This window comes from Vidua macroura, chromosome 1, assembly GCF_024509145.1.
Source record: "Vidua macroura isolate BioBank_ID:100142 chromosome 1, ASM2450914v1, whole genome shotgun sequence".
In the NCBI taxonomy this organism is placed as follows: domain Eukaryota; kingdom Metazoa; phylum Chordata; class Aves; order Passeriformes; family Viduidae; genus Vidua; species Vidua macroura.
In genome coordinates, this window is record NC_071571.1 from 99,695,232 (window position 1) to 99,839,410 (window position 144,179).

General features: G+C 36.1%; 1 protein-coding gene across 1 annotated transcript; it reads left to right on the forward strand.

The window, feature by feature from the left end:
- The first annotated feature begins 23,466 nt into the window (after nt 1-23,466).
- CDH19 (cadherin 19) lies at nt 23,467-88,606 on the forward strand. Its single transcript, XM_053987792.1, has 12 exons — nt 23,467-23,541; nt 51,079-51,305; nt 54,595-54,889; nt 61,065-61,184; nt 61,815-61,979; nt 62,857-63,041; nt 64,096-64,349; nt 66,713-66,849; nt 74,048-74,169; nt 82,264-82,381; nt 84,328-84,579; nt 86,888-88,606. The coding sequence occupies exons 2-12, from the start codon at nt 51,108-51,110 to the stop codon at nt 87,379-87,381; spliced, it is 2,340 nt and encodes a 779-aa protein (XP_053843767.1). The 5' UTR covers nt 23,467-23,541; nt 51,079-51,107; the 3' UTR covers nt 87,382-88,606.
- The last annotated feature ends 55,573 nt before the right edge of the window (nt 88,607-144,179 follow it).

Consider the following 144,179-nt stretch of genomic DNA (forward strand, 5'->3'; position numbering starts at 1 on the left):
TTTAGTGTCACTGAAACTCCTAGATCTTTCAATCCTACTCAATCTGCACTGAGTGCAGCTCTTCCTAATAACAATGCATGAACAAATTGATCCTCTCTATTTAGAGGGTGCCTGTGGTGTTCTAAAAGATGTACTTTCAGTTGCTTGCTTTTTATATTATATATCTATTCAGGAACCCTCTGTACGTATAGTAGCCGGTCAAATAATCTGTAGTTTGAGAGAAGCAGTACATCAAAGAGGAGGGCTGTGAAGATGATCAGAGGCTTGGAATACCTCTTCCATGAAGACAGGCTGAGAGAGTTGGGGCAGTTCAACTTGGAGAAGAGAAGCCACCAGGGGGACTTGACTGTGGCCTTCCAGTACCTAAAGAGGTCTTAACAAAAAGAAAAATAGAGAAGGGCTTTTTACCAGAGTATGTAGTGACAAAACAAGGGAGAATGGCTCCTAAATGGAATAAGCTGGCTTTGGATTAGATATTAGGAAGAAATTTTTTACTGTGGTGGCAATGAGACATTGGAATATGTTGCCCAGAGAAGTTGCACAATCCCTGGAAGTGTTCAAGGCCAGGCTGAATGACGCTCTGAGAAACCTGATCTATTGGAAACTGTCTCTGCCTGTGGCAGGGGGGTTGGAATTAGATTATCTTTAAGGTCCTTTCAAAACCAAACTATTCTGTGAGTCTGAGTCCCCCAAGTCCCCTCAGCACTACAAGTAAAAGGCATTATTTGCTGGCCATCAGTCCAATATCAAGACATCAGAGATATGTCTGAACAGGATCTCAGCCTAAAGGTGAGATTGGTGCCTGTAGGCAACATTTTTATGAATGCTGAGTCAACAGAGCATAATATCTTTGATATTCAGATATTTCCTATTAATGGACCAGGGACCTTGGTATTGCACATACAATTCTGCTCAACCTCATCAAGATGCATTTTTTTCTGCTTGAATCACAGCAAGATATGTTTTTTAAAAACAACTTATATCATCAGAATGAAAATCAAATTCTGACTGGGGAAAGATTTTAACAATAAAAGCTGTGAAAATCTCCTGTTAATGAGATTCAGTCCAATCTGACACAATAAATTGTTTTACTGTTGAACAGAGTCCCACTAACAAGTATAGATTACATGTGTAAGACCTGGTTTTGCCTGCAGCTAATGTACCTAGAAGTTGTATTAACTGTGCAACTCTTCTATTTACAAGCAGTAAAAAGAGTTTGTTTCTATTTAAGTATAGGGTAAAATGGAAAAGAATATGAACATTAAAGTTTAAAGTCAGCCAAATATTCAAAATATTTAACATTAGTAACTGACTTAATGTTCTAAATAATGTAGGGAGTCTACATCTGTACCTACAAGTAAAATATTCATTATTATTTACTGAAATATGGAATTAAAAAATTACATTAGTCACTGATATTAAAATGCCAGACGGATAGAGGAGGTGTGCTCTGTATTCTGCTGCATGCCTCCTAGGAACTATTAGTACTTCATGCTTAAACAGGCTGAAAATTAAGTGCAAACTCATCACTGTAATTATTTCTTCTCTTCCTTTTGTGGAGGCTGTGCTGAAGGGTGGACATCTTTAACTTAATCACTGATTACATTTGTTGCCATATGAATCTGTAAAACAAGTATAGCAAATCTATTTCTCTGCTGAGTTCTTGGGAGCCCCTGTTCCTGCTCTCAAATTTGTAGCTCTGCTATATGGAAAACAGAAAACCCACTTTTTCCTGCTGGTGGTTTGAATTGGTCTAATTTGTTCTGGTAATGGCTCCAGATGTCACAGTATAAAAGGAAGCCCGGCCCCGCAAAAAAGATTGCCATTCTGACCTTCTATTGAATTCTAGAGCTCTTGCCCTTTTTTGTCTTCTGAACAAACCCAGCACTCACAAACATGCTGAATGGAGTGGAAAAAACAGCTTGACTCTTGTGAAAGAAGTTACAAGCAGAGCTGAGATGGCCGCTTGCCACTTTCCCTGTCAGGGTGACATCTGCCACAGTTTTCTGAACTGCATTTTTTTGGGGAAAATGAACCTTCACCTCCGCAGGGCTGGTCCTCTCCCCCATCCCTGTACCTTTTTTCTGTTTCTTTTTTCAGAAACTTTTGTGGTTTTCCTTCTGTTTCTGAAGTCCATCTTTTAGGAGAGATGAAAACTCTATCTTATGGGGTTTTTACTTCTTCAGCAAGATCCTGATACTATTTCTCTTCTCATACAATAATTTTTTTTTTTATTGCACTTACTACTCTATTTGTCTTGGTAAAAAAAGGCCATCAGAGTAATTCCAAATGAATAGAGACAGCCTGCTTACATTGATAACAGTCCACTTACATGATACAGGCAAGCAACATGATTTGTGCATCTTTGCCATCAATTCATATATTTCGTTAACTGATCTTTGCCATGTTCAAGAACACATGTGTGAAGTTCTATTTCCCTGTTTACAGAAGGAAGTAATAAATCTTAGCAATACTGATTTTGCATGTAAATATGTGTGCATATGTGTATGCACATGAGTGTGCATTTGTGTGTGTCTATATATTTCCAAGGTCTTGTCACTTACTTTATTTCCATAAGTGTTTTTTAAATAAGCCTAAACATACTTCTGCCACAAAACTTGATACAGAGCACAATATAGTTGCAGCTTTCATAAGCAGAGAAAGGGTCATTAAAAAGAAATAAGAGAACATATTCAAAACCCTCTTCTGCTTGATGAGGGTATAAGTACTTTTGGCAAGCCAACAAGAGCATAGATTTTGAACTGTCCTCCTAACTGCCTCAGATGTACTATTCAGCATCCTCCAGGGCAGAGACATGCTGCTTGGCAGAGGGCATAATCTCCCAGTGTTACACGAGGCTGTCTCTATTTAATGAGTGCAGAAAAAGAGGGAATAACCACAAAAGACAAGACCAAGTGACAGTCAAAGATATAGTGTACAAATCACCCATAAGAACATTTTAGAAGACTGTAGCCCTTGCTCATGCAAATTCATATTTTCTCAATTACAGAAACCCAACAAGCATGTACAGTACTTCATGATTATTTTCAGAAAGCAGAATTATGTGTATACATATTTTGTTCAATATAAAGAATTCAAGTGGGAAACTATTTGTTACACTGAAATAAAATATTCTTTTTGAGCATCATGTTCAAGAGAGCAGAAAGCAAGTAAGAATTAGAGACTAATACTAAAGCAGGCTGAAAATATAGAGGATTTTGGAAAATTAACATTAGAATCTGTCTTGGACATTAAAATATTGTTAAGGATCTTCCACATGATATTTCTCATAGGATACATATGGGAGAAGAAAACTCTCTCCTATAGAAGAAGTATGTCTATTTTTATATTTATCTTTATGACTTTACATATATCTTCATATCTTTATTCTTTATGTCTTTACCACTAACTTTAACAATAAAATATCTTTTATTAAATTTTATCTTCACAGTATGCCTCATTGGGCTAGATCACTCCTTTTTGGGTTGCTTTCAATTTACACATAAGAAGCAATTAAATATTAAAATACTGAATTTATCCTTTGTTTCTGTTCTTGCTTTAAAATGGAATGAATTTAAAAAGTATGTTAGTTATGAGGTTTCTACTTTGAATCAAGCTCACAATAGACAGATTAGACAATGTAGAAAATTGGGACAAGTTTATTATTCACTTATCTGCCAGACAATGCTGGAGTTCAAAAAGACTCACAGTCTACTGAAACCCAGAATAAGAGTTTTGCTATTTCATCTTGTATCTGATATGATCTTTTACTAATTTTTTAAAGCAAGTTTCCTTTTCTTTGCCGAGTATTGTGGTACATTGCTAAGCTATTTCTTTGTTTGAGTTTTGTGTTAGAGACATATAAGTGCTGAATTCGTTTGTTCTTCAATCAGAATAATTTTTATTTTTACAATTCATAAAGAATAGTAGGCTGTACATAAATGTGAAATATGCTTATTGTCAGAAAAAAAACCAAAGCCTCATGAAATTGAAAAGAAAGAAAGAAAAAGAAAGAAAGAAGAAGAAAGAAAGAAAGAAAGAAAGAAAGAAGAAAGAAAGAAGAAAGAAAGAAAGAAAGAAAGAAAGAAGAAGAAGAAAGAGAGAAAGAGAGAGAAGAAGAGAGAGAAAGAGAGAAAGAGGAAGAAAGAGAGAGAAAGAGGAGAAAGAAAGAAAGAAAGAAAGAAAGAAAGAAAGAAGAAAGAAAGAGAAGAAAGAAAGAAAGAAAGAAAGAAAGAAAGAAAGAAGAAAGAAAGAAAGAAAGAAAGAAAGAAAGAAGAAGAAAGAAAGAAGAAAGAAAGAAAGAAAGAAAGAAAGAAAGAAGAAGAAAGAAAGAAAGAAAGAAAGAAGAAGAAAGAAAGAAAGAAAGAAAGAAAGAAAGAAAGAAAGAAAGAAAGAAAAGAAAGAAAGAAAGAAAGAAAGAAAGAAAGAAAGAAAGAAGAAAGAAAGAAAGAAAGAAAGAAAGAAAGAAAGAAACGAAAGAAAGAAAGAAAGAAAGAAAGAAAGAAAGAAAGAAAGAAAGAAAGAAAGAAAGAAAGAAAGAAAGAAAGAAAGAAAGAAAGAAAGAAAGAAAGAAAGAAAGAGAAAGAAAGAAAGTAAGTGTCAGGAAATATGGCACTTACTGGGCCAACCATCATTCTCCAAGGATTTGTGCTGTCTAGAGATTTCTATCCAACTGTTTTCCTTTTTCTCCCTCCATTCTCTATTATTTATCATCAGTCCACCTCTTTTTTTGTTCTTTGCAGTTCCCACCAGTACTAGCAATTTGAGGTCACTAAGGCAAGTGCCTGTGTCCTGCTAGAATTGATTGTTGCTCTGGGAGTATGACACACATATGACAAAGCAAGGTCACTCAACTTCTTCTCCCCCATTTTTCATTTCTATTCAGGTAGCTATCACTTCAAGGTTCTTCCTCCCAGACTGTCATGTTGTTTCTTATTATACTACCACATGAAAAATAGAGTACTCAAACCTTCATGAGATATTATCTCCTAAGTATTACTCTGCTAACAGTTCAGAAACACACTCTTCACTAAAAAACATATCGCTGAGATATACTGTTTTAAAAATACAGGTTTTTTTCTAATAGCAAGTTTTACTATGGGGAAAAAGCTGCAAAGAAAGGAAGACATCAACTCATTAGGAATAACCTATTAAATCTTTATGAAAATATGTTGTAGAGGAGTCATATATCTGCAGGGATGACATAAATAATAATTCAGTGTGAAGTAAAAATTCACTCAAAGACCTATCATAGTAACTTTTGTTGATGTAAAGCACTTTAGGATATTCCATAAGTGCCATTAGGCTATTTATCTTCAAGCAAAAAAAGCATTTGGGAGTAGTGCAAGGTTTTTGTTTAAAATGGATAAACTTACTTGCATATTAAAAATCATCCTCATGCTCTGACATCAATTCTCCACTCTCAAATATTTATTGGTGCAAAAATATATATGTTTTTGTAAATATGTGAAGCAAATTTCCCACCTTTTTCTTTTGTTTGGTTGACTCGACATAGTTACCTTATTCTGTGTAGGCACATGCATTGACAGATTTCTAAAACTGTAATTTCTACCTGATGGCCAGGTAGCTGAAGCCCCAGGAATATTTTAAAATTAATATTAATCCAGAACTGAATTAAATTCTCTGAAGGAAGAAAAATTGATTGTTCTATTTCCCTCATTTTCAGAAATGAAGATTGGATGTAAGCATAAAACTTGAGGTCACCCCTCGCTAGACTCTCTTCATTATCTAGCAAGAATTGAAAATGTTATGTTTTTGCCCATTTTATAATCAAGTCAGAATAGGAACAGAGTTTCATATGAGGTCCAGCTGCTGTAGTCACTAGTGCAAATCAAAATCACTGTCTTTATACCAGTTCTGGTGCCAGGTTATCTGATGTTGATGAGAGCTTACAATGGTACAAGAAGAGGGAAAAAAAAGACACAGTCTAAGGCAAATGACATAAGAAGATTTAAAAGATTTCAGAAAAGTATAGAGAAATAAATTTTGAAAGAAAAGATCCTTGCTTCTACATTTTATTCAATGGGTTTAAGAATTACTGAAGCTTAAATATATGTTCACCAATGCTGTATATATGAATCTCTAACTCTTGGATAATTGGTAGAAAATTTGACTGAGGACAATTATTACATTGTTGAAAACTGACTTTTTGAACAAATTGCTACTGCAGCCTTTTGACATTCAAAGACATGATTTTAATATAACCTTATATCCCAGGCCCCTGGTATCATAGAAAATAAAACTGGGATGGACCTTAAGGCATCATTAGGTCTTTCCTTCATCAAAAGGCAGAATCATCTGAACTTGACACATTGCTGACAGATGTTCCAATAGTTTGGCCGAAAAGCCAAAATTTGTCACATACCTTCTCTCCTGCATCTAGACCTCCATCACCATCAAACCTTTTTTTTGCTACCTCACATTGCAAACTCCTGTATAAATCACCCCTAAGTCAATGCCTCCCAGTTTATAACCAAGAAATAACTTACCTATTCTCACTGCTAGATTTATTCCCCTGATATTTATCCTCATGCTATCTCATATAGAATTATATTAATTATTTTTTGGTCTTCCTATGAAGATTACAGTGCATATCCTATTACTTCATTTATTGCTTCTCTTTCTTTCCTATGTTCTTAGCAGATTTCAGTATTTCAAAAAAGTTGTATATTGTAATAGGCTGCCCTTTCACTATTAGGCTCTTCTTCATTAAACACCACAATAACTATGTAGGCTTTTCAAAATATTCTGCATGGTGAGATTTTCCTCAGTTCTATGGACTTATGGCCTAATCCATAGCATAATCTTATTGCCTGGGTGGTTCAAAAGCATTCAAAAGCAATGATCTGTATGCATCTTTATTAATTTTCTTGAAGTATTACCCTTATTTTGATCTTTAAATTTCCTTTAAAAAACTTGCATTTTCTCTCCATTCAAGAGTCTGATTCCAATATTTGCATTCAATCACATATTGCCACTCGACCAACTTATGTCTAAATCAATTCATTGTTTATCCCTGGAATTGTGTAAATGACCAAAATTAATATTGATGTTAGTTAGTTTGGTGAAGCTCCCAAAACAAACAGAAAAACACATTTGCTTTATATGTGAAATTATTAGTGTAACCAAAGCAAAATGATGCAACTAAACTGGCTATGATAAACTACAAATAAAAAGGTTCAGGTCTATGCATGTGTTCTGTTGTAAGAAAGCAAATATACATATGTGATCTCATCTTCCCTTTGGAGAAAGATATCAATAGCTCACAGAAACGGGATGTATACATGAAGACCTCCATATGCCCATGTTTTCATAGGCTTATCATGAGTGTTTAATTTTTGACAGTTCTGTCTCCAGATGATAATATATCTAAGCATGTCATCACATACTTGTAACTTGTCATGCTTGTCATGTCTCCCTAAATTTGTAAACTTTCTCCAGAATCACTGTAAAAATACTGCCCTCCATCCCTCCCTCCCCCAACATCCTTTGAGTTCCCTGCCAAAGACAACATCACTCTATAACACCAGCAATGCCCACTGCAAGCTGAATGGCTTACAAGATGACTAGAAATAATGTGACTATTTCAGCTTGATAAATTTTAGTGAAAAGATGCGTTTGTCAAATCTGAAATGCTTTGAAGACAGATATCAAGGTATATTGTCATTGGAAGTTACTGAAGGCCATGGCCCACCTTCCTTCTTCAAAGCAGCTTCTTGTATAATTTGCCAAGTTTCAGACTAAGGATCTTTTGGTTCACAAAAGGTACTCTGAAAGTGTGTTATATTGTGTCTGGTTTACTTCTCTTTTCTGCTTCCCGTAATAATTTTCCATATAATTTCTCTTTTCTGCTTCCCGTCTTTTAAATATCAGAAAGATGACCAATTTCAACTGTGTGCAAAAGAGAACTGGAAAAAGAATATTGGGGGAAATTATAAATATTTGAAGACACAGAGAAGTTAGACAATAAATGAGTGTTCTAGGAACCTCAGAAAGAGTTTTATAGTAAATGACATATAACAATAATCAGAGAGTGCCATGTGTACGATAAGTATAAAGAAGGAAAAGAAAAAAAAAAAAAAACAACCCTAGAACTGTAGTTATGGGGGACACCAGATAAATTAAGTAAAAATACACAAAACTTCATTGGAGTCTAGGCACTATTAAGAGTGGTAGAACATGCTTGGCTAGATTGTCTTAGAAGTACTGTAACAAGAAAAGTCTTCATATAAGTAGATCAAAGAACAGAAATCACCTTAATATTTTGCATTATTCATATTTGTCTAATAAAATAAAAAGAAAATAATCACTGCTCTTTGAGGAGCTAAATGGTAGTTCACTAATCAAAGATGACATGGTAACTATCACATGTACCTTTTGTAAAGCAGAACTATACATCGGTTTTGAATGTCAAAGTCACTATCCCCAGCAGTAATATAAATAATCACAACACCTCATCAGTTTTTCCTCTGTGAGTGTGAAATAAAACTGCTGAAGCCTGAAATGAATAATTTATCTCAGAAGATGGCAATAGCAGTAACATCAACAGTTACAGGAAAGGAAATAAAAACTTCTGTTGTCTTAATCATTTCGTGGCGAAACACACAAGCGCTGTGCCCTGCTGCCTTGTTTCCCTCCTCCCTAGAAGGAAAACTGACTCAGCAGTGCCAGTGGATGAGGCAGGGATGTGCCCCTCGCCCACCTCTCTCTGCCTCTCCCCTTCCCGCAGGGCTGCCCACTATGCCATTGCTCTGCCATCCATCTGCAGGCCAGCTCCTCTTGCAGGAGCAGCGGCTGGGAGGCAGGCAGGCCCTGCTTGGAGCGCCCACCAGAAGCCATCCCTCATCCTGAGGATTCACGCCTTGCTGATAGAGGCCTCTTTTTTACTTCAGAAGCAGGGAGCCAGGTGTGAACACATGGGGCTTGATAGAATTAACTTTTTTTTTTGTATCTGCAGTCCTGCTTTACCTCTGTGTTGGCAGTTTAGGAGACTTTCAATTATCCTCATCAGAGGGTTCAATCATGCAGCTTCAATAAGTAAAATAACTGGGTCTAAGCATATATTTTTTCTGATGGATGTTGTGGTTAAGAGGACATGACAGTGAGCTGCAAGAGTCATTATCTATTAATTTTGCTGGTTTATTTTAGTAAGCAATTTATAGCTTTTCCAGAATGTCTTTTACATTTTCCGCTCATTAATTGAGTCCCATTTATACTATTTCTTTTGCATTAAAAGATGTATTGCACTATTTAAAGTCTTAATTTAGCCCATATGTCAAAACTATATCTAAATGAGCCACTTGAGCACTTTTGTATGAATTGCATTATGTATGTCTTTCCCTCTGCCTTTTTTATCCTTGTAGTTTCAGTTTCCTTATTAGATGGTTGGAAAGGAGCAAATAAAATATAAGTATAATAAGCAGCAACATTAAAACACAACTTGGGACTACCAAGTCAAGTTCAAGCTGTAGAAGATATTTATAGTGCCTGAAAATCTCTGGCTTTTCATTTATCTGTTTTCCTAATATGCGTACTGAAGTTATTGCTGCTATGCTTAACAAAAAGAAGGTGTGTACTTTCTCAAGAGAATCTCTTCTTTTTATAGCCATGTTAGGGAGACAAAGCAGCAAAAAAAAGAAGAAAGCATCAAGGTGGACCATTATCAGAATGCCTTTCTCAAAGCTCATCTAGTGTTTCATCTTTTGACAGTCCTTTTACTCCAGGAAAAAAAGACCAAAACAAAAACAAACCTCTCCACCCTACAATCTACCCTGGTATTACTGAGGCTAGGTCATATTTTGTTGGTTGATATTTTTTTTCCTGGAAACTCTTCTGGAGGTTTTGTATGCATATTTGATTTCTGTCAAATAATTTCTTCCTGTTTCATATATTAGCTGCCTAAGCTGTGAGCTAGATAGTATACTGGTTTACATTTTTATATTTTTCCTTTACGGTCTCAATTGAATGTCCCATGGACTCCAAAACAGTATATTTACAATAGGGTACAAGAAACATAGCTTTTCCTGTGGCTGGAAGCAGGCAGTAACATCTCCCTTTGAGAGTAGTACATTTGCACTGTTCAAATGTGCATGTAACTTAGATGCTGATATGGATGTTCACAGTAATGATGTTTGTCATCTGCTCCATTGCAGATGTGAGAAACTCTTTTCCACTTATCACTACACGAGGTGTCACTTTTACAGGTCTTTATGCTCCTTTATTTATTCAGAGAGTTCAATGAACTTTTTTTCTACTTTATCTTTTCAGAAGCTAAGTATGACTCTTAGATTACTTAAGGCATGTACTATATTTTTAGGATCTCAATTAATAATACCCAAGACCATTTTTGCCCATAAAACTGTATTTTCAACAGAAGTTTACTTTCCTTCTATGCTATTTTGTGTTGGTATATTGCATATTATAAGATACAATATTGCCAGTGGTTAAAGTAATGATCTTTAACATCTGTTCTTTGCAAATACCAACTGTTTCTTAATTTGGTGCTATATTTAAAAATAATTACCAGCTTTCAGCCTTCCAATTTAATGTCAAGTCATATTTAATTTCTATGTATTTTACTACGCAGCTGATTTTGTTTCCTTTGTTATATAGTTGAGTTTTAGCTTATAACAGATTGCTGTTTTTCTCATGTTGGATATATTTGATGATGTGAATAGCACTCCTTGTTTTCTTGTTCCATTGGCTGCTTTCTTTCACAACCATTTTAACAATTTCCCCATTTTTTTCCTGAGCAAGAATTCGATATGTATAACCTACTGATATGTATAACCTAGCAGTGTTGTTTCTTTCTAGTGACTACTTTTCACATGGATTGGAGTATTTTTTTATTTGTTTGTTTATTTGTTTGTTTGTACTATACTTTGGGAGACTTTGTGTTTTAGGCCAAACAACTTTATGATATTAATATGGGAAATCAGGCCCTGGACTGCTAATTCCAGAAAAGGAAGAGAGAATCATGTTACCTTATAATGCCCTGCTACCTCATTTTGATAACTTTCTGGATCGGTTGACATTGCAAGCTGCTGAAAACTGGCTCCTATTCTAGCTAGACCTCAGTCTCATCCAGTGTGGCTATTCCAATGTTCCTGCAATTACTTCTGTCCTGGTACTGCATCTATTCCAAATTTCTGCTAAACTTATTTTAAGTACCCTTGAAATTCATGGTTATAAATATTTTCAGAAGAATGCATGGTCTGCAAAAATATTTTTAAAGATTGTTGTAAGTAGTTATTCCTGTAACTTTGATTAAAGTCTAGATACAGAAGGAAGGATATTGCATTAAGTGAATATGAAGAATGTACCTTGTAAATATTGATGCAATAGCTTGGTGCAAAATTCTGGTACAAAATTGGTTTATGTGACCAGTATAGTTAAACATAGCCAAGACGCATTTCACGTGTACAAAACACCAGAAATACTTTCTTTCCCCTTTAAGACAAGAAAGTAATTTCAATTAATCAAGAACTGAGTACAAAGCAAGCAAAGATACAGAAATTTTTACTTTTAAAAATATCTGTGAATATATAGTTTTCATTTGTGCTCATAGCTATGCTTCCTGAATGGCAATACACAGAAGCTGAGGTCTCAGAACATTTTCTACCTGTTCCTGACCTGCTAGGGTCACTAAAAATAATATTTAAATTCTTATGCATCCATAAGCTCTTAGAAAAATTTTAGCTTTTCAGACTCACAGATACTGGTAAATTCAAAGATGATAATTTCTCTGTACTGGAAGTGCTGTGTTATGAACATACAAATTTTTCCAAGCTTTTTTTTTTTTTTTTCTGTTGAAAGAAGAATCCATTTTCTGACATTTTCCTGATTATGCTCAAAACAAACGGATCAAATATAGATGATGAATAATTGTTTTTAATTTATGAATATCAGACAACCTCTAAAAGGAGAATCAGAACCTCTGATTTTTAATTACAATATTTAGTGTATATATATTTTTGGATGAAGGAACTTTATTCTCTGTAGGTACAGTACCTAACAGAATGAAAATATTATTTCCTAGAATCTCCTTGACATTACTGCTCATACTAAGAAAAACTAATAATATTATTAACCTTCTGGGGTAACACTTCAGAATAAATTTATTTCTTGAGCAATGCCCTTATTTTTTTACAGAATTACATTTCTAGTAGTTTGAAGGTTTTATGAAATAAAATCAAATTGTAAAGATGTAACATGAGAGAGTGAATTAGTTTATGACAATGTATTTGCATTTGAAGCAAAAAGGGCAGGAAGTCAAATACAACTAAAAGTGAAATGTTGTATCATTGACCTCTAGAGAATGAATATTAATCCTTGTAATATTCCTCTGCTAATTTTATTAGCCACAAATTACATTTTGAACCACTCTGCATTCTCTTTCTATATTTCTTATTTTAAGAATGATTGTAAAAGTTTATGTATAAAAATTACTAAGCTATAATCTGTAAATATTATGTCATATTAAAAAAAGTAAGATGAGGAAGACTTATTACCTTGTTTGATGAATCTTAGGGTATTATTCTGTATACTTTCTTTCTACTTTTGTTGAAGATGGTCTTTTGGAAAAATTCTAATGACATATAATATTTTATAAACCTATTGTATCTAGTTAGTCAGCCAAATTAATTGAGAAAAAAATAATCTGTGATATGTGATCAAATAAATTCCTCTGGAAATATCATTACTAGACTAAAACCAGAATTTATTTCTTGTGTTGAAGAAGAAACATTTGAATGCTAATGTTCCTAGAAATGTAGGTTCCAGAAAGTTTTATGATCCAGGAGAAACTATCAATTTATACATCAGCCGATTGATGTGTTGTTTGCATACCATTTTTTTGAGAACTTAATTTATTGTTTATAATAATAAAATTGAAGTTATTAAATTAATGAAAATTACTTTATTCATAGCAATAATTAAACATGCAGAATATATGCTTTGACCTAGGAAGAGATTGCAAAACTAAAGTTATAAACATGCTCTTAAATCTTCCTCTTGAATCTCTTAGCTGAAATAGAAGGCATTATTTTTCATTTATTTTCTGTATTGGGTTTTTCTATGTGTGAACTAAATAAATTTTTACTGTGTTCAGAATGCTGAGCAAAGACATGTAAATAGCTACTTATAAGCATTTACCTTTTTCTCTTGACTACCCCAAAACTTTGTGCTATAGGGAAAATATTACCTTGTCTGATGAACAGTGAATCTCAAATTCCAAAACACTGTGGTAAATGTATACTTGTGCTACCAGTTTGGTGCACCTGATTTGTAAAATGGGTTGCTTAAATTCCTTTGAAATTAATTTGTCTCAAATCTTGTTATAAACAAAGGGCAACAAACACATTCTCTTCAAAATCAAGAACTTATTTTCAAATTATAGTCTCAAGGGTCAAATGAAATAATAACTAATATTATCACAATTACCATATTAATAAGCCATATTTCAAAATATGGACAATTAAAATTACTGTGGTCAAATTTCCTGGAATGCTCACTTTATTTTTCTGGTGAAGTGTTCATCCTTTCTAGTATCCTGCTGTGTGCTGAGGTCAGTGGCTTTACTGAGGGTTGAAGGAAATTTCGCATTGAAGCATCGGCATCTGTAGCCCTTCACTGGAAGTAACTAACTCTTGGGATGCATAACATCCTCCTCCTCACTGCCTGACATCCTTTTTTTTTTTTTTTTTTTTTTTCATTTGTAGTATCTTGATCTTTCTTCATTGGTCTGCAGGACCATGTTTGATCCAAATGCACTATATATGGTGTTTTACATGTTTACCCAGGTTACCAGGTTACATCCTCCTCATAAACATTGGCATGTCATCTCTGGCACCATCCCCTGCCCATAATTTTAAGGTCTCTACTTTTATCCCGTGCCTCCCTTTCTCCATGCAGCATTTCACTCCGGGGTCACAGAGAGTTCATTCTGACAAAACACAGCTGCTGAATATGGATATCAAGCAGCTAGAAAAGTGTGTAGAGCTATACACAAAAATACATGTCTATACACAGCTACACAATTGCACAAAGCCAAAGAAAGAGAAAACAAAATCAGATAATTATTAAACTGATAATTGGATAACCTCTTTTATTGTTAACCAAGCTAAAAAATATATTTTCAGGCATGAATCCAAGCAAAACGTGATAAATCCTAAAACATGTGATGTTTCCTCAACAAAAAACCTGTAGCCCATAACTCGCAAAGACCTTGTTCTGCAGAGCTCAAAGGCTGAGCTTGTTTTCTTGAAAAAGGAGGTCCTAAGATATAGCCCATTTATAAGACATTTATATCATCACTCACTAACTGAAAGTCAGGCCCTAAGTCATTGGCAATGGAAATCTGATAAATCAGATAAACTGATTGTCTTGTTAGATATAGACATAGTGGAATTTTTTTCTTTTTGTAGTTATTATAGAGCTGTATGAGAGACTATGCAGCAATTACTGTCTGCAGGTCAGGCCCAGAGCATATTTTTAATACAGAGCTTATAATGGCATATGCCATTTGATTTTTTTTTTTCTGTAACATAGTTTAAACTAACAAGCTGTAAATCTTGAAACTGCTATTTTCTTCATACAGTTCCATCTAATGGTGGCAAAGACCTGAAACACTGTTTGGATTTAGGAGTTTACTTTATTGTGAAACTACAGTTCTATAGAGCTAGTCAAATGGAGATACCAATGGCTGAAGGAAAAAATTGTCAAGTCCATATAATGTAATGCAGAACTAGATAGCTATGGCTATACTCTTTATTAAATTAGCTCTGATATTCCTTTTCATACCAGTTTCATTGATTTTCCATACTCTGACCACGTAGCTGCCATCACTAGAGAATGCTCCACAGTACATATGGGCCCTGCATACCAGGACATGTTTAGCTTTCTAGCACATATAGCACTAATCCCTGAAATTAATATGAGAGATAAGACAAAGAGCTATACTCATCACTACTCCAATATGTGTCATTTTATTGAAAAGCAGATCAATTTTATGAAGTTACATATAATCACAGAAAATCGGAAATGCAACCAGATAAACCCTGCTTTTATGTACCTTTAGTGTATTAGTATCCGTGAAAGAAGCTACACATATATTTATCATCCATGTATTTTAGTTTCCAGATTACTAACTCGGTTTTCCTCTGTCACATGCATTTTTTCAGAGTTTTATGGTGCAAACTTTGAGCTTTCAAATCTGCATTTGCATACAGGCATGGAATCTTGTTAAGGAGAAAGGAAGACTTCACCTTTACAGCTTACAAAATATTCACACACAAAAACATGATACAGAGAAAACTTTTGTTGAAATGGTCAAATTTGAGACTGGACATAAAATATATGTTACTGCTGACCTTGAAAATACAGGGAAATTTGAATTTCCACTTCAGAAAGCATGTTATCTGGCCAAGGTGAAAAATAAAAAGTAGATCTTAAGTGTTTTGCATGAAACAACAGAATCCAAACACCCTATTTCATCCTTGCTAGATTTAGCTTCCTGATTCTCTAAACCTTCCCTAAAGAGCAGAGTCATCCAGTGACAACAATAGTTGCTTCTGCTATCAACATCCTTCCCTGTGTGAAGCCCCACAGCCTTGCCATTGACACGGGAGGTGGGTTGGCTCCTGAAGGCAGCAGCTTGACCGCTGCACAAGCTGTTCTCCATCTTGCTGCGGGTGAGCTGGCCAGCACCCAAGGCAGGGCTGACCTTGCTCCTGGGCTACTCACATCTTCATCTGTCTGGGACCTTGCTGTGTTTCTCATAGGTTGCTCTCCCCTTTCTTCTGGTTGCCAGAATAACTGGTCCTCCATCTGGCTACTGTCCAAACCAATCCAGTCACAGTTTCTCCATCTGGTTTATTCTTGGAAAGATGAATTGGATGTTTTAATTTAGAAGAGTCGATCTCTTCCTACCCTCACTCCACAGCCTACTTACTTCATCTACACATACTTAATTTTGTCTAGACTTCTGCATAACTGTGAAGAGGAGATGTGGCTTCCTCCCCTGCACCTCCTCCCCATTTTTCTTTTTCCTTTGATTCTTTTGTGTCCTCCAGTAGCAGAAAGTTTCCTAAATCCTGTGAAAGTTTCCCTCATAAGATTGCTTCAGCATAATTACACAACTTTCCTGCTTATTCTCTTCTGTTTTGTGAAAACAACCCCCCCTTCTAAAAAATAGAATAGCGTAAAATCTCTATTTTATATTTGTACTATATTTTAATTGTCCTTTTGATACAACACTATCAACTACATACATTCCTCCCTCTCCAATGGGTAAAGATATTTACAACACAAATTCATAGAAATAATTCCATATTAACAACTCATCTCTTTGGTACCAAAGAGTAAAACACAAGAAGAGATAAAATTTTTAGAAGGAAGAAGCTTTGTGAATATTTTCAGTTTACCATGAAATATCTCATTTAACCGGCTCATTTTTCTCTCCAGATTTTGTCACACAAGGTCTTGTTTGTTGCTTGACTCTGACTCTTTGAGGTCAATGCATTTCCATGCTGTTAGTCATGTAGACTTCACATCAGGGCACCAGCTGGTCTAATTGGAAGACTGTACACAGTGGCCAATGAACCAAGGTACATTTGCATTTTCCTGTCCTGCTCATAGATCAAATAGGAGCATTTTGCAAACAGCAGTTACTCAGCGCTATCTTTCATGTCTTTGATGTTAAAGATCACAGAATCATAGAAAAGAATCCCACAATTATTTGAGTTGGAAGGGACCTTTAAGGTTCCGACTCCCCAGCATGGGCAGGGGCACCTTCCACTAAACCAGGCCCCCATCCAACCTTGTCTTAAATACTTCCAGGGATGGGGCGTGCACAGCTTCTCTGGGCAACCTGTTCCAGTGTCTCAACACCTTCACAGTATAGAATTTCATCCTGATATTTCACCTAAATCCACCCTCTTTCACTTTAAAGCTATTACCCCTCCTTAAATCCATTTCCCCTCCTTGCTGCCCATCGCAACCCCAAGAGAAAGATCTTGCAACTTGCTGCAGTCTGGCATTTGCAGTGGAGACTCCCCCTTCAACAGCTCCATTTGGGTGGATGCATTGGCCCACCACACAGGGCAGATGGTGCAGACCCAGTCACAAGTTCCTCTAGGTAAAAATGAAAGAAAAGAGTATAATCACAGTTTAGGTTAAATTGTTGTGCCCAGAGCGCAACTGGAAACTGTACTAAATTGTATTAACTCTACTGTTAAGCGTCTACATCTGAATCTCAGTGTAGAAAAAAGGGAAAAAAAATTTCTCTCTGAATAAGAAAAACAGATAGAAGGAGGGGAATTCTTAGGGAAAAAAAAAAAAAAAAGAAGAAACAACAAATCCAACCAAGCAAAATGGGAGGTGGCAATGGTGTTAAACAAAGCAAAGTTCTTTCATTTTTGCTGTCTGAAAAACTTTTTCTCAGGGTGTAATACAATAGCTCAGTTTTTTCATTCTAAGAAATCAGATAACTAAAAAAAAAAATGCTCTACTCCTTTTCTCTATGCCCTAGAAATCAAAACAGGGTAGAGTTTTAGGGTGGTACACTGAGCATAGATTGAGGGTACCTTGTCCTATGTAATCTTTTTAGTACCCACTAACAAAAGTAAAATAATATTTGGCATTCTGTTTTCATCTTCCTTGTGGCAAAAGTGATGAGAGTTGGATCCTTACTCAGCAGCTCATCTCAAAGGATTTAAAATTTACACGATTGTCTTCCAAGCTATCATTTAAGCTTAGCTGGTGGGATATAGGATGAAGTGTTGACATTATGGAATTCTTCAGATGAGAACCTTCATTTTATTTTGTTCTATTTGATTTCATTCATTTTTCAGAATTGAAATGTCATGTGGATTAATTAAACAAAATAAACAAACCAAAAGACATTGACATTTCTGAAATTGTAAAATTTAATTTAGTGTTTCTGAACTAATCCAGCAAGGATACTTTTCTGCCACTGAAATTTGTACATAAGTGTCTGTTCCATAAATGTCCTAACCTTGTAGTGCCTATTCCTGTTGTTGTACTAATTTCTACACTTATTTTCAAATTGGGACATTATAATTCAGCAGGATACTGGGCTGATCAGACACAGTTATATTTTTTCTTCATAAACATACATTTGATATTTCTAATATTTCTTTTTTCATGCTTAATTTTTTTGTACATGTAAATGAGTGTACTAAGACTTATATTGCTACTTACATTGAAGTAGAAAAGCTCTAACATTTGTAGGTGACTGATCATGTATGTGAAAAAGTTTATGAGGGTTATGTAAACAAATGGAAAAAATATTTGTCTTGCTATTCTTCAACATATTTTGTTATTCATAGCTGAAATCTGCCTTGCACTACATACGATCTTTGTCTCATGACAAGCACTGTCTTCTCTGCAGGAGAAGGGAGAATATGAATGAGTTACTTACAGATACCAGGCCAGTTCAGGCTCTTAGGATCTGATCATCAGCATGAGACCTCAGGCTAAAGAGAGGAGATGACATCCCCTATTTCATTCAATTTATATCTAAACACTGTTTAATAGTAAGACATTCCCATTCCTTCAGGGGATCATCTAGAAGATATACCTGCTCTGAATTCATTCTTATTTGGTTCTATCTTGTGGTGGGAATAGAAACAGAGTGGAAAAAGACAATCAGTGTCTGCATATTATTTTCCAAACACAGTGTATTCTATCATAACAGTATTTACTGAGAAAAGAAAAGGAAAGGGTAAAGGAAAGTAAAAGAGAAAGGAAACGTCTTTGGAAAGATCTGATTACTGTGAGATATTCGGATTCTTCTAATGACTGGTTATGCACCATTTCCACAGACTTTTCACACAAGCCAATAAGTACACACAAAAGTAATTATATTTTGTTGCAATTCATTAAACTTTTTTCCCTCTGGAAAAAAAATAATCATTTCACAAAAAAACAAAAAATGCACAAGATTATCATTAAATAATATTAGAAAAGACACGAAATTATTTTTAAATAGATTCCAGATAATTCAATTTAAAAGACTCTCATTAGTATTGTAGATCAATCCATTCATTTTTGTATTTACAGTGACTCATGTGTAACTTCTATCTTCTCTTCCAGAAGCTGTGATTTCTAAGGTATTTTAGTGGGAATGGAATTCTAGTTGCAAAATTATTAAAGATGAAAGGAAGGGAAAATAAAAGATGCATTAAAAAAAAAAAGAAATTCTTTCATTCAGCATCATATATTTATTTTGTATAGTGACAAGAGATTGCTCAGGAGTGAAAGAAAAAGTTATTGCATCTCAGCCTATGAAGCCCTCCGGGCCTCGCTTCTGTTCTCTCTTGGTTCCACTTGGCTCCTCTTGAAGCTATACTCCCTTAAGTGGTTATAAGTAAGACTAGCTTTAGGAAAGGCTGCATATCAAAATCCCCATTAAAAAATCAGAAATGGCAAAGATCCCAACAATAAGAAAACAAAACAAAACAAAACAAACATCACAAATCTTTCCAATTCAGTATTGAGTCTCCAGAGATACAGATATTATGAATGGCTTCACAGCTATTGTGAGCAATGAAACTCCTTCTATTTTCACAGCACTTCCACTTTCCAGAAGTGTTGTGCTGGCTATTTACCTATCCTGGAGTAATGCTTTTTAGCTTGATGAAAATTTGAAATGCAAATTCCAAGAAGCCATGATCTGGACAGAGGTAGCATGGGAGAAGCATCCCCCTTGAAATCATGGAAATTCTGTCCCTCTCCCCCCATACTTCCTTTCCTTCCCTGAATAAGTTCAACTTACTCTGATATCAGCTTACTGAGTTGAACCCAAGAGAGTGAAATCTTATGACATCTGTCCAATTAGGTAAATGTCAAAGAGTGCATCTCCTTGAATGAAAAATGACCCCTTTAAAAAAATTTTACAGTGTTCTTTTGTTTTTTTTAAATAATAAACAATTCTCTTGGGTTTTTCCATCTTTTTTTTTTTTGTTGTTGTTCAGTTTCTGGAAAATGGAATATATTTTCTTAAAAAAAAAAAAAAAAAGGTAATTAACTTTCCTGAATTCTTAAGACTGTCTCTTCATGTTGCTATAGCATGGACCGATAAATAAATAAATAAATATGATTGATCACTATATTTCAGGTTTATATTTAAAATAAGTTAATAAATATCACATTATAGTTTACTGATCAATAACCAAGTTTTAAATTATATAGATATTTTAATTCCAAATTTATTATGCTCTTACCTCTAAGCAAACCCCTAATTTAGGCTCTATGTTTTGTATAGATAAAATTCCGATTTTAAGTTGCAATAAAGACAATGAAAGAAAATACTCCAAACAGGTTAACTGGGTTTTTTTAGTTCCTGTTTTCTCTATAGCAACTCATTTATTTAGCAACTCATTTATTTGATAATAAAAATTCACTCAACCCCTCCAAACCTCCTGAAAGGTTTTGCTCAGGTGATGAGTAGAGTTATTCTCTTGAACTCTCCCATTTAGCTGGGGTCCCTCTCTAGAGGCAATAGGCTTGTGAGATCAGGAAAGAGCTAACAACGTACAAGTTTTCCTTCATAGATGGCAGTCCAAATTATTTAATCTAATATTAATATTGAAAAGCCTGCTGATCATTAACAGGTGCCTACACAAAGAGAAGCAGAGACCATTTATCACATGAGAACATTGTGCTGGGAATAAGTATATGTTTCTTCTGAGTTAGAAATTGCTTCTCATAATTGTGTGACTTAGCCTTCATTTGACATCTTTTTTAAGGTGCAGCCTATACAACTAGCTTTAGCTTTTTCCTTATACCTGCATACTATCTTCACCTTGTCAAAAACCTGGCCATTGTTCTGGCCAGTCCCCTTCATCAGTTCTTCAATAAGCATTTCCAAGAAATTTGTATTTTTGTTTGCTTTCTAGTGTTCATTTATGTTTGCTTCACATGGCACATCTTACTTAGATTATAACCTGCGACAAGATCCAACATTCTCAGTAAATGAGAATATCTTGTTTACCAACGGTCAACAATAGGTTTCTTATATCTATGTCTAGTTAATTCCGCCTTGGTGAATGAACTGTCACCCCTTCTTTATTAGTAGGAAGTCAGTGAGAAGCATAGTTCATAAAAAAGCTGTTTTTTTCCAGGTGGTAAGTGGTAGCATATCTCTGAATTCCAATAACACTTCTGTTTTCACAGAGCTTGGGAGAGTGTCTGTCTCCTCTTCACATTTTTCTGGTTTGCTCTACCTCAATCTGTACAGAGCTGATATCAGACCATGAATAAACAGTAAGAAGTAACCATTCTCTCTAAATAGCATCTCTCACCAAACATTCCTGTTTCTTAAAACAAACAAACAAAAAATGAAGCTTGATGTAGAAGATATGAAGATGTGATCTTAGTTAATTTTAATTCCCTTACTCAATTTTAACGTCAAGATTTAGACAAATCAATTTTTTTTCTAGTACAGGCAAAAACTGCTTGAGGTAAGAGCAGCAGAAGTAAATCTCTGTCAGCTTGTTTTTGATCTATATAATTTCATGAATAATTAAATAATGTATGCTAGGAACACAGCATTGTCAAAGAACCTTAAGCTGTATAACATTATGATGTTTGGTTTGATTTGAGGAAAAAAAAATTAGTTGATCTGTCTACTTCTTAAAGCTAAAACTGTGATAAATTGATAAACTGTATTCATTTCCAGCCTGATACAGAAATTATGTTGCCTATACTAAAGTCATTAGGATGAGATAATCCTCAAGAAGTTTTAAGGAGATCATGCTCAAAAGACTCACAGGTGATTCTGAATAATCTTACAAAAATCCAGCTGCTCAGATAATTTACATCATACTTTCCTATAGAGAACAAGTCTTTCTGACTGTCAGGATGGACATGATGGGTGGACAGTTTTCCCATGTTACTTCAAGCCCATTCAATTCCAGTTTTAAAGTCTGTGATATTAGGGGGGGTTGTGTTTATTTGGTAGATGTTAATTTGACCTTGACATCTAGATGTAAATACATTAAACACGGATTCAGCAATAGCCAAGGCACCAGCACATCTGCATCAATCAGAACTGTTCCCTTTGCAGACCATGGTTTCATCATGTTGTTTTATAGCATTGCCCATGCTAAAGAGTCACATTTCCTCATTTGCCATCTCTTGTGTTCAGCCCATGAAATCCCTGAACATCTGACTAAGATCTGCATAGCTGCCCATAACTTATTTAATAAAAAAAAAAAAAGAAAAAAAAGAAAAAAAAAAAAAAAAGGTACAACATATGTGACAGAGGTAGAGACAAGTTTTCCATTTCCACATAGAAACAGTTGTTAAATTTTCTGAGACTCTATGAGGAAGAAGAAGAAGGGAGAGAGAATTTTCTTGAGATGGGTGGCTTGGAGCTTTGGAGCTTTTTTAGTTTTAGTTTTATCATTAACAGGACACATTATGTTTGAAAAAAATGTCTTTTTGTTTTTTTTTTTTTTTTCATTTAGGATTTCTCAGAAATCTTCTTGGCCTGGAGCTATAACTGATGTAGCACTAGGCTCTAAATTATCCCACCACAAACATGTCTTCCATAATAATTACTGAAGTGCTACTGCAATACACAGTTCTTGTTTTTTACCAAATATCCTCATTTTTTTTAAAGGCACAATGAATATTTGAATTATTGCGCAAAATTTCCTAAATTGACTTAAGATAAAAGCTGATGTCTATGAAAAATTATAACCTGTTGCATAATTATTCCACGGTATTTTTAGGTGGGTTTTGTGGGATTTTTAAAATTGTTTTTTTTTTTTTACTATAAAACCCCAACACTAGCTAGTAGATAAAATTCAATTTTCATAGAGAATTATAACAAAAGAACAGGCATTCATTTAATGTCTCTAGAAACATGTAAGGAGATAAACCAATATCTTGGGTATATTTTTTTTACTCAGCATGAAGATTGTATGATTCTTTAAACTAAATTATTTGGTGGAAAAAAAAATGGCCAGAGGGCAAAACCCAGACTATAGAAACTCTTTTCTTTGACTAACTTTTGTGACTGCTCTAAATTGACCACTTTTTTCCCTGACTAATCTCTAAACAGAGGGCATATCCCTTTCACTTGCAAAATGCTCTCACACAAAATAAATTACCTTCCCACCACCCCGGTTACTTGCCAGGGAGTACTTTATTTTTCCACTAGGAAGAAGAAAATCAGCTTGTATTTTGCTTGCTAGAGCCTTCTGCATTTTAATTCTGGACTCTGAATGAACATCAGAGAGGCTTTATGATGTTTTGCACAAAAGTGCCTGTGTTCATAGTTTTACTCAGGGCACCCAAAATAGCATGCAGTAAGCAGTGTCATACTGTGAGTTTTCAAAAGTAAAAGTAGAACTGACTTATACTGGCAGGAAGCTGTAACTCCTAGAGCTTTCTGAGGATTTGTGAAGTAAAAGAAGACTACTTTTCTGCATCCCATGTTACTTTTGCAATATCCATTCCTTTAGTCCTCTAGAAGGCCCTGAAGTTACACAGGTAAGATATGTCTCTTCTTTTTTTTTTTTTTTTTTTTTTTTTTTTTTTTTTTTTTGTTGTTGCTGTTTGTTTGCTTTTTATTTATTTATTATATTCTAAAATCAAACTTAAGACATTTATCTGGGTGCCTCTAGTGTAAAAGACACAAAAGTCAAAAACAAACCCAGGAACCCCTCAAAACCTCTAGAAAGAGAGACCTGCTTTTGTTGTTTCTTCGGAGTCCACCGTCTAACTTCTATATCTGTGAAATTCCAGATTTCTAAATTGGATTTACCAGAAGAAATACTCACTATGCTTGTTTTGTGTTCAACCATTGTGTTCATCCATTTTTTGCAAGACCCCCAGCTCTGACAGAATGCTTGTGATTGCTTCAGCTGCACTTATGCAAGTAATTGTCATGAATGTGTGCCTACAATTTTCGAGGGTGGCATCAAGAATGAAAATTTTCCTGTTTTAAAGGAACTCCTTGTCTTGTTACTCTTCACTCCAGAAACAGAAAAAAATTATCTTTTTTTCTTGTTTTCATTCACATTTCTGTTTCCATTTCTTTTTATAATCTCCCAGCTAGCAACTGCAAAGTCTTTCAGACCACAGAAAATGTATGCCTCTACTTTTGTCAGATCTTCAGCGTGAAATGGCAGTTTCTTAACAAATGAGTTTTACAAAGAACAGTGCATTACATACACTGGCAAAATATTTGCATTGCATGTTTCTTTTGTAACACTTCTATTAGGATGTATAGCTACAATTTATTTTTAAAGCTCAGACTCTTCAAATAGACTATAGCCAAAAAACATCCAGTGAAGTATAGCCCAGAGATATTTAATAGTTGTTGATTTGTTATAGAAATACTGAGTGTCTGTCAACTTGTTCATTTCTGCAAATTATTTTGCTATGAAACTGGTGAGAATTACACAGCTTTTGCATGATAATATTACTTTTTTATAGACTGTTACTTAGAATCAGTTATGGTTGCAAAAGCACTTCAGATAAACTACTTTTATTTTATACCTGGATCAATTTGCACTATGGTGCAAAAATTGATCTGTGGACTCAGTTTTAGGAGTTATGAAGATAATTTCAATGTTCAGCATTTTTCTGTTGGAAGTGTTGAACCAAGCACTTACATAAAATTAATATAGGGCTGTGACAGGAGTTCAGATTTTTTGCATTTTTACAGAATAAAAAGTGCATCAGTGAAAGAGCTAGACAATGAAAATCTATTCTTGGGTTTATTTTTAGGTAAAGAAGAGAGGATGAGAGAGGGCCTTGCTCACAAAATACGCAAAGAAAAGTAGTTTAAAATTAAAGAACAAAGTTAAAAATCTACTATGGAAAGCCATGCATAATTAGAAGCAAAATTTAACTTCTTTTACCCAGTGTAAGGTAATTTATGGAACTACAATGCACACTTTATATTCAAAACTGAAAAATGTATAGTATCCTAAAAATGAAGTTTGTATACTTCTTTCACGTGTCAGAATGTTTTACAATTAGTGATATGAAGTAGTTTTCAGACTGTATCAGCACAATTTGATATTGAAATAAGAAAATAATATATTATATGCTATATAGGCATATTTTAATGATGTCTGTGGTTTAAGCTACTTGTTGCTTTTCATCATTACTCTTTGGTTTATTTGGTTTGATACTTTATATGTATATACTTTTGGATGAAATTTCCATTGTGTAGTCTTTTTGTCATATTTTCTAAAAATATACTTGGAATATTCTTGTTCAGCTTAATCAGAAAGATTTGGCTATTTCTTTAATGAGTTTAATTTATAAGATAATTTTGCCAATAGATCTAACAATAAAATAGATAATATTGATTTAAAATATTGGATCCTTTTTAGGTAAAAACCATTATTTTCCTTTACTTTGTAAGTCATAGAAAGTTTTGATTTTTACCACAGGCAGTAGAGATAGGTTCCACCACAGTCCCTTAACTTTTTTTCAATTTCAACTCTGTTCCAACCCCTTTGATGCTAAAGGGAGTGAAATGTGTCACAATGTTTTTCATATCCGTCCTTCCAGTTTTCTTTATCCAACAACATATTTGTTTCTGCAAATGGATGAATCAAAGGGCCAGAGAGTGTCTATGGTCATCTCAGCTATCCTGGTTATCCTGGTTATCCATTGCAGACCCTGCTAAGCAGACATGGTACACAACCATTGCAGAGGAAGCTGATGTGGCTCAAGACCACATGGGACAGACTAGGGGACATAATTCTGCTTTGATATACACGTCAAGGTCTTTTCTCTGCATGTGCATTGCCTGTAGCACAAAAGAAATTGCAGTTGCTGCTGCTAACAAGATGTAACTGTTAACAATGTTTGCAAAAGAACATTTCTCCCAGGCTTTCTATCAGGGACACAAACATAGCGAGGACCATGGTATTAAATTAGAATCTTTCAGTCTCAGGCCACTGACCTAACTGTTAAAGCAAACTTCTTTTGAGAAAACATAATTAAGGAAAAAGGGATATTTAATTACCATAAAAGTATATAAAAAAAGAAAGTAAAACCTCAGTAAAAGACTTTGTATCTGCAAATACAGAACTGAAATTAAAAATACGATACCTGAAGATTGCTAAGACTATCTTGAGGGAGAACTCTAACACATGTACAATGTTAAATGATACACAATGATACAATGTTAAATTTTTGGAGGGAAACTCGTTTTTGCATTGGCACTCTATTTTTTTTTTTTTTTTTAATAACTAGGGAACAACTGCTGTTGCAACTTTAACATTGTTAACTAAATATTAGAGGAAGTGTAAGATGTCATTTAACATTTTACTTTTTACACATAATTTTGACACCTTGGAAGCCAAAAGACATCCTAGTAGCGTAAATTAAAAAATATAAGTAACAAAAGAATAACTGAATTGTGTGACTGAATAGAATTTTTAGTATTTAATGTGATTAAAATATAACCAGATCTGCAAAATAAGTCTACAAAATTTTTCAGTATTTTACAGATCTTTTAGACAGTGTTAAATAAAATAGAAAATTAAAGTTCTTGAAGTTTTATTTTGCTTAAAAATTTTCTGTTTAAGACTGGGTTTACAAGCATATTAAGCAATAATAGATGTTATTGCTATGTTAACAAATATTTTGTATGCTCTGTGCTCATTGTCATGCAGCATAAAGAAGGTTTGAGGCTTTTCATTGTTAGCATTTGGATGGTGTAGTCAAAATGATGAGTTTTCTTTAACTACCAAGATTACAAAAATTCAAAGGAATTTAAAGAGACAATGCTTGTCAAATGGTAAAGACACCGAGGTTACACACTCCTCTCTCTGTAGAGAACCTTTTTAGAATGGTGAATAGGATATCTAGGTTATGTGGGAAATATCAACCTTCTGTGATTCATAAGTTTAGGTGGGATAAGGTAATCTGTCAAAACTGCTTAATAAAAAAAAAAAAAAAAAAAAAAAAAGAGGATTAAAAACTTTTTAAAGAAAGCTATATTTATTTAACATCTCTTTAACAACTTTAAATTGTTAAATGAGATCTATACATCCCAAGCAGAATTTATCAAGAAATGGAACAAAGATCTATATCTGATCTTGGTTTGAAAAGAGATTGTGGTTCCCTGGATGCAGTCACAAGTGAACAGAGCTCACTCCCTAGGACTTGTGCCCACTCCATGGGTAAGACAAAACACAGGATCTAAAATGAAAACACATACGACTCCTTGTTAAATAATTCTATGAGTCGTAATTCTGTGATTTCTGGAGGATTTGATGCACTCTGAAAATCTCAAGAAATCTGCCAACAAACTTGATAAAAAAAAAATCATAACGCAGCTGCTTGTAAGAATTTACATAATACAAAATATTCCAAATATTTTCTGCATCTGTTTTGGACAGTCACTGAAAATAGCCATACAGCACCCATGCTCTGAGTTACATGTTGGCATCAGCCCGCACATGCAAACTGGTGGAGAAGATCCCTAGTACCTTGATGCATTGCCACGTATTTTTGAGTAGATGGAAACAAACAAAATTTAGGAACAGTCCTAACTTTTCTTGCCCTTTTGACTTACCCATGACATTTGAAGCAATATTAAATGAGATTTTTTTTTTTTTTTTCTAAATGGAGTGGATTCCTTCTCTCTCATACTTCAGGTGAAAAACACAAAAAGAGTTCGTTGTCCAAGGGTCCATGAGCCATAATAATGTCACACTCAAGACATCCTTTCCAGGCACTTTAGCATCCCATGTAGCCTGCAGGAAAATTCAGGAACAGAAAAGAGAGGAGGGTGTGTACCAACATAATGCAAACTGTAAACCTTCCATCTTTGCTAACAAATTAGAAAACAGTGCTGCTTTCAATTACTGCCCAGCTTAACTTCAAACAGCTGATTTCTCACTCCCCCATGAGATGCAGATAGTTGTTGGAGAACATTAAGGGCATTGCTGGTGCTGTTTTTATGGATCAGTGTGATATATATTAACTAGGCCAAAATTTACCCTTAACAGTAATTCCCAGTAGTAGAAGAGCTAGAATGATTTATGCTACTTTATATCTCACGAGATACTCCTGGAAAATAAAAAGATGTTTCCAGACAAATTAAGATGACAACTAGTCTTACAGAACAAAAATGCGGTAAGTGTATTGGTTTTCCCCACACATCAAATTTAACATATAAATTGAATTGGTTTCAAATGCCAGGTCATTAGATAGCTGGCATACATGGCTATTTTCATAAAAGACTGACCCAGAAAATGTATAAATAGCATTTGGAAATGTCACATAGAGATAAACTGTGATGATTGCTCGGCTTTTCATATGTACTATTTCAGGGGCGTGCAAATGTTACAAAATTAGGCCCATTTTCTGGTGCCTCACTTGTAATTTTCTTCTATTCGATTCTTTATCTCAACTATTTTGTTAAGTGATCATATTAAGGAAAAAAATTTTTTCCACTTAAAGATTACAGGAAAACAGAGCCTAAACTCAAAGACTGTCACAGAATAAGGCCAATTTCACAGTGTGCAGAATAAATGGGCCCAGTTACCTAAACAGTTTAATCAGAGCTATATGAAATTTTATAAGTGACATTACTGCTCTGGCCTGCAGCCTGGGGCAGTGGCAGTGATGCTGCCCTCCAGGAAGAAGTTCAGGCAGGTCAACAGAGCAGTCTCTGTGGGGTGCCTCCACAGAGGGGAGTGCCTCCCCCATGTAACTCTCTGAGCAACCCCAGCCCCGTCAACTACTGGTCTCACGGGTGGATATCTGGCAGGGATTCCCCATTCCAACACTCAGCACCCTGCACCAGCCCATGACTGTGGCTGTGACTGGGCTTTTCAGAGCTTTTCTCCTCTGCTGGCAGCTCCTGCAGAGCAGCACCACAAACTGCTTACAGTGGGAGCCCAAGCCATCCTCAGGTGACAGTCCAAGACTGGATCATGAAGGATCCTCATTTGATGGGCAGACCTAATTCCACCACCACCATCTGAAGGACCCAGTCATGTAACTGAGTGCTCTTAGTAACCCAGCACTAACAAAGAACACCAAGTTTCCATTACACTGAGTCCTTAAAGAGCAAACCTAAGATTAATTAACCTAAACCCCCTCCAAATAATTAAATATTAAAAAATAAGTTATTTTCAGCAGATAATATTGCTTATTTCCCGCCAAAATTAAATTAATCTCTCAGAAGAGAAGAAAATTTAAAGCAAGAACTTAGTCCCAAATGTAGTGTCTATAAGTATGGTATAGTTGCATGTATGAAACATTCAAAAAAACTCTGAAATAAAAATTTATATTCACATTTGCCACCCCTATTCCACAAACTGCAAAAATAAATAATTCAGAGATGTGAATTACTGTTAAGCTGTCATAAATCATGGATTTGCTTTTTCCTCTATTGGGCTTTTGTAGTGTAGTTTGCCTGTTTATTCCTTTTTTCTTTTATTTTTTTTTCTGATAGATAGCCTCTTCAGAATAAAAACTGATTTCCAAGTGGAAAAATACTGCTTAAGTCTGAGCTACTACAATCTGATTCAGCCTATTTTGTTTCAAATGAAAACTAGACAGCACAGCAAAAACTGTTGCATCATAAAAATGATAGAGTGTATTCTTGAGTATTACTAATCATAAATGTCAAAGGAAGTAAAAAGCACACTATTTCAGTAGGATATCTGAAGATAAACTCTCTTGGAACTATTTCAGTGGCCTTCCACTGACAGCAACTTCAGATTTCTAAAAATTCATAATTGTTGCCTGTAAGCTTTCTTTTTTTTATGTCTGGCTATGTTGGAGCAATGTTGACTGTAGCCAAACCAGGGAAATCAGGTGATCCTACAGGCAAATATAGCACAACCTATTGGAGAATAAATTAATATCAGTGAAAGACTGAACGTATATTTACCTCTAATGCATGAAAAATGAGATAATTTTAATGTATGCATGACAAAATCACTATAAAGTTAGGTAATAAAACTTCATTTTGTTCTGATGTTTTCTCATATCCAAAAGAGATATGCTTTTTTTCTTTCTACATGACATAGTGGTTAGGATTTATATACCAACGTATGATACTATAATACTCTGACACTATGAGCATATTGATCATAAGCCTTAGTAATCATATGGAGAAAAAGCATTCTGGCAATCAGCTGCATTAATCAGGGATTAAAATGTGTGAGAAAAAGTTTTCTGAAGTTTTTTGTTTATCTTTTTTTTAAAATATACTGGAAAAAATAACAAATGTCAACTTCTTTGGATAACATTAATCCTTTTGTTCAATCTAGAAAAAAATGGTTTAAAAAAAGGGCTTATATTGTAATCCAAAGCAGTTTGTACCAAGAAGATAAATAACATATTCAATAGTTAAGAATTTTAAACATTATTTTAAACTAGTTGATCTATGAAACATCTTTGTTCTGGTCTAATTTCCTTTACTGGAATCATCTTTTGCTACCTGAAATGAAAACATTCCTAATAGAGGAATATGTGACCTGCCTGTAGATATCTTTAAGTAACCTATTGCCTTAGGTTAATTGCCAAGATTCTCTCTGGACAGAATGTTGGTGTTTTAGACTCAATATGCTGATTACCTTTCTTACAATGCTGTAAAGCAGAGATACTTTTCTCTTTCCATAGACTATTTAGGGAGGCTGCATTGCACATTACACTAAGTCTTTAACTTTCAGGTGTTTATATTAATAAATGCCATCTTAAGAAAACATGAGAGCCTCAGGCTCTGTATTATTAAAAGCAGAAATGTTATCTAGGCCATAAAGAGTAAACACTCACATGAAAAAATTAGATAAACTCTTGGGTTATTACCAGGCCTATAATAGCTGTAAGTTCACAATAAACACTGCAACATTTCATCTTGTAGTCACTAATTTTCAATAAAAGAACTTTATTTTATATTATGCTCCATTCTTCTGGTGATAAAATTAATTTTATACCTCATTTAGCAGCTGTATTTAGCAGACAATCATTGTAGGAGAAGAAATAATTTACACAAACAATCCTAATAAAGGTAAAGTAACAAAATAATTAAAAAGGTAACAAGGAAAGCTAGAAAGAGGAAAAAAAAAAAAGGCAAAACTAAACAGTTTGTACAGTGTAGCTTTGGCCAAGGCTCTGCTAGATCTTGTTAAAATGACAGTGGGTACTGAGGAGAAGCATGGGATGTTTTTCACTCAGAAGATACTGTGAATAAGTTTGATTTAACTGAGGCTGAGAGGCTGCAAATTGATTTCTTGATTCATTTAGGACACAGTCAGGGGCAGCATATAGAAAACCCTGGAGAGAAGAGGACAGCATTATTGTTTCCTTCCTTAATAGGTGTAAAAGGTTGGAACTCTGTCAAGTGGCAGCAAGTTCATCTGTGTAAAAGACACTGCGAGGTATTTGCCCATCAGACACATCGATTGCTTGATGCGAGGCTGAAACATGGGTGACAGCCTCAGCAGCCGCTGGTGGCTCACTGCCTCCCAGAGCTGGGGGAAGGAGATAACCGGGGATAACTGGGATGCTGAGCCAGCCCAGCCCTGCTGCCAGTCACACCGCCGAGCTCAGGCACTCAGCCCACAGCTGTGCTGCTGACAAACCATGGGGGAGGGCGTTATCAGTCACAGCCTGCTCCGTCTTGCCCGACACTGCTTCATGAGCTTAAGAGTTAGTTAATAATTAGTTTGAAATTACTTCACAATTAGTGAAAGCTCAGTTAAATTAAAAAAAACCATTTAAATTTGTATGTTTGCACATCTCTCTCTCAAGAGAGGAAATTAGTTTGAAGAAAAGTTTTGAAAATCTGAGATGCTAAACTACAGGGTTTTCACATAGAAACCCCACTACTTTTATTTTTATATACCAAGACATTTTAAAAAAATGGTCATAAAATACCATTGAAACAATTTTCTGTATTAAAAAATATTAATTCAAGTATCTGGCACTGAAGACACAGAACCTTAAAGACTTTAAAAGGACATACCTCAACAGTAAGTTTTTTAGGTATTCAGGTCTACCTCATTAGGCAGCTAGTTATTGATATATTATAAGAGTTTACCACTTTTTACCATTTAAAACAATAGTTACATATAAATGTTTAAAAGAAAAGCAAATTGATAGCATTTCCATTAAATCACATACAAGCTGCTCAGTTTGCAAAGATAAATTGGAGTTTGTTTTGTTCCTTTAAGGGCTACAACCTGTATGTACAGAAATAGTCCACCAGAGATGCTAATGGCATGTTAAAAAGCAACACTTCTAGTGTTGGAAGCTATTTTCTACTTTGAACTTCTGAACTATTTATAACATTTAGAATATATAGAATGTATAGATATTTATATGTTCATGTGTTGTTTTCCAATAGTCATAATGCACCCTAACTCTCCCATTTCTACACCTATGATAAAGAAAACAGATTACAATTACAGCAGGGGAGTTTTTGGCATGGGTTCAGATTAGTTTGCCATTTTCTGATCGCAGTAAACACAACCCATAGAGCTCAGTTTATTCCATTGAACTCAACCTAGTAGAAGACCTCTTTCTATAAAGAAAAACAGGAAAGATCTTGCTTATCAGATGGATAAAGGACTTAAACTCCAACTACTTTCTACTTTGTGACAATTGTACTTAGGAAAATGTGCTAAAATATTAAAAAAATAAATTACCTTGAAATAATAATTTTCTTTCAGTTCTTTTGATCCCTCTGCTTCCTCAGCAGAAATAAATCCCATCGTTTCGGTGATATTGTACAGGCATTCTGAAGAGGAATGAGCATTTGGATTTATATGTAGCGATGTTGGTAGTAGTTCTTAAACCTTGTATTAAAATGCTCAACAAACTCAACATTGTACAAGAAAAAGTCCCGTGACAAGAGATTAACCTTATCCTTCAAAAGAAACCATCTTTACGAAGGAGTTGAAGCCATAAAACATGCTGTTATCATGATAGTCACTCTCCTACCTTATCAGGCATTTTCTTCCTTCAAACCTTCTCTTCTATTGTACAAGTAGTAAATAACCTGGCAAAAAAAAAAAAAAAAAAAAAAAAAACACGAACAAAAACTTTTGTTTTGTTTTGTTTTGCTTTTTTTTCTTATAGTTTCTTCAACTCACAACATACAATTTCTCCACTGAAAGAACAAGAGGGGCTGACCAGGGGCAGCAAAAGTATCTGGTGTAATAAGAGAGGGAAAAGACAGACCACTGAAAACAGCTGTTAAACTGTAAGATATAAACTGCAAACTATTCTTCAAGAAGATTGCAGAAGAGCAGCGTGGTCCTCTGTTGGGATAAAAAGAGGGCTCTTAAAATTCATTTACCATTAAGCACAATTCCTCTCTTGAATTCTCAATATAGAACAATGTTCTACTGAGAGCCAGTGGAAGTGCTCTTCAAGGTGAAGTTCTTTCATTACAGATGAATTATGTGCCCTGTATATTGAACCAGTTGCTGTTTCTACAAAGATTATAAATCCAAATAGACTGTACTGCAAGAATCCTGATAATAGATCCTATTTTATTTTAAGTTTACCTTTTCACAAAGCCTATTGAGTCTCTACTTGATCCTAGCTGCAAATAGTTCAGCATCCAGTTTGATACCAATATTTGAAAAAAAAAATCGAGTGGTGTGATCCACACAAAAAAAGTCTACCCTCTTTTTCTCCTTATATGAACTAACTGGATTTTTATGAGATAATTTTTTCCCTTCTCATTCTTTTCCACAGAAAAAAATAATATATTGGAAAATTTCAGATAATTTAATTAACTTGGAAATTTTCAACTTTGAAATAGCTCAGAGTTCAATCATTTTCTCAAGGTAAAATATTTTGTTCAAGCATATTAAATTTTAAGCTGTAGTACTTCTGTATTTGCTTATTTTAAATATTGCTGTTTGTATTCTGCACAACTCATTGGATATCAAGTGAAGGAAATGGCAAGACATCCTGAAAGACAAGTTCAGATGATCTAAATCCTTTATCTATTCCCTGCCCCAGCTGGCATGTTGCCTCTTTTCTCTTGGAGGTTGTGTGTGAATGCTTCATACATTTGTCTCCTTTAGTTTTACCTAATCCTTCCTGACACTGTTTCAGCAATGGGTAGAATCAACACACTAGATTTATTCATTACTCTGCAAAGTAGAGCTTATTTTAATGTTCTACTAAGAAAACCTGAAACCCTTGTATTTATTTGTTTGGAAAATGACACTTTCTATCCAGCAGGGATTTTTTGTTTTGTTTTCACATTGCTATGCTGGCTCTCTTAGCAGGGATAATGGCCCTGGCCCCTTCCCAAAGAGGGGGATTTCTGTGCTGTGTTTAAGATTCCATAGCACTGTGCCAATACCCTGTCCCTGTTTCTGCTCCTTTGATACTGCACAGTGAAGGTGAAATAGTACAATAACATAATCAGCATTAGCAATGTATATTTGGAGTCATATTTCAGTTAGGGCCAAGGAGGTCACAAAAGTAATTTGAAGGAAAATGAGACTGAAAATGTACAGAATTTACTTTCCTGGCTGACAGGAATTGGCAATAACAGCACAAACTCAGGACTAAAATATTTTTATTGCCCTTTTGTTTACATGTTTCCCTGTAGCAAAACCATGAGACCAGGGAGTAATCCCAATTTGTCTCTACTTGAATTTACTTGAGTTGTCTAGTTACCTGATTTTTGTTTAAACAAAGCCCTAGTGAAATTATGAAGCACTACCAAATGAAGTTTCAACCCAAATTAAGTGAGCACATATCTGTATTTTGCAAATACCCTCCTTTTATTACACTGGTATATATGATGGCCTTTGTGAAAGTAATGAATTAGACGCTAGGTTCCTGAGTGGTTTTCTAATTCTGAGTGTCCAGAGGACAGATAATTTCATTAAAATTATTGCTTACAGTGGAAGGCTTAATAGGCTATAGCACATAAAATGCAAAGTTCATATGCTTCATAACAGAAAAAAAAAATTATTTTTGAGAGAAAAAAATACCAAAAACACATGACCAAAGTAAACCCAAACTCATATATATATATATATATATATATATATATATATATAAAAGGTTCATAATTAGAGGATGTTTTCTGTAAGAGATCCCTAAAAACTCAAGAGTGTGCTGAATAACAGTGGAGGTTGGAAAAAGGAGATGAAAGAAAACTTACCATTAAGGCAACTGCCTATGGCATCTCACAATTCATGAGAACTTCCTGAATAAAACAAAACTTACCTAAAATCACAAAAAAACCCCAAAGCCTTCTGTTATCATATGGAGCAACAAAGAAATTTATGATAGTGGCATGTCTAGCTGCTCTCTGTTTTCTTTGATTGCAGGTAACAATCTTCTTTTTATTTCTCTGAATAGTTATTCACATCCTGTTGCATTTCATGCCATTTATCTACAGTTCATGAATCATGAGAAGGAAACTATGAAAAGATCCAAAACACTGAAATGTTAGGAGATAGCTGGAATGACAAAAAAAGTAAATACAAGGATAAAATCTGATTGTATGATTAGTTCCTATCCCAGAAGAAATACAGATGTCAATCTGCTCCTCAAATTAAATGTGCATAGTAAATTTTCAGGCTCAGTATCTTATTGAAATCTGGAATATAAATTAAAATACCAGAAAAGAATAAATAAAGCAACATAAAATAAAGTTGTAGACGTAATTCCCCCATGAGCTGTTCTTTTTTCACTTGCAAGATTAAAATAAATAACTCAGGAACCTCATGAAAAAGACCTACAGAATTCATTACCCAAGGAAATTAAATTATATAGAATTTTTTTTAATACACTTGAAGTTATTGGTAAATTTGATGATTAAAATGTCCCTATATATTTACTAGTGCAATGTTCCCAAAGAATGTTTATTATATTTACCAATGCTATTTAGGAAAGTTGCATTGCAGCAGGCCTGGTTTATGATTTCACTCTACCCAGTTGCTAAATATGGCATAAAGCAGAAGGTGTGGGGAAGGAGGGCAAAATTAAACAAACAAAAAAAGAAATCTGTTATTGTTCTGTTAGTGGGTGATCTCAAATCAATTCTAGGTAAAAGATTTTCAGTTTGTGATCAAAAAGTTGAGAAGCGAGAAATTGTCTGGAGTAAGCAAACATACAGTTTCTTTCATTATTTTTGTCACATCCATCTTGACACAACCCAGCCCAATTGTTGATTATGCCACACTCTTAATCCAAAATGATGTAGTGCCCCTCAATAAAACTTGCTGCCCATGACAAAATTATGTGATTCATAACACATTTTTCCACAGACTTCTTTAGTTTTGCTGTACCACATTTTGTTACCTCAGCACTGTTACTGCAAATTACATTTGTGAACCATAAACAGCAATTGATGCCAGTCCCATTGTTTTCACTAGATTGCAAAATTCAAAGTATGCTCTCCTCTTTTTCAGTTAAATCTACATGGCCTTTATGGACCTTAACAGCTCGGTTTGAGGGTTTTTTTCAAAATTAATTCTTAATAAGTTAATAGCATAACTCATAGCCTCTCTTAACATGGAAAAAACTATTTTCACCATACCCAGGTTCCTCTTCCTTTTTATTCCCCTTGGCTTTTTGGTTGCCTTACTATCTCACACACAAATACTTTTGAGACAGTATGGGGCAATCAAAGCTCATTTTTCACTAACTAAGGAACTGACACTTATTTATTAAATATATATAATCCATTGACTTTTTAGACCTAAATAATTTAAGCCCATTACTATCTGCAGGATATGAGTTCTGTCTTATATAAACTAGGGAATTAAGTCTTTGTCCATTGAGTTACTATGGCAACTTCATGGACTTCCCAGGTTCTGTTGGCTTGCAATGAATTAAAGTCAGAAACTCAGACAGGCTCCTGAAAGAAAGAAAATTATGTAGATGACGTTGCTTTAAAATAGTGAGCTATCCATAAAAACCTACTACAGCAATTTCTTTTAAAATAACTTATTTTGGGGGCAAATTATGATTTAGTGAATCATGATGTCTCTGAAAGCTCATGCATATTCATACATTTATATGCATTGAAGTTATCCAATTGGCTTCACATAAAGCTCCATAGCCTGATGAAGGAAAGGAAAACTCTACAAAGCAGGAAAGTTGATGCCCATGTCCAGGGCCAAGAAGTGGTTTTCAAGTGGCTTGAAAAGTATCCACTAATTAATGAATGCTGAAGCCCTATTTCTTCAATACTAATTTCCATGCATCACTGTGAAGGGATTAACTTTAAAAGAAGTACCCAAAGCTTTGCACATCTCTTTTAAGAAATACATGCGTGCATTGATGAAGAGGTGTCCTATCTCCTGTCTTGAGATTTTATTAAAAAATTATTTCCCAGAAGAAATTTCCCCATGTGTCTCACAAATCTAGTAATTAAAGCAGTGAGAGATGCGAATTCCAATCCACGCTTTTTCTTTCTGCTCTTCTCCATGAGTTGCTGTTTTAATTTACAGAGTCATATAAAAGTTACCAATAAAAAGTGGTTACTGTCATGGCAGAAATAGTCCTGGTCATATTTTGCCAATTTAGAATCACAAATCTCTAATTTTTATAGGCAGGCTTCCAAGGTGAATAATTGGTTATTATACAGTCTCTTCTACTTAAGAAAATCAGTGCAGATAATGGTATGAAATTAGTTGTATAAAGTCAATTTTACTCTTAATATATTTTGAAATTCCATTTAGTTTGGTATTGGTAGGTTTTCTGGGTTTGTTTTCAGGTTTTTTTTTGTTGTTTTTTTTTTTTTTTTTAATGTTTGCATTGTTACCTTTAAAAAAAAATCTACATTGTTACTTTGTTTCTTTTTCCAGACCTTTTTCTCAGGAAATTAATATTTCACCTTTACTCATTCTTATCCTGAAGCTCTTAGCCTCCTTTAACATACATTGGCTATTTGCAACTTAATTCAACTTCCAAGATTTCTGCCTCCTGCATGTCCATACAGCTCTTCATGCTCTTCCACAAACTCTGCTTCTTTCTTTCCTGCACAACTTCTTTAGGTAATATATCTTGGGCCACTTCATTATCAAGGTCAGATAACAATAATTTCTATAGTTTTCTTAATCCTTTCACTTACCTCCTTTGTTCTGGAGACACTAGTTGACCACACAGTGTACTACACTGATGTCAAAGCACCACAGCACCAGCCTTTGTTGGTTTTAATATTCTTTTGAAACAACTGAGAGTACTTCATACTTAACAGAGTGCTCTGCTGATTTCTCCCATACACGTGTTTCTTTTATTGAATTTCAACAACTAATAAATATATCAGATGACAGGACACAAAACCATCCCATAAATAATATTTCTGAATAACTTCAGCTGAGCTATGCTGGACCTATCTACAGATTTCAGCTTAGTATGGTTTTTAGAACTGCGGAGGGAACTGGAACGTGCAAAGGACTTGTCTGCTCTTTTCCAAAGCCCTGCTCAACAGAACTGTGTACTGACCAGGAGGGAAATTGTCCTCTCAATGTCTCCTGTGGACTGAAAATCCCCCAGCTCAGTGCACTTGGTGCCCCTTTCTGATGCAGGCCTTAGTCCATGTATGGCTCCTCTCTTGCCTAATCTCACTGTGTGAGAATGAGGTCTTGCATTTCAAACATCTGACTCTTCCAGTATCTCACTTCTTGTCAATTACCATTCACTATGATTCCTACCCTATTAAAGTCATCCTAGACAGGAATTACTTTCCTTCTGTTTCTACTTGTCTCCTCCGCTCGCTTCTTGGCTTAAGAAGCTTCTTAAATTGAAAGAAAAAGTAGGTGATGAAATGTAAAAATGTTGAGTCTGATTGTGCATTTCAATACTCTGATAATACATAAAGTCCATAGGATACTTTCTCAGTTGGAGATACAAAAGCTAAGGCTACAAAGTACATAAGAGCTCTTGAAAATGACAAAATTACCCTCTGAATGACACACAGGGACTTTGGCTCAACAATATAATTTTTTATAATAGGCTTGCATGAAGTAATATATCAAAAGAAGTCTGCACAGAGAGGTCTTTTTGAGAGAGAACATTGAGCAGAGAAGCAACAGAGGGTCACACAGGTGACGAGGGGAGAATGACAAAGATTATAAAGAGGGGAAAAGATGCAATAAATTGTTATTGCAGATGACCTGCAGCAGCAGGGACAGAAGTGGCAGGTGGGTAGGTAATTCATTAATCTGAGGTGCAAACAGGAAACGTTTTTAAATGGAGAAAGGTGAAAAAAAGTGGGGTGGAACATTCAGTGCCTCAGCTTTTCTGTGAGAAAGGAATCTTCAATGTAGGCTAGAAAGAAGAAGAATCGTGTTTTAGTAAGGTAAAAAGTGGTTGTAAACGGAAAGAAATTAATGAAAAGTTTAAAAAAAAAACAGAACAAAAAATGGAGAAATAAAACCCAATATTTTTTCCAGATTCAAGGAAATCTGAGTGTCTAGCTTTCTTCTATCAAGAACACTAGTCCAGAACCTAAGTAATCTTGATAGCTAAGAGTAACAATTAACTGAATTAATATAATCTGAGTTCTGGGGGTTACTCTGAAGTCTTTAGCCATTTGGAATTTTTAATCCAATTTGCCATGGCTATCACAACATTTTTTTTCTTTATCCCTCTGAAACAAGGTAAAACTTGAAGAATGACCAGAATGTAAGGACCTGTGATAAAAGTGTGTTGAAAAGGCAGCATATGTGGGTGTTCAAGGCACAAAATAATAGCAGAAATTTTTCAATGGCTCTTTCCAACATAGATGCCTTACAGAATTCATCCAAAAACAGAGTGAAACCTGAACAATGACTTTTCAAAAGGCAAATTTCAACACATACTCTAGTGATGTTCATTACTTCTTTATTAGTGGATTTTCAGTCAAAAGGAATTAATAATTAATAATAATATCCTAAGATATCCTATTTTGATTCATTTTAAAGACTATGTTGAATGACAATGGGAGTATAAACAGCATTTCCCCCCCTTTTTATAGGAAGAGTTGCATGAGTAGCAAGGTAATAAAATAAATTCTATGGGTGAGCATGCAAGTAATGGATAAAAATTATGCTGAGCTATCACAAGACAACTTGACTATGTAGAGTGGTTTAATTTAATTTTATTTTTGCTTAACCTGATAGTATATCTTGATGTTATATCAGAATATAGGGATGTCAAAAATATCTAAATTCACACATATCCTTTAAAAATAGCCTTTAAGTCCAGATTTTTTAGAGAATGTAATATCAATAGCTTGAAACTTCCTTCAATTTTCACAATTTTCTATATTTGTGACTCTCATAAAATATTATTTCATTTAAAAAAAGCAGTTTGCAAATCTGATGGGCTTTGTTAGACCCTATCTGAAAAATTTTATTCCACACCTTGAAACATGACAGAAAATAAAAGAAATCCTTTTTGAAATATTTTTCTAGGAAACTCATTGTACAACACCCTTTGTGTTGCCTGGATGACCTAATGCTCTGCTCCTATACTGTTCTGACTAACTCAGAGCTGGAAAATGCTTACAGTGTTTAATTGAATCGAATAAGGACTTCACTGAATTAAATTTTTTTTGATATATTAGAGGTTAGAAAAGGATATCAGCCTTCAATGTAATTCATAGAATGAGTCAAGAAAAGATACATTCTTAGTAGTAAAGTAGAACAGTGAAATATTGAAATCAGAGGTAAGGGAGAGACAAGCCTCTGATCATTGAGATCTAAGCAAAACAGAAATGGAGTTTTTTTCATTGAAGGAGATAAGGGAAGATTCATCAACAGAGTACTAGATTAAGAGAATAAAAAGGCAAGGAAATATATTTTTAGGAATTTTGTCACTTAGATATTTTCTATCTCTCTTTCTTACAATTCTGAAAAATATGCATACCCTTCAGTGTGTTGTCTCTTTCAAAAGCCAGACAAATTCTACCCTTTCCTATCTGATGCAACCGCAGACTCTCTAAGGCAGGTGCATTCTTTCAGCATTTTTCCAACTGATTTCCTGAGTGGTGGTGGACAGACTTTTTCTGTCTATAAATTTAAATTACACTTTTAAATTTAATAGCTGTATTACATATCAGAGCAGATTTTCTAGCTTATAAAAAAAAAATTAAAATGGCTTTTTTTCCTGTCTTTTTTTTTTTTTTTTTTTTTTTTTTTGGTAAAGATGTGGTTTCCTTAACTACTTGTAAGGGACTGCTGTCTGCAATATTTATTTAATTTACAAATGCATCCTGATAAGCTTCCTCAAATATAAGCATTAAAATCTGATTTCATTCTGGTTTTCCATTGACATATACTGGATGATTTCATTTCAAGGTGTTTCTGATTTGCCTCATCTTATGTGGAAAATTAACTCTAAAACGAAACCCGAAAGTTTAACATAAGTCAAATTCTAGCAAAAAGCATCCTCTTAAATTAAATATCAAAGCTTCTTTTTATCTTATGTTTAGTGGAAGTAAATCTCCAAAACCATGGAAAAGGTGAGTTCACTGCACTATTAGCTTAAATGTATGCAAAGAATAATTATGAATTAAAGAGATTAAAAGAACCTAAATCCTACAGAGAGTTTCGGAGCATTTTGTGAAGTGCCGTCCTGAAAATCATTTGGCAAACAGATTCAAGTATGAATCACAGAATGCGGTCCTTTACATCATTATGCTGACAAGTGGTTCTTCAGTACTGAGTGGTATCCTGCAGAGCCAAAAATGTTCCTGTAGGAATTGCCCAGTGAATCAAACATCTTGTAATTGGATTTGCTACTTGCCTACAATAAAAAGCAAATGCCAGAAGGCAAGAATTTATGTTTTTACTGTGTACATGTGTTAGGCTTTTTAAAGCAGCAAAATATTTATGCTAAAATACATGGGATTAGTAGTAATTTTCTATAGTGCAGACTATCTTAGAAATAAATAATTGTCCTAGTTAAGGAAAGCTATAATTAAAACTAAATGCTTGCTTATTTTTAGTGTAGATAGTGCGGTATACCACAACCACTTGTACTGGCATAACTGGATCTTTTAACTTCTCAGCATCTGTTTACCAAATCGATTTTTATATGCTGAAGCCATTGAATGAATGCAGAGAATGAACATAATTTTTCATAAAGTTAAGTTCTAAGGTAAGCTTTTAAATTTTTCTTTAGCCTGGAAGCATCTGGACTGAAGTAGCATTTAGCTGTATGGCAGAAAGTCCCTGAAAAAGAACAAAATATAATCATTTATTTACCAATGTTTAGAAAAGAGACACAGATATTCATTCTGCTTAATTTTTCTTCCCCACAAAGAAAGTGAAGTACGAATATCTCTATGTCTTGTCTATGGAACTATTCATCAAATAACTTCATACCTCAGTTAGTAACATGTGGAAAAGCTATGCTTCCAGAAGAACACAAGGTGCCACATTAACCAGGAAGCAATCTCAAAGGTTTAATTGCATCTGTGTATGTGTCAGTTTGATGTTCTTGATGATACCTGCTGGTCCCTCTGGGGGATGCCAGTAGACTCCAAATGAAACACTTAATTACTTTATTACTTTCTGATGTTGCAGATTTAATTTTAATATTATCTTAAAAACAGTAAAACAAACATTCTCAGAGGAAGCTTACAGAAACATTGGCTTGCCTCTGGCTCAGTCCTTATGAAGTGTCTGCCTTCATCAGCACTTTCAGAGGTCACCTTTGCAGAGCAAAAGCTGTCTGACAGAGTCCTGCCCAACAGAAGTTTATCCTTACACACACACACACTCTATTTTGTTGGTGTGAATGGTGTGGGTGACTTTGTACCTAGAGATTTTTAGGTGGATTGAGTCATCTTTTCCAGGTTCTTTCTAAAGGATCTGAAAAAAATTGCAATGACAAAACTTGGGTCTCCTGCCTTCTGAAATGTTTGAGGCTGTGCTTCCAGTTCTACTTTATATGGATGATAACAGAGAATAAAATAATGATTTTGTGTTTTCATAATCATGTGTTTCAGAGATTCATGAGAATCTTTGTTCACAGGATCATAGCAGTGAGTGGCAGCAAACCCCCAAGCCAAACAATGTAATGCTGCACCACACACAGAAATATTGAGCCGGTTCCAGCTACATATATCTTCAGCAAACTTACAGGTCAGCAATCAATCAGTTCTAAAAATACTGGTGGATCGGAATTGAAAAAGGCAAGAGACTGGTTACATCATCATGTATGCTCATGGTCATTAGGAAATAGGTACTGCGAAGCTAGTTTTATATGCCAAAGTTGAAATGGAATAAAATACTACCAATAATCGCCAACTTGAATCAATTAGAGTTGTTTCTCAACATTGGCACTCATGTCTATTGGTGATTAATATAGAGAATTTTCCACTAAGAAAATGAGAGCCACCAATGATACTGAAGAATGAGGTTGTAGAACATAGAGTGTGTCACCACATCCACTGTATATTCTCCTTTGATTTGTGAGCTTAACAAGTAACAGTTCTACCTCTCATTCTTTTTACTCACTGCAAGAAATCTCATCCTTCACCTTAGCCCCCCTTCCCCTCATTTTGAACGAATCTGCTACCTTTGCCTAGAGTTTTCATAGGTTTTTAATGGAAGACATAGGATTTTGAGAAATAAATTTGACAATCTGACACTGAAAAAGATGTTTTGAATATCTAGTAGGGACAGAAATCTAGCTACTGCTTGTCATGCTTTGAAGGCTCAGGGTTTTGTCATCCAAAATGGCATTTGAGCTTTTTGTACAGTGCAACAGATATTGTAGTAAAATACAGGAGATGTGTTAACATACTGTTAATATACATAAAACACTAAGAATGACATGATTTCTAGTGAGTCTGTTCTACACTGATTAAAATACACGGCCTTAAAGTCACTAATCAACTAAAAAATTCCTTTCTCTAAACCATTTTGTCCACGTATATCTGACAGATAATTGCTAATTGTACATAATAGTTTGAAGGCCTTCCTTAATGGCACGATGGTATACTTTCAAAATGAAGAAAATAATGTGCTGATTAGAATGAAGTGAAATTTAAATATATTCATAACATCTAAGTAATTGCTCTCCATGTAAGTGAAATTCTGGGTGACTGGTGGAGACACATGCAGCCATACTGTGTTAATATGTACTACCAGTCAACATAATTTGGCCAAGTGTCACGTCAAGATGTGCATTAAAGAAAACACCTTTCAAGGTTAGGTAGCTTTTAAAGTAGCTAGTTTTGCAGCAGACTAGAAAGAAAATTTTTGATATATCTCTAATTAATTGACTGAAGAGAATATTACATTTAGATCTTAGTTCTGATAAGCACAATATAATTAAATTCAGAATACTTGTTAGATATAGCAGTCCAAATTTAAGAATAAAAATATATGAAAGACAAGAAGGTCAAAATAGATGAAACTGAAATATTTAGATTCAATAAAAATAACAGCTAAACTAGACAACTATAAAGAAAATCATTTAGGCAGAAAAATATAAGCTGAGAGGCTTGTGGAAAAGGTGTCTTAAGCTACAGTAGACTGGTGTCAATTTTACCCAGTCACAAAAATCAATTAATCACTTAGTCAATCACACAATATGTATGTATGGCAAATGGTAACTGTGACTGTATTTAGTAAAAATTAAGTTCAAATTGCAAAATAAATTCTTGTAAATTTTAGTACTTTCTCTTCACTTCTGCTTTATTATAAGCTTAGTTAAACATTACTGTTACAATTACATAATTGCAGTTAGATATACCCTATTTATTCCTTAGGAGTTTAGTATGCCTTCTTCTAATGTCTCCAAATAAAATAGTAAAAATACAAGAAGAATTGAAAACTTATGTTAAAAAATATCTTGGTACTGATAGCAAAAGACCAAATCACAGATTAAATACATGAAAAAGATAAGGCAGAGGTTTAACACACCAAACCTGCAAAAATTATTATCCTACTCTATCTGAAATTCAACAATGGTGAGAAGTAGCAAGAATAGGACTAAACCCAGTACTTTGCACACACCAGAATATTTTATCATTGTTCTGTAGAGATTATAAACCCAAAAAACAAATAAGTGAACCCACAAAATATATGCATTAATTAAAATAGTTGAGATATGTATTATTATATATTACTAATTCTCTGAGAATTGCAGAAGTAATATAGTCTAGGTGTCAAACATATTGTACAAGACCTAAACTAGTCAATGAAAATGAGTCCATATCTAGTGTTTTCTGGAAAGAAGATAGAGCACTTACAATACACTAGGATCATCAGTATTCAACCACATTAAATGTAATTGGGACGAATAGCCAGTAGACATAGAACAAATGGACAAGTCTGTAGAGGAGAAATATGAAGGTTTCTATTCCTTTAAGCTTTTTATAACATGGTAATCTGTAGGGTTAGTTGCACATACCCTTTCTTCTTTATCCTATTAAGTGAAAATTAAAGACAGCAACATAGAAGGGAGATAAATTTCACTATCATAATAACTCCAAGGCAAAAAACAGAACATGCAACTGAAACAGCATCATGTTAAGGCTGTTCTTGAGATAAGAAATGTTTCAGAAGCTGCATATTAATGAATTAGATTGGCTTACATGAATTATTCCTCTTGTTGTTTGCTTGATGTTATTAAATCAAGCAAAGACAGCACCAAATTCCACAGAAGGAATGTATTTCAGTCTGATTTTTAATTTTTTTTTTTTTTTTTTTTTTGGCTGAGTACATTGAAGGACAGAGAGATTTGTTCTTCTCAGGAGTCAGTTTCAAAATTGTAGCACCAAATGTATAAGAGATGGTCTTAATGGTCTATATTTAGGAGTATCTACCATATCCCTTGTTACCCTATTTCAGTGTTTTGCTACCTCCTAACTAAAAGGCTTTACTTATATCCAATTATGGGACTTAGTTACAAAATTAAGCTGGTTGTTCCTTATTCTTCAACTTAAAGAACTGGAACAGAATTTTTCACCACCTGCACCCTAATCTGATGTTTGGATTTTTTTTTTATGCTTTAGAAAGTTGTTAGGCTCCAGCTTCAGTCTTTTATTTTCTCCACCAACAAATATATAACTTCACTGTATCCCAGGAGTAGTCTTTTTTAGACCTCTGCTTCTTTCTATTGTTTTTCTTGCAATGCTAGGCAGTAGCATGTATTATTTTGTAATGTAATTACAGAATCATAATTGAAAACAAAAACTTGAAACAAAGGGAACTCAGAACCAAGTCAGACTATCAGCCTACAAAAATACACCTAATATAACATCCAGTTTCAAATGGAGACAGAATGTCACTTGGTGAAGACACCAAAATAAACTTTCAAAAGAACTCATCAACTTTGTTCCAAGAATGTAAATCTGTTTCTAGTCTACAGGAAATTTGTGGTTTTCCTTGGGTATGAAAGGAAATGGGATGCTGCTCTATAGGCTTTAAAAGCTGCCCACTTATTACAGCTGCAATGGATATTACTCTGGTCTCATTATCAGACTTTATTATTGCATGTGAGAAAAACTGGAGACATACTTCCAAAAGGATAGGAGCAGAACGACAGTTTCCATTCCTTTCTTCCTCTTTGGAAATTTTTTGTGATAGATCATTTGCTCATCTCTGAAAATATATTTGTCTTTTTTTTTTTTTCCAGTGGGAAACTATTCTATTAAAAATTATCTATTAGTGCATATTACTACAGTGCCCAAAAGCTCACTGCTTTTACTAATCCTGCCTTCTGCTGCATACTATAATTACAACACAGAGTACAAGGTCATTTCATTTACAAAGACCATAGCAAATGAGTGTAAAACAACAGACAACTGACGGATAGGGAAAGACAGGCAAGTACAAGGGAATAATGAGGCAATACTAGACAAAGTGAGAGACAGCAGTCTCATCACAGAATCATCTTAAGCACTGTGAGCCCTTTTATATTTATTTTTTCTATTAAGTAGGTAATACTGAAGTTTGGATTTTTAAAGAAATGACTAGAAAATGATGAGGGAATAAGAAACTACTTTCTGGATATTTTATTAGACTGACTTCTGAGACTGAGCTACAATCAGTGGAAGAGAAAGAAGGTGATTTTTTTACAAGGACTATAATTGGACTATAAAAAATGGCAACACATGCTGGCCAGAAGCTAGAAGCAGTGTCTCAATGCCAAATGAGTAGGAAGATATTGGAAGCAAATAGGCTTTGAAAGGTCCTGAAAGTAAAGGCAAATTTAGAATGTTTGCTATAGCAGAGGAGAGAAAAACAGAGATTCATATGGATCTCAATTCCATTAAATAGCTTTGTTTTGAAAGGAATTTGCCTACCATCTGTATTTCCAGGTTAGTCTTGTTATACACTAACAGTGTGTGCAGTATATCAGAATCTAAAATATATTTACTTGTTCCAATTCGTCTGAGATGTGATGCTTAACTCCATATAACACAAGATCTTAACATAAATTAGTAAAAAGAAAACACCAAAACACTCCAAAACATTAATTGCATGCTTTATGCTGTTCATATGTAACTGCTGAGCACACTGCAAGAAGGTGGCCAGCAGCAGACCAGCATAGCCATATTCTGCACCCTCATTATGTTGTTGTCAATACACGGTGTCTTCAGACAAGTTTGATAATGACTGTTTGTTTGACATTCACTCTGCATGAAGTACTGCCCCACAAGCCTGAGATATTTTGTTGAATAATGTGGAAAATGCCAGAACAAGCATCCAAAACAACAAAAAAAACCAGGCTAACCAGAAGTATTTGCTATTGCTGAGACTGAGCACCTCTCTTCAGATAGAAACAATGATTGAAATACATTTTTCTGTGGTTCTCCAGAAAGGACTCCTTGACTGTTCAGCTTTTGTTGTTTCAGTAGTCTGTCCTTCGCATTGTGCTGAAATGAAATGAATGCTCCTTTTCAAGGTTACTTTGTGTGCAGATTACTGCTTAGCATTGAGTGCATCCATAGCATAGATGCACCTCTCCAAGGTCTTTAGGCCTTCTAAACGTCACTCAACCTTATTTCAGAGCCAAGTTGAGCTTTGTTGGACTTCATTCCATGTCACAAATATTATTCTTGCAGCCATTGGAAAATAAGAAACTGAAAAAGGAGGGTACCCAAGTCACATTCCTTCTATTCAAATCTTGTTTTGCTCTGTTACAGCTTTACAGTCAAAAGCACAAAATGTGAAGAAACTGGAATGTATACTTTAGTCTCTGTGCTTCTATCTGAGTTTCCTATTAGAACTCCTCTCTCTCATCCATCTCTGCAGATTACATTTTAACAAACTGTTGTACAACATCATATAAAGTTGCTGGAAGGGAATAAATAGTTTTCTCTATTATCTATCTGGGTTTTTTAGCAATTATGGCATTTCCCTTTGGATAAGGATGGTTATTTAAATCATTAATACTTAAATCATGAATTTAAAATATGTAGATTCATATTTTATCCTGAACAGCTATAAGACTTATGAATTTTTCAGGTCTAAGATAAATTAATCCAAATTTTTTTTCAGTGTGTTTTTCAAACTGACAAGTGTGTCACAAATTCACAAACCAGACTTGCCCTTCATAGGAAATGTTATTCTTCAACGCTAGAGCCTTGAAAAGAATGGCTAATGCCATTGCCAAATGGGTAGGTATTTTCAAAATTTTTCTTTTTGCCTCACAGAAGATGGCTATTTTTAACTGAGCATAGAATTACATTTAAAATTTCCTTCATTGCACCAAAAATCACTGAAAAGCTGGTAATAGCTTACAGTTTGTGAGAAACCTTCATTTTCTGAAAGTATACCTAGTGGAAATGAAACTAGCTACAGAAACCTACAGCTTTTAAGATACATTTGTCCTTTGTCAGTTTAATTGGAGAAAATCATGTTAGAAGTGGTAAAATCTGTTAAGACAAATTCTAGTCACAGAATCACAGAATATGTTGAGTTGGAAGGGACCCACAAGAATCATTGAGTCCAACTTTTAGCACTGCATAGGACCATCCCCAAGAGTAACACCATGTACCTGAGATCATCATCCAAATGCTTCTTGAACCCTGTCTATGAGCTTGGTGCTCTAACCACGTCCCTGGGGAGCCTGCTGCAGTCTCCAAACACTCTCTAGGTGAAAAGCCTTTTCCTAATATCCAACCTAAGCCTCCCCTGACACAGTTTCAGGCCAAACTGCAATGAGGTCTCCTCTGAGTCTCTTCTTCTCCAGGCTGAACAGATCAAGTGATCTCAGTCTCTGCTCATACAGCTTCCTCTCAAGCCCCTTCACCATCCTCGTGGCTCTTTTTCAGATGCTCTCAAGTAGCTTAATGTCTTTCCTATATTGTGGCACCCAAAACTGTACACAATATTCAAGATGAGGCTGCCCCAGTGCAGAGCAGAGTGGGACAATCCCCTCCTTTGCCTGGTTGGTGATGCTGTGCCTGATGCTCCACAGTACAGGGTTGGCCCTCCTGGCTGCCAGGGCACTGCTGACTCAGGTTCAACTTGCCAACGACCAGGACCCCTGGATCCTTTCCTGTGGCACTGCTTTCCAGCATCTCATTCCCCAGTCTGTACATCCAGGGTTGCCTCAACCCAGGTGCACTTTCCCTTGTTGAAGCTCACACAATGGGTGATTGCCTAGTCCCCTAAATTTTTGAATTTTCTCTGCAAGGTCTGCCTGCCTTCGAAGGCTCCTCCCAGTGTTATATCATTTGCATACTTGCTTAGTATTCCTTCCAGTTCTGCATGAAAGTCACAAAGGTGTTGAAGAATACAAGGCTGATCATGGAGACCTGTGGAATACCACTAGTGACAGGTTCCGAGTTTGACATCACCCCATTCACTGTAACTTTGTGCCCAACATGTGAGCAAGTTGCTCAGCCAACACCAACCCATGCTGTGTTTATCCAGCTGTGTGCTTAAAATTTTGTCTAGAAGGATCCTCTGAGAGAAAGTATAGAAAGCTTTGCTAAAATCCAGAAAGATTACATCAACAGGCTTCCACTGATCAATTAGGTGAGATACCACATCATAGAAGGAAATTGGATTTGATAAGCAATACTTTCCTCTCATAAAGCCATGCTGGTTGTGACCAATTACTGTGTTGTCTTCCAGATGTTTTTCAACACCTCTCAAAATAACATTCTCCATAACTTGATAAGTCACTGAAGTGAAACCCACAATCCTGTAGTCTCTGGGGTTCTCATTTGTGCCGTTCTTGACAAATGGGAGAACATTCACCATCTTCCGGTCAGCTGGGATCTCTCTGGATTCCCAAGACCACTCAAAAACCATTGAGAGATGTTTTGAATGACATCAGCAGCTCTTTGAGGATTCTCAGATGAATCCCATCAGATTTTTAGTGATCCAGCTGGAGCAGCGGTTCCTGCACAATTTCAGAATCGACTGGGAGCTGATCATTGTTGCAGTCATGGTCCTCCAGCTCAGGACTGTGGGAACTCCTTGGTGCATCATCCGTGCCAAAGGCACAGGCAAAGAATTCATTAAACACATCTGCCTGTTCCATGTCGCTGTTTAGCTGGGAAGGAGAAAGTTGTAAATTTTTGCTGCTTCTTCATGGTACCCTATCACCTTTAACATTTTTTAAGGCATTTTTCTGAGCTGGGATAGTGGGTAAGAAGAGGTTAAAAAAATATCTGCACCACTGTTTCAGCTGTCAGACATCAGGGATACTAAGGCTAGATATTCACCCTTCAGGCAGTTTTGTGACTGCAGCTCAAAATGAGCCCTGTCTAAGCAGAAACATACAATTACTCCAATCAAATTATTCCTAGGCTACACAATACAATTATCCAGCTTAATTTGAAAGATGAATTAATTGAAGGATTGTTTTCTTTTTTTTTTTTTTTGCATAAAAAGTCCCTGTGTAGGATATTCATAAAGAACAGTTAAGCACTTGACTTTCATGTTAGAGACTCTGAAAGGTCTTTTTAAAATTTCTTATTAAAATTTTAATAAGAAACAGACTTCATTTCAGCTCTTTACTTTTGGGGAGAGGAGGAGATTTTAACACTGCAAATCAGCTCTTACATTAGCACAGAATCAATATATAGAAGTAGAAAGACAAAAGCGATGCTTTGTCAAAGATTTTTCTATTTTTTTTCCTCTTTCACAGATTAAGACTGATTGAAAGAACGGTTCAGCATGAATTCCTCTGTATTGCTACGTCTCATGGTGATGCTGATTCAACTTTGGCCTTGTTCTCTCAGCACACAGAACTCCAGCACTCAAAACACAGTTCAGCCTTTCACACCAGTTCGAAGAGTGAAACGTAGCTGGCTGTGGGAACCTCTTTTTGCAACTGAGGAACAGATTTCACCAGATTCTGTGTATATTGGACAGGTATGATAAGTAATGATTCAAGGACAGTACAAGGTTAGATTTAGCATGCTGAGTAGCAGCTTCTACCCTGACTTGGATGGCCAAATATCTCCAGTGATGTGGAAATAGCAAGAAACATAGAAAGAGGAGAGCAGGAAGCTGTAATAAGGCAGTACTGCATCTCTCCTTTCCTATGACCTTTCTCAAGGTCAGAGAAGTCCGAGAGCTGTAGGCCATGGCAGTACCAAGCACCTTCTTTCACTGAGGACTGCTGTCAAGGAAACTTCACATGCATGCTGTTACTAAAACTAGTTCCACATACAGCAGATGAAGGTATAAAGCTGAAAAGTTCCTTTCTTCCTTCTGAGTGGAAATTAAGGATTCATTTATCAACATCTGGCAATTTGCTTGTGCTATTTTTGGCACTGCATCAAAGCAGCCATACTGAGTGTAGTGTAGTTTACAAACAATATTTAGCTTGATTTTCTATTACACTAAGTAGCAGCTGATTTACCCCTCATTAATTTTTAACGAAGCTGATTAATACTAAATCCTTTTACCACTGAGAAACTATGGGAATCTCATGGTTCATTAGATTAACGTAGGTTTAGCACAACGAGCAATTATTTTTCACCCTCCTTTAAAAATGTGCTTTAAGATAATTGTCTTAATGAGGGTTTATCTGCCCTCTTCTCTCTCTGCTTATCATTATTATTATTATATTTATTATTATTATTTATTTTTGTATGCTAGAAGTAATTTTAATCTTAAGATCTGCTATTCTTTTCTTTAAGGCCCTTTTTTAGATGAATGAACCAAAATAAGTTTAACTGCTAATTAACTAGCACTAAAATTTAATTGGGCCCAAAGGGTGAAGTGCTCAAAATTCATTAATTACTTTTTCACAGCCCTTTCAAAGTAGTTACTATGGAAGTGTGATGTCTCACTTCTGAAAGAACAAGTGAAGACATACTGACTATTTTTTAAACAATTATTATTACCTTTCCAACACTTTGGAAAGTGTTTTCTGCAAAGAAGCTTCATAAATGCATGTATTTTCATGATCTCACCTTTTTATTTCTCACAGGTTAACTGGGGATTTTATTGAAGATTATTGTTAATATATTGCAGTGAAACCATTGTCTAATAAGACATATTTACTTGTGTCTTTTTATTGAGTAGAATATGCGCTGCTTTCAGCAAATGAAGTGGTAGTCTATGATCAACACATGAATTTTTAGTAATTAAGGCCCTGAAGAAAACTGCATCAACGAAAATACAAAGGTAGACAGTCTCTGTTTTTAAATCACTATTCCATATCAAAATCTTTTTTCAGTCAGAACTAAATTTTCAAATTTCATTTAACATAGACTCATGATTTCTTTTCCATTATCAAGACTAAGAAAAATACATGTGTCTATCAGCACTGCAATGGCAGATACACAAGGATGAGTTTAAAAATACTTGTTTTCAGTTCTCATTTACAATTGTAAGACCATTTATTTTGTTCCCAACCTAAAAAAAACAAGTAAACTTAGAACCTTTGCTATTCTTTCTCAGCAAATGTCATCTGTAAGGGACCTCACATTTAACACGTTCAAGGTCATGAAATCTTTTGTAGATAAATGATTCTGAGTGAAATTGCTAAACACTGGCTATGTCTTAGCAGCCAGTCAAAGACATGCTCCCAGACCCTAAGGGTTTGATACACTCTGTGGTCACATCTGAGCCCCATGTTAGTTTAAAGATCTAGATATAGATTACTTCTCCCACGTCATGGGTTATATGATAAGGAAACCAAGATTTATGGGTAATAAAGAATCTGTGTTGCCTCTTAGTGAGATGCTAAATTTGGATGGTATTAAAATGAGTTTGACCAGACCACTTATAAAGTGAGTAACATGGCCCATGTTTAGCACACAACTACTTATGTTGAAAATATTTAAGTTGATCATATTTTAAATGGTTCTAAACTCCCTAAGACTTGAAAATTCTCTCTCTTGTATAGGCAAGGATAATTAACTCTGAATATTTTAGGCATTAAATACCTTTACAGAACTCAGAGTAGGAACTCAAAACCGTTCCTCATATCTCAGAGCAGTGTCCCAGTCACATTCTGAATAAATTATCCATCTGATGCATGCAGACATTTATGCATTATGAAAATCGTAAAAGGCAGAGGCATTCTTCCAAAGAAAAGTTAAAACTATTTTTGCAACTTTAGGAGTTATTACAAAATATTTGAGTAGATCCGACAGGGAAATGTTACTTTCTTGTTCTATGGCCTCACAACTTACAGTGACCTTTAGGGTCAATAAATATAAGCAAAACAGTGAGATAATTAAAGTCAACAGTTAGGCATATTATTTGCAATTTAAACATGTTGCTTCATAAAACAAACAAGATGAATATTTTTTTTAAACTTTGGATTTTTCAATTAGCATCGAGGCTCTTAGAGAGTTTGATATTTTTTGTTCTAAAACAAAAAAAAAGGTGGAGAAAAAAATAGAGACTAAATTATATAATGGAATTTTTTGTTCCCATAAAATTCAACTGTGGATGCCTCCCATGTTAGGAAATGAAGTTATTGCTCTTAAAATATTGCTCTATTATACATCACTAACATTAACAGAACTATTTTGTTGTCATGAACAAATGAGGCTGGACCAAAATTGTCTGCAAGACTCAGCTTAATCAAAGGAATCATCACCACAAAGTTCATCTTAGCAATACAACAGAGGATGTAGATCATCCTGGAAGGAAATGGAAAATGTCTATCAATTTATTTTGGAATAAACAATACAGACTTTCACCACAGAATGTCTTTTCACCTCTAATATTTCAACAGAAACAGAAGATAGTGTTGCACACATTTACACTTAGCATTGTTGAGTAAAAAAAATAAACAACTTAAGAAGTACATGTGTCATCTGCAATAATAAAAAAAAATTAGATAATGTTTAATGACCTTTGCATTGTTTTCAGCAGAATTGTAGGGGAGCTGAAAATCAATGAACCAAAGTAGGTACTTAGATGTATTCCCTTCACTTCAAAGTAGCTGAAGCATTTTTTTTCAGGTATATCACACATTTATAAGTCTGTTATATCAGTACTTTAAAATTAAATAATTTTAAATATCTTAAAATTAAAATGGTTGGCTGAAAATGTGACAGTACCTCCTTTCAAGCAATAGTGTCCAAGGCTCATTAGTGACAGAGTTCACTATAGAATCAAAACAAGGCATAAAATGAATATTTCAAAAATTCTTTCTTCCCAAACTGTGACTTATTTTTCTCCCTTTTACTTCCAGCTGAAATCAGACTTAGACAAGCAGGATGGTAACTTAAAATACATTTTGACTGGGGAGGGAGCTGGAAGCTTTTTTGTCATCGATGAATATAATGGCAAAATTTATGTAACACAAAAGTTGGATCGAGAAAAGAAACCTTTCTACACTCTAAGAGCACAAGCAATTAACAGAAGCACTCAGCTTCCTGTTGAACCTGAATCAGAATTTATCATCAAGGTTCGAGATGTCAATGACAATGAACCGCAGTTCTTGGATGGACCTTATGTGGCCACTGTTCCAGAGATGTCACCTGAAGGTATGATATACTGTGAATCAGACTCTTTATTTCCTGATTTTTTTCTAGACAACTATGTTGAAGTAAAATCTTAATAGCATATTTTACAGACTGCATCTCAGTAAAAAGGAAGCAAACTCTTTTACAGGTTTGGAAATTTGTGAAGGTATATTCTTAACCTGAGGGTTGAAAATAACTCTACTTAACATTCTTGTTTTTAAATATTTAGGTACCTACATCTGTCCAAGTCCTTTTACAGATTCTGGATCCATGCTTAGATTGACAATAGACAGTTGTCTTTCCCACCTGTGATTCAGCCTTGAAATTTGCACTTGTTTAAAAATATAATGTTCTCAGTAGAAATAGGTAGAGTACTGCCAGCAGTTGGGAAGAAGTGATGGCCACGCTTACTCTCTGCATGTTACCTACTTATTTACACTGCCAAGCCTCTTTCCCTTCAGTCAGCTTCTCCTTGTTTCGATTAGATAGTGTGCAGTGAATGCATTCTTCCTTCTGATTTCCTAAGTACATGATTTGTAATTTTCCTGTCAAGAGGAAGAACTTAATCCTGGTACCTCTTCTTTCTCACTTTCACATGATCAGACAGACCTGTACTAGGATATGTTATGTATCTGGAAACTTAACACAACAAATGCAAAGCAAAGTCAACATGTGGCGAATATAGGCATATGTATATATATTTTTTTACATACACATATGAATTCATAATATGGGCACATTTAAGCCTTAAAAAAACCCAAAGTGTTAATACAGCTGATGTAAACAGGAATGTTATAGATAATATCTCCAAATAGTTATCTTCAAAATCAAAGAGAAACTAGATTCTTCAGATCTTAGAGAAAAGATCCCAGTAATCTTTTAAATTTATACGCCTACTTCTTTTGCTTATTTTTATTGCAACTGATATTGAAAAGAAATTCAAATATTGTGGTGCTTTAAATGGTATGAATCAATGAGGTCATTAATGCAATAGCATCAGTGATGCTATTAAGCATTATCTGCTCAACTTTTAGAGCAGAATCAGTGAATATTTGACAGCAAGCCATAAACTTTATATTCTTCTACCAGCCAGGATAGCAGGTGAAAGAAAAGGATATTCATGCCTGTTAATTAATTGAAAATGAAGTTAGTATCCTAATTTCTGCCAGGACGCAGCAGCTCATCATCACTACCAGCAGTAGTTGCAAAAGACACCAAATGCATTTGATCAATTTACGTGCTAGTGATAATTGCTACCTGCTCATACCAGTATCCACCAGGGAAATCACTTTTTATTGTTTCTTCACTGCCACTTTCTTCTGTGCAGACAGACTTAATTCTGCACCTGACCTCTTGCTCGAATAACTTTTTCTGACATAATCAGTTGCTAGTTCAGAGGGTTGTTCCAGCTTTTGCATCTTGTTCATTTGCTCACATTTGGAGACAAGATAGGTGACTTGTCAAAGACCTTTTCATTTTTATTTTTTATGTGCTTATAGTAAAAATGAGTACAGTTCGTTGTGTAGAATTGTCTGCGATTTCAAAAATTTAGGGCTTTGATAATTCCTTTCTTTTTCTATTTTTCCCCCCAGTTGTTAAAACACTGCTTATAGGCTCCTTAGTCTCTTATAAAAATGTTTTTTAATGGCTGATTATTTAGTATGTCTTCATTTATACTCAAAGAGACTTGTAACCACTCACATAAGTGTATGAACAACTGAATTTCTTCCATTTTATCTTTCTGTCTTTATAATGGCTATATGGGAAAAAAAAGGAAAAAAAAAAAAAGAAAAATAGTCAAGTAGAGTGGTAGTTAAGACCAAAAACAACAGTAGTAATCTTTTCCCATATACTTGTGTTTTTTACCTGAAGAATAAGCAATAATCAATGAGCAGTTGACAACTGAGTTTACTCTATACTGCCTTGAGTTTGCTATGAACAGCTCAGCTGTCTTTGTCCACTCTCCTGTGTCATCTATTATATAGATTCCTAAAACATTGTATCACTTCAGCATAAGATTAATTAAGCTGTAAGAAAGTGTAATTTATTTTGTGATATTCCTGTAATATTATAAATAAAAAATATTCCAGTGAAATATAGAAACATATGAAATGAAAAAATAAATTAAAAATCAGAAATAAAACCATGTCCTGTTTGTCAGAATGGGTAAAAATGAAGTAAGATCCCTATTTCCCTTCTCTCTCAGACATGGACTTTCTGAAATAGTAAACTCACAGATTTATGATTATCCAGTGTGTGATAGATGAATCCAGGTCATCGAGGATTTTGAAATATTTTCTGCATTACTGCTTCTGTACTTGACCTCACTAGCACTAATACCAGAGATCATTCTTTCATCTACTTCTTCCATGGAGACATTAGTGCAATACTAATGCATATGTCTGGAATATAAAATGCAAGTGAAGTGTATATCTTGATAGTGGTCAGCTCTAAAACATGAAACAACTGAGCCACACATCATGAGTACTTCTGGGGCCTCACTTACCCTGCTTCTCAAAAGGTAGGGACTACACTACTGAGGTGGAACCTGTTTCAGTGTGCATTCTAAACCAACCTTACAGGGAAATTTATAAACTCATAGCAGAGAGGAAGGGTAACCCATTAAAGTTTGCAGTATCGATAGCATAGTGGTTTATTATATTAGTGTTTTTCTCCCAGTAAACTAAAACATACTCTTGCATAATAAGGGGTGAAGAACAGAGTTAATTTAAATGATGCAGTGCAATAGAGAGGCTTGCTCTTTGCTCTGTTTCAGTGCTCTCTATCTTCAATTCATCTTATTGATGCTTGGTCTCCTGATAATTTCCTCACAGAAATCACTCTTAGGAAGCATGGTCAAGACTTGGGAAAGCAGATCACTGCTGCTGCACATTTTGTCTGGAACTAAGAAAGCAAGTAGATAATAATTCAGAGCTGGTCACTTGCCTCAGACAACCACAGCAAAACCAGAAAATAGATACAAATAGCTGTGCCTGAAGTTAGTTACAAGTACCAATATATATACAAATGTGCCAACAAATTAGAATACATTTTAATTCTTCATTAGCTCTCTTTTATCTTCAGTACTAAATTTTATTAGGGTTCTATATGCAAGTGTCACAGTAAATGAAAAGCGTGTCAGCAAATGGACTCTCTTCTGAGAACACAGGACTCTGCTTTACCCTCAGGCATTTGGTACGATTTTACACTGTCTTCCTTATAACTGTTAAACTTGTACAAATGCAGTATATCTGATGGAGTGGTTAAGAGTCAGATGCAATAATCTATCAGTACTTAATGTCTTTATAGATCTCAAGCTCTAGTTAGAAAAATGAATATGTATTTCCCATATGAGGGCCCCATAGTACACCTAATGGGCTGCAGCGTATAAATGGCACTCTACCATATTTGCCCGAGAAGGGTAAAACCAAGGCTGCAGAGATATAAAGTAGCAGTTAACCTTAGATAAAACTAATCAAAAAGTTCAATTGTCAGTTATATCATGTGATGTTTGCAATGCCAGGATTAGGGCTTTGTAGTTTCTTAATTTTGGGGGGTGTGTGCAGTATGCAATATGTTAATTGATTATTTTAAAATATATGATTTGTATCTGTTCAATTATTCTTCTCACAATCATGTAGTTACAAATAATGGCACTTGGGGGTTTTTGAGTATAGAATATTAAAATTGCAATTTCATTCGCCCAAATACAAATGTTAGGTAAATATGATTCCGTTCTGCCAATGGTTTGAGTTGGGTTTTGGGGCTTTTTTGTGGTTTTTTGTTTGTTTTTTTTTTTTGTTTGTTTTTTTTTTTTTTTTTGTTTTTTTTTTTTTTTTTTTTTTTTGTTTGGTTTTTTTTTTTTTTTTTGGTGGTTTTTTTTTTTTTTGGGGGGGGGTTGTTTCAGTTTTAGTTTAGTTCATTTTGGTAGATTGTTTTTTTCTGATGGTTAAATGTATAAAGAAATGCACATTTCATGAAAGTGAAAAATTAAAAACTGAGGAAGTACTCTAAAGCCAGGGTAACATTTTTCTTCTTCTTGCTACATAGTCCATACTTAACATAGAGGTTCATGTAGTTATCACCCAATCTTTGTTCTAAACAAATGTGAGAAATGATAGCCTGGTCTTTACATGGTCTCCTGTCACCAAATTTAGAAATAAATTGTCTTCCTCCTTGGAGTGCAGTATATCTGTTATTTCTTCCTTCCAGGTCAGCTCCTTCTTTGTTAGATTCCTTTTGACTATTCACATTTCCATTGATTACATCCACCAGCTGCATCTCACTGGCTCCAGATGAACAAAGTCCTTACTACTGTGATCTGAAATACTCTAGAAAAGTTAACAGACAAGAAGAAAAGTGTGCTTGGGTCTCAGAGGAGAAGGAAATGCTGGTTTAGATTCAATATTTCTTTATATTGCTTAGAAACTGTGCAGAAAATAGATTTACCTTTAAATGTGAGCTGTAAAAAAGCTGTGATGATGACTTTGAAGTCCTATATATGTTGGAATTTATTCCTGATTTACTAAATATGTTCCTATAAATAAGTCCATTCCTAAACATAGTTGTGGACACTTGAGTTTGTTGAATAGAAAATGGCATTAATGACAGACTAAACCTGTTGGATCATTGTAGCTCCTGATCCCTTCCTAACTAACATTTTTTTTTTTCAAAACAACTGTGTTCTAGTCATGCTTAATTTTCTTAGAGGATGAATTTTCTGTGATTGTGAGAGCAATTTTCATAGACTGCAGCTGATACGACATTAACAGCTATGTAGCTGAAGATTCCATTTACTCTTCAGTCTTATTAAAGAATTGTTATTTCTGAGGCATATATGTACCCTGATTAAATATGAATCTGTGATTTTATCTTTAAAATTTCTCCAAAGCAATAGGATCTGTATATACATTTATACATCTATGCACACATCTAAATCATCTATATTTATGCATCTAAACACACAGGTCAGATATTTAATATTATAGGTAAGTTATGAAGGACATATAGGTCCAAAATTTGGTGGAAATTGATAACAACTTAGTTTACTCTCTGCCTGAGAGAAAATAACATACGCTATGGAATTACTTCAAATGCTTCTCAATAAATTGAGAGAAAATGCAAAAGAAAAATTTTAAAGAAATAAATTATTCAATTTAGCCTATCCTTATATGAGAAAGCTTTTTTCATTTCTATTTAAAAATAAAACTATTTAGCTGCTAGAAAACCCAGCAATGAATATATTTATTTTATTTGGGACAAATATCACATTTGCTTTTGTCATTAAAAAAATGGTGTTTCTGGTCTAACTCCTTGCACTCCACCTTTTCTTCTTTTCTCCTCCAGCCTAACTATACTGCTGTATTGATAAGCAGGTGCAACCATGTGAATGTATGCCAGAAATTTTTAGAAAGTAGCTTGATTTCTTGCTGTTCCTCACAAGAAGTGATATTTATATTCCAATGCAGAATATAGGTGAGGAAAAAAAGACAAAAATAATGATTACCTTAAAAAATGATGTTACTGTGGATATTTTTTTTAAAGGACAGTCATTAGAGAAGGTGTCATGGGATTACTGTCAATCTTCTATCTACGATAAGAACAGCTTCCCATCAAAGAAGAAACCAAGCTCTGTAGTTTGATTCCACTGTGTTTTTGCACTGGGATTTCTGCCACAAGTCTTGCACTGGGACAAGCTCATTAAAGACTCAAGAATAAAAACATTATCACAGCCTTCTTATACTTCTTGGTCGCTTTGCTTGTTAACAATTAATTTCTTTATCACCAGTGGGTCTACTGGTGATAAAGTGACTGTGTTTTCTTATTCCTATGGGAAACTTCCATAAAATACTTTGAAGGAGAGGAGGAGAAACAATTTGCTGTACTCCACTGACATATTAGAAAATAAGCACAATATATGTCGCATTTTAAGCAATATAAATGTAGTGCTGAAAAAGCATATACGATTTATTTTTATTTTAATTGAAATTTTGAATGCAACTAGAACAGCTGCTGAGAAAATATTTTCCCTTTTTAATGGTAAATTTAATAGGTGCCATTTGCTCCTGTAAATTTTTAGGACTGTTTATTAGTATAACTGGTATGTTAAAAGATTTTTAAAGAATTTATGTTTTGTAATTATGAGACAATTTATACAAGAAGAATACAAACATAATCTATTTTATTTTTCCTTGAGGTACTTCGGTTACACAGGTAACAGCTACAGATGCTGATGATCCTTCTTATGGGAATAGTGCTCGTCTGCTTTACAGTCTTGTTGAGGGACAGCCTTATTTCTCTGTGGAGCCAAAGACAGGTACTACAAGTGAATTTGTATATTCATAAACTCATAAAATGGATGTAAGCAAAATTGTCTTTACCGATTGCAACACAAACATCAACTGGTACCACTCTACACTCTTACATCTCTGCATAGTTCCTAGATCTAAAAAAAAAAATTCAACCTTTCTTTCCCATAAGAAGATGAAATTCTTTCTCTCTAACAAATCTAAACCTTATTAGAAAATTATCTTGTTAAAGAGTTAGACTCTGGATATCACACTTTATAAATTAATCTAGGAACACTTCTCAATCAACACCTCTATGGCACATCATGTGATATTTCTATCTGCATGTCGAGAAATGACAGATAAGTGACATCCCTCCAAAAACCTAATTTCTGAGTAAGAGAGATGGTTCCATATGGTAGAGGAAATATATGGAGTATTCTGCTCCCCAAAACTCTAAATATATGGGTTTGACATACAGCGTAGTACCATGAGCACTAATACCCACTATAAGAATTTGTGCTATGCAAGGTTTAGAATGAAAATTCATAACTGGGTGCAGAGATATATGTTATATGCATATTATACTATATACTCATGTCAGATTTTGAGAAAAAAATGAGACTTATATGCCATTGTATTATACTTCTTATTTTTAGGGGTCATTAGAATGGCTTCCCAAATGGATAGAGAAACAAAAGATCAGTATTTGGTCATCATTCAAGCCAAAGATATGGTTGGGCAACCAGGAGCATTTTCTGCGACAGCTACTGTTACCATCAATCTCTCTGACATCAATGACAATCCACCTGAATTTCAACAGCGTGAGTAGAGGCTAATTACAGTAATGGAACTATTGAGGAAATTTAGATCCACTGTAGCTCTGTTAGGTTTGCAGGTAGTTCTTTTAAAACAGGGCTGTGCTTTGACTATAGCATACAGCTGTAAAAAAGTAAAATAGTGAAAAAAAAAGAAGTCCTCGCAAAAGCTCAAAAACCAAGAGGAAAAGAAAATCTATCATTGCAAAAATCTCAAGTCTGCTGGTTTTACTTACTAATAGACTTTAGAGACAAATCATTAAACTGCTTTCCCTATAATTTGCACTACCTCAGCCTAAAATCTGGATAACGGGATATATAGCATCATTTTCACTCTTCTTCTTTCTTCTCTTACTCTCTTCATTTTTTCCTGACACATGCTAGAGTGTTTTTTGGCAAATAATATGAACCTCTCTGCCCAGGTAGTTTCTAGCAGATGTGGGAGCTGCTCATTGCCTACCAGGAAAAACCTGTGCTGTTAGGAAGTCCTGCCCTCCACTGTTTTTTTCACTGTTCAGTCACAGAACCATAGAATAGTTTGTGTTGGAATGGACTTTAAATGTCATCTAGTCCAACCCTCCTTGGGCAGGGATGCTCAAAGTTGCCTTCAAACTGACCTAGAATTTTTTCAGAGATGGAACATTCACCTTGTCTCTAGGCAACCTGTGTCAGTGTTTCATCACCCTCAGAGTAAAAAACATTTTTCTTATATCTAATCTAAGCCTTCCCTCCTTCAGTTTAAAACCATTAGTCTATACAATGGCAGATCATGTCAATTGCTCCGGTAGAGGGTGGGGGTTTTCCCAGCTCTCTGAGAACCTCAAGCTACAGCACTTATGAACCATGGCAGATCACTAAACTTTGCCAGCATTTGTTTCTTTAGGACTCTACTATATGAGTGTCTCTGAAGAGGCTCCTGTGGGCACCACCATAGGCAAAGTCTTCGCAGAAGACAGAGACATTGGGGACAACGCAGCCATGGACTATTTCATTGAAGCAGATGGCTCAGATGTTTTTAACATCATTACTAACGATGAGACTCAAGAAGGAATTATCTTACTGAAAAAGGTGAGATCTCAGAAACCTTAAAAAAATCTCTAAATATTTGAAAGAAAATCCTCAAGCAAGCTGGATGTGTAAAAAAGGTCTACTGCTTTGGATTGTCTAATTTTTTTTTCTTTAGGTTTTGTGATTTGACTGGAATATTACGAGGGATAAAAAAGAAAAATGCTTTTCTTTCTGTTGACATTTTTGACTCATTCCTATAACTGCTGAGTATAATTGTGACAGTCAGAGTATCTTAATGTTATCCCTAACTGTGCCATAAGTGTATCCCATTGTGAGAATATATTCTATCTCTCCAGTGCATTGCCTGTAAAATATTTATCAACAAATTGCAAGAAATCTCACCTTACCTCCAAAACCTCCTGTTAACTGAAACAAGAATTTATTAATATATTAGATAGTGGAGTTTTGGTTGGGACATAGCTTTAAAAAGATACTAAGTACAATCAAAAAAGACCAGTTTATGAATTAAGAAAATTAATATTCTTTTATACTGTGTAATTTATTTTGGAATCACTCAGAAAGATTTCTCAGTCATCTCAGGGATCATCTGAAATGAAGATAGAGTTCAATAGCCTAGTGAAATGTAGGACCCTGAAGAACTGAATGCTTTAAGTGCAAGAGGTTTTTTGTTTTGTTTAGATTTTATCTTTGTTTTGTGGTTTTTTTTTAGTTTGAGAAGATATGTATTTAGTAGGTTTTTTGTTTATTTATTTATTTATTTATTTAATTCAGAAGATAAAGACTATCTAAAATTTTAATGAAACCATGTGTTATTAGGGGTGACATTCTATGAGAATTCTTTTTTAGTGTTGCTTGACTGCAGCATTACAGCCAGCATGAAATGTGAAAGCAAACAAGCAAACATTTGAATTTGAAAGTGTTTTTAACATAAAAAGGAAACCTTAGAATTAACTTTTAGTAGTAGCCATTTTTTTAAACATTCTTAAAAGAAGCATAGCACTACTTTGTCTTTAATCTCACACCATTTATTGAACTATATTTAATTTAAATATAAAGAAAAAAATATTCCAAATCTCACTCTCTTTCTTAACAGAGAGTGGATTATGAGAGCAAAAGGAGATACAGTATTCAAGTAAAAGCTGTAAACAGATACATTGATGAGCGTTTTTTGAAAGAAGAGCCATTTGAAGACACAACCATTGTCAAAATCAATGTGGAAGATGCTGATGAACCTCCAGTTTTCACCTTGGAGAACTATGTGATGGAGATTGTTGAAGGAGCTATGAGTGGTGCACTGGTGGGGGTCGTAACTGCCAGAGATCCAGATGATGAGGAGAGTCCAGTCAGGTACCTGTCTTAAAATGTGAAAAGGCCTCAAATGCAAATGTAGTTGGTATTTCCAAAGGATATTTCTGTTCCTCACCATAGCTCATAATTGCAGTTAATCGTGCTTTTACTCTGATAGCCAAGGTTATTGCAGATGTCATGGTTTAAGCCGCATTGGCAGGTAAGGACCATACAGGCACTTGCTCACTCCCACAGCCACTGGGATGCAAAAGAGAATTGAAAGTGTAAAGTGGTGAGAACTCATGGGTTCAAATAAAGACAGTTGTTTATTATTTTTATTGAGATATAATGGTAATAATAATAATAATAATAATAATAATAATAATAATAATAATATCAAAGAAAAGAGATGAGAAAAACCCAAATCAACAACAAATCCCCAAGGAAAAAAAGTGGTGCCAAAAGACCCAAAACAATTTGCTCACCACAAGCCAGCTGACACCTAGCCACTCAACCCAGCAACAGCAGATTCTGCTTTTTATAATATCAATGATAAATAATTTTGCTGTCTTTAAATGAGAAAGCAGGTAATTAATCTTTAATATGGGATTTATAATTAAAATTGCTTCTTGAATTGCCTGACATCACTGTGTACTATGCAATTTAGACAAAGCAGGATACAGTAACAAATGGTTGAGACACAAAATAATTTATAATGTGTAGATTTCTAAAAGGAGAAATGCATATATATTATGCTATGGCTTCAGAGCTGTAGGTGGTGATTTGTTATGATTTTCCATTAATTACTGTTATTTATTAGACTAGTAATAGGTTAAATTAAATAAGAAAAAAAAATACATGGATCTTTTTTGTTTCCCCCTCTAAAAGGGCTCATTTGGTGGTTTGATTAGATGACTTCAACATCTCCTGTGGAACAATTAAGCACTAATACATATCTATAACTTCTTAGTCAGAAATGTTTTGGAGGAACTGGCTTCAAATTGAATATGTCCACATAGCCCCAAAACAGTGATACAGGTATTGCGTCAACGAGTTATTTTAGAATAGAGTATATCACTTCTAATATAAAGATATGGTTTTTTTGGACTAAGTGCGGTGAGAATTAATCTAATTTTGAAACCATTCCTATCATAAATGACAGCAGTTACTTATAATATAGACAACAACTTGTGTTGCTTTGTGGACTCCAGGTTTCAAACAAACAAAAAAGGTGTGCAACAAAACCTCACTATGTTAGTAATAAAAAATAAAAAACCTGAAATACCTAATATATTATTTCTGAAAAATGTTTATCAAGAATCAGATTATCAAAAAATGCCCAAACAAAATGACTATGTCAGAAAAATTATAAATACCTTAAATAGAAGTTTATAAGTATCCAAACTTTGTTTCAGATTATAAGAGCTTTCATGTATGGTATTGTTCTGGTTCTTCGATTTACCTTCTTACTGATTTTTAAAAGAGACAAAATGTAGCTATAAATAACAAATTAGAGAGTCATTTAACTACTGACACAATGTCAGCCCTAAGTGTCAACAGGAAACAGAAAGGCTTTGTCAAGCAGAATTAAAGGTACAATAAAAAGGAATAGTTGCATGTGGGCATTCCAAATTGGAGTGGAAAGAATCTTTCTACTATTCAAACAGGTTTTATTTCCATGAAATAGACCTTATTAGCAACCACATCATATAGTCTTTTGCTTTGTAGGCCATTAAAAACATCAGTAAATATATTTTACATTTGAACCAGTATCTCTGGTTTCTATTTCAGTTCATCTTTGTCCTGCAACAAGTGGTTAGACTTTAACAGCTTGAGTGGCATGTGTATATGTATGTGCACATGTACACATCCACAGCATCTGGAGCCTTTTCAGCAAAGACTTGAGAGCACTGAGTCTTCCCTGCAATCATCTCCTGCATTAGGATTTTGTACTCTGCCTTAGTGTCACCTCATTACAGATAGTTGTCTGTCTTTATAATGCCCATTCCCTTGGCATCAGAGCATGTCAGCAATGATAAAATAGATTTGCCATGATACCTCCACTTAGATGTTGGTGTTATTCATTTCACAAGCGGCAATTTTGCTGTTTCTTTTCAATGAAGTCATTCACCTGCTGTGAGACAGACTTAGAAGTAAGAATGAATAATGCATTTTGGATTCAGTTCATATTAATGTAGATCTGAGACGTATTTAGTTTTATAAAAATAAGAGCTTTGATCTTGGCGGCAGTGAATTTTAAATGTTTATACATGTACATTTTTCATTATTTACAAGTTGTTACAGCACACATTTATATGCATATATGCACAGCTCTGTTTTCTCAGCTGACAATAGCTTTCTATGTCCTTGTCTCTGATGGAACTTTTCAGTACTACAGAATCTCTTTCCTTTTTTTGGTGCAGGTACTCTATTGTCCACAGCACTCATTTAAAGAGACTGTTCAGCATCAATGAGCACAATGGAGCAATCATTACCACTGAACCTCTGGACCGAGAGATAGCTTCTTGGCACAACATAACTGTTACAGCCACAGAAACAAGTGAGTAAGAAATGTAAGGAACACTGGGGTTTTTACACTGGGAACTGTAATTATCCTCTGTATATGCCTTCTTTTAAGTGGAGAATACATTCTTCTTTCTGATTATATTACTGTTGCTTGCTACACTAAGGAGCATTATTAAAATGGTTAGTTAAATAGAAGTGGAATGTATTTGAGCTCCAAGGTTCTGTGCTTTTTCATAAAAGATGACCTTATGAAAAAAGAAATCGTAATAGGATCAAGAGTGTAGCACTTTCAAGTTACACTGAAGCATAAAAATTGCTCCTGCAGTGCAAGATCTTATGTTAAATTAAACCCTGGTTAATTTCACACCAGATTTTTGACTACTGTGAAATTATCCAGGGTCTAATTTAACACCAGTCAGAAACCTGTGGCTCAAATTAATTGTGAATGTTAAGGCCTAAATCATCTAGACGTCTATTCAGGGACAATTAGAGCCTTGAAGCACCCTTTATATAGATTTTACGTGTCAATTTTGTTTGAAAGTCAAATGCAAATTACCTCTGTTGGTGTTTTTGATGATCTGGTTGCCCTAAATCTGGGACAACACTAGAAATTTAGCAGTTCCTTATTTGTAAGGCAGTTTAACTGCCTTAAGTTTAAGGCAGTTTAAGATTATTGGGATATTATTTAAAAACTAATCCCATTCATCCTCAGGAAGGAGGAAAACCATATGAAACTAGAGTAAAATCAATAAATCAGACTGATTTTGCCAAATACTCTTAGCACCTGTTCTTTACACCTGAATCGCAGTTAAATGTCATTTATTGCTATGACCACTTTAAACACATATTATTAAACTGAATTGTTGTCAAAAGGGAGAGTTCCGTGTAGAACATTACTGCTGGAAGTCTACTATAGGATGGTCAATATCCATTTTCATTGAAGTCTTTAACTTGTATTTAGGAATTGATAGTACTATCTTCCTTTTCATCTTCTCTGTGAGATTTTAAGCACGAATTTCATTCTCATGTTGTTGGGCAGACAACAGGTGTTAGCAAATTTGATCTCTGGCATATCTTGAACAGCTCTATGGAAACACAGCAGGATAATTTTGGCCTAGACTTTTTTATTTAGTTAAACAATAAAACAGGAGGGAACCAAAAGTTATAAATTAATAACTGTCTCCTGCAGCAAAAGGAAGTAAGACTTTCACAGTAATTAAAATTATTATAGAGAAATGGAGACCTCATTATGTTCAAATACTTATTCTTTATTTCTTTAATGATTATAAGGTCACTGTCTATAATGATATGTTCAAAAGATCTGAAGTTAGGTCACCTTGGCCTGGGCACACCTGAAAGTATTTGTATCAAGGACTAGCAGTATATTATTCCTTGAAATATAGTCATAAGGTGTACTGTGTGCATGAGACATTTGGTGGATGACATTGTGGCTCCACTGAAATGCAATCAAAATGCCATTAGAGTTCATCCAAATAAGATGTTCATTGTACCTTAGTCAAGTATTGAAACTGTGTTACAACAGTAACATCCCTAGGAGCCTGTTGATACGCCTTGACATTCATACACTACACAAGACTTTTGAGTCCATTGCAATAATTGCAGGGATCAGAGATCCCACTAATGTGAGAGAGGCTTGACTCTGTTATTTTGGACCCGTGATGTGGATCATCCTATCCTCATGCCATTGAGGGAGTATGTTTTAAAAGTATTCAGAAGTAGGCCTATTTTGTTGGAACTTAAATGTGATCAGGGAGAGCTTGCAAACTGTTGACTCTCCACTTTATGCCTAAAGCTCAAGAAAAATCAAGTTTCCTTTCATAGTTTTTACTTGGTTGTAAGAAACTTTCACCAAGTACAAGGCTGAAGCACAAACAATGGCATTCTAATCCTACCTGAGAGCAAGAAATCCTTAAATCATTACTATCCAATTGAGGGACAGTCAGTACTGGCTTTCCCCTAAGCTCTGTACTGGGGTAGCTCAGTTCTGTTCAATATGTTTTATCAATGATCTGGATGATTTGATCAAGTGCACTCTCAGTCAGCTTACCTATGGCACCAAGCTGGGCTGTGGGAGGTTATTCTGTTGAAGGGTATAAAAACTCTGCAGAGAGATGTGGGCAGGCTGGATTGATGGGCCAAGGCAAGTTGTATGAGATTCAACAAGGCCAAGTTCTAGGTCCTGCATTTGGTCACAACAACCCTGCACAGCACTACAGGCAGGGGGCAGAGTGGCTGGAAATCTGCCTGCTAGAAAAGGACCTAGGGGTGCTGGTCAACAGAAGCTGAACATGAGCCAGCATGTGCCTCAGTGGCCAAGAAGGCCGATGGTATTCTGGCTTGGATCAGAAATAGTGTAGCCAGCAGGACCAGGATGGTGATTTTCCCCCTGTGTTCAGCAGTGGTGAGACCTCTCCTTGAGTCCTGTGTTCAGTTTTGTGCCACTCGCTTCCAGAAGGTGCTGGAGCATATCTGGGGAAAGACAATAGAGAGGGTGAAGGCTTTGGAACACAAGTCCTGTGAGGAGCAGCTCAGGGAGTTGGGGTTGTTTGGACTGGAGAAAAGGAGGCTGGGAAGGAACTTTCTCTACAACTTCCTGAAAGAAAGTTACAGGGAAGTAGGGGTCAGTCTTCTCTGTCATGGAACAAGAAGATGAGAGGAAAGGGCCTCAAGCTGCACCAGGGGAAGTTTAATTAGATACTAAAGACATTTTTTTTTTCCTGTAAAAGGGTTGTCTAGCATTGGAATAAGTTTCCCAGGGAAGTAAATGAGTTACCTTCCCTGGAAGTGTTCAAAAAACCTGTGGATGCAATACCTGGGGTCATGGTTTAGTGGTGAACATGGCAGAGTTAGGTTGACATTTTGACTTGATTAACTTAGAAGTCTTTTCCAACCTCAATTATCTATTATTATGTGATCAGTCTTATTTAATACTGTCAGTCCGCAAAAAAATAACTCACAACACACAAGAGTCATTTTACCACTGAGTCTTGCAGGTGTCCTTTCATGAGGGTCTCCAGATCTGGATACAGGACTGAAGTTCTGTGATAATTTCAGTATGGATACTATAAATTTAATATTAAATGTCACCTTGCCTTGGTCACATAAATATTTTTTTTATAAACTTTAAACTTTTTGGATTAGTCCTTTCTTAAAAAAACTATTTATGTTCATTTCTTTTAGGAAGCAAAGAAATTTGCCTTAGCATAAATGATAGTCATACGATAAAAATATAAATTATGAAGATAACATTTATTGTTAGTAGTAATGCTAGTATTATTGTTATCATTACAAGTTTATGTTTGCTGGCTGATGTCAATGTAAGCTTTCTTTAATCCTCGGCAAATACTGAGTTCTGTTTTGTGTCTAGAGATGGTCATTGCTTTTCTTTTCAAGTTACTAATATGGGTCCCTAACAATTTAAGTGTCATCTTAATTTTCACACTGATCCAGCCTGTTGCACTTGACATCCTCTTCTCTTAGTCCTTGTTTTTCAAGTCCTGATCTCTCTCATAGAGACTGTGACAAAAAAAAATTCTGCTAATTGGGTGATATTTAGGTAATGTAGGATATTGGTACATTAGCTGAATGCATGTTGCCTACCTTCTCTTCAAAATGCAACCAATGCAGTAACTCTGCTTCATCAAAACTGTCATTAAATATTCACCAGGCACTGATTTCAAGAGTGGCTTTGTTATATGTTGTTCCCTCCCAAAACAAAAAGGGTGTGATTTCAGAAAAATTAAAAATTTTCATATTGTTAAAAACTTCTATACATACAGAAATAAGATAAATGCTCTTCCCTGTCATTTAACCCTATACTAAGGGAAAAAAAAATCCCATCAAGGCAGCTATGACACTACAACCCAAATATATTAAAGAATTAGAAACAAGGCTATTACAAAACCCCCCTGGCCCCCCAAAGAAAACCCCGAAAAACCCAAAAAAGCCCCCAACCTTTTATTGAAAGAATACAGATGTGATTCCAACAATGTGCTATGTAAATGTTTTGTGCAAGTAAAGGGTAGGCTTTATGGCCAATATAGTACCCATGAATCTTACTAACAAGCAAGGTAAGAATAGGCAAAACTAGCTGAGTGCTTCCTGTGCCACTTTTTTTACAACTGAAGACACCAAAGTTATTCCCTGCTTTCTATTAAAGATTACAAAGCTCTCCTTTGAAAGACAATGTAGTCAAATCTCTGCCCTAAACATCCAATTCTGACTTCAGTAAAAGAATTAAAGTAACTACTACACTCTTGATATTATTTCTAAAAGGAATGTATGCTACTTTTTATATTTATTTAAAAGAAGCTGAGCACTATTTAATTGCCTATTGTATGGATGTTTGAGAGAAACAACAAGAGAAATATCATCCCACAAAGTATTTTTGAAATGAGTCTGACAGATCACAAGGTTTGGTAAATTAGCACAGCTGTAATGACTTCACAGGAGGAACAGAAATGTGAAACTGCTGAGTGTCTATGCATTTATTGCTGTGGTACTTGCTTTTGCTGCCATTTTCTTCAGCAAAAGACTCAAAGCTATCAGCATAGATTCCATAAGATCCAAGAAAACAAATGTTTGCTCCAAGCACCTAGTGTATTATACATTAAAAAAAGTAATGTAAGAACCAACCAAACTGATGTAGTTTGAAAAGCAGCAGAGGAGTACATTTTGCTTTTTTTCTTAAAGGTCCATTTGACTAATTTAAATCAGTGCCTTAAGAACTTCTGAACAGGTCAGATGCAGTGACATCAGCACTGAACATGAGATATATTTTAACTGTAATTATTGACATACTCCTGGTTTAGAATACAGGTGAGTGATATATTGACAGACATTAATGTTGACAAATGTTCTGTATTCCTGGAATATTTTAAGATTACTTTAATCACTGGAAAAACATCTTCATTACCCAACAACACATCCAAGTTAATGTGAGCATTGCTATTGCAGAGGAACTTTTTGCCTACAAGAATAATAAATTACATTGTGAAGAAGCAGATATTTCTTAAAGCTGTGCTGCGTAAGTAAGGATTCAATGTGCAGATAGGTAAAGGACTTCCAAGAGGTATCCAATACAGAATCAAAGAATTAAGGAGTAGTTTAATTTGGAAGGAACTGATAAGGTCATTGAATCGAACCATGAATCTAGTACTGCTAAGTCCACCCCTAAACCATGTGCCTGCTGCCCGATCTGTATCTGGCACTACAGATACCCTCAAGGATGGTGAATCAACCACTTCCCAGGGCATCCTATTCCAATGCTAGACAACCTTTTCCAAGAAGAACATTTTCCTAATATCCAATCTAAACTTCCACTGGTGCATCTTGAGGCTACTCATCACTTCTTACTTGGGAAAACAGACCAACTCCCATCTCCCTGCAACCTCCTTTCAGATAGTTGCAGAGAGTGATAAGGTCTCCTCCAAGCCTCCTCTTCTCCAGGCTAAACAACCTCAGCTTCCTCAGCTAACCCTTGTCCGCCTGGGCACAAGTTGGCTCATGTTCAGCTGCTGTCGACCAGCAGACCCAGTTCAGGAATGCTGCTGACCTGTTTGCAGGCTCTGCCAGTAGCAGTCAGTCACTTGGATTGACAGAGACAATGCTTTGCCTTCAGCAGCACCTACATATAGGACTCCCACTGACTGCAAGCACAGGCAACCCACTCCCCTCTTCTTCTGGGAAGGCAGAAGACCACTAATACAGACATATACACACATGCACAACACTCTCCAGGTTCACAAGCACACACACACTCGTGGATCCCTTCAGTATCTAATTCTGTTTGTCCAATACACCCTCCTATATCCCAAGTCCTCTTATCTAATTCATGGGCCCCCAACTCACCACTCAGTGCACACTTGATACTTGCTTGAAACCCACAGAACTCACATACTAATCCCTCATGCACCCCACATTTGCAAGTCCTCCCTCAGTGTGGACCTGCCAAGCACTTCTCCTTAGGACCCAAGGATCCTAACCATTGTTGAGTCCAGTTTCAATTTTGTCAGTAAAAACATACACAAATCCCGTGCATGCCAAATCTGAGGAGGACACAGACAATTGTCCCCTGTGTTCCTGAGTCAGTAGCTGACATCACAGACCCCCATCCCACTCCAGTATATGGAACCAATTTTCATTCACACATGTGCAGGTCACACCAGCAGCTGCCACTTAGTCCTTGCAGCACACATACATATGCAGTGAGAAAGAGTGAGATGGTGCAGAAACATGGCTAAGAAAACATTTATTAAGAAGATGTAAGTTGATAGAACAGACTGGTGATCAGGTGCAAGGCTCAGTCAGACAAATGCACTGGCTGGACCTGTTTTGCACACAACCATCCCCTTCTATACCCTTTTCTAGCTGAACTCTTTGTTCCTCTCTGCGTGTTTCCCATGGGTCCATCCATCTCCACTGGGTCCCCATTTCCCCAGATCTGGGGTCCCTCTCATTTAAAGTCTTGCGAGTTACAAAGTCCAAGTTGATCTAGCTGGAATTGCTGTCCTGTGTTTTCTGGATAACCCCTCAATTATGATTAAGTTTGTTCATTGTCATAGTCTCTGTGTTTATTTTGTCAGGTCTGTCTCTTGGTTTTGTGTCTGTTTCCCCCTTTTCCTCCATTGGTCTATCAATTGTCAAGGCTACTGATCTGATAGAAAAAACATTCTCACACTTCAGGTGTCCACATCAATTAGTATATCTGACCAGGTTAGGTCCTCATCATCCCCCCTCTTTATCACTTGTCCCTCAGATTTTTGATCCAGTATGTTCTTGTTTATGGCTTCCTCTTTGTCTTATTAATTCCTGTTTCACTGGAAAAGGTCCTTGACCAGATACCCTTAGAAGACTCAGCACTTTCCTACCACATAACCTTAGATATAGCTAGTACAGTAAATTTTTCTTCATCAACAAAACATTATTTAATTTTTCCTGATCAGGTTTTATTTTTTACATTTAAATCAGTTTCTGACTGGGTAAAGAAAAGCATGAACAAATCCAAAATTTTACATGAAATATCTTATTTCAAGACATACTATTATAATGGTACTGTATTATTTATAATAGTATAAAAATATGTCTATAGGTACTTGTGATTATTTTCTTCCCTGAAGAATATAGGTAAAATTTTCTAATCTTTATATTACTTTAAAATACGTAGTAGATTATTTATAACTTTTTTATTTCTGTCTTTTTTCAACCATTAGGAAATCCGGAAAAAATTTCAGAAGCAAATGTGTATGTCCAAGTTCTTGATGTTAATGATAATGCACCAGAATTCCCTAAAAATTATGAAACATTTGTTTGTGAAAATACAGTTTCTGGACAGGTGAGCGTGAAGTAGTTAGTCATTATTTTTCTCACTACAATGAAGATTTGGTCTGAGATGTTTAGCATTGATTCTTTCAGTTCTGTGAGTACAGACTGCGTTTTTTCTATTTCCAAAATTAGTTCTGTTGATATATGTATAATATGAAATTTAAATTTCTGTACAGTGATGCGTATTTTTCCCCCTTTAAAACAAAACATGTATGTCTTGTTTCTATTTTAAAAAAAGTAATAAAGTACAGGCAGAAACTTCTGAAAAAATATAGGGCACAAATTTATTTCATATTAAGGTCACAGATGAAATGGCCAGTAACTTCAGCAATAACATAAGAACTAGGTCTGGAATACACATCCATTGTGTCCTTTAGATCTTTTACTGTGAACTGAATTCAAATCCTGACTAGCTCAGTGCAAGTCTGAAAATGTTTAAGACATAGCCCTCAAAACACCTTTCCTAGCTGGCAGCTTAATCTATTGTTATATTTAACATCCTTCCCAGAAGATTATTTTCCATTTCCTACTTGATATCCACATGAATGGGGTATCATCAGTCAGCTGCCCCAATTCCTAGTTACACTGCTGTCTTTCCATTTTCCTCCTGTAAAAAAAAAAAAAAAAAAAGTATTTTGGGTTTGTTTTTTGGTTTTTTTTTGGTTTTTTTTTGTTTTGTTTTGGTTTGGTTTGGTTTGGTTTTTGTTTTTGTTTTTTTATTGGTTGGTTTGGGTCTTTTTAAAGAAAAAGATACAAAATAAACAACAACATCCAAAAATACTCAAACAAGCAAAAAAAAGCTATAAAGAGAAGAATCTAAATGCTTTTCCACCACTCTAAAGCATTAGTTGGACATAAAAAAAGACCTTTGGGATATCTGTGATGGTTCTGTTCAAACGTTTTGTTATGTTGATTTCTGAGTCCAAGAATCTCTCTTTTTATTCCATTTTGATTTATTTTAACCTCAATTAGTCTGTGGTTAAATAAAGCTTTTCCTGTTGTCCAAGTGATCTCTTTATGGCCTTTTGCATCCATTTATATGTTTCTCTATCAGCAACTACTTTGTTCTGCGTTTGGAAATCTCCCTGTCTGCAAAGGCTACCTCTGTTTAGGAGGTATATGGAGTAAGACCAATAGGTCTTTGGGTATCTATTGGTCTTTGACAGATAAAAGTGCAGGCATTAAATCAACTGCACTTTATGCTCCATGGCTTCAAGACATCATGAATTAAATATAGATGCTTATAACATGGATATTTGTTATCCATGTTTTGGACTTACCTACGAGATAAAAACACAGGTGATTTATTTCTCAAGGTTTTTAGTATTCCATAATTGCCTGCTGATAACCAATATCTGTATGCTATCCGATCAATAGTTACTTTTCAGTATCAATTATATATCTATATTAAGTATTTTGGGAATCACTGGATAAAAGTGTTCTGTAAAGAATAGCAGTGTTAACAATAACAATTAATTATTTTAGTATAGTACACTGAATAATTCTTCTTTGACATTGCAATATATGAAAGAGGGATGAATGTAATATTTTTCTCACATTACAGAAAAGCATAATGTTACTTTAGTTTTTTTTTCATTATTTTCATTGTTATAGGTTTTTGAGAATCACAGGCATCTTTAGTTTAGCCTGTTGAGATTTTGACAATAATGTTAAATAATTTTCTCATTAACAAATTATCTTAGGAAGAACAACAGGAAAATTCTACTGAAGTGCATGATTATCACAGTCAGTGTTTATCATATTTTATTCAGTGTTTAAGATTAAAACAGAATTGTTAGCTGATGTATTTTCTTTGGTGTTAACTTTTTTTTTTTATATTTACTCACAGAAAAAATATCCTTTTTTTTTCTCCTGTAAGAAACCAAAAGATTCAAATGTGATTTTAAAGGTGGCCTGGCTGTCCAATGAATAAGAAAATTTACATTTCAGAAGAATTAGTTTAAGCAATTGAAGGACTTATTCAGGATATTACATACCCTTTTATCTTAACCATATTTCTGCAATCAATTTCAAGCAGCTATGGAATCTGCTTACATGTTAAGTTGAGATTAAAGATCGTATAGCTACACTATCACACCTCTCTATCCTTTTACGTGGAATCTCTGTGCTGAGAGATGTTTTCAGAGATGTTCTGCACTTCTGCAATTCACTTCTTACCCTGATCTGACCTGAGTTGTGTCTCATTTCATGGGACATTCCAAAATATATTTGCATGAGTTAACAGTGTCTGGGGGAAAAGGAAGGAAAGTCATTGCAGAGGGAAAGATACCACTAAAAAATGAATTGTCTTACTCAATCTAGACTTTATCTTGGTGTCAACCTGGTTTACTCTAAAAGTAATTTAGACTGAGGTCACAATTAAGTTATTTTTACATAGACTAAGATTATGCTGATTTGTGATCTAGAATATAAAACACATAATGAATAAAACTAATTGTTGTCCTAATTATCCAGACTCAGATATAGTTAATAATAGCTTCATTCTAGATGAGAGGGCTTGCTTTGGAGTTTTGGATTTTCTGAAAGACTATGAAAATTCTTGGTCTGCTTTTATTATCTAAGTGCTGAGCTTCAAGTCCCTGTATGGTGTTTTTGTGTGAGTTACAGCTTTGTTTAGCTTAGCCTCCAAAAGACATTCAAACAAAGGGATTAGATTTCAGTCTGTGGGACTATAATACAAATTTGACAATAAAAATGGATGTAAAGAAGACAGATAGGAGTTTTTGGCATCATACTGAATGCATTCATCATGTCTATTAGACATTTTGAATGGAATTTTCACTATCCATTTAATGTTATAGTTTAGTACTGTCCTATAATACAGAAGTTGGCTGTATACTACACCACAACTGAAGCTTTCTTTAAAACATTGAAAAACATTTTCACTGCACCACCACCATTCTATAAATTGTTTTCCAAATGAATCGAACATGAAAGTTGCACTGTTAAATAGTCTTCTGTCCCACAACAGCTATAGTTATAGTCAGATAAAATAGAACAATATTAATAAGGCATTCAAACCTGTGATTTCCTTTTGATTAGACCTTTTGACTTTATAACTATGTGCAAACACAGTAAATGATGACCACAATGTTCTATTATTTTTTTATATTTACCATTTTTGGGTATGTACCATAAGTATAAACCTTTGAACTTCAAAGGAAATATTCTTTACAAATAGTCAAAACATCAGGATGACCAAATCCACCCTAACACTAGAGACATCTCATCAAAAATTGATTTCAAAAAAGCTTAATTCCCAAGATATTAATAAATTAACTCATCTGGAAGATGCAGCTTGAAAGTTTGATGTAGACCATATCAAAATCCTTACATTATATGTAAGCAAGCTGACCATACAGAATGTACCTATGCATGGTAACTTCAGCCCTTTTGTGAATATTGATCTTTCTTCCTATCAGAGAGGAAGCTGATTTCAGCTGAAGATAAACTATACTGAACATACCTATATTCTGAATTAATGCTGTCATCTCTAATGTATTTTTATTCTGGTAATTCTAAATTCATTTAAATTGGGCATCACATATGAAGTGATTTTGTTATTAAAGCTTGCATAGCAATTTTTCTTAGATTCAAAGAAGTGATTGAGTATGCAGGAACTTTGAGTCAGAGATAAGAAAAAAAAAACAAATTTATTTACTCAGTACTTGGCACATAATAAAATAATAATCAGTTACAGTGTAACTGAAAAGTACTCATTGTTATTATTTCTCTACATAATGAAATGTTGACAGAAGAAAAGAAAGGAAATCTTTAAACAAATTCTGTGAGCATATGATTAATGTTTAAAATAAGTGGTTTACTAAAACCGATCCTTTCTAGCAAATCATGGTGCAAAATTATTTTTCCTAGTAGAGAAATGAAAGTGAGAGGTAAGACAATGTTTATTATTTCATATTGCATGTTTTCTTCAACATTTGCAAAAAGCATCTGAGCAGTAATGATAAGAAAATAAAAAGTTAATAAAACCCTCAACAATTAATGCATCATTTAGAGTGTAAAAACATGATGAAGCTGTGAAAGCAATGTATAATATAAGAGACTCTTACACCAAGCTATACCTGCAGATGTGCTGAGTGTAACTTGTGATGTTTTGAAACAGTGGGCACAGTGACCCATGAAAAATTCCTTTTTCTTTTTTATGTGGACAATGATTCTACAACATTATCTCTTAGCAGAATGGCACAGGTGGGAGAAGTTTATTAGCACTGTGAGCAAACATAAAAAAGCACCTCAGTGTCATGGCATAATCTTTGTAATTGTTAATCCTTTGCAGATAAGTCCACAATTTTATTTATAGTTGAGCCGAAACATTTACAGTAGACCCAGATAAACCAGTTCAATACCATGCCAATTTGCTTTTCAAAACAGAAGCAGTCAACAGGAGAATCTGGGTCTTGAGGTAAAAGGTCTACCTGGAACATGCAGTGCTAACTATGGTAATCAACACTTTAATCTTTTACCTGCTCTAAACTCTGATGATCAGTAAATATTACGAGTGAGAAAAAATCTTACTGCTTATAAGATTTCTGCCAATTTGGACAAAACCAGTTCTGTACTCCCCAAAAAAAGAGGGTGATTAGGTCTCTTACATCCTATAATCCACAGCAGAGCTCCTATTGAAGGATGTTTCGTGGAAAACTAAACAAAGAAACTTAAGTGGAAAGAGAGAGGTGGCTAATGTTTCTACTTCCCTCCATTTCTCTAATGCTATTGGTAAGACTAACACACAAAGAACTCAAAGTTCTCTAGCATCAAAAGTAAGCGTAGTGTTGTTGTTCAGATGGACAATTTATACCTTTCAAGTTTAACTTGGTTGAAAGCCGCTAGAAGCAGAAAGGACTGCAACAAAAAGCTTTGACCTTTCCTTTTGGACCGCTCCATAGTTCCAATTCAGTAAAACCATTTGGAGTTGAGGAAATAAATTCCCAATTGAGTTCTATCAAGATTACCTGGCAGTCAACTATTCTATAATCCACAGTTTTTTATTTACATGATGAATAAATACAATCAAATATAATAATTTATTTAAAAGATGCCATTCCAACAACCTGGGGTGCCACATGTATAAGGAATTTCTTCCTTTTTCAGTTTGCCAGGGTGGGAATTTTTCTTCAGACAGATCACTCACAATTAACTTACCACACCTGGTATCCTCCTGTTGTTTCCATATACACTTACCACAAGTCCTCACAGGGGAACTTTGTCCAATGTTCAGATTCCAAACCTTCACCTCCATTTAGGCCTGAAATGAGCATCTTCCTGTTTTCCATCTTTGCTTGTGGTGGCTTATCTTATGAAAACTTTCTTCTTGACTAGCGCATTGAGATATTTCACTGCATTCTTTGAGTCCTCAAAAGCCATCATAAATTTAAATCAGTTTTTCAAAAATAATCAACTGAATTAACCTCTGTTTTAAATAAATACTCATTTTTAAATTAACTGCTGGATCTTTAAGCTTCTATATTAATGAGACTTGAAATAAGAATTTTTAAAGCAATTAAATTTCAGCCACATCAACACAACAACTGACATAACCATCTAAAAGCAACAAATCATCCACTACAATTTTTCTGTTTATACATTAAAATGTAGGAGGTCTGTAAGCCTCAAAAATAAGCAGTAATTGCAGTTTTTGAGAAAATGATGCCAGTTCCCCCAGTAAAAGGCTAAAATCTCCTAGGTTAGATGTACCAAAACCTAGGAAATTGGAAAAAAAAAGAAGGGATTTCCTTCACTCTGGGTGATTTTTTCTTGAGTCAGTAAAATCAGAGGTACTTTTTGCCCTCTGCATATTTTGTAGACTAATGTGGGCTTTGTTGAATCCTAGTAGAAGTGTTACAGCAAGAAGCAAACAATAAGAATTTGCCCTGTCCTTACATTCCAAATTTTCCCCTGCTGCTAAGGTGAATCCTCGAAGGCATATATATGTATATATATGTATATATATATATATGTATGTATGTATGTCTACATAGAACAACCATAAGAATCTTAGGTTTGTGCAGATTAAAGCAAGGGAAGGTGGTCTGGGTTTTTCTTCAGTTAGCCACATTCTCCTTAGAATTTTGTTGATTGACTCAGTATAGATAAAATGTACAGAGCCAAATACATGCTGTATGTAAAATACAGAAGTCAATAATGAAATAGCAAACCAGTATCTAATTCACAACTGCTGTAATTTTATGATTTTCACACATTATATACTCCTAAAAATATGTTTTCAAAAGACATTGGTAATACGTGGTTGAATGAAAATCACTTTTTTTTTACACAGCTAGGTAATTTTTCTCTACCAAGTAACTGAACTAAAAACAAAACAGAACAAAATAAAACAAACTGAATGTGGCTAAGATGTCTTTGTAGATAATTATATTATTCTGTATATCTAGTACATGTTAATAGACCTTGAATTTTAAAGACAGGCGTACATCCATACCAAGATTTATCCTCATCTGTGACATGTAACCAGCAAATTTTCAAAAAAAGCCAGTATGGTCTGCAAAATATTATAAAATGGCAAAATATTATAAAATGTGTCCTTTTTTTGGAATTTTGGCTGGATATATAACTTTGTACCCTATTTCTGTTCATATTGAGCATATTCTGGGAACTACATTTCCTTATAAAAATGAAGCCTGTGGTAGTCAAGGAAATGTTAGCTCTCAGTTTATCCTCACTGATTTCTTGACCTGCATTTTTATATCTGTATTTGCATCAACTCAGATATTTTGTTAGTTTGAGGAAAGAAAAAAAAACCCTCCAGAATCTCTCTGTTTTGTACACTGTGACATCACTGAAAAGTTATTCCTCTCATTAGTGGCAATAAAAAAAAAAATCAAAAAAATTCAAGGGTCCTCATGTTTCCATAGAGAGAAAATATAGATTTAAAATAAATTTCACATATGAAGCGGGAACAGTATTAAGAATACAAAGCTTTTGGTGTGTAAATCACATTTTGCACTCTGCTGTGATGATTTCATCAAACTTGGCTTGCTTGAAAAGAAAAAGAATCTGTGATGAAGTTCTAGATTTTTGAAAAAGGATTTAACCAGAAAAGAGTTTTCAACAGCACAGATGGAAAGCAGCAGTAGTCACTTCCACTGACTTTAAGAGCTGCTTGTATCATTCAGGTGATATGTGGTTTGAGAAAAGTTGAGGATTCAAGTTCTTGTGTACAAATATATCAAAGCATGAAATAACTGATAAAATATAGCCGAAGTTCAAATTTGACCCTCTCTTTTCTGAAAACTGGTGGACTCCAGAAGTTTACTTTCCTCCTGGTCAGCAAGGATGTTCACTAATGTATGCTGATAATTAAATATTTACTGATAAATATAAGAAATATAGACTTTTTAAAGCAGAAATACTGCTAATTATGTTAATTATGTGATTGTTTATTTACAGAGATGAAAAACATTATTTTGAATGCTGTTATTTTTTATTTTATCTTGCAATGACTGTCGGGTTTGACATATTTCTAAATGAAGGCTATTTTTTTTTCTTGAGAAAATGCAGCCAAAAATTTACATAATCAATCTGTTATAATATCCAGAATCAACAATTCAGCATGTGAACTTGGCAATGTATGTCACTTACTGGAGCAACAATATACCAGTTGAATGATGTCAATGTGTTTGTGGACTCAAAAGGAATGGGTTTAGCATAGAAAGATTTCTTCAAATGTAGAATGATGTACTGTTCACCTTGGATTTAAAAAAAAAAGAACAAAACCTTCTATATCTTTCTTTTAATATATGGAGACTTAATTTGTTCCTGGTCCTTTGATCTGGAAAACATTTTACATTTTCTTAAGATTTTAATGCCTGCCTGTCTCAAATGGATGAAAACTTAAAGCAGAGTACTTGCAGAATATAAGTCTCAATAAACCTATTTGGGTATTTGGTGAATATTTGCATATGATGTAGTCAGTACAGATTCACGGATCACATCTTCAACATCAATAGTTTAATTTTAACGTACCTGTTATATCCTTTTTATTGTTTTAAAGGACAAGGAAATTCTTTTACTCTTAAACCAATCTGTTATCTTATTTTTCCAGCTAATTCAAAGCATCAGTGCAGTGGATCGAGATGACTCAGCAGAAGGTCATCATTTTTTTTTCTCATTGGCTCAGGAGGACTCAAACAGCTCACATTTTACTGTGAAAGACAATCAAGGTACTGTCAGTCATGCAGCTTTTTAAGACCTGCCTGATGGAAGATGCATGCTTCCAACAGGTTCATAATTTCTTAAAATTTTCCATTTAAATAGAAATTTTTGTTATAAAAATTAGACATGTCCTGAGGTCAATTTCAAAACAATAATTCAATAGTATCAAAGAGTTTATTTTCCTTTTCAAGTCAATAATATAAATAGCAAAAGGCAGTTTTATTTCAGGGAAAGAAAAAACAGCTGATATGAAAAATACACTGGTATTTCTTAATAATTATTTTCTTAATGCTGAATATGGTGGTCAATTCCAACTTTCTGGTTAAAATTATTTACCTGAGAAATAAGTTCATTAGAAAGAGAAGATTGATATAAGTATAGGATTGTTATTTCATTAATTCAGCAAGATCAACATTATAAACCTAGATAAGTAGGAATGGAATCTTATAATATCAAGCAAAACCAGATTGAGATGAAAATATAAGTGTGATATCTGATGGAATTCCAAGGAGGTGACCATTTAGAGTCAGTCTGCTGAGACTACAAAGTAAAACTTCTCCAGACTAAGCTAAAGTACACATCATTCTTATTGATCATGCTAATTATTTGAATGTGCTGGCTAAGGGAACAAATCAATGGAAATAGGTTTTGGGAAGTACCAAATACACTAAATAGCAAACTACTTCTCAATTATCTTCAAAGTTAGTCAACGTATCAATAAGAATTTCAGTTCTTATCTTTATCTCTCCTTTCCAGGAAGAGATAAGTCATCATATTAAGGTCAAATTGTGCACAAGCCATGAGCCTTTCCCACCTTTCCTCTTTCTGCCCAAAACCCAAGCAGACCCTCACACAAATCAACCCATTCAGTTCCTTTTTGTGGCCACTAATGGGGAAAGCAAACTTTTTGGAATATGATGTAATCAGATTTCAACCTGCCTCTTTCTGCCACATTCAACAGAAATGGGTGGTTGAATTGTGATAGCCCTAAGGAAGAGAAAAAGGACTGTAGATCTCAAGTATTTTATCTCAGAGTTATTTTCTGAACAATGATAGAAACTTAGATCAATTTATATGTGAGGAAGTTAACTTCAGTAGACTGTATAGATGTATTCTGCAAATAATGGTAGAAACCCTTTTTTCCCCTACTTCTACATATACACACATGTAGTCTTTCGCTCTGCCATGAGAAAAAAATCTGACATGGAAATATTTCTAGATTCTTTTTTCTTATTTTCATTACACATGTGTGTAGACAGGACTATTTTGTTTTGCAGCAATCTAAGTTACGTACTCTAACTGATATGCAGCAGGACCTGAATTTAAGCTGTTTACAGTTTTTTTTACAGAACAGATTTCTAGACACTAATACTTAAATAAAAAGCAAAGTGCAATCATCTAAATATTTTTGCTATTTTACGTGGCAGAAGTCCAGCTAGCTCCAGTTTTTGTTCCAGGGAAAGAAATAAAAGACCATTTTAGTGGACTTTTTTCATGCTTTTTCTTCTTTCCCTTGCCACCTGTTTTCACTATGTGCTGATAGAAACGATTTTTAACCTTTTTGATTGACAAACTGTCTGTATTTCATCTGTGAACTTCTGGCTTGGTAGCAGCTGGATACATGGAACCATTTTAAGAACCAATTAATTAGTCTGAGCAGGTGCCAGGTACTGAAAAAGACGTCAATTTCTTTAGCTCTGAACATTAAAACCAGAGCTCCTCAGTCAAATTTTATTATTGCCCCTGGAGTACATATATCAAAACCTAATACAATTTATTCACGATTGACAAAATATGCACCAAAATGTCAGTGCCTGCTTTTGCATTTTTAACTTTTGTTAATATGTAGTTTTGCAGAGTACAATTACTTTTAAATAGGTCAGATTCCACTAAATATTACTGTTGTGGTTACAAGATACATAAATGCATATCATTATAATAATTTATTTTCTAGATAACACAGCTGGAATTTTCACGGGAAAAAGCGGCTTCAGCAGGCAAGAGCAGTTTTTTTTCTACTTGCCAATCTTAATTCAGGATAACGGAACCCCACCGCTGACGAGCACAAATACTCTCACTGTCACTGTCTGCGACTGTGACACTGAAGTTAACACCTTCTACTGCCGATACGGAGCTTTCATGTATTCCTTGGGTCTCAGCACAGAGGCTTTAGTTGCTGTTTTGGCTTGCATACTAATATTCCTAGGTAAGTACAAGTAAGAACAATGACTTTACTTCCTTTTACAGAGGAGTTGGTTAAGTAACAAAAAGAGACCTTTGACTCGAAGACTGGAAGTACTAGGCCATTGGTAAAAATTGAAATAAGGCAAATGTTTAGTTTCTTTCCTGTTTTCTTAGCTATAATTTCTCCCTTTGTTTCCCCAGTTTTCAGTAAAATTTGAATTCTAATATAATTTCCTAAAAATTGGGTGTAGTTGAGTCATGGTCCTCTTTACTCTCCTGGCTTTGCAATAACAAAGATTTCAGAGCCCAAAGTCTATTGATCACAGGTAAAGCTGAAGATAACATTACACAAGAAAATTTGCTAAGTAGGAATATATTAAAAGAAGTAGAACCCTACTCATTCTGCCTTAAGAATGGCAAATGTAGAACTGAGATCAATTATGAATAATAAAACAAAAAGGGAATCTGACATCAGTCAGAAAGTTCCAGACACAGGGAGTTTCTTTGCCAGTTAAGGTTTCATCTCTAGAGAGCATTTTCTCCAAATGTTGGACATCTCCTTTTTCCTCTCAGGAGACACCAGTTTAACCTCCAATACATTTGGGAATTTGTGGATGAGAAAACTGGGATTGAGAGTGGTTCAAATGCACAGGAGTTTTTCTATTACCCCTGTAAAGGGTTGTGCACAGCTGGCAAACAGCACTCAAAACCAACAACTCATGGTTGGCCATTCTAGACACCAGCCATGTCTTGACTCCATAGCACAGCCCAGGGATGCACTACTTTTCCTACCTCCGTGCCCTGGTTTCCAATCGAGGACATGGGAACATAAAATGAATTTTTTTTTTTTTTTCTAGGCTTGCCTGCACTTCCAGAGTTTTCTTATTTAAATCTGAGCTTAGATATCTGCCTTATGTCTTTTAGTCAGCTTAAGCCTACAGGGCAGTGTCCATTTCAAGTTTTGATTGATGGTTGCAGGGTATCTGAATAGGTTCACTTTGTGTTATTGACTTCAGGGACTAAGGATCAGGCAAACTGTACCACTGCATTATCCAGACCATCATGGGAATTATTAATCAATGATTTCTTTGCTTCTTGCAGAAAGGTTTTCTCTCCAGGAGGAATAAACCCATGGCATCTACTGGGCCTATTCATATCACAAAAGTCAAAGCAGGGATATAGATAAATATATTAGCCCAAAAGAAGAAAAAACTTAATCTACTATGCTCTTTACAAAGACACATATTCTAAATTCCTTAATTCTTTGAATGCATTTTTGTAATAATTTAAAATTAAATAATGAAATGTTCTATATCATTTAAGTTTGCCAATTATCTCTGAAAACTAAGTTTCAAGTAAGAAGTATACCATCAGAAGAGTTCACCAGGCAAAGCATTTGGAAAACCACCTGTTTTGTGAATACATAGTAGAAATTATTGTTTTCAGTGCTTTCAAGCCTTGTGTTGGTATCTCCAAAGCAAACAGAATAGTTTATTGTAAATAGGTAGGAAAAATAACTATCTTCGTATTCTTAAGTAGTTCTTAGTAGTTGTATCATTTTATGTCCTGAGTTAAAAAACTAAAGTCCACAAAATACTTATTTAGTAGAACTGCAGCAAAATATAGTTAAAACTGAAAGAATTAATCTCTCTGAAAGTCATAGATTAATTCAAAGGGATGGTTCAGTTGAAATGAAATTATGTGGGATTAAAAAAATAATGTTTTAAAAGAAAAATTAAGAAACTTTTCACATATAGAAGAAATAAGATCATTTGATTCATAGGCCTTGACAGTAAAATAACACAGAATTTAGTGAGTCTTCAAATTTGCAAACCAGCACAACAGAAATAGTTGAACACCATTTTGCATAGTTTGTGGAACTGAATGATTCAACTAGCTGAGGAAGATATCTTGCTCATTGTCTCATTTTTTATTTGGTCTTGATGGGACTTTTATCAGAGAGACTGATAAAGAGTAAGAATTTAAATTCTGAATGTGAAATGGATATATTATGTGATAAAAAAGCACTTACAAAAAGCATAACCTGTGTTTCCATCAGTTTCAAATTTGCATCTACCAAAAGAACTGCTCCATTTAATTCCCCTTTTTTATAAGTCCCTTTGTAGCCATTTTCCAACACACCCATTGCTCATCTCAAAACCGTAAAATGCATAAAAATTACAGCTCTATAAATTGTTAAGATAGCTTCATTTTTCAACAGCCTTGATACTAAGATAAGAAGCGATTTTTTTTTTAATCTTTCCTAGCACATTCATAGTCTCTAGTTCTGCTTAATTTTTCTCTTGTCCCTTCTCTTTCTATTTTGTCAGTGTTCTTTTTGGCAATTGTAACTATAAGGCAGCAGCAGCAGAAGAAGCCTCCCTTTTCAGACAAGATGGAAGAATTCAGAGAGAACATTGTCAGTTATGACGATGAAGGAGGGGGCGAGGAGGACACAGAAGCCTTTGATATTTCAGCACTGAGGACACGCACTGTCATGCGAACACACAAACCTAGGAAGAAGGTGGCCTCCGAAATCCAGAGCCTCTACAGACAGTCTCTGCAGGTTGGCCCAGACAGCGCAATCTTCAGGCAATTCATTTCAGAAAAGCTCGAAGAAGCAAATACAGATCCGAGTGTTCCTCCCTATGACTCACTTCAGACCTATGCATTTGAGGGGACTGGCTCCTTGGCAGGATCCCTTAGCTCGTTGGGTTCAAACACCTCAGACATGGATCAGAGCTATGACTACCTTGCAGACTGGGGACCTCACTTTAAACAGCTTGCAGGCATGTATACTTCCCATAGAACTGTAGGGGATTAGGCACTTTTTGAATCGTTCTTTTGCTTTCTTAAGTCTCAGCAACCAAATGCAACTGTGGATTTTTAAAAAGGAAGTCATCCCACATAAAACGGGAGAAATAAGAGCCCAAGGGTTTTAATATAGAAAGTTTTGGATGTGGAAACCTCTTGAAAGGATAAAACACACCAGGGGTATTACCACATGAAGGGATGGAGGTTATAGTTTGAAAACCTTGTGGTAATTTAAGTGCTTAAATGCAAACCTTGCTGCTTTGGATATCTAGATTCTCTTCTGAATACTGAAAATCTGGATCATGTTAGTACAAAAGGAGGAGTAGAAGCCATAAATGAATGTTGTAAACATTCTGTCATCCATAAGCTTTAAACAGTTTCCAAAGATGACAGACTTAAGCTGTTGCAGTTGAATACATACATTAACCAAAGTTAAACATGCATATTTGTATAATGCTTCATTATATAAATATAATTGTGTGAAAAAGTAGACCCTAGAAGTTCTAATACCATTGTCATAAGTGCTTACAAGACCATCTATTTATTGTTCTTAGGATGATAAAACTAAAATGTCTTTTCCTATCATAAAAATTAAAGCACATTATGACATCAGCAAGTATTTCCTGCCATTTTAGTTCTTAATGAAGCTATTGAAAAATGTGTAAACCAATACTTAATTTAGCAAATAAGATAGGAAAAGAATCAATATTTAACTTAAATACTGCAATCGACCACATTATATATTACTGCACTTAGAACAAAATGCTGTCCAAATACAGGCATTTTTTCCTTTTATTAAGAGTTTAAAGGATGACTGATTTACCAGCACAGATTTATTTTTTTATTATGGAATATAAAATTAGCTGCAGTAGTCAGTTTTATTATAACAATATTAAGAATCTTTAAAATGCTAAACTGATGGTTATAAAACTTTATGTATGACATTCGATAATAAGATAATAAAATGCTCTAAATGTTATCCTCTTTGAAAATGATCCTGAATCATTCTGCAAGACTCAAATAAGATTTCAAAATTAATTTCACACTGTATTTTTTTCCAACCATTCCATAACAAATATATAGGTATCTCAGAACATTTCTTTACTGAAACCACTACCCAGCAGCAATTTTGGAACTGAGCTCATCAAATGTTTTCAAAATGGTCTGTCTGGAAAAAACAGCCTGCCTGTATTTTACTCACCTTTCTTTCACTGCGTACTCATTTTACATAAATTATATCCTGCATTCAACTGATTCAATTACCTAAAAGCTGGCATCATGATAAACCAAATTATGCAACATATTTCTCTGTTTTCCTTTTTTTTCCCTTCTTTTTCTAAGTAAGATTTTAGGTAAGTGAAACTGAAATACAGATTCAGGAAAGCTTATGCAAGGAAGAAACAAACAAATAAACCAGCCCCAACAAACAAATTCTGCAATGTTTACTATGGTTGCTCTTCACTGAAGAAAACCAAGGTATGTAGGCTAAGTGGAAAAGTACCAGTGCAGTTTAAATTCCTGGTACCTAAAAATAAACCATGGAAGTGTTTGAAAATCAGGAGAGATTTCCAGTGTGAGGTCTGGTAAGAACAGAAATATTATTCATTATATTCATAGCTGAAAAATTATGGGTAGGGAAGTAAAGGGACAGGGTGGCCATCTGACCAGGTGCAGATGAAGCAGCACCTGTTTCATAAGAAAAAAAAAAAGATTCTTACCAGTCTCATGGTAGGATGCCAGTGTGAATGAGCGGCTACAAATGAGCTTTAAAGGTTAAAACATTGTGGTAATGACTCTAACCTTTTATGCCAATGGCTTTCAAACAGACGTGGCAAAATTACTTTTATTTGAGAAAATATTTTACATATTAATAATTTGCTTCATGGGGAGGACTAGAGAGAGAATGACTATACAGCACTAGTTGTTGACAACAGTGAAAACTACATGTTTAGGATTAGGTCTATAGATTTATGCGGGTTATACCCTAAACAAATCCTTATTCCACAGATGGTCCCAGTGGCTTTAAGAGAATTCTTTGTGCTTTCAGGTTGTATTTAGTACAAAAAGGATAACAGTGTCTGATCCTTTCTCAATCCAGAGATTTTGTCCATTTATGTGGGAAAATAGCCTTCAACACTAAACCATTGTGTTTATTGTTTTCTGTCTTTACTGTGAGCTATTTTAACAGCAAATAATTTTTGTAAGTAGTGCATACCACTAATATAGTTTTTTTAACCCCGCATAGGCCATTGTCAGTGATTTCTATGTGAAAAAGAATAATGGTCCGCAATAGATCTTAAATGATCTTTAGCTGAAAAAGCATTAGATCATGTTTACATAACAGCCAAAGGGCATGTTTTGCTCTGAAACAAGAATTTATTCCTAGCTGTTACTGGACCACACCTTATTAAATTCCAATCTAACCCAGCCTTGTCAATTAATTTCCACATGTGAGAAAAGAACCACTGAACCTACTTCACACTTTAACTTCATACTTCCTTTAAGTTTGCTGAACAACATGTAGAAAAAGGTTTTTTAGAATTGTCTTGCTATTTGCAGGAAGTAAACATTCTAAGAAAAAAATTATCATACAAGAGATTACAATCATGAGTAACATGAAATTAATAATGGATAAGTTATAGGTTGAAGTTTCTGATGATTAAATCTATTAAATTGTGGCATGGTTTTCCCAATAGAGTCTTCCATTATCTTTATCTTTCAAAATTTGATTACTAGCTAGAATTCACTATGTTATTGGCTGAATTGAAGAGTGCAGGTATGGTGACAGATGATAAATAAATATTCAGCTGTTCATGACCTGCCCAAGGGAATATAAGGAAGACTTATTTGATTGTGAATTCATTATGGTGAAAGGAAGTATGATCACACAGACTGCATTTCTATATGAATGCTTTGAAGAGATATTCCTACAGATGTCTTTTTCTGTAACCTGGTAAAAAGAGAGTTTAATAACTGGTGAAATACCAGACAGAAGATTGGCTTTCTGTTTCAGTTTCACTCATAAAGATTCAGAGTGTTGTGGGTTTTGTTTTATTATATAAAAGCCAAGGAAATTAACACTATGCATATATAATAATAATTAGCATTCAGATATCTAAAGTTAAAAAAAATATACAAATCACTTAATAGCATATTGCAGCTTCAGAACCATTGCTGTGAGTGGAAAAATATATTTTGTTTATCAATTAAGCCAAAATAAAATGTTTGGTTTTGACTTTATACATCGCGGTGCAGGTTTTTTATTAGCTTAACATTGCGAAGAAATTCTGCACATTACTGAGAGTAGTCTTAGTCTTCAATTCATGTAATTTTCCTATCTCATTTTTTCTCACAGGTATTGTCATTACACTCCTAGCTTTGCTTTCAAAATCTTCATTGGAAATCTGTTTATTTTAACAATCATTCTTAATTATAAGGGGTCACGCTGTCAGATGAGAGTAACATTTATTTGAAAGGACAGTGCACATTTTATGCTTGAAAGTCATATCTAATATATGCTCTCTAAGGACCAGAACTTGAGGCGTTTATGTGATTTTACACTCTGGAAAAGAAGGTATTTCACCTTGATCCAGATTACAAAAAAAATAGAATAGAATTTATATGAAAAAAACAGTAGCTATTAGTAAAGTCTGTAACATTTTTCTACCAGAAAACTGGTAAACCTATGTCATATAAAGAAAAATTGAGAGAATTAATGTTTATAAAAAAATGTTGACACATTTGAAAATAATAATTTGGTTGCTTTTGTATTTGTTTGGGAAAAGACAAATTCTTCATGTATGATCTTATATCAGCCTTCTGTGTCATACATGGAGTTCAAGGAACAGTGACATTTAACTCTGATATGTAGAGAAGGATAAAATATGCATACAGAGAGATTGCTTACATCAGTATGAAACACCTTACCCGCAGCAAACAGATAATAACATTAGTCAGAAATATGTATAGGACTCAACAAGATGTTTGCCAGCAAAGGCAGTTAGATATGTAGCACTAAGAACAAAAATTAATAAATACAATTAGAAAACATCAGTGCTTCAAAAAACTCTCAAATAGCAGAAACCAGAACAGGATATCAAAGGATTGTAATTCCCCATACATTTTAATTATTATTTAGATAATACTTTCATAATATTAAAGTTTACAATTTAAGTAATTCTCCACATATGGGCATTCAAACAGATTTGGTTTGCAGAGAGACAAGAAAGTCTGCATACATATATCTGACCAAATGGATACTACAAAAGCTATTACATTAAAGCTTAAAAGGATACAGACTTACCCATAGGAATATATATATATATACAAAGCATTGCTTTTGACACTGTTGTAAGAAAATCAGTCTCTGTCATTAGAAATTCCTCAGAAAATACTTTAAAATGGACATCTTCGACAAATTGTAGTAGCTTGGGAGCTGGAAAAGGAATTTTTTATGTACCGATTCAGTAAATTGGACTTAAAAATGTCAAAAATATCCTGAATTATTAATAGTGGGGACACCTGAGAGATAAAAAAAAAGTTGCAGGACCCTGAAGAAAGAAAAATAGAAAATGGTTAAAATGTATTGACAAAAATAAAGATCATCCACTCTAGAAATAATACTCAAAAAAATAAAAATCTGCTATTATACTGGCCACTAATCCACTAGGCAATTAAACAGGACAAGGATACTGTAGCTGCTAAAATAACTATGAAATGACAACATTCATTCCAGAAAAAAAAAAAAAATTCAAATATGAACAACACCTGTACAATATCATAGGTAAAATAAAATGTTTACTGTGAACCTAAATCGATAATAGACTACCCAACTGTTTAATTACTTGACATCTCATTCTGTTTGTCAGACTCTGACCAGCCACACTAGTATTGTTTCTGAAATTCACCCATTCATTTAAACAGTATGCAAAAAATAGCCCCAATATTATTATAAAATATTTTCATAGAACAAAAATCTAGTTTCTAATTTATTATTTTTTGCAAATGTACAAACATTTTGGCAAACCAAGATAAGGTGTCCAAGAGATATAAAAGAGGTGATAAAATAAGTTATCTTTAAACATCTCCTTCTAGACTTTCAACAGTCTCATTCAATATCCCCACATTTCATTGGTATCTGATGAACCTCATTTCATTGGTTGCAAAAGACAATTTACTCATATCACTTATGACTTCAAAGTATTAGTATAATTACTTTACAATTATTTTATAAGAATTCTCAAAGATTAGTGTCTAAAGCAATACATCTTTCAGGTTCTTTCTGTATCTTGTTATCACAAAAGTCTTGCTCTGCTTTTCCACCATTAAATGTAAAAATATCTTAGACAGCTTTTATAAGCACTTGCAACCCCTGTGGTACATGTCACTCAACCTCAGCCACCTAAAAATCTGGAATAAGTTATTCAACTTCTTTCCCATCCTGTGCTGCCTCTACCTCAGACATCATAGAAATTCAAGGCAGGCTGGACTCTCCAGGACTTCAAAATGAGAGAGGCATCTTTCCTTATGGGAAAGGTTTAGACACTGTAAACCTTCTATAGCAAAGAATTCCTCCTAATCCCTCTCCATCTCACTGTGGACACTAACTCACTGATAATGACTCCCAAAGCTTCATTTACTTTCCCCAATCAGATAGGGGTATAAGGACTCATTTAAGTCCTTTTACCTTCATGTACATTTGGATTTGTTTTTTAAAACTCCATGTTTTTCCTTTGGTGATAGTTCCTGTCAGTCTTGAATGATTATTATTGCTTTATATTTTCCTGCTAGCAGCTAAAGGTTTCCAAGTCAGCTCCTTGTGAAGATAGCTATTTTGATATCACAAATTTCAGGAAATATGGAGAAAGATGCATCAAATCAAGGCCAAAAGAGGTCAAATGATTCCTGTAGTTGGTTAGCTCCTCAGCTGGAAACAACTTGTAGATCCTGAAATATCATCCATCATTTTTCTTTGTCTCAATGGCCATGTGGAACTGAGTCAAGGTGGTGAGCACCTTGTTTGTGTGTAAATCATCCTCTCTTTTGTATACTTTTGGTATTATTAATATTGTTGTTACTGTTCATTTCTCATCCCCTCAATGCTTGTTTTCAGTAAATTTTTATCTCAACCCATAGGCTCTGAAGGGGGCACAGCGAAGGGGGCGCAGCTTATTTGGAGCTTAATTCCCAGCTAGTTTAAAACCACAATATTTAATATAAAAACTCTATATCCAACTGAGTTGGTCAGTTCTGGTTTTGTAGGTCACTGGGAAAAAAATGTTTGGCCTGTGTCCAAAATATTTGCTTGAGGACATTTTATATATTTGCTAGAATTTTTTACTCATTAATCTTTCTTTGCTGGTCTACAAGTCTGATTATATTTTATACGGTTTGTTCTACACAGATTGAATACTTCCTTATTCTAAAGCTCATTTTAACCAGGTTGCAATATGGCATCCATTCAGTAATCAGAAGCTAAGCACTAGTAAGCTGTTTGCACCTTGTAGCATCCTATTCTAATGGCAGAATCCCAGAACAATATTTTCAAGGCCTCTTCTCATTTTATGATTTTATTATATTCTGGATTTTATTTTAAGATCATAGGTTCATTCTACAGCAAATAATTCTTTCAAACAAATGCAAAAATACACAGATATATAGAGTCACACCATATGATTACATAAAGATAAACAGAACTGAAATTAATCAGATAATAGCTACTTGATGGTTACATAATTCTTTATGTTTAAACAAGTCATAGCTTCTTCTCTCAGGCCAAGATAAATCCAGAGAAAGCTGGCCTGTGTTATCTTACTACCAAACCACTCACAAGCAGTAACATCTGCATAGCTGCTACCTACACATCTACAAGCACTGGAATGTTTTCAAAGGGAAAACACATTCAGAAACTAAGAATTAATTACCTAAAATTTCAAGTATTTCTGGAAGAGGAATTTCCCTGAAAGGAGGTGAAGATATCCCTTACCTTTCTGTTGGTCTGCATTATCAGAGAAAGTGTAAATAATATTAGAATATTATAATTTGCATGTATTTGTTGGAAATGTATTTCATCCTTGCTATTTCTTCAGAGTATATTTGTAATATGAAATTCCTAATTGTTCACCATGTTTTTATTCATGCATCCCTTACCCAGCAGAAAAGTTGTTGTTCTTCTGCTCTCTAACTGCGCCTATATCATAGATGCTTTGGATTCAATAAAAACCCAACCAACCAACAAACCAACAAACCACAAGTAGTTTTCAAGGTTTGTTGCAACAAGATTGGAATAATTATTTTCCATTATTACTGGAGAGTGGCAGAGACAATGAGAACCTGATGATTAAAGAAGCAGTCTTCTAAAAAACATCCACAAACTGCTGATTTTGGAACAGCAATATTTCAAAGAATATACTTGGCTGATGCTTTCTTGTTTGCTTTTTCTGCCCAAGAAAAGAACTTTGTAAAGCAAGTCATTGTAGGGACAGCCAAATGCACCAAATAGCTTTTGCAGCAGAGCTCTCTGGAGTCTTCATTCCTTAGGGATAAAGCAGATGTTTTCAGGCTATTAGTATAGTTAATATATTGGGCTGATACTAAATAGCAGTGTAAATCGAAACAAATAACTTCTTGGCACTGAAAATTAAATCCAGTTTGTACCATCTTTCTAATTTTCCTTTGCATTATTCAGGACATAAATTAACTGTTCCTGACATTCCTTGCAAAATAATCACTGCATTTTTATATTGGTTTTCTCCAAAGATCATGCAGAACAATTTTTGCTTTCCAAGTCTCTCCTTCTTATTGATTTACTGACTCGTAGGATTCTGACAAGTGTGCACTTTTTGCTCTGAGCATTTTCTTGATGTTTCTTTAATGTGCACCTTTAAAAGGGGAAAAAAATTAAGGGAGAAAAAAAAAAAAAAAAAAAAAAAAAAAAAAAAGAAGACAGAAGAGAAGAAAAGAAAAAAACAGGACTGGACCAAAACCTCAGCAAGCAATGTAAAAGTGTCATTGTGGAATGCAATTTGAAAGACAATCAGAAATGGAACCTACTGGGAGTTCTACAACTTAAGCTGTAAAAAAAGAAGAATTACAGCCTTTTTTTTATCTTTGTAGGATGCAAAATACCCTTAGAGACATCTAACAACATTCCTGCCATTGCAGAGACCTGGGACATTAGAAATGCTTTCCATTATATTGTTCTCTTAATGATATGTTACAGATATTTTACTGTAGATTTTAAGTTCATGATAGTGTGGTGGGAAGTATTTTTGTAATCCTTACTTGGAAGTTGAAAATGGGAAAAAATTTCAAAGATGTAATCAGGATTGTTAAACACAAATTATCTGATCTCATATTCCTCTTATTTTTATTATTATTACCTTTTCATGTATGAAATAATAATTTGACCTCTGAAGTCTGGTGGTTTAACAGTCCAAGAATGGGGGCTCCTTGTCTACAGGTAATGTTTCAGGTAATGAAATCTTTATGTCAATTTGCACAAAACCAAACCAAACTAAAAAAATCCAAAAATCTCCAAAACAAACCAACAAACAAATAAGAAAAAGCCAGACAAGTTCCATTGGTTCTTGAAGTGGACTTCAACCACCCCAAAATCTATTGGTTTTCTTTTTTTTTAACAGGTGAAAACAGTACTATGCATACATAGGTAAAGAAGGCATACAAACTGCTTTTTTAGATAAATAACATCATTTAAATCACAACAATTCTTGCTTATTTCTTTCTTTGATCACAGTTCGGCAATTTTCATATATTTGATTGCTTCTGACTTCCTGGGAATTTAATATTCCCTGACATTTTTCAGAAGCTGGCATGCCCCAAAAAAAGTTAGATTCAACCTAGGCATACCCAAAGGACTTCTTGTATTCCTACCCATTTACTGCTACCTCTCATAGTAGTTGAAGGGAAGCCCTGCAACCTGTACTTAGAGAAAAATGTGTGAGGACAAGAAAGAAAACAAATGTCATGCATCTCAAAACCAAAATAAGAACATTAAGTCATAACTTATATTCTATAACATGTTGCATCCCGGAGTTTGGGTTTAGATTAGGGTTTTTAATTTATGTTAAAATAAGTCAAGTTCTGTAATCCCGCGTTTCCCCCGTGTTGTCCCCCCCCCCGCGGTTTCTGGCCCCATGTCGCCTGTTGCCGGCTCTTACCCCTGTGCCGCTCCTGTAACCACCCTGCCGTCCGGCCCCGGGAAACCCCGTGCTGGCCACACGATCCCGCTCAGCCCGCTCTGGCTCGGTGCCCGCCCCTGCGGGGTTCTCTGGTTGGTCGCAGTTGCTGGCGTCACTGCCACGGCAGCCGCCCCTATTGGGCGGCCGGCCGTGGATCCTCTCGCCCCGCCCCTCTATAAAGCCCTATCCCGCCGGCAGTCAGACGCCATTTTCTCCCATGCGAGTGCCGGGAGCGGTCGCGTCTTTCCATCGAACCGCGCCACGTGACCAATAAACCGTTCCTGCCAAGCACGGAGTAAATGGACAAATTCCTTCCTCTTTGCCGGATCCCTAGCGCACGGTAACAGCGGTTGGCCAGCCCACGCGCCCGAGACACGGAGCCGTGTCCGGGAACCCGCGGCAGCAAACCCCGGCAGCACGTGGAAGCTACGCCACAGCCGGGCTCCCAAGAGCCGCGTGCGGCCGGGGAGAGCAAAAACCCACGCCGCAATTGGCGCCCGAACGTGGTGCCGAGGCCAGCGCTGAGCTGATTGCGTGGACGGAGGTTCACCGCGGAGCTCCAGGAACAGCGCCGGGAGCCGCCGCCGCCGGCCAGGGGCCGCGCTGCCGCCAAGGGGGGAGCGCCGCCGCCAAGCCAGAGCGGGCAGCGATCCGCGCCGGACCACAGCTCCGTGCCGGACGGAAACCGAGAGCAGGGGCTCTCCAAAGTACGTCAGTGAAGTCTCCGTCGCCCACGAGGGACCAGACAGTGTGTCCCGCGTGGGACAGGAAGTGCAAACTTTCGCAGCCAGGAGGGCAGAAGAAAGAACACTTCCCGGGACTCCCGGACCCTGGTAGCAGCTTTTCTTTGCAGAGACTTCAGTCTGGTAAGTATTAGTCGTGGAAACGTGTCCAGCTAATACGGGGAGGGCTGGCCGTGTTCCCGAGGTTGGGACGTGCAGCGCGCAGCACGAACGGCAGCCGCTGGAGTCGCCTGCGTTTTTTTGCTTTTTTTTCTCTTTTTTACTGCCCCAGGGGTGAGGTGGTTTGGGTGGAAGAAGCATGGGGACCGTGCTATCTGCCCAACAAAAGGAATTTTATTCCCAAGTTAAAGAAATCCTTTTGGTGAAGGGCCGATACCCAAAAAATTTAGTTAAGAAATTTGTCCGGTGGTTGTTCTTTGCTTTCCCCCGTCTGTCTACCGAGGACGCGCGCAAAACAGAATTTTGGGAGCAAGTGGGAAAAAGGCTAGCAGAGGGGATCGGTAGGGATCCCTCCATAGATGACTGCTTCCCTAAATTCCATTTGTTGATCACAGATGTAGTAAAATCAGACCCCGCGCGAAACTCGGTTGGGGAAAGGAAAGAACCATCCGGAAAATCTGTTACTCCCTCTGAATCTGTTTCCCCATCCCCTTCTCCTATCCCTTCTTCCCCTAACCTGGGTGGGCGAGGGGGAGCACCCCGTCAGTCTGAGACTCAGGGCAGCTCCACAAATGTGGACCGTGCGCCTGGCTCCCCCAAGCCACCCCGGCGTCCCCGCCTTAGCGAGATCAGTCGATTCGCTGAGGCCACGACCCTAAACCCCTTTTCCAATCCCTTTTTCCCAGTTGAAAATCCCAGTTTCGGCGCTACCCCGAGCAGTTCTGTTTCTTTAAACCCCTTTCTTTGTCCCCCTGAGGAGGCCGAGGCCACGTGGTCGATCTCTTTGTCTTCCCAAGATGGAGGGCGGCCACGTGGCAGGGTCTCTTCTTCCCACAACCCCTTTCTGTTCTTTGTTCCCGGTGTCCCCGCCTTTGACCCAACCCCCACCTGCCTCCCTGTGGGCGTGGGCGCCGCCCCCTCGGGAGGTCAGGTTGCTCCCTCACCCGTTGTTCTCCCTCGAATGGGTGTTCCCTCCAGTCCTTTGCATGTCGTCCCTGCTGAGTCATCGACTCCGCCCTCCTCCACCGGGGAAAGCTCTGCCATCTCCACCCCGCTGCCTGAGGGAGGCAGCCCCCGTCCTATTGCCCGTACCCTGTCCCCATCTTCCCATGGGTCCCGGAGATCCGGGCGGGAGGGAAGAGGGGGGAGGGAGGAGCGGGAACCCCTACCCCCATCTTCCCATGGGCCCCGGAGAGCCGGGCGGGAGGGAAGAGGAGAGGGGCGGGGACGGGAACCCCTACCTCCAAGTTCCCATGGGCCCCAGACGTCTGGGTGGGAGGGAAAAGGAGAGGGGGGGGGAATCGGAGCCCCTGCCTCTGCAGTCCCAGGGTTCCCGGAGACCCGGGAGGGAGGGAAGCAGGGGGATGTGGGTTTCTGAGCATTTTCCAGATTCCGTGGAACGGGTCGAGCCGACAGATGAGAGGCATGTAGAGGGATCAGAGGTTCAGGACAAGTTTGTCCTGGAAGCGGCATCCATGAACACTGCTGCCTTGGATGCCGTGCCTCCAAAGAAGGCTGGTCCGAAGCAGCCTCCAGCAAGACGCCAGTGCTTCCACTGCAATCAAAGAGGACATTTTGTGGTTCAATGTCCGTTTCTGGGCAGGGCACCCCCAGGGACAGTGGGAGGGGGGAGAGGGGGGGAGGGAGATCCCATTCCCCCAAAAAACTGAAGAAACAACGCGCACCTGCCTCGCGTGAAGATAAAAGTAAGGCAGGCCACAGCACCTTAAGGAGAGCTGTGAGTTACCAAGTAACTGTGCAGGTGGTAGTTCAGAACATCAGGGTGCCTTTGAGCGTGGCAGATGACCCCACCAATCGGGGGGTTGCATCAAGCCGCAGGCGACGCAAAAGAAAAAGGACCCTACAATCTCCTTAAAAAAAAAATATGTTTTTCCCCAAAGCCCCAGTCTGTGTATGTCCCAAATCCCCATGTTTGTAATAAAGTTGTCCCAGTTTCCCTATCCCTAAACACCCTGAGAAGAACCAACCCCAGCACCATCTCCAGGCCCTCTCCACCTGCGTAGCAGTCACTGCAGTTGCAGCAGCAGCAAAAGCTGGAAGAAGAGGCCACCGCTTGAGAGACTGCATCAACACCACTGCTTTCTTTTTATATTTTATTAAGCGGGGAGATGTTGCATCCCGGAGTTTGGGTTTAGATTAGGGTTTTTAATTTATGTTAAAATAAGTCAAGTTCTGTAATCCCGCGTTTCCCCCGTGTTGTCCCCCCCCCGCGGTTTCTGGCCCCATGTCGCCTGTTGCCGGCTCTTACCCCTGTGCCGCTCCTGTAACCACCCTGCCGTCCGGCCCCGGGAAACCCCGTGCTGGCCACACGATCCCGCTCAGCCCGCTCTGGCTCGGTGCCCGCCCCTGCGGGGTTCTCTGGTTGGTCGCGGTTGCTGGCGTCACTGCCACGGCAGCCGCCCCTATTGGGCGGCCGGCCGTGGATCCTCTCGCCCCACCCCTCTATAAAGCCCTATCCCGCCGGCAGTCAGACGCCATTTTCTCCCATGCGAGTGCCGGGAGCGGTCGCGTCTTTCCATCGAACCGCGCCACGTGACCAATAAACCGTTCCTGCCAAGCACGGAGTAAATGGACAAATTCCTTCCTCTTTGCCGGATCCCTAGCGCACGGTAACAGCGGTTGGCCAGCCCACGCGCCCGAGACACGGAGCCGTGTCCGGGAACCCGCGGCAGCAAACCCCGGCAGCACGTGGAAGCTACGCCACAGCCGGGCTCCCAAGAGCCGCGTGCGGCCGGGGAGAGCAAAAACCCACGCCGCAATAACAAACCATAAAAACAAAGAAACCAGAAAAAACTCAGACCTTGAAAAGCCATTAAAAGGTAAGCTTTAAAGATGAACCTGAGAGAGAAACATCAATTTTTTTTCCTCTATGATTGTTTTGAAATGACACTGTACCTTAAAACACCCTTTGAGTTTTCAAAAGTACATATGTAGCAACAGTGTAAAGAGAGGAAAACGTAATTTTCTGACAGAAAAACTATTTTCTTCAGTGCTATTTACACTTTGAGTTTTTAGGCTAATCTTTGAGCACATTCCAGGCAGCAGTCCATCACAATCTGACATTATAGCTTTCAAAAACTTCCTTCTTCTGGTCTCAGATGCCTTTTTTCACTATGCATGCTTACTTATCAAAACAGCTAGTTAAAAAAAAAACTAATTATCCAATTTACAACACATGTTCTAAATTCCTACCACCTGAAACTGATATTCTGATTCCTAGAGCGTACTTAACCCTTTCTTATATAAAACAAGTAGAAAGCATACAAGTGTCTACTGCTTTTCTTGGAAGGTATTTTTCTTTTTACTGAGAGAAGATTTTTGGCTGGAACATTCAATCATCCATACACTGAGAAATCATATTTTAAAAATCCTTAAAATAGTGTCATTCTGGGGATATTTGTAGTGTTGATTTTTTTTTTTTTTTAAGTGTGGAGACATTTACTGGGGGTTATGTTTCATGCAGATTTGCTTAGACTGATGGATGGGAAGAAGATCACTAAACAGTTGCCCTCCTAGAAATTCTGTGTGTCTGTCGAAGCACACTGGCTCATTAAGGCTATACTCATATCCTTTAACAATGAGAAGTTTTACACAATGTTATACTATTAAAAGAATTCTAAAAATGTTTGCCCAACCCTTTTATATAAGTGTTATTCTGAATTTCTGAGCTAACCTAAACACTTTACTAAGTACCTTATTATTTGTCCATTGGGTTTCTGCACCTTATTGCAAAACTTTAGAGTAAAGCAATAGGACTAAGCGCCTGAGTTTTGAACTACTACTCTAACACATCTTTGTTGTTGCAGTAGAGTATTTGTGGTATTAAAAGCTTCCATCAACTGAACTTATCTTGCAAAGTTATTGAAACAGTCCTAATGAAATATAGCTAGGTCTGCTGGCTTTTTATATTTATTTTTCTGATGGTCACAGAAAAAACATCAGCAATGAATTTTTATTGATTTACAGAAGACCCAAAGATCCAGCGCTTATTGAGAATTACTGCACAAGCAGCTTCCACTAAGTAGATTATTATATACATCCTTTCATGCTCCTATATTAACTTAAATGCTGATTATTGTGATTCTTTTTCATTTTCCTTCTTTATTTATTTATTTTTTTTAAACATAAGATGGTTCATATGGGTTCAAGTCTTAGCATGTAAAGCATAGATGTGCTACTGTAGAGCCTACTTTATACACGATGGAGCTTATTGGTGGGAAAATCCTGATATCCTGGATTAGCTTCACACTGTGATTAACTTTTCAGTGGCAACAGAATGGGATTTTTAATTCTAGGTTTTAATAAGTTTATGTCACTTATCAGTTGAACACTTTGGCTGGAAATACACTATTTCCACATAAAATGTTTTTTTTCTACATCCTCTTTTTCAGCTTCTAGTAAACCAATTCTGCAAATAATTCTAATTCTTTCTTAAAGGATTCATTTCAGAATAGATTCACACAAGGCTTTTGAATGTTAATATTTCAGTTATTTTCTTTTCCAAGTGATTTTTTTATCAAATAACACATAACTGTTAATGCAACATCCACTGGTAAATAAATCAGGCTTATTTGTGGCTTACATATATGGGTTCAGCTGCAGGAGGATAGGAGAAAAACGATAAATATATTTATTGCTATTCTGTGTAAGAAATACTAAAGTATTTGATATTCTTCTTGTGATAATCATGAATGCATGGTAGAGCTCTTAAGACATATATAATTCCATGCAGATGATATTCCATGCAGTGATATTTTGTCTCAGAAACAAGCATAAATTCAATTTGATTATAGCTACACAAACTAACTTCTTTTTTTGTTTGTTTAATTTTCTTATCTAGGCCACTGTATGTACAACATCTTTCTGCCTCATGAACTTTTTTACTTCTGATTTCTAAAAATATAGTCATAGTAAATCTAACTATAAAACCGAATTGCTAGTCTGGATCTTGATCCCCATCCTTCAGCAGCTCAAAATCATTTACTTTGCTGCATACATAGACAATAAGAGTTTCTGTGCAATGGACTAGGAATGCCTGATGAGTTCACCAAAAATGCTGCGAAAAGTGGTACCAAATGGAGCATATGGAGTCATGGAGTATGCTCTGCTTTACGAGATGTGGCTGGGAAGGTGGCAAAAGAAATGTGTCACAAATAGGATCTGCACTGGATTTGTTCTGCTCCTGTCACTCTGGTTCATGTGTCTGCATGTGTGAAAAAAGAGTGTACTGTGAATATTCCCACCATCCCCTGAGCTGTCCAGATGCCAGCCAGCTGTAGCTATAGAAACCATATTATCATTCAAGCACATAAATAAACCCTTATTAGAAAGAAATTGTGCTAACTTGTTCTAAAAGCAGCTCCACTATGCAGCTCTGAAAACACAACAGGTTTACATGTGCCTGCCTTGACATATCTACACCTACCTGCCTGCACTTCTCTGCAGAGAGGTGCTCTAATATTAGCCTCATGCTGACTAATTCTGTGAGGATTATTTTACTGTTGGGGTCAAATTCAAAAGAGCAGCTTCTCAGGGGAGCATGCATCAGTATTTTGTGGGTTAACTATTTTAACAAAATCCAATAACATTGCAAATTGCAGAAGTGGATCTTCCATTATAAATCACTTGTTTCTTCAAGTGGTGCTCTGTTTTCTAATTAATTGATCATATAATACTTATAGAAACTCAGGGCAAAAAAATGCTGGAAATTATGGGAGAGTAGTTGAGCACTTTAAACTAGATATGAAAGGTTAAATTCTGCCTTTGAGCAGTACTCATGTCAAGCATACTACAGCTTGAAAACACTCACTTTATGAAATAAACTTCAGCTATTTTTACTCTGCACAGAGAATGGAAAGCCAGATAATTTACTGCAGTTGAGCAGATGTTTGTTTTGTTTTGACATTATTATTGTTATAAAGAACAAAAAATAAGCAATACCAGCCAATGGAGAAATTTTATTGCTTTAAATTAAGAGCTTTGAAATACTGCACATATTGAGGAATCAGACCAAGAGAGAGCATTATATGAAAAGATTTCTAAGAAAAATAATAATGCAAGAATTCTTATAAAATAATAGAAAAAGGAAATTGTAGAAGGTGTTACGGACTGAGCTTCCTTTGCTTCTCCACCATAACAGGTCTCTTGCTGTTTGGGGACTGCAGTGGTTTCTGTAGGAGAGTCAGAGGCCAGGAAAGGGAGCTGTAGATTAAATAACCAGCATCCCCTTAAAGAAGCCAGAGCTTAGATAAAGCAAGGAGCACCCATCTCATCCTCCTCGTTGGTAAGGAGGTCAGAGCTTACACAAAGTGCCTCACGCTAAGTAGTATGGTCAGCTGATGATAATTTAGTCTTGATGATTAATCTAAGATACCCAAATCTAGTGTGCAAAAAGCTAAACTGAAAGCCAGAAGGTACATGGTTCCAGAATGAACTGCCCTAAAGCATGGTGAGCTTTGTCTGTGCAAAAGGCATGAAAAAGTTCCCATATGCTCTGAATTGCCACAAAAGGCAATTCAGATAGAAGCTCCCATGCAGTTGGTATCCCTCCCCTTAACATGTTTTATAAAATTTGCATGAAGGTTCTATTGACCATCAGGTTCTTGGCTAGTATGCCAGGGAAGATAGCTGCCACCGAGTAAGAATGACAAATTCTGGTTGTTTAATATGTGACACCAGCTATCACAGCTGATGGTACTTGCTCATTCAGTTTCATTGATTCTTTTTTTTTTCATTTTTTCTGTTTTTCTTTTTCATTATACTTCCTGGTAGAGGATTCTGGAGCAAGATCCTTTACAACTGTTTTATCAGCTCCATATATGTGTATATATATATATAATATATATGTCTTCCTTATGAACATTTGAGTCATTGTCATTATATCGATTTGACTTTGTCAGGTATGCTGGGACTCCAGCATGAGCCCAGACTAAAACAAGGTTGTCTTAGTCTATAATAATGGTTGTTTTGGTGTGTTTCTCTTCCATATATTCTAATCTTTCAAACATTCTTTTTAGTATTAACTTCCTCCTCAGCTGTTGTCTTATTGTTTCAATTGGTATTGCTTTTAAAACATATTTTTGTTCTGTTATATAGTAACATCCATCTCTAGGAATCAACTGTCAAAAGTAGTGAAACATGTTTTTTCATTCAGTAATAGCTTCTCCGGCTTCAAGATTTTGTAGCATTTGGTTTTACATCTCAATCATAACTTTTCAATCTACTATTTCTTTGAATGACTTTTTTGAGAAAAACTGATATTATGTAGATGATTCCTTATGAGAGTCACATAAGTTATCATTGACCTGCATTGCCATATCTATTGTTGGCAGGGGGCTCTAAGTTCGCCCTCTTGCTTCTCCACAAGCCAAATATCTGTTTTGTGAAACAGAATGTGAATTTTTTCAGCATTTCCCCCAGGTTATTAATAAGATCTTGAAGAGGACTGGACCCAGTATGGATCCCTGAGATACACTGCCTGGTACTGGCCCTAACCAGACTTTATGCCACTGATCATAATGTTTTGGGCTCAGGTGCTCAACAGTTTTCAACCCACCTCCATGCTTATCCAGCCCATACTTCAGCAGCTTGTCTTTGAAGGTCTTACAGGACACAGAGCCAAAATCCTTCCACAGGATGGGGTATCCAATGTCCTCATCTACCCAATGAGTCATTTAATTGTAGCAGACTCTCCAAGTAGTCAAACATGGCTTCTTCTCCTTTGTGAATCCTTGCTTGTTGCACCCTGGGTTTGGGTTCAGATTAGGGGTTCTGATATATGTTAGTTAGCCGATTCTGTGTACCCCTGTGCACCCCCCGTGCTCCCCCCCACCACGGTGGTCTGCTCCGAGTCTCTTACCATTGGAGCATCACCATGCCAGTCCTGTAACCACCCCCCTGTCCACTCTGGAGAGTTTGGTGTCTGTTACCCTGTCCCCTCAACCCCGTTCATCCCGGAGCCCTGTGTCAGCCTCTGTCGCATCCCTGTTGGCTACCGCAGTCCACATCACTCCCCCGTAGCCTGTCCCTATTGGGCAAGGGGGGCTTCAGCCCCCCTTGGCCTGCCCCCTGTAAAATCCCCCCCCTATAAAATCCCTGGTCCCAGCACCATGTTGTACATGCGGCGCTGGGGAGCGAGCCACGGTCCTCCATTGCAGCTCCCCGCGACAATTGAAAGCTCTCCAGCTAACCGCGTGGACAGATTGGACATTCCTTCCCTCTTTGCTTTGCCCCTCTCACTGGCAACAGAACGCGGCCAGCCCCACCCCCGGTGTGCTGAATGTAGCAGTGCCCGGGACAAGCGGCAGCCCCGGGTCCCGCTGAGCAGCAGCGCCATTCCAGGCTCTCCAGAGCTGCCCGGGACCGGGGAAAACAACGCAACGCCGCACTTGCTGACCATTTTTAACCAACTTCTTGTCCCTCATGTGCCTGGAAATGGTTTCAAGATTTGGTTATTCTAGGATTTTACCTTTTGTTTATGACTTATGTTCTACTGTATTTGAGTGCCAGTCTCACAGCAGAATCTCAATCAAAACAATGTTCAAACCTCTGGAATATTAGTGACTTTGAAACAATTTTGACTGATTTTTCTACCTGTAAAATAGACTAAGTAATATTTTACAGCTTTGTATGAAACAGAATACTTTTTTTTTTTTTAATTGGTTCCTGAATTCTAAGTGTTCTGTAAAATCCAGGTGGCTTTTTTTCCCCTAATATATCTAGGCAAGTGGAAATTCTTTCTCAATCTTTCATCAATTTATTTATTGTACAAATAAACTCAAGAATATGTTAAACTAATGCAAAATACATGTAAAATGGTACATTTACAATATGATTTTTGTAGCTTCTAAACTGGTGAAGTGTATTTTTTCACGTTTAACAGAATCATAGAAAATGATCTGGGATTTCAGAGACAGAAAATTATTAGCTTGAACTTGTCATTCATTGAAATGTCTTTCCAGTCTTTTATAAAGGCATTGATTTCATAGGCTAGCTTCCAAATTCAGGTTGGCAATAAATTTTTAGCATTGAATTGTAAACATAAGAACCAAAGGACATCACTAAACTACAGAAAATGTGGGAAGTTTCCAGAACTCTATTTACAAATTTCAAATATTTAATTTGATAGAAGGCTTGTCAGTGTTCACTTTTCATATAAAATAGTGGCTTCTATTAAAATTGTCTATTTTGAAGTGTTCCATTTTTTGTCTATCCACAATCACAAATAATGAGGGCAGAGAGGGTTTTTATTTTCTGGGAGCAAGTGGTTGGTGGGTGTTACTTGTTGGCTTGTTGTTAGTTGTTTTTTTTCTCTCCTGGTTTACAATAAAACATCTGACACTTGTAAGCAGTAGTAGCTATTACTCTAAAGATATCTTGACTGGCATCACTAAAATTACCCTGTAATAGCTAATACATTAACTATTTGAGGAATATGCGATGTGGGTTTTTGCTCTCCCCGGCCGCACGCGGCTCTTGGGAGCCCGGCTGTGGCGTAGCTTCTACGTGCTACCGGGGTTTGCTGCCACGGGTTCCCGGACACGGCTCCGTGTCTCGGGTGCGTGGGCTGGCCAGCCGCTGTTACCGTGCGCTAGGGATCCGGTAAAGAGGAAGGAATTTGTCCATTTACTCCGTGCTTGGCAGGAACGGTTTATTGGTCACGTATGGCACGGTTCGATGGAAAGACGCGACCGCTCCCGGCACTCGCATGGGAGAAAATGGCGTCTGACTGCCGGCGGGATAGGGCTTTATGGAGGGGCGGGGCGAGAGGATCCACGGCCTGCCGCCCAATAGGGGCGGCTGCCGTGGCGGTGAAGCCAGCAACCGCGACCAACCGCGGGCTGAGCGGGATCGTGTGGCCAGCACGGGGTTTCCCGGGGCCGGACGGCAGGGTGGTTACAGGAGCGGCAGAGGGGTAAGATCCGGCAGCAGGGGGCCAGAAACCGCGGGGGGGGGGGAACAATGTGGGGGAAACGCAGGATTACAGAACTTATTTTAACATAAATTAAAAACCCTAATCTAAACCCAAACTCCGGGATGCAACAGAATAAACCGTCTAAAATAAGTAGGAAAACTTTATCTTCTTATTTTCAGAATTAATTAATTAGTACCTACCATGTTAAACTTGAGTACACACCATTTTTTTTTCTTTCCAAGAAAAAAATGTGTTGCATTTACAGAGCTGTGGATTTTAATCTGCATTTGACATTATTTTCAACATTCTGCTCACAATTCATGTGTTGGAAAGTGTGTTCTCTGCATAACTAGTTTTATGATACATGTGCAGAGATACATTTTAATTTTATAAGTACACTTTTAAATGCATTATCATAGCTCCTAGAGAGCCAGTATTGGCAGAGTCCCTTTTGCATGTAGGATTGAAGAAATTGTGATCTCAATGATCATAACTGCATCAAAGATTTCACAGGTTAAAAATGCATATAAAAAAAACCCCAGAAACATTGATTAACTACATGCAAGGACTTCAGGGAAGAGAGGCAAACTGCTGGTTATACCTTATGAACCTTTCGGTGACATTTCCTATTAGGAAGGGGCTTTTCTTTTTGTTTAGGTCTAGGTTTCACTTTTAGGGTAAATGAAATTGAGCAAAGCACTGACAAGGATAGAGCTAGTGAATTTGGAAAACAGGCTTGCTTCCTTGCTTTTTTATATATAAAATTGGAGACCAGGAGAAGAATATGCCTCTTTTTCCATGAAAGTAGGCTGTGTTGCAAAAATCCTGGAAAATTTTAAATTCAACATGACTGCCACATATATGAATTTGGGCTTTCCAAATTGATAGAAATATAAATTATGTACATTTAATATCTATTTTTTTCTTAGTTCATATTTCAATCCACAATTTAAAAATAATGCAGTGTGAGCCAAGCAAAATGATCTTGTCTCTTTGATAAGGATTGCTCTGTTAGTCAGATTATGCATCAACAGTACCAAAATGTTTTTCTGGTATTTTAGAAACTACTTCTCTTTGTAAAGATGCCACCTTGCTGTGGCGTTGCGTTCTTCTCCCCAGTCTCAGGCGGCTCTGGAACCCAGCTAGGCTCTGTGTTTTGGCCATGAGACCGGGGCTGCCACGTGTTCGGAGGCTCTAGTGCTGAGCCTACACGTGGGTCTGCCACTCTTCGTAGCCGGCGCTAAGAGGAGATAAAGGGACGAAGGAAGGCACACCTTGTCCCACATGTCTGGAGAAAGTTTATTCCCGCATGGCCACTGCGGTGGCTGGAGCAGCATCCCCTAGCGCACGCGTGGGCAAGATGGCGGCGAGACAAAAGAAGCGTGGGGTTATATAGGGGGCGGGCAGACAGGTGCGGAAGCCCCCCTCGCCCAATGGGCACAGGCAACGGGAGAGTGACGTGGACCACGCAGCCAACGGGAACATAACAGGGGTGGATACAGGGTTCCAGGACAAATAGGAATACAAGGATGGGGTAACTGACACAGAACCTTCAGGAATGAACAGGGGGTGACTACAAGACTGACGTGGGAAAGCTCCAATGGTGAGTGACTCAGAGCGAACCATCATGGGGGAGAAATGGGGGTACACAGAACCAACTAACTAACATTTATTAAAACCCCTAACTGAACCAACCTGGGACACAACACCTTGCCTTTAATTTTTTATGTTGTTTTTAAATGTGTTTTTTATAATATGGATTTGGTTTTATACAAAATTATCAATCTGTTTTCTACAAAATGTGCATGGAAATTTTCCCTAAGTCTGTCTCTTAAGGACTATTTCTGTCCAGCCAGAATGGATAAACTCAGCTTGAAAAATATTTTGAAGGTAACATAGATCCAGCCTTCAGAAAAAAAAAAAAAAAAAAAAAAAATTGTCTGTATGGGAATTTTTCAAAAATCTGTAGAAGGAGGAGACCATAGAAGAAATATTTCATAGTTACACAATCTTTTCTGTTTTCCATTATATTTAATTTTCGTTGATGCTCTATTTTCAAAATGAAGCTAAGCACTAGACAATTACTTAAATATCTCTTTTTTCAATAGGAGCTTCTATCTTGTTTCCTTTACAGCAATTAACTATGATTGTATTCCAAAAAAGCACCCAGCTCCACTAGAAAAAAAAGCAAGTAAACAAGGACTCAGAAACCAACAAAACAAGCACGTAAATGCTGAATTTATTTCAAATTTCAGCATATACTTGCATTTTTTTTCTAGAGGATGAATGTTTCCTTATTGGTAAGAACACTTAAATCTAGACTAAAGTTGTTTTTGAGTAGGAGGCTAGAAATTTAGTATTATTAATGGCATTGTACCTCTATGTTTGACTGACAAGACCAAATCCCCAGACTCTTGGAATTTGGAATTTTAAATAGTTCAAGGCAGGGAAGAAGTAAAAGATTAGAAGGAAAACTAATCTAACTTTGTTAAATATTTGGTTAAAGCTCAAGGAAGGCCCTGTACCTGAAGTATTGCTTCTAATGTTATGTTTCCATTCTAGATTGTATTTTATTAATGTTTTCTTTTGTACCACAGTATGAAGAGACATAAAGATTTTATCTTTTTTTTTTTTTTTTTTTTAATTAGTGAGGAGTATGTTATTTCACTGAGAAAGAACATCAGCAGATTTAGGTTTTGGTTCTGGATCTTCCTGGTTTGTGAAGTGAACTTTGAAAAATTATTTAAAGTGCTTGGGCTGAAGTTCCTGCAGTTTTATGCTATACTGAAATATGCAAAGTAAGCTCTTAGGTGCCTTGCATGCCTTGATTAAAATCGACAATGAGACAGCAAAAGTTTAAGACAATAACATGTAATTTTTTAATGAATCAAAGGCACTTGACTGTATATCTTCCATTCAGTTCAGATGTTCTGAGGCAGTTTCTTGTAGCTAAAAGATATTAACAGCTAAATAGAATATGTTTGGTAATTTGAACTTAATGGATTTCCAGCTTAACCTGAAACAAATTCAAGTCTCTCCATAAATATTCAGTCTTGCAATATGCAAATCACTTCTTATGTCACATGGGAAATACATCAGAGCATCATAGCTCTGACAAAAGTAAATCTTAACATATGAGAGATTCCCAATCCTAGCTACAATTAAGTATCCATCCTATGAAAATTTATGAATTAACCAGACTTTCTCTAAAGTTATAAAATGTATTGTCATACAGGAGCTGCAGGTATCTTTCTCCTATGGTACAAGGTGCTTGAGAATTCTCTGAACTCTTCAGCAGGCATCTGAGATGCTTGCACTGTATATGTGAAATGTAGGAGCCACCTCAGTATTTCGCCCCTCTCACCTGCCTTCTCCACCAGCCTTCTCAAAACCAGTGTTGTTACCAGTTTCAAAAAATTCTGTGTGAATTTCACAGGACCAGTAGTGTTCATCAAAAGTTTCTCAATCAAACAGATAAATTACTTATTTCTGCCAAATGGAACACTTCCAAAATCAGAAGAGCTCTAGACTAAGTATTTTGACTTGGGTTTTTGGTTTTTTTAAAATACCCTAGGAATTAAACCAGTCTATATTCTAACTTTTTTATAGAAGTCTATTCCATCCTGAATGATTGAAATAAAAGACAACATATTTATTTGACTCAGCAATTCACTTTTAACTTCATCACTATGAAGTCTGAGCCAACTGATTTTAAGAAAGACATATTCTAGCCTATGTGATTAAGATAGTCAATATGTAAAGATCTCAGGAAAACAAAACAATCACACACAGCAAAGCAACATGAATAGAGGAAATAAGAATATAATAAGAAAATTGCAAGATGAATTATAGTTCACAATATTGTCTTCCTGAAACACCAGATAGCAAAAGATTTGTCCAATTTGTGAGAATGGATTTGTGAGAATGAATTTGTGAGAATTTGTCCATTTGTGAGAATGGAATTAACAGCAAAGAAATGTAGACATGATAGATAATCATCCCCTCAAGCTGATAGGAAGTCACGAGATATGGATGAAATCTGATTTAATGACTTCAAAACTTTACATTGCAGATGAAGCCTAGAACGAGAGATTCAGTAATCTCTTATTATTCAAGAAAAACTCATAATAATTTACTTTACTTCATCCTGACTTTCCATTTTAACAAAGTCAATTACTTTCAATTATTTGTTTCTAGTTTATCTGAAATGACTGCCATAGCCCCTATGTTTCTGAACTTTGTGTTACCACAAAGTTCAGAAAAAAAGATACTCATGAACAAGCTGCATTGGTATCAGGAACATCTGATTACGCTGTATTGTAAAAAAAAAAAATTAAAACAACCAGATCCAGCATAGATCAACATTCAACAAAGAATTTACTTGGAAAATAATAACAGTAATAACAAGAAGATTTTGACTGTATTTTGTGCCTGCACTGATTTTTTTTCTCCCAATTGTATATGCTACATACATGTGTTCACTGAATGACCTCAACATTATAAAATGCAGTCATGTAACTTCTCATTGTCATTCACAGCAGTTTTGGTTTTTGTATCAACCAGTTTCATAGCTTAAAATTGTTGTTTTCTCATCTGCTGGCAAAAGATTATGGATTTTTATTCTAACATATAAAGGGAAGGAAGTGCCTCAAAACAATCTGCAAAATACTATAATCATCTTGGCTTATCACTATTCTTGTTAATGTAGATGCTCTTGTTATTATTCTTCTTTTTCTGAGCTGACATTTCAAAAAAAATTGCTGTTTATTGCTCACATAAAACTGATCTTCTAATTGCCTTTTCATGTTTATTTATTTTTTTTTCTCAAATACTAAGCAGTGTTGAGACATCTGCTTCTTTTAGGTTATTTTGCCCATCTCTTTCTATCCAGGATTAAACACAGCAGAGTTTACAAAGTAAATGGAATTCCAGAAGAGGCTTACATTTTTTTTCTTGGTCATGTTGTTTTGCACATTTTTTGATTAGGTAATTATTACCGAATTTCCTTACTTAGGATTTTCTTTCAGTTTGCAAGGGAAAAAATTATTTAGGATTAATCTGAGACTATGCCTGACAAACGTCTAGGTCTTCAATGCATATTTAGTTCAGCCATTTACTTCTTTAAAGCATATCTTACAAAGATAAGTCCTTAATAATCACTGCTGAAAACCATATAATATTTAAAAAAAATTACAAAACCAGCTAAACAGTCCTCTACATTCCTAGAACACAGTTTTTTCTACTTTTTCAAGACTGCTCTTATACTACCTGTGCTGCAGCATATGGGAAAATGGATAGCAAACAGGTTTTGGGTATTAGGAATTCAGAGGAGAAGACTGACCTTTGCAACCTAGGGTATTTTATCCATTTATGATATACCTTTCACTTGTTTGTGAAGTAAGTTTATTAAGGGAAGAAAGGCCCCAGAAAGCCAGTTAATATTCTAGTTTATCCAAGCTTAAGAGCAATGCATCCCAAAAAAAGAGGAAGTCAGGCAAAAAAAATCTGCCAGACCAGTATGGATGAACAAATAACTCCTGGACAAATTCAAGCACACAAAAAGTAAGCCTACAGAGAGTGGAAGCAAGGACAGGTAACCTGGGAAGAATACAGGTTGTGTGAAATTGTGTGAACAGCCAAGGATCAGATTAGGAAAGCTAAAGACTGGGCAGAATAAAATTTGGACAGGGATATCATGGACAGCAAGTTAATCTGCTGTAGGTATACTGGCAATAAAGGATAGGGATAATGTGGACTGTCTCTAAAAGGAAATGGGAGATCTGACTACCCTGGCATGTGATGAAGGCTGAGGTAGTTAATGACTGATTTGCTACAGTCTTAACCAGCAATTGCTTCAGCCACACTGTCCACGTTACAGAAGGCAAGGCAGGGACTAGGAAAATGAGTAACCACTGGCCACTGTAGATGAAGACCAGGTCTGAGATAATTTTAAAAAAACCCTGAAGGTACACAGGTCCTTGGGAGTTGATGTGATGTATCCATGTATCCAGAAGGCACTGGTGGATGAAGTGGCTAAGTAACTATCCATCATATTTGAGAAGTCATGACAATACAGTGAAGTTCCTACTGACCAGAAAAGGAGAAACATAGCCCTTATCTTCAAAAAGGGAAATAAGGAGGACTTGGGAAACCACATACTGGTCAGTCTCACCTTGGTGCTTGGCAAGATCATGGGACAGATAATCCTGGAAACTATGGAAAATGAGAATGTGTTTGATGATAGCCCACATGGCTTCACCAAGGCAAAATCATGCCTGTCAATTTTGGATGTCTTCTGCAATGGGATTATGGCGTTGCTGGATGAGGAGGGAGTGACCAGTGTCATCTACCTGGACTTGTGCAGAGAATTTGACACTATCCTATACATCACCTTTATATCTAAACTGGAGAGACATGGTTTTGATGGATGCACTACTCAGTGAATAAGGAACTGGCTAGATGGTCACACTCAATATTTTCAGCAAACATCTCAATTTCCAAGTGGGGACCCGTGATGAATGATTCCCCAGGGGTCAGTATTGGTACTGGTGCTGTTTAACATCTTTCTCAGTGACACGAGCAGTGCAATTGAGTGCACCCTCAGTACATTTCCTGACAGCACTGAGCTGTGCAGGGAAGGATGCCATGCAAAGAAGGGACCCTGACAAGCTTGAGAGATGGGCATGTGCAAACCTCATGAGGCTCAGCAAAACCAAGTTGAAGGTCCTGCACCTGGTTTGAAGCACTCCTAAGTACAAATACAGGCTGTAGAAAAAATGGATCAAGAAGAGCCCTGGGGAGAGGAATTTGTCCTGGTTGATAAGAAGCCCAACATCAGCCAACAACATGTGCTTGCATACCAGAAAGCTATAACAGCAACCTGGCTACATTAAAAGCAGCGTGGGCAGCAGGAAGAGGGACGTGATTATGCCCCTCTACTCTGCTCTGGTGAAACCCCACCCGGAGTATTGCATCCAGCTCTGGGACTGCAGCATTGCATTCTTCTCCCCGGTCCTGGGAAGCTCGGGGAGCCCAGCTAGGCTCTGCATATTGACCAGGAGTCCGGGGCTGCTGCGTGTCCGGGCACTGGCACTCTGTGCTGAGCGCACTGACGTGGGCTGCCGCGCTCTGTAACCAATGCTGAGAGGAGGTAAAGGGGAGAAGGAATGGCACCTTGCCTTGCGGTTGGCTGGAGAAGGTTTATTTCCACGTGGTGGCTGCGGTGGAGAGCGGTGTCTGCTCCTAGTGCCCGTGTGGACAAGATGGCGATGAGACAAAGGACACATGGGGTTTTATAGGGGGTGGGCAGACGGGGGCGGAAACCCTCTCGCTCTCGTGGGGACAGGCAACGAGGGGTGACGTGGGCCACAGCAGCCAATGGGAACATAACAGGGGTGGGTACAGGGTTCCAGGACAAACAGGGATACAGGGATGGGGTAACTGACACAGAAGTTTCAGGAATGAACAGGGGGGTGTGTGGTAGATAGGGACAGGCGAACGGAAGATCTCGGGATGTGACGGAAAGCTAGACCCTTCCCCCCTTCTTCCTGCTATAGTTAATCAATCACCCCTAAAGCATGCAGCCCCTCCTTAACTCAGTAGTTTTCCACTCCTTACTAACCCCAGCCAGACCCACCATCCCCTTCTGACGTAGTGAAGCCCCCTTGACTATTTAACCCCATGAGATAAGATAATAAAGGCCATTTGACCATCCACCACATTGGTGTCTGTGCATGTCTGTGGCCCGAGTGATCCGGGCGAGGCCGGGTTGCCGTGCTGTGTCTTGAAACCAGGTCGCCCGCCTTCTCATCAGAAGGCGACAGGGGTGGCCACAAGACTGGCATGGGAAGGCTCCAATGGTAAGTGACCCGGAGCGAACCATCGCAAGGGGAACATGGGGGTACACAGAACCTGCTAACTAACATAATTAAAACCCCTAACTAAACCAACCCGGAATGCAACATGGGACCTTCAACAGGAGAATGATGTGGAACTCCATCTGTTGGAGTGGGTCCAGAGAAGAGCCATGAAGATGATCACAGGGCTGGAGTACTTTTGCTATGAAGACAAGCTGAGAGAGTTGGAGTTGTTATGTCTGGAGAAGAGAAAGCCCTGGAGAGACTTTTCAGCAGTCTTCCAGTACCTAAATGGGCATAAAAAATGATGGAAAGGCATGTTTCACAAAAGGTTGTGCAGGGATAGACAAGAGGTAATAGCTTCAAACTGAAAGAGGGTTCGTTTAGATCAGATATTAGGAAGAAATTCTTTACTGTGAGGGTGATGGGACACTGGAAGAGGTTGCCTATGGAAACTGTGGATGCCCCATCCTTAGAAATGTTCAAGGCCAGGTTAGACAAGACTTCATGCCATCTTGTCTTGGAAGGTGACATCTTGTCCCTGGCCCTGGCTGGGTAGTCTTTAAGGTCCCTTCCAAACAAAACCATTCTATTACTATTCTATGTTTCAATATTCAGAACATACAAGGACACATGCTTCATTGTGCTAAATAAATGATTTTTTTTTCCTTGAGTAGATCCTATTAGGGATTTTAAAAATGCTTATTAAAAGTTAATAAAGCATCAAAACATGTGGCAGACAATTACAATAAAGTGCACTCAAAAATTTTATTCCTTCTATGGCACTTTTTTGGGCTTTTCAGCTTGTTAGAAGAAAATATTGTCCAAATAATTCTACGGAATTTTCATTAGAAAATCGGATCTTGTCTGCACTGCCAAGAAATATCTAAGTTAAGAAAAACTTCCTGTGAAGAAAAAAAGCAGGATAGTGAGGTCAGAATATCTTTAAATTAATAGAGTATGTATATTTTTTGTTAATGAATCTTTACTTGCCACAAAAACATTCAGGCTTTCTGCATGCAGGTTAGATCACCTACAGCACAGCCTTCCTCTGGACCTATAGGTGATTATGCTTGTACAGTAAGCGTTAAATAAAAAATTCAAAACTTACACTTGCTCCCTGGCTTTACACGGGATGTATTTCATGGCAAAACAGTGGTGCTTAACTTGACCAATATCAGTAAACCAAAAGCATCCAAGACTAGCCACGAATAGTGCAGTGCAATTTGTGGGTTTATTTTATAAAAGCCTTTTCCTGTGGAAAATTGAAACTCCAGTTATTTTATTTGTTCACTACAAATAAAACCTAAATATTTCAGGTCCTTCCTGAAAGTTAATACAAGGGAAAAGCACTATTTGCATATTCACCAAATAGCCAATCTACACTAAGTGGCTGGTGGCAATTATTTCTAAAATTAGAAAAAGATGTTAAACTAGTGAATCTTATTTGCATGAAGTGTAAAAAAACTATAATCTCAGAGAAACACTGAAAAAAAACATATTTACTTGCAGTTGCATTAGAATTAGTTCTGTGTTGTGCAGTAGCACATTATACTTTTATGTAAGTCTGTAAAATATGGGAATGCCACCCATGCTATTTCGCATATGTGCTATATTTCCACAGGCAACCAAACTGTGCATCACGTTGTCTAAATAAGGATGTGTAAGCAGATGCTTCTGAGTTGTTATTTTATGAATGAGATGCTGCGGCTACCTGCCACGACCTCAAGCAGACGAGATGCGCCGGCTGGCACTGCCCATGTGAGGCCGGGTGGTCGCCACATGTGTGGGCACTCCAGGGAAACGGCGTCTGCCACCCTGGTAGTGCTGAGTGCTGCGGCGTGGGTAACGCAGCTTTAGTAGCTTCACATGCTGAGAGGAGATGAAGAGGCAAGAGAAGGACACTTGTTTGCAAGCCCAAGGAGTCTTTATTCCCCCAGGCAGGGCAGGAACAAAGGTGCTCTCGGGGTGGATGCAGTGACAAAATGCCGGAGAACAAAAGATGGCAGCAGATTCCACCCCCGGACAGGGGTGGAAGCCTGCTTCTCCCAGTGGGGACAAACGAGAGAGAAATGACATGAATTATAACAACCAATGGTAACACAACAGAGGTGGCTACAGAGTCCTGGCAAAAATAGAAAGGCTAGGGTGGGGTGATTGATACAGAACTTTCTTGAAGAAGCTGGGGGTGGTTACAGGATTGACAACCAACAGGGAGTGAACAAACCCTGACTGATGGGACCAAATAAGGAGAAAACAGGGAGAGGTGAGAAGATTGACAGGTAACTGGGGATCCAAGTGGCGGGAACTCTTGGAGTAAACAACTTGGAACAAACCACTGTGAGGGGAAAAATGGGGGAGTGCAAAGAACAAACCTAACTAACGTTAATAAAACAACTAACTAAATAAAACCAACCCATAACAATGAGATGCTTTAATCTCCATTAGAGATAAGATGCGGATTCATCTTCATTTATTGTGTAAATACATGGTGGAACATTCTGTGTACAAAGGAAAAGTACAAAGGAAAAGCTTGACTTTACTAATCAAAGAGATCAAAAAAGGCTCTGCTGCTATCTGCAATCCTACTAACAGTTCAGTGTATGCCCTGTGCTGAAGTCATCATGCTTGTGCTTCAAATGCTCATTATTCATCCTTCTCTTGGTAGAGCAGAAAAGACTCTAGAAAGAAACACTTTTTAAAAAATGTGTTTTATTTTAAAAACATAAATTTATAAGAAATTTATTAGACATATTTGTAAAGAGATTCTCACATAGAAGAAGTGACTATAAAAATGTTCTTTTCTTTTTTATCTTTTCTTAAATAATAACACACGCACTGTCCCAGTTTACCCTCTTATTTTGCATATCAGGAAAGGAACTCCCATCTTTGGATCTGAGGATGTTTTCAGCATATTCAACTCCTTAAAGATATGGAGGTTTGAAAGTGTGAAGGTTTAACTTGTGGGGAATCCTCCTCTAGATACAAATGCTGGTTGGATTTTCCTGACCTCATGTGAAGATGGTGTTTGCCAGCCCAGTCTCATAGCCAGATTGTCAAGCTGTACCACCAACTGAACCACGCTGGCTTGAAGAGCAGAAACACACAAACACAGGTCTGTAGCTCCTCAGATAGAGGACTCTCCTCAAGCTGCAGTATCACCATTGCCTCATTCTAATTCTATTCCAAGGAACCTCTAGCATCACTTAATGGAATTACCTAATTTCAGTCTGAGGACTCTTTTTCTACCTTGTTGGGTCCCTTTGCCTTGATTTTTATCACACTTTTCTAGAGGCTATTTGAGGTGCCAGAGTAGCAAATTCAACATAGCTCTCTCTCCAGCTGGGCTGGAGGCCTCCTCCAATAATCCATGGCTCTTTGAACAGCTCTCTGTGAAAGGAAGTATTAGCTCCTGATGCAATTTGGATAGAGCCAGACTCAGCAGGCGTGAGCAGACCCACTTGTAAGAACAAACCCCTTCTTGAGCCTGAGATAAAAAATTCAAGCTTGCCTGGAAACAGAGACACAGGCACCTCAGGAAATGCCATGCAGAAGACTCTAATGCTTTTCAAAATTAGGTTTGTGACAGACATGTAACACTTGAATGGGGACTGTGTACAAACAGGCCAACAGTGACACAGTGGGTACCTAATGGGCCCACAATCCTTGGTGAAGGATCCCACTGAGGAGAATGCTTGTAAAATTCCCCATAAATTTTATTTTTAGCATATTAAAAAGAAAGAAAAAAAACTTAATTTGATTCTACTTAGCTTATTTGTGCTGACCAACATATTTTACACAACAAATGAAATTTTCTCTTTTAACTTGACAAAATCCCCACACTATAAATCAAGCAAAAAGTAAAAATATTTTTCCTAAAAAGACATTTCTTACAATCCAGCTGAGTTGGTCTCTCAACAGGTAAAGCACTGGGGTAAGAGAAGCTGACAAGCATTATATATAATTCTGTTCGACAGATGTTAGTGCTCCTCTATATGTGTACAAGTGTGTGTATATGTTTCATCATTCAGAAAAAGCAGGAAAGCAATTACTTTTTCAACAAGTCTGAATTAGTCTTGTATCCTCTGTTTCAATTTGGCTGTTTTTAAATAAATTATTAATACACAAGGACAACTTCTTCCGGACTACTTGCTTTAGAAAAACTTTCACCTGTTTCTCTCTTGCCTTCATTCTTGTTAGTGCCATGGCACTTAACAACGAAACAATGAACAATTAGTTCATAACTATCCATACTTTGTCTACCATCATGCCTTAACACTTACAGGCTTTTAAGTGATGGTTAAACAATTATTTTCCATTCATCAACATACAACCATCCTGTACAATTAAAGAGGCGACTGGTTTGTTGTTAAAAATAAAACCAGGAAAAGACACCTAAAAAATTTAATCAGCTTCACACTATGCAGCATGACTTATATAGCTTTAATATTTCCGCGCTATTTCAAATGCCCTTGTACTGAAATACTTAAAGCTTTGAGAATATGGTGGGGTTTTTGTCCTCCCCTGAATAAAGCAAACTAACAATAGCTCAAAACACTCCAGTAAGTGCTTATCCACCCCTTACGCCTTTTGGCTCTCAGTGTCAGGAACAGAGACACAGTCCCATCCTGCATCTGTCTGATCCAGAGAAGTGCCAGCTCTTGCCCTCATCCCCCTGTTGCCATGTAGCACAACACATCAGAGAAATTCACTGAGGTCATTCTCATAATGCTTTGTACTTGATGGGATATGATATTTGTCTGTTGTTTTAAAGTTTCTGTTTGCAGGCAGCTCAAAGCAGTGGGGGACAGTAAATGCAGAATGCCTTTTCCAAGACTCTGCTGTCTCTTTTCTATTTACACAGTTTCTATCACACTTATCACAATGGCAGATAAGCACTTTTCAGTGTTAAAGATGACAATTACACTGATGGCATTTCAAAACCTATTGAAGCCTGCCACCAGTTGGCACAGCTTCCTATCAGCTGCTAGATACAGTCTATGAGATTGCCAATAATTTCAGAGGCTGACAAACCAGCAGTGTTTTAGCCCAGGGATTACCCAAATGAATACCCCTTTGGCTAGTGTCTCAGCCTGTCAATTATAAGATTTCATCTCAGAATGCCTCTACATGCCAGTTTTAATTGCTGTCAAAAAGCTGGTGCATGTAGCTGCAGATGCATAATGCTGTTGAAGTGGGATGTTGAACAGGACAGTAGGATTAAATAGGTGAAATGTAGGGAAATTGTGACAGTATATAGTTGCATTGAGTTTCTATGACATTATTTGAATACAAACAAAATAGACATGGTAGAATTTAATTCTTTTCTCCATTACACTTTTCTTTCAAAACAGACTTTAAAAAAAAGTAGCAAGTATTTGTAGCCTGTTTGTCGCTCCACATATGTTAAAGAAATTTGTCTTTGGGGAGTGTGATCCTTTTCATGAAACAAACAAAGAGAACTTTTTCTTCTCTGTTTACCTCATGCATCCATCATCCCTATACCTCAGTAATAGTATTTCAGTGCCATTTCAAAATTACATTGTAAAATAAAACCCACCTGCTTATCAAAATGCTGATTTCCAAATGCTATCCTTGTGAGATTCTGAAATGCCTACTTTATGGAGTTGAGAAGTTCATCTTGCCATGTAAATTTATGTATGAGAGCATTCAAAAATCTCTCTCCAAAAAGTTAATGATCCAGGCAATGACAAGTTAACCTTCTTCACTCAGCAGGATATGGAAACACAAGGAAAGTAGGGGTTTTAGTGCCAATGGGCTATTGTCTTAGTTGGTATAAATGTGCATGCTTTATGAAATCCACACTGAGCTTTCAGGATCTGATAATCTTCAGCAACAAGTTAAAATTAAATATCCCATTCTAGCCTATCTAAACTATAAAAGTAACACTGACACTGAGAACATAAACAAAGTCTCATACGTTGTTGAGTTTATAAATTAAGCACACTGAATGATCCAACTTCATGGGACATTTTTAAGATATCTCAAAACTCAAATTAATACCCTTGAGCCTTGATTTATTAGGAACCTCTCCCATTCACTAGGATCATTAAAATCATATTGAAAGTGACCATGAAATTACATCAGTTAGCTCCTTCATCCTTTGTGGGAGCATCCTGCCAGGCCCATGGTCATACAGAGCCAAGTTTGCTTATGTATCTACTTGATAACCTGAGCTACCTTGGTTTTTAACTTTGTTTAGGGTTTACTTCTGTTTACAAATATTTGTCCATGGCAGATTACTCTTTGAGTAAAAAAAACAGCCTTTTTTTCTTTGGTTTCAAGGCAATTGATCTTCCCCAGAAATTGCATCAGAAACAAAGGCTGTTTACTTGGGACTATGGATTAGGTAGGCTGCAAGACATGTGAAAGGCATCTGCTGCGATGGTGAAGAAAATTGCAACTGCATTTTAAGGTTTCAGAATACATCTAAAACTTAAGTGAAGACAAGGAAGCAGGAAGTGTGTTTGGGCGATATTTTAATGTACTTGATGCAGATGCAGTATAATCTTTGTAATGAAATATATTATACATTAAATTATATTTATTGAATTTGCCACAGAAAGCAGCGCAAATAAAATCAAAAGTTTTTTTAGCAGCTTACATGAAGCTAGAGTTGCATCTTTTGTATTTTTCATTCATATTTCCATATTTTTTGATGCAAGAAAGACAACAAAAATGAGTGCACATATCCAGAGAAAAATCGTATTTTTCAGTATTTGACTGGGCAGATTTATGACCTGTGCTAACCCTGAAATGGGGACGTTCAACCTTCTTAGCACTTAACATATGCCTGTATTGTTGGTAATGCTATGGTTTTCAAATGTGTCCTAGATATGTCACCCTCAACCATAACGCCATGAACTCCCATTTGTTAATCTGAATTAATGAGCAGATGATGTCCAGCTAAGGCCAGAGAAAATAATAATCTTATATTGTTAGGGATGATTCACATACACATGCATAGAGTATTTTCTCATTATTAAATCCTTTATCACAAAAATAATCTATGTTTTTCCTTTTTATATAACCATGATCTTAGAGGTGTAAGGACAACATGTTGACTAAGTAGAGAAACCACAGCTATATTATCTTTCTGGGTTCTTGGTTTATTTTTAGTGTAATTGTTGGCATCGGAAACAACAAGTGTTGTGACTTTTTTGTAGGTTTGTTTTTACAAGAGCAGAAAGATTTTGAATATTTGTTATTGAATATTTTCAAATAATTTAATGCACTACTAATCAATCTATTTTAAGACTTTTTAAAAAAGCACATGAGATTTACTGAAGAAAATTAAAAACATATATGACATGTTGTCATCCTCATCAATGCTAGTCTATGTCTGAAATTCAATGTTTCTTTATTTTTGTGTTAATGGAGCATTTTTAGTTATTCTTATACTTTAAATACGGACAGTTGTACCAAATGAATATTTCTTGGGACTTTAAAGATTTTTTCTCAAAAAAAGGAGCACAGAAACAGTGCCTAGAGACATATTTGTTTAAATTATAGTGCAATTATCGTAAAATAAAAATTCATTGAAATACTTAACAAAATAGCCATTATAAAACAGTAAAGAAGCAGAGATAATTATATTTCTCTAGATAAATATATAGCACTATTTTTGAAACATTTTCTGTCAGTATAGTGTTTTTCTTCAGTCTACAATGGCTATATGTATGATTATGAAAATTACATTGCTATTTCCCATGACTTTTGTTACAGTTTCTGTAATTATGATATGAACACTCCCTCAGAAGTACACATTTATTTTACACACGGTGGGATGGTTCAGTATATCTGCTCTAGTTCAGATTAACAGAACAAAATGCAACCCTTCCAAAAGAGGGATTCTGGAGCATTAAGCCACATGTCCCCCTCCCTAGTTCTGGATTGCTTCAGCAGTTGGAACTGTTAATGGAGCACAGTGTGCATTAAGATTAAGAGTCTTTGTGATGCCTTTAATTTGCTGTCATGACTGACCCATCCTTATTCCTTGTAGCCCTTTCTAGACCCCATCTCTCACACTGAGGATTTGTTCTTGATCTTTTGAACGCTACTGTCCTGAAAAAAAAAAAAAAAAAAAAACCACGGAAAAAGTACCAGAATGCAAAATGGAAAGTTAGAGATTTTTTCTTGCTATATCTTTTATCACTGTGTGTTACAGGCTGGAAAAGATTGTGTCTCAGAGAGATGATAATAAGAAGGTGGCATATTTGTTAATAACCTGGGTATTTTAAAAATTTTATTCCCGACCACCTCCTTGGAAAAAAAATTTTCTACATTTAGTTTATGAATCCATACCAGTATTTTAACTCTTCTGAGGCTAGGAAACCTACTTATGAAAACATACTTGCTTGTAATTGCAGTGCTAGCTGCACAATATTTTTCTGACAATCTTTATGTTGGCATATTTTATGTTATTATTATAACTTGAAACTTATAACTGTCATTTTGTGTCATCAAGAAATGATGGACAGAAGTGTTTTGACACTTGTCAGAGAGATGAAAGAAAATGGGAAAAGTGGAACTGTGTTTTATCTAGGGCTGGATTCATCTGGTCGAAAAAGAAAAAAACAAAAAACATTAATAACAAATAATAAATAAGCAAAGTGTGTTTTATTAACCAAAATGTATGACAAATATCTATATGTCTTAGCTTTTCATATTTCTTTCAAAAACATTTTCAATTGTGGTTTAAAAAAAAAAATCATTCAAAAGGCAAGGAAAAAAATCAGTAAGGGAAAAAAAAATCTTTTAATACTCAAGAACAGTCAGAACAGGTAAAAAAGGACTTAGCTGCACTCTACCACTCTCTTCTTTTTTACTGGCTTACTCAGTAAAGCAACTGTGTCAGACCTGCCCTCTGAGTGCTCTCTTACATGGTCAGTAAGGCTGGGGTGGTGCCATTCTCTTGGGGCACTAGTGGTTCTTCCAGCTTTGCCTGTGCTGCAGAAAAGCTCTCATCACTCAGAACCCTCCAGATTTCACTTCTGTGTTTCCTCTTCTCCACAGTCTGGAGACAAGACTTTTGCAGATGGGGACTGTCTTTGCCTGTTTACACAGATCCTCAGTGGCATGACTGAAATAAAGCCAAGAGTGCAAGGGTTAATCTTTGCCATAAAGACCAACTCTTTGGCTAGGGTTGATTGCTGCTGATTTCCTGTGTTTACGCATGAACTAGTGTGTTTCCAGGGAATCCATTTGTGTCATTTCCACAGCTTATTATTCATTTTCTGTGGTAGGTGTTGGAGACATTTTATGCGTAAAAAAACCCCAACAACCAAAAAAAACAACAAGCCAATGCAAACACTAAAAAAGCGGATAAATATCTCTATAATTAATTAAACATGTTTTGGAAATCAGAGTTTTTGCAGCCTGTTATCTTCAGGCCCTTTGTAGAAGTATATGTAACACTGAGTGAGACAGACCTTTAAGATACTCACTACCTTCTAGACAAATATATGGGTTACAGGACTACTGAAAACAGATAAGCCAACAGATATGACAAAATAGAATATCTTATTTTTTCATTTGACATTTGAAGAAAATAACCTTATCTGGAAAGATTCAACTATGTTTGATATCTATGAGGGAACATCTTGGGAAATACTTTTTAAGAAGAAAATTAAATCTAGTTGTTATGAGATCTGTAAGTCCTATTGTTGAAAGTCCTATTGTAGATGAAGAAAGGAAAATAAATAACAAATCAGAAAAAAATTACAGGAATTCAATATATTTTTTCACTTGAAATTCAGTACTATTGCAAGAATAGATGTTGAAGTGATATACCTCCTCTAATTTAAGAATTAATCCTTTTAATTGTTTTTCCAAGTGTTTTATGGTTAAGTAACTCAATTTATCCTGAAAATTTATAATGGATTTAAAATATATTATTATATTAAATGTGAGGGGTTCCACTTTCAGAGCTTTATTTTGGTGGTATAAATAGATATTTTAAGTGATCATACTTAACTCTCTTCTCCAAAATGTACTTTTACCAGAATAAATTGTAAATATTTAAACTGTATAAACTTTCATTAATTTTAAGAAGTACCTACTAAATTCTAAGGAGCTTTTATAAGACTGTGATTTGGTTGCTAGAAATCAAGATGGTTCTACTGGGACAATGTTGATTTATGTTACATATAACCTATGGGTTTAATTTTCTTGTTTTACTCTTGAAAATATTGAGTACCTTTAATTTTCACAGAAATCAGAGCTAATTACAGGGAAAAATTATATTATCAGATACCTCAGTAGCTTACAGAAACAAACTTTTGAGTCTACAGGCTATGTAATATATGCTAATGAAAATACTATCTTTCACTCTCTTGCATGGATGTCACGCTACAATTTAGAAGATAAAGACAATAGTCTATAAATCTGTCTTCTTTTCCTGGCTGAACCATTGATTCACTGTTTTTCTAGCACACAACATAGATCTTAATAATATTCTCAAAACCAGATCATATCATCCAGCAGGCAACGAGACCCTTTTGGTTTCTCCAGAATCCAGGAGGTTAAATTGTTGCTGCCCAAAGTCTACCCTCCCTGTGGCATGAAACTGCATGATGGAGTTTGGAAAAATGCTACAGGTCTCACTTAAAGATGTATTTTCTATGAACTTAAGAAAGTAATTTTGCTAATCCCTGCATTTATTTTTTTCTATGAGACTGGCTTCATGTCCATAGACTATAAATAATGTCCTCTGTCTATGTGTTTGCACATCCTCTATGAGAAGGAGAGAGTAACCTCAGCTGAGAGCTCTTTAGGCTTTTATAGAATAGAAACACTACAGAATAATTATTTTAAGTGAAACTAATTGCATAGGTACAGCAATAACAGCAATCTCCAGAATACTTTGTTGTTGTTTTCCAGGGTTTTACAAAAGATGTCTGCTCTTAAAATAACTTTAATGGAGATTGATGGTCATGTTGAAAATGTCAGCACAGCATTTCTATTTGTCATTAAAAATAAATAGTACCATTTAAAAATATTTTTACATTGCCAGAAAGACCTTTATTTTAAAGGTTGAAAAATATTTATTGTTATAATTATTAAGCTCCTTCATCTGAGACCAACAACTTACTGTGTTAACTGTTATAAAATACATAACATTTATTTTCATGAAACAAGAGTCTTTTTGCATAGTTTGGGAGACTCAGAACAAGAATGCATGATAGAATGTAGCCTGAAAAAAAAAGATTAGATTAAATTATGTTCAATTGTATAATTCCTTGATTTTTTTCTTTTTGGAATGGAAAATTATTTTATGCATCCTTTACTAGTTAACTTTCACTGTTCTACAAAACGTGTCATTCTTACTGGCAGTGTTCTTTGCTTTCATGATTTTGTCTTTGCATATTGTAAAATAATAGGGCATATTTTCTATTCAAAGACATTTCTAAGAGACTTTAGAAAATATTGTTCTGTTTAACATGGGTGAGAGATATTTTCAAAAAATTAAATTAACTGTTAGGGTAGTTATTGATAAATGTTTTTAAAAATCCTTGAATTTTGAAATAATTCGATGTTATTAAACATACAAATACACACAGAGAAAAGTTATAATATTGACAGAATAAATAAATCTCATTTTGTACATTTTGGGGGTCACCTGAATAACAGCACCAAATGAAAGAAGACTAGAGATGGACTCTAAGATAGGGAAAAAAATCAAACACATATTAAAACTGAACATAATTTTATTTCTGGTGTTCTTTTCACATCTCTCTAACTTACCCCATACTCTTCACGTTGAAGCTTGATCTTTTAATTTCATAAATATCTGTAAGAAAGTGGGGATAATTAGTGTCTCATTTTATTTCCTAAACTATTCAATTATGTTAAATATCAATGGCCACTAATAGATAGAGATGAATGAAACACAACACTGGCAACAAAATTTCATTACTACCTTTGAAAGTATTTGGGGTCATCCTCCTATTTAAAATCATGCACAAATGGATAATTTGATAGAAGGCTTGCAGATCCCCTTCTAACACTCTTTTCCTATTAAGAGAGAGAAATACTCTTGGAAAGTGCCTTTAGATTTTGTAAATTCTTTCAGAAGCTCAGAAATTTAATTACTGTTATGTGACCAACATATTCTAGCCCAAAAGTCAAGGCAAATGCGGTTTCACTGTGCTAAAATTAAATAATAAATACTTTTTTGAGTATTTTTTGAAGCAGGAAAGGCTTTTTATTTGCTCAGTCCCTAATTCAGATGTACTTAAAATTTAAATTTATTGACTTAGACATTAAGCCTTCAAGTTGAAAGGTACTAAAGGAGATTATTTTAAGACAAAGTTGTCTTAAAGTTGTCACTCTGGGCTGAGTATCTGCAAATATAAAGAACTCTGTATGTGTTGTGTACTGGTCATAGCTTTCCTACGGACATTATATAAAGTCCTTTGTGCAATCGTAGGTCAACTTTAAGCACAGATATTCCAACACCTCAGGCAGCAACCTGTCTTTTCTTTCAGCTATGGTATGTCCTGGATACCAGATCCCATCCCATAAAAGTGTGTTGTAAGGCCAGTTCCTGTGACTTGGTCTAGATCATTAATGAATATAGCGACAAAGAAATACTGTTCATCATTTAGAGATGTCTGAAATGCTACATAAATATGACAGGATCAAGTCACATTATAGGCCCCTGTCACAGAATCAATTACATATTTGAGTGGTAAAACAGCTAAATATGTGTTCCTGAGTTTTTACCCTCCTGCACATTCCAGAATTGCCAATTTACTTGCTTTTTGTGGTCTCAAAGAGAGACTGGGCTCATGCAGAGAAAGCAATTCTGATAAATACATACTTCTCAAACTGCACTGCCTTATAAGCCATCAAAGCAATTTGAAATTCAATTTGATGTTTGACAGGGAGCCAGCCTACTCCCTTCAGGATACATTGACATGCTGAGGCCACTTAGTGAGAGGAAAAATCCAACTATACCATTTTGCCAAAGCTGGAGTGTCAAAATTCAGTGTTTCTCAGAAAGATCATAGAATAAATATGCTAAGAGCCAAAAACTGCAAGTCAAAGTTCAGAACATTTGGTAGCCTTCAGCTGTTTTCTGACTAGATGTTACCATTGCATTATGTTTTTATATCCCACAGATGCGATAGACCTATCAAGAGATGCAGTGAACTGCCCAAAAATTCTTTATTAAGCAGTAGGCATTAGCAAGCTAGAGAAAAAATCCGTAGTTTATTGGGATCATTCATTGATATTTTAAAATAATTTCTGCAGAGATGACTAAAAATCCTGATTATTGAGAACAAGGACTGCTTTCTTGTTTTGTTTTGTTCTGTTCTGTTTTTCCTCTGAAATGGTCAGTGTGTACAAGATTATTGACATTTATACACTATTTCCTATTGAAAATGTATTTTTTTTTTTAATCTGGACACTTTTTTGTGGCTAGTTTGAATTACATCACTGGATTTTTTTTTAGACCTCCAGTAAGTCAATATATCTAGTATATTAAAATCACTGGTATTACTCTGAATTACATGAAATAAGATATAGATCCAGTTTTCTTTGCATTTAGTTGAGAAGTTGCAGCAATCATATTTTCAAATGGAAAAGAGCAGCAATATTCTCACAGTTTAAGGAGTATCTGGTTGGAAACAGAGAATTCTACCAAATCCAGAAAGACAAAATTTGAGGTATTATTTTCAAAGCTATTGACACAGAAGTGGTTTTAAATGGTATAAAACCAGAACATGTCTATATCAATCAAGATCACCATTAAATGAAACTGCCAAAATCATACAAATTAAAATTGTAGTTTAATAGGTATTTCCAAAGTTGATCAAAATATATTTTTGAGATATTTTTAAGCATAAATTAACAAATTACAAACTTCTGATTAGAAATTAGCAAATTAAGAAGCAGGGGAAAAAAGGGAAAAGCTTGGAAAAGCTGTAAATGTATCCTTACTGAAAGTGGACATAACTGTGAATGACATTGGCAGTCTTGACGATATGTATTTATTGTAGTCATCCATAGATCACAGATTAGAAATTTCATGGACACACTGTGATATGGAAGATGTTAAGGCATTTGTCCAAAGTCACATGGGATGTCTCTTGCAGAGGCAGGAATAAAAGTATTTCACCATCCTATACTTAATGCTATTTACCTTTCCATTAAGTCATTCTCCAGTTACAAGATAAACAGTTTTCCTGTTAAAAAACATTAAAAAAACAGCTTAGGATTACTTTGGCACCAGCTGGAAATGAGGGTGAGTAAAGGGTAGTGTGTTAGCTACTACTCTGAATTTTCATTCAGCTAGACTTGCAGCATAATGCCATCAACCTCTGTTGATTTACTGATATATATTTTCTCCTATTCATTTCCCATAGTCTGCTATGCCATGTGGATAATTTATTTCTTGAGAGATGTAGCTGTTATTACACTTGAGGACATCTAGCTGTATTTTTCTTTGTTTCTAATGTCTCTGTGCTTAGTTATACTTACAGAATTCTGAGGAAAATATGGTGTACTTTGTCATAAGGTATAAATAATCTTCACAGAGCCTACTTTAAACTCTGGATACATGCTTAGAGACGGGAACTGCATTAGTAGGTTAGTTGTACACCAGATAATTTAGTTAACAGTATAGGCCATGGCAATTGTGATTATTAGTACCATTGCAAATGTTGCTGTGCAACCTGGCCTCCAAAAAAAGATTTGTAATGAATGAACAGTGTAAGTGTGTTACCTCATTTTGTGGTGCTGTTCTTCATTCATTCAGAAAAGAGAACTAAAAAAGAAAAGACAAAGCTTTGCTATATGATGACAGTATAAAGAAAAATTATCTGTCTAAGAAAAGATGTGCTATTAACTACAGTGGCTACTTTGATTTTAGCAAGTGATAATTTCTTTTCCCCCAGTTTCCTGATCTCCATGGAGTGCCTTCCTCTTTCCTCTCAAAAATCTACAGTCATTCAGTCAGGTCAACTTTGGATCTACAGATCAAATTATTGCTAAAGTAAGTCATACTGAACTAGCCATTTTCACCTTTTAGTCTTTGTGCTAATGCGTTTTCAATGATTGTGTTAATTTAGGTGAGAAGTAACCCATTTTGGTAGTGCAAATCAATGCAATTTCTTCTGTGCAATTTGATGTACAGGCAGCCCAGTAACCAGTGGCAAATGAAGACACATTAATAATCATGAAATTTAGCTAATATGATGTCAGCTTATAATTTCACACAAGGTAGGGGTGAACAAGAAGGCAAAATATTGGCAAATCATTTAAGTGAAGAGTCATCTAAAACACAAATTTGTGTTCATATGTGAAGTAGAGAACTAAAATACATCAAGCACTTTGCACACTTCAGAAATTAGATTTTATTACTAGAGTTCTAATGTAAGTCAATAACCTGGTTCTTACCTATTCAATTCTGTAAAAAAAAAAGAAACATATTGAACATATGTATTCAATCAGTAAGTATATGTGATACAAATCATCCTCAATATAGCAAAAACATAAGGTCAAATCCTGAGATATCTGTATATGCAGAATTAAAATACAAATAGATTCCATACAAAGGCAAACCTATGCAGTGCGATTTTCCATTTGTTATTTTATGTGATAAGGAAGAAGATTCCAGCAGATCTTTACATATGTAACAGTAAATGCTGTGCATAAATAAGGGTGAGGTCAGCAGGTCAGTTTCCAAAAAGAACTACAAGTATAATCTTGTAATGGGAGACCAAAAGAGAATACTAAATATTATTTTCCCTTTAAGGTAACAAGCAGCTCTCCAGGTAATAAACGTTAATAGTGTTAACTAGAGAAGCCAAAGAAAGACCCCTGAGCAACTAGAGAAATGTCAGGTACTAATATCACAAATTTAAATGCTGAAATGCTTGAATGCTTATCTTTAATCCTAAATTCAGGGCAATTGCATTTTCGTTTTCTTTATTCACTATTGAGCTATTGGTATTTGGTATGAAATTAAAACTCAAATATATGTAGTTAAGAATAAGAAGATCTTATTCGTCAAGGATGAGAGCAGTCTCATTTAGTATATTTTTTAATAAATTGCAAAATTGCCAAGGCTTGAAAGAAGGGCCATAACATGATCTCTTATTATCAGTTACTGTCAGGAAGACCCTGCATGACTGTCAGTCATCAGGACAATTACCAATATAGCAGTCTCAAACTGAGGGTCAAAACTTGACATGTTGTAAGTGAAGAACTAAAATGTAAATTAATTCCAACTTTAAATACACAACTTTAAATACATCATTATATACATCTAATGATGAAATTTTACTTCAGCTATCATCCTTATCTATCTATAGCCAAAAGTTATAATCTATTGAGAGAAAACTAGACAACTGTTACAATCTTTAAGGGGCAAAGATATGATGGGAAGAGATCATGTAGTAGCTTTCTACAACTGCCTGAAGGAGATTGTATCAAGGTGTGTGTCAGCCTCTTCTCCCAGGCAACCAGCAACAGGAGAAGGGGACAAAATCTTAAACTGTGCCAGGGGATGTTCAGGCTGAACAACAGGAATAATATCTTCATGGAAAGGGTTGTTAAGCATCAGAATGGAGTGGCCACTTCCACCAAGGAAGTAGTGGAGTCACCATCCCTGGACATGTTGAAGAAACAAAAGGACATGTCATGTAGTGGTATAGTCTACTTGACAAGGTGGTGATCACTTAAAGTTGGGCTTGATGATCTTGGAGGTCTTGACCAGCCTAAAGGATTATGTGATTCTGTGATTATTCCTTCCTGTTCTCTCCCCATTTCATTGTTTCCACCATTCAAACAAGATTAGGAGTAATAAAAGGATTTAGCAATTTTTAAGAAAATAACATTTTTATTCTGTGTAACACTGCCAGTGACTTGTCCAGAAATGATAGGATAAATTGAACATCTGTTTGAGTAGCTACCTATCTTTGGTTAAGCATGCATGTGGTTATCTTTCTGATAACCACAGAGTATTAACAATGCCAAGAAAAAATATACTGTAAAATTTAAAACTGGCATTCTACTACATCCAAAAAAAGGAATATAAGGTCTGCTGCTCTGAATCACGTAGGGCTAGCTAGCTTGCACGGAAGGAAAAAAAAAAAAACACCTAAACCAAAAAGCAATAAAAAATAAAAAAACAAACAAAACCACAAACAAACAAAATTGACAACAAAACAAAAACCACCAAAACAAACAAAAACAAAAACCAGAACCACAAGCCAAAAACTCCTCAGGATGCAGAAGATGTAGCAATGAGAAAACCTTTGCATCTACCTGTGGAGTTTGCTGGTACTGTTTTCTGAGGCTGCCCTCCCTGAATGGGCAATCTGCTGTAGCAGCAGATTTTAGAGAGAACAAGTTGTTGCATAAGTGTCTTAGTAGAGGATTCAGGATGAGATTCTTCTCCGTTTTAATAGCATATCTTCCAGTCAAAACTGCAGAAAGAAAGTGTGAAGATATATATCAAAAATATTCATCCAGCCTGATTTAAAGCTGACTTATTAATTTGGTTTCATTGATTCATTCTGGCCTAATTATTTTTAATATAGTGCCAGTGAACAACATTTTCTGTGAAACAACTGCTGCTGGAGTTTTTACTAGCTAGCAAATTCAGCAGAAAATATGTGTGCCAGAACTGTGCTGAGAATCTGTGTATGCCACAGCATGTCCATCTGCTGTATACAAGACATGCCAGTTTCTTCAGTATGCACTGGAAAGGCAAGGATGGAGTGTAGGGAAGCAAAATTAAATTTAGAATATAAATAAGACATATCATACATGATTACCACACCCATTCATTTTTTTTTTTTTTTAATTTTAATATATCCTTTCACATTATTCTGTTAAGGTCATTGGCTATGTGTCATTTTCTATGTTATCTAAATGATAACTTTGCACTAAAACGAGTTATTCATACTAACACCCGCATTTTTAATTCATGATAGTAGTAAGCTTTCAAAATTCCAGAAATAAGCAAGATTAGAGCTGCCAACTTCTACTATGTATCCCTGATTCTGTAGTCACAATTTCTGGCACATGTTCCAACAACACAAATTTGGTTTTTTTGAAATTCTGATATTACATGGAAAATAGGACAACCTAAATCTACCACTAAATACAAGCCAGGCTCTGTAAAATCCATGCACTGACGAATCTCTTTGCATCTGCATGGTCTCACTGAGGATACTACTGCTATGTATAATACCCAAATCTGTGGAGGTCAAAGAAAAGATGATGGGCCTGTCTAGAAAAGAACAATTTTACCAAGCAACTAACCAAGCAGCCAACCAGCAAACAGCAACATATTTTTTGACACAGATAAAACCTGTGCAGATAACACACAAATATCTGTTTGCTGCTATACAGTTGTGCAGTTGAAATGTATATGATTCCTAAGATATGAATTTTTGTTTCATCCTTCTGGGAAGTTCTTCAATTAAGACACAATCTCTAGACACATTCAGACAGGAAATTACATCTCTCAGAAATTGTGTAGAAATTGATAATATTAAATCCCAGGAAAGAGATGCAGTCACTTTGAAACTGTCAGAAAAGCAATACAGAGCTCAGCCACTTACAGCCACATACCACTTAGGCACAACCTGTTGTTGTGAAACTAAAGTGTATCACAAGCAGCAAAGCAGAGAGAGTATCTGTGAGATAACTAGTTCACTTTTAAGTGGCAAGTGACCTCCCATCTGCACTGGAGGTGAATAAAGACAGCCAGAAAAGCCAAAGAACTCTTGCTCTCCCTGTCTTTTTTTTTTTTTTTTTTCTTTTTTTTTTCTTTTTTTTTTCTTTTTGTTTTGTTTTGTTTTGTTTTGTTTTGTTTTGTTTTAGTTTGGTTTTGTTTGGTTTTTTGTTTGGTTGTTTTTTGTTAGTTTGGATTTTTTTTTGTTTTGGTTTTGGTTTTTCTTGTTCATTTCAGGGTTTCACCTTGGCAGGTTAGCAAAAGCAGTATATTTTAGTGTGCTCCTCCTCTGAGAGGCTACATTAATTTGTCATTTGTATTACAGTAGGAAACAACCTTGATGCAGCCTGGTAGAACAGCTGGTTTCAGCGACTTCATCACTTACTTATGCAAATTTTTGTGCAAGAAATGAAAGACAGATTGGTTTGGTCAGTGATTTTCATTACAGTGTCTGTGTTTTTTACTGACAACAGCTGGATGCAAGCAGAGATGTAACTTTTTCAGAGGTATATTGGACTTGAAACTGAGGCCTATATTCAGTGTTCATTTAGTTCTCATGAAAATAGTTCTGACTGATCGACTTCACTGTGAATTTCAGTCTAGAGGGCCTGAGTTAAAATAGTGTGATAGTTTTCCAAGATAGCTTTTCACATTGTATTGTCTTTGGAAGGCTAAGCATCTTTTTGTATAAGTGTAGAAAATTTGTTTTAGAACATGGATTTAATTTTTGATACCATGCTCCTAATAACAACCATTTTTATTGCTTATATATTTAAACATAGAATTAAAAAAAAAAAAAAAACTCTATTTCCTTTATGTGTCTAAATAAAAATTCAGTAAAGGAAAATCTGAAATCATAGAAAGATTCCTTAAAGAAGTACAGATCATCAGCATTTTCAGTTCATACTTGATTAAATTTCCATCTTTTGCACAGAAACATTTCTTGTAATATAAATACTCTTTTTCTGTCTTTAGAAGAGGCATTTGTTCATAGTGTTTTTCCACTCTGCAAGAACTCACACTGCAATGAATACTTATTCTGTTGTCTCACCATATACTCTTAAAGAAAAGAGTCCCATATTTTGATAGCTACTTTCATCCTCCCTCTTCCATAATTGTCTTTTTTATTTAAGCATATAGAGTAGACAGTTTCAAAAAAGTCAAAGCCAAATTGATTTCAGTGAAAGGACCAGAGTCAATGGACACAAAGTAAAACACAGGAGGTTTCCTGTGAGTAACATTTTTTTTTCCTGTGAGGCTGACTGAACACTGGCAGTATTGCTCAAATAATTTGTGGAGTGTTCCACCTTGGAGACATTAAAAGGTCATCTGATCATGGTCCAAAGTAATCAACTAGAAATGCTACTGTTTGGGCAGGAAGGATGGATCAGATAAACTCCAGAGGTATTTTTAAATCTCAACCCTTCTGTGTTTCTGTATTACTAAGCTTGCATTTGAAAACTGCTTAACAATTTCTTCTGGAGCAGAAGTGTATTTTTTAAATGGTTTTCCTTCCCTGATCCTAGTTAACAGTACTTAATGAAATATCTCTGAGCTGGAAAACAATCCAAAATACTGGCCCTGAGCAAACACATCAACCTTTTAACTTTGCTGCAGAATTACTGAGTTGAGAAATTTCAAAGAATCTTTAATATCAGTGTGGTGCTTAGTCTGACCTCTTATGGAATCTTCATCTATATGTCAAAGAAGGAGAGTGTGCACAGAAGGATATTCTGTGCATTCAAGGCTTTGCAGGCTCATAATTAAGTCCTGTCACCATAAATGCATACACCTGGGAAAGGGGAAGAACTAGTTAAACGATATGTCTTAATTTCTAACGCTCCTTTTGATCTTTAAAAAGCTTATTTAAGTCTTGCTTATTATTTAAGTCAGAAACTACTCTGAGCTGGCTCCTGAAATCAGTCAATGCTCAGTTTTTCCTTATTGTTCCATTGTATAATTTTTCTTACTTTTCTTTGGCAATCTTAACATGCATATTTTTCCTCATGGCATGGACCTGTAGCCTTTCTGCTGCTCTTCCACTGACCCCAGAGCTCTCTCTAGTGTTTTACCTTTCCAGCCTCTAGTATTACCCCCATTCCTGTTTTTCTTGAAACTCCACAAAAAGTCCATTGCCACTGTTAACATGACACTTTGTTCTGGCATAAAGCACTCGTCCTAAATTTACACAATCTTTCTCTTTCATTGGAAATGGAAAATCTGAATATGTAATGTAGGAGATTTTCGTTAAACACTAAGAATTTTAGTTAAACTCCCATTTGCTATTTGAAGTATCTGTCACATACTTGTTTTACAACTCACAGTGGAACCAGTTACACATAAGTATACGGAACAGATATAAGAGCTATGTTGATGAGGAAACCCAACCTTAAAATTTTGCTCAGTTGAGAAAAAGGGGTTTTTTTTAATTTTTTTTTTTTCATATTTTATAACTTGCATACCAAATGAAGAGTTTTAAAGGCTTTACTGGAGTATAATTAGCATTTCCTTTTTTTATTTAATATTTTTAATCTGTCACTGGTTCTTGGTATCTCTAATTAAAAAATTGAGTTAGTAATGTTTTGCTAACTGTCATATTTGTAACAAAGGTCGTGCAGTCATAAATGTCAGATAGAAATTATAAACAAATATTTTTGCACCTACATGTATATTTGTGAGTATATATATCTCACACACTCTTTCTTTTAATATTTTATTTTTGTCTTTTGATTTTCCATTTGAATTTTTGCACATCTGAGATGTATTGAGTTATGTTTTCTTGGTAGAAAAGGTCATGTGGTCTCCAACTAGGATCCATAGTGATTTAAACACTAAATACATGATTTCTAAGAACACTGACATACATTTATCTTCAACTATTTGACATACAGTAGGAAACCACTTGGCTGTAACCTTTTCCATGTAACTTAAAGGCTAAAATGTACTTGTTTCCCTGTTCTCTTTCCCAAGTTGCAAAGTCTAATGATGGTTGAAGCAAGCACTAAATGAATCTGTTCTCACAAGTCATTAACAAGGAATGAGACTAGAATAATGGTATTAATTTCTTGCAACAGCCTTTCTCTTGTGATCACAGATGCTTTTAGGAGACACTAAAAAAAGAATTTTCCAAAGCTCTGTGATTGCAAGTTTGTCTACGCACAAGAGAAAAGCCTTGGAAATAGGCACAGAAATTCTGAAATTGGAAGCTGTTTCTGACAGGATGACCTTCACAATCTAACAAAGTATTTCAGCACATAGAGACTCCAAGTATGAGCAATGAAAATCATCAGGAGACACAAGGGATTGTGCCCTTCTTAGGCAATGTGATAGTCTGAATTTCTGGCTCATCAAACCCAACAAGACTGGACACTCAGAGCAATGATGAAAATCATCAATAGTGCAAGCTGTAGCAGGTCAAAACAACAGGACAATTTGACCTTCTGGTATGGTAACATCTGTAAAACCTGCCCAGAAGACTCTGCTGTTGTGAGCAATAGGAATACTTGGTCAGGATTTTGGAAAGGCAGGCAGGAAACAGGGACAGAGTATTGCTGCCTTTGGGCAAGTACACTTACACTTAGAAAGGCAAGCTCTGCTTTCTTTAATCAGAGAACATTAACTCACCTTTTTTTCTATGGCAAAATTAAGCTTTAAAAAAGTGTGAACTGTCTAACACGTCCTAGAAGATCACTCCCTAAAACTGTTTGTCCTTTGTGTTAATGCCATTTCCTACCTTCTTCCAACCCAAGTGCGACGTTGCGTTATTTTTCCCGGTCCCGGGCAGCTCTGTAGAGCCCGGAATGGGCGCTGCTTCTCAGCAGGGACCGGGGCTGCCATGAGAGTCCCAGGCGCTTCTGCCTTCTGCACCACTGGGTGGGGGCTGGCCACGCTCTGTTGCTGCACGAGGGACGAGGCAAAGAGGGAAGGAATTGTCCACTCTGTCCATGTGGGAGGCTGGAGAGCTTTTATTTGCCACGGGGAGCTGCGACGGAGAAGCCGCGTCTCGCTCCCCTGTGCCCGCGTGGATGAAAATGGCCCCAAACAAAGGAAGGCATAGGGTGTTATAGGGGGTGGGCCAAGGGAGGGGGAAGCCCCCCCTCGCCCAATGGGGGCAGGCTATGGGGGAGTGACATGGACATGGACATGGGATAACCAACGGGGACGCGACAGGGGCGGACACGGGGCTGTGGGGCAAGTGGGGTTGCGGGAGCGGGGTGACAGGCACAGAACTCTCCGGAGTGGACAGGGGGTGGTTACAGGACTGGCATGGTGAGCTCCAATGCTAAGTAACCTGGAGCAGAGCACCGCGGGGTGGGCAGGGGGGGAACACAGGGGGTGCATGGGGGTACACAGAACCGGCTAACACATATCAGAACCCCTAATCTGAACCCAAACCCAGGATGCAACACCCAAGCTGCTGGAGAATCTAATATTCTTGAAAAGCTATAAGCAACATTTTAACAAAACTTGAATGAAGTCTTTGGTAATCAATACGGTCAAGCTGGGCTGATGTAGAAGTTTTCTCAGAAAAATTGTAAGCAAAATATAACATTTTAAAATGAAGGATTTAATTTTTGAATATTTTGACGTTTTAGTAATAATCTTAAGAAGGAAAGAAACTACCCTGCAGCTGAAAAATGAATTGTTAGTTATTCATCAGAGCCACTATTTAGCTACCTGCTATTAAAACACCATCTATCCAACCATTTTTTATCAATATTTGTAAATGTTTAATATCAACATATATTATTATTGCATTATGATTTTGGTTATATTTGGTAATGATTTATCAGATGAACTAAACTAATAATCATGGATCCAGCTCTACTGAGATACATTATAATTTCAGAAAGTCTTTAATTTTGCAGTAAAATAGACAGATAAATATTTTTAGGCAGGATGGTGTCATATGACTAACGATGGTACAGATAGGATAAAATGAGATATCTTGTGAAAAATGTGAGAATAGATACCGTTATAGAATTTTTTCTCCATTCTGCCAAAAGTGAAATGTGATAAAGGATATTGCTGGAAAAGAGAGTGAATTTGAACATATTTATATTCTGCAAGGTTTTAGTGCACATGGTCAACTAGGTTCCTAAGAATCTCAAACTTTGCTTTTGTCAAGTTTTGTGGTTATATATTTTCTGTATTATCCCTTTCTGGATAATGTATGTGACAGTAGAGCCTTTGTTTCATTTGCAATAAAACAAATCCAGCATGTTCTTTCTAGAAATCAGCAAAGCTAGTCTTCACTCAAGGCTGCAACTCTGAGTGAGACCATTATTGATAACAGCCCTTTGAAGGATCAGGTAGAAAACCAAACAGATGTCAAGATACCAGGAAAGGCTGGGTGTGATACTGTTGGTACAAAGTACATTATTGTGCATAATGTACTAAGAGTAGAATGTATAACAGAAGCTCCAGTAAGAAAACAGTAGTTTTCTTTTGATAGATGTCAAAATATAATGTTTGATTAAAGGTGCTTCATCTGAAAATCTATAAACTGAATAACTTGAAAGATCATGTTCAGTGATACTGAAGCCAGATGACATAATGTAAACAGAAGATCTGTCTATACCATGCACCCTGTATCCAACACTGAGTCCACTGTGACTAAATACTTGTGGCTTTATCTCCTGAAAGATATTTACTGTGGAGGGTGGATGTGAAATCGTGGTCAAAAAATATCCTGCTGAAATAAATAGTGAGAAACAGAATAGAATTACTGACAAAATAAACCAAGAGATCTGCGTGGCCATTTTCACATTTCCTCTTTCTCTTGGAACATGTGTTGCCTTACAGGCATAGTGTGGATTAGAGAATGAAGATACATTAGAGATACAGACCGACATAAATACTGATTGATAGAGATATATATAGTTATAGTTATAATCTGTTTAAGTTTTTTAGTCTCACTTCAGAATGAGCACTATTTCACTTCTCTTTTAGTCTGAGTCAAAAAAAAAAAAAAAACAAGCACAAAATAAAAAAAAAAAAATAGTAACACTAAACAGGAAAGAGAGAATCTACATGTAGTGTGTAAACAGGAATAGATTAATGCAGTGAAAAGTTTCAAGAAGACACCAGATGATATTTTTTTTGAGAAAAAAATACCATGTCCTGGGCAGGTGCAGAAACCCTGTAAAAAGAGGTAGGAGCCATCTTAGTTTAATTGACACAGAGTTGCAGTGATTGAAAGCAGCGGGAGACAATCCTTTCCCAGCACCTTCCTGGCCTTTAAGAGCTTCTAAGACAGCTTGCCACAGTGGTAACAAACCAGCTGCTATCTTATCACCTTTAGTTGCCTGATCCCAGAGTTGCACCCCTACTTCATCCCATAACTCTGCTGTAAAAGGCATTTAACCCTTTGATGTGTGATTCCGTCCAGCATAAAACCAGTTTAAGAGAGTGAGAAGCAACTGATTTGCCGTGCCTCTCTAAACTTTTAGACATAAGTTCAAAAACACGTTTTTCTACTGAGGACATATTACTGCCCATGTTCCCCACAGCTCACCTTCAAAATCCAAAGGGTTTGATGCTGGCCAGGCTCCTGCTTCCTTTCAACAGCACTTCAGTTCTGTGGGGCTCGCTGCCAGATGCCAACTAGGCAAATTGTCTTTCCTCACACAGGGCACCACCATTTGCAGTGATTGAAAGAAACATGCAGTGCAAGCACGGTAGAGCAAGCAAGCAAGCAAGGCAAAGCCAGTTTATGTTACTAATCACCGTATTTATGGTTCTTTATAGTATTTATAGTTCTTTAAGTTCTACACAAAATTTTCTACACAGAAAATTGCCCCTGTTCCCTTAGCAACACAATCATTTTGGTTATCAAGTCCCTGTTACAACATTTTGTGCCAGTGATGTCCTTGTCCACATCCTCTCTCATCAGAGTGGTCACATGTGGGGTCTCAACTTCTTGCTCTTGCCTTGAGCTTGTCTGTTTCACTGCTTCCATTGTACCTGGGCCAGGAGGTATGCAGTGCTACCCAGCTCAGCTTCTGTAGCTGTCTGATCTTCCACACAGAGTCATTTCAGTTATCAGCTGGCATGTGACACGAAAAATATCAAAGACTATTTCCCAGGAAATACAAATGAATTGTTTTAATTTTTTTAATTCCTTGTTACAATGAGTACTTTGTCACAAATATGCCATAGCTTTAAATATTCTTTATTTTTTCATATTTTAAATGAGAAAAATAAAAATCCCACAAAGCCAAGAATTATTTAGAAATGAAATAATACATTATTAATTTAGTTCGTATGAACCAAATAAAAAACAAAAATGTAGTTTCTGAAGGATTGAATAGTTTTAAAACTATGAAATGTTGCATGATTTTTATTTCAAGAGTCAGATTTATTGCCATAAGAATGCAAGGTATTTGAAATAACCTAGTCCCAAAGGAATAAATCTGCAATCCAGAGAGAACTGCAAGGAATAAAAGCTTCTGCATTGATTTACTAAACTATCTCTTTCCCTTTATCTTCAAGTCTTTTTTTTTTTAACCACAATGAATTAAAAATATAAATGAGAAATTTAGCTGCAGTGTGGAAATCAATGGGCTGTTCAAGAGGAGTCTGCAGGATTTGTTTCCTTGACCTCAGTGTTGCCTTTGATAATCCATTTGAATAAGGTTCCTGTGTAATGGCAGGAGACAATTGGAAATGCCACAACTTATTATGCATATGAATTAAATAGACAATGCTTAATTTTCTAGTTCTTCTTTCAGAATAATTTTCTGTTTGACTGAAAAACTGCAACTCTGCTTTTCACTAAGTGAAGTCACTGAAGACTATGACAAGACAAGCCTAATTTATTTTCTTTCTCTTCTCTCCCATCCACCCCAAAACCTTTTCTCCCTATTTAATTTTAAATGCATTGATTATGTCCTATTAGGCTCAGTGAGGGCAGACTAACAACTGCTAACAGAATTCCATAAACAATAAATTAGCTTGTAGATTAAGCTCTCCTGCATTATTTTTTAAGACTGCGATAAGACCTGCATGGATCTCAGAGTGGTAAAACTAAATAAAAGTTAACCCCCATGCCTAGTGCCCAGAAAGAGGACTGAAATACACTTTTCTAATGGTTTCAGCAGAATACTGTTGTATTGAGTCTGATGAAATGGAGCTTTTTCCCCACAGCAGCCCTCGCAGCTCTGTGCTTTGCATTGGTAGCTAGAAAAATGTTGATAACACACCATTTTTTTGGCTACTGCTCAGCAGTGCTGGCACAGTGTCAGCTCTGTCTCCCAATGTTCTCCACACTCACCTACCTGTAGGCTGGAGGTTGGGTAAGATTTTGTGAGGTGGCATAGCCAGGACAGCTGATCCCAAATGATCAAAGGGTTATTCCAGAGCATAGAGTGTCTGCTCAGATATAAAATCTAAGGAAGAGAGGAGGAAGGGAAGGCATGCATTATTTATGATATTTATCTTCCAGAGCAACCGCTCTGTGTGCTGAAACCTTGCTTCCTGGGAAGTGGTTGGACACCGTGTGCTGATGGAAAATAGAGAAAGAAGTTGTTGGTTTTCCTTTGCTCCCACATGCATGAATTTTGTTTTTTCTTTATTAAATCACCTTGATCCACAAGGAGTTCTTTCCATGTTATTTTCTCCGTGTCCTGCTGAAGAGGGCTGTGATAGAACAGCTTGGTGGACACCTGGCATCCAGTCAAAGTCCACCTACCACAACTGCTTGAAGATCAAATGCTTATTTAAAAGGCCAGAATATTATAATATGGTAAGATATTTCAGGAGTGGGGTGTCCTGACCTTTATCTGTGGAAAAAGTAGTATAAGCTGACAGACTTACCTGCAATGATCCTATGCCTCTTTTATTACAGTCATAGGAGCAGAGACTACTTCATGTTCAAGAGACTGCCAGTCCAGCTGCTTGCTCAGAGCATGGTCATCTGTGAGGTCAGACCAGGTTGCTCAGAGCTGTGTTCAGCCAGGTTTTAAAAATCCCAAAGGACAGAGAACACAGCTTCTCTGGGTAGCCAACTTGGCTACCTGTCTGTCTTTGTGGGGAAAAAACTTTCTTACTTCAATTTTTATCCTTTGTCTCTTTACCCTGCCAAGAATGGTTGTAAAGAGCCTGTCTTAGTCTTCCCAAAAAACCTAATGCACTGGGGAGGTGCAATTAGGTCCCTCAAGTTTTATGTTCTTTAGAATGAGCCAGTTCTGGTCCTTCAGCCCCTTCTCCCAGGGCAAATGCTCATCTCTGAGTGTTCCATGTGCTCTCTGTTGAAGTTACTCCAGTTTGCTAATACATTTCCTATCCTGAGGTAAAGGGAAATATTTCTACAACAGTTTGAAGATGATGGAGTGGCCCTGGATGGACTTAAAACTATATTAATTCCTTTTAGAATACATATGTACATATATATTTAAACAACTTTCATATATTTCTGTCTTCTGTCTTTCAGAATTAAATCTTTAGGGAGACACTATAACTAGAATGCTATAAAAAACTTGCAATGATATTTGATTTTATTAAAGGTATTTTCATAGATTAAAAAACACAGTAGTTTATTCTTCCTAACTTGCTGTACTACCTAAAAACAAAAAACAAAAAACAAAAAAACAAAAAACAAAAAAACAAAAAAAAAACAAAAAACAAAAAACAACAACAACAACAAAAAAAAACAAAAAAAAAAAAAAAAAAAAAAAAAAAAAAGAAATATTGTTTTTTCTCCTTCCAGTTCTTCCTTTACTTTAGGAAGATCTTTAGCTTCAGAAGCGTTGCTTGGTATCTTCTAGCATGTAGCCAAGAATTACATGAAATCTGAACAGCAGCCTCTACAATAAAGCATGTTGACAATTAAATGAAATGTTTATCTATATTTTAACAAGCTGTTCTGACACCAAGAGTATGTTTAAACACTGTTGCACACTAGTTTGCAAAGATATTGGAGTTGATTGTGAACAAATTGTGACTCAACCAACTCACTGTTATCAATGCAACACCAATGTAGTATCAAAGACTATTCAAGACTGGGAGAATCAGGGATTTTTTTCTACCTAAAGATTTATTTTGAATTTTTATTTTAACAGGGTTCCTGCTGTCATTAATAGCAGAAAAAAAGAAAACGTCAAAATAGTCACATAATATAATTTAACAGACAATGAGAGTTTTGTAGAAAGCCTGTTAAAATGGCATTGTATAGTTCAAAAAAATGCAACTCTGTTTTTAA

Bases quoted from the DNA above. Each gene is read 5' to 3' on its own strand.
- CDH19 (XM_053987792.1), top strand. From the start codon at position 51,108: ATGAATTCCTCTGTATTGCTACGTCTCATGGTGATGCTGATTCAACTT. The intron at 61,980-62,856 runs GTGAGTAGAGGC...TTGTTTCTTTAG, and splicing joins TCCACCTGAATTTCAACAGC to GACTCTACTATATGAGTGTC. The intron at 63,042-64,095 runs GTGAGATCTCAG...CTTTCTTAACAG, and splicing joins GAATTATCTTACTGAAAAAG to AGAGTGGATTATGAGAGCAA.